Here is a 144179-nt window from a genome sequence, read left to right on the forward strand (position 1 = left end):
TGAATTTCTTTAACTTCTCTTTGTCTGGAAAACTATCTCTACTTCTATTCTGAGCAACAGCTTTGTTGAAGTATTCTTGGTTGCAGTTGCTTTTTTGGGTTTTGTTTTGTTTTGTTTTCCAGCACTTTGAATATATTACACCACTCTCTTCTGGCCTGCAAAGTTCCTGCTGAAAAATCAGCTAGTAGCCAGATGGGGTTTCCCCTCTAGGTAACTGTTTTCTTTTCTCTTGATGCTTTAAAAATTCTCTATCATTACTTTTGTCATTTTAATTACTATGTCTTGGTGTGGATCTCCATATATTGATTTTTTGGGGGGCTCTCTGTGAATCCTGAATGTGGATTTTGGTTTTCTTCCCCAGATTCAGAAAGTTTTCTGCTATTATTTTTTCAAATAAATTTTCTCTCCCTTTTCTGTCTTCTCTTTCTGGGATCCCTATAACACAAATGTCATTATGCTTCATGGTGTCACTGAGTCCCCTAAGTCTATTTTCCTATTTATTATTTTTTCTCTCTCCTGTTCAGCTTGATTGCTTTCCATTACTGTCCTCCTGGCCAACTGATCTGCTCTTCAGCTTTTTCTAGTCTACTCTTTACTCCTCTAGTGTATTTTCCCCCCTCTAGTGTACTTTTAATTTCAGTAATTGAGTTCTTAATCTCTGCCTGGTCCTTTCTTATGTTTTTCTTTTCTTTTCTTTTTTTCTTTTTTTTTTTCTTTTTGAGGGTCATACAAAGGTCCTTCACTCTTTTCTTCAGTCCAGTGAGTATCTTCATGACCACTATTTTAAATTCTCTATAAGGCATTTTACTCATCTCCACTTCATTTAGCTCTTTTACTACGATTTTGTCCTATTCTTTCATTTGGGGCATATCCCTCTGTCTCTTCATTTTGTCTAACTCTCTGTATCTTTTTTAGGAAAGTCAGTTACATTTCCTACTCTTGAATGTAGTGCACTTATGAAGAAGAGATCCTATAATGCCCTATAATCCTATAATCCTATAATACCCTGCGGTGCAATGTCCCCTGTTCAGCAGAAACTGGTGTCTTCTATGTGTGTTATGTGCGCCTGCTATTGTGGCTAAGCCACTTTTTCCTTTGGCCCAGTCATCTGGAATGTCTCTCTTTGCCTGTTGTGGGAGGGTTTGGTCTCTGTTATGTTAATGCACCAGTCTGGGGCCATGCTGGGATTAAACTGAGTCAGACCAGGCTTTTGCCAGAGCTTCAGTAGCCCTGAATTGCAGGATACTCTCCCTGTGTTGTCCTCTAAGAATCTTTCATTGGGGGATGTTGCCTGCAGTCAGACCTGATGTTTGCCCCTAGCCCACTGCTGAGGCACAGTTAGACTGGTATGTGTGCTTATCCTCCCCTCTCCCCAAGGCAGAAGTCCCTTTGGAGTGCCCACTATTTTTTTTTTTTAAGATTTTATTTATTTATGTGACAGAGATCACAAGTAGGCAGAGAGAAAGGCAGAGACAGAGAGGAAGGGAAGCAGGCTCCCTGCTAAGCAGAGAGCCCGATGCGGGGTTAGATCCCAGGACCCTGGGATCATGACCTGAGCTGAAGGCAGAGGCTTTAACCCACTGAGCCACCCCCATGCACCCCAAGGAGTGGCCACTATTGGGGCTGCTACACACTGCCAGGCTTGTGGCACTGCTTTAGTTTGGCTCTAGCCAAGGGCATATTGGAGGGGTCAGGCTGCAGGAGAATGCAGCAGTGGAGGTTATTTCATTTTACAAATAGCTTTTCACTGTTATATATTGTGATTAATACACTGTTTCATGAAGCTGTGTAACAGCTGTGAAATGGTTAACAAACAACTTAGAAAACTATTATCCTAAAAAAAGAATAAGGCAGGAGAGAGAATTGAGTAAGTGTAATTCTGAAAAGAAAGTAAGCTCTGATTTTTAAGAAGGCATTCTTGGAGGATGAGCTCCTTTTTTTAAAAAAATAATAATTATGATCTGTATCCATTCAAACCAGTTTCCTGTCAATTTAACAACTGAATTAGATTTATTGTGTGGTAAAATCAACCAATGGATTGTACAGAAATCCTTATTTGAACAAGATTTTAAAATATATGTATATTTGTTAGAAACAAGAGTTGTTTTTCTCTTGTGTATTAGCATCCCCTTTTCACCTGCTGGCATACTGAAAGAATTTGCCATTTTCTCAAAGGGATAGAATCCAAATAAACAGAATGTAAATACTGTTGAGCTCTCACCCTCTAAGATATTATTTCTTAAAAGATGATAATCAGATTGTTGCTCTGAAGTAAGGAAGCAAATGTCTTCACATATGAAAAAATCTGATTTGTGAAAACATTACACATGATTTTTATTTCATTTCAAGCAAGACTAAACCCAGAACAGAAATGAAAAGTAAGACTATGATTTTGGCCTAAAAGGCAAAGAAAGCATCTATTTTACAGATAGTGGTATAACTGAAAAAGATTTGTATAAAAGTATGATGTCTTAATAAGAATTAGGCACCAAATCTTTCTAGTCCTTCTTATTAACAAAAGAGATAATGAATGATTAAGCCTGACTCTGCATGTTTTTATTTTTGAAAAACTGTTATATGTTCTAGTAAGTAATTACATTTTAACGAATGGCATCTCAAGATTCTTCCATTTATATTCTTAGGGAAGAGCTTTTCTACAACTGAGCCATTAAAAAATGAAGGATATAATCATGCAGAGGAGTGGTTACCACAATGGTGATGCTTCAGGGACCATGGAAACCTAGAAGATAGGACTACAGGGGAGGGTATGATCTCATATTCTCAAAGACTCTCCTGTCTTCAACTTAGTTGTTTCCCTTTCTCCTGGTCCTCTCCCATGTCTATGTTTTCTTGCTAAACCAGAGAATTCTAAAAAATGAGGAGATGAGTAAGCCACACCTAGGATATCATTTAAGAGCCTCTTACATGTAATATTCTATGGCCAACAGAATAATTCTTTGGCCGATATTTTAATAGGCCAAAAAGAGAAAATCTGAAACAAAATGGAAAAATAAATAAAAACAAAAACACCTTCAAAGCCTGGAATCACTTGCATGATGAAAAAGCTCCCAAGGACTGGGTGAACCTATTTATTCCCATCAGTCAATTTATGAGATGTAGTTATGATCAATAAATATTTTTTAATAAATGATGTGATGGAAACAAGATGGATAAGCTATAATATTTGTGGAGGTATGGAATATAAATCCAAGCATAGCAAACAAATATTTCAAGACAGAAAGCCAACTTTATGCTCCTTGGAGGCAACATGCAAATACAATGCCAATGTAATGCACCAAAACTAGGGCTTCCTATTTAGTTCTCTTTGTTTTACATCTTAGGAAAATTCCCTGAGAACTATTAGACAAATTACTGAGGGAACAGAATCTACCATAAGTTGGAAAAGAATGTGATTTAGTTCATCAAGCTCCTTTTGTGATCTTTAAAATTGTTCAGAGGTTAGCTGAAATGGCTCCCAGAAATAGGAAGGAAAGTTGTATTTAAGTGATCAAAGGAACATTATAGGAAGGGATGGCTTCAGGGATTTGGCTGATGAGAAATTTCTTAAATGGAAAAGAAAATAAAAATTTAGATAGGCTGAACAAGCTAGGCATGAGAGTGGTGTTTTTCTAAAAACAATATGAGTTTACCAAAATATTTTCACAATAAATATGTTCTTTTTATCTTCTATGAACTATTAATGCCATTTATTTATTTATTTAAAGACTTTATTAATTTGACAGAGAGAGATCACAAGTAGGCAGAGAGGCAGGCAGAGAGAGATAGAGGGAAGCAGCCGCCCTGCTGAGCAGAGAGCCCCATACAGGACTCGATCCCAGGACCCTGAGATCATGACCTGAGCCGAAGGCAGAGGCTTAACCCACTGAGCCACCTAGGCACCCCTAATGCTTCATTTTAAAAAATATCTCCTAGAGTAAGATATTTTCACATTAAGCTTCCAATTAGTATTTCTGCTGCAAAAAAAAGTATTCCTCCTGTGCAAATAATCACAGATCATATATATCTTGCCCTTCTTGCTATTCTTTTAGGATATACTTGATATGGATGATTGTCGCCTAATGCAAAGATATTGCCTATGTACAGAAACTCTATTTGTTGTAAAGCAAAAATGAACCTTCCCAACTTATTTACCATTTCCTTCTGAGAAACTAAAAATAAAACCAACCCCCAGACAACAAAAAGGGTAAAGGGACTGCAGAATAAATATGCCTCCTATAGATGGTTCATTCCCTTTCCATTCAACGCCCCCCTCCCCAGATGTGTCTGGGTTCACTGTGAATGAAAGATGCTCCATTTTTCTCCGTAATATGGGAGAAGCAGAAGTGATGATCTGAAATTTCCTATGAGTGATAATGCTACAAAACCTGTCTTGCCCAAGAACCATCCTTCGCCCCAGTCACATGACCCATAAAAAAACACCTGACAGTTTGAATTTATAAAAGCACTCAGTGAATTGACAGTTCACTTCTCTTCCCCACAAGCAAGCTTTTTTATGTTCTGTGTTCCAGTACAAAACTGTCCCTTTTCATTAGTGTTGGCATATGGCACATGTTAACAGTTAATACACCCTTGCCTATCTCCTGCCTTTAAGGAGCTTAGTTTTCTCCCACAACAGGGAGAAAAAGGATAAGCTGTTCTTAAGTCTCAAAAGCCAATGTTTCACAACAAAGGTCTCTCTTCCCAGTATCATGACACACGGTTCAGAAAGATGCTGTCATTGGGAAACTACTCTCATTCAGGCCTAGATAAGGAGGGATCCTAAGTATGACCAACTAGGTTTCTCATGGTTAGGCTGACAGGCAACTGAGGTGGGATAATTAAACTTTATTAAAATGGACATAAAGGTGAACGATGTTCTTGAATTTGAAATTCAAGGTGAGTATCTTGAAAGGAAGCCTAGAAGAGAGCTGTTCCCTCCACTCCTAGAATGGGGAGCACAAGCTTTTATTAGGGCTTATTTGAGGGGTAGTACTACTATTTAGTTTCTCAACTGGGACACTTTTGGAGTGAAAGAGGTGCTATTAATAGTTACATTGGGATAACAGAAGTAATCAGGACTGCCCCAGGAAAAACAGGATGTATGCTCACCCTACTTATTTACAAGTACATTTGATCTTATGGCGATCCATTCATCCATCTGTAGATTGTTTTCTACTGCTTACAAAAGTCTTACATTTGTTTTCATTCTTTTGTTCTTTAAGAAACTAAGTCTATTTTTGAGGTTCTTTCCACAGTCCAAAGGGGTTAACTTCATGCTATACAAATCTAAAGTTTGTTTTTGAGATTTTTAGGGTTGGATAAAAGAACTCTGTCTTCTACAGGATGATATACACAGTGCAGTACAGGAGTTGCAGGATATGTGGGCTTCTAAAACACTTTGCTTTGCTCTCTGTTGAGAATTTAAAGAGAAAAAACAAAAAACAAAACAACACCTTCCTTTCTGAGCCAGGTAATAACTTTGGCCCATTAGGAATGCATACTTGAGTGGTACAGATACAGAGAAGGAGCGTGGCTACGACTGCTTCACATTGAGTCAAACAGCAAAGCTTATCCAAACCTGGCTTACCAGGTTGACTATGTTGATGCGCAGACTGCATACTGATAAGGAAAATCTCTGAGGGAAATACTGCTCTGGGAAAAGTGCTTGAGGACTGAGCATGTGGGGAGCTATATATGAACTTGAATGAAGAAATATTCCTAGAAATTTATTTTCAGACCTGGAAAAGACGTTAGATGTTGTCTGTCCAACACTTATTATTTTATAGATGGGGAGATTTAAATTCAGCAAAGTAAGAAGAGCCAAAACAAGGTTTCCTATTTCCTTTTCTGGGGCCTACAAACCAAGTCGGTTGTGTTGCATGGCACCAAGAGCATGATTCAAACACACTACGACAACATGATTTAGAATGTACAGTAATGTACAGGGAGTGGTCTTAATTAAATTTTGAGTTGGGCTTAATATCAGAATTTTGATTACCCCCTATTTGTCAATAATACTGACTTGGTCATTATTTGCAATTCCAGTTCTATTAACTATCAGGAAGAACTTGGGGGAAATCATTTCATAGTGTGGTTTCTTTCCTGGCAAGTTGTGGGGCTAAACTAGATAAAGTTCCTTCAAAGGCTCTTTCCTCTTGAATTCCCAGTTAATCAACTCTTCTCATTTTACCTCCCTGACGTGTCATTTGAATAGCAATTACAGTATAAATCCCAAAGCTGTAAGAAATTAGAAGAGGCCAGAAAAAATGTTCTGCTTACCCTTACTTTTTCTTATCTTCCCTACTTTCCCTCCTAATCGTTTTCTCTTCTTTTTCCTTATTCTCCATCATTTTCTTTGTTTCTCTCTATTCCTTCTGTTTTGTGCATAAATTTCTTTACCTTCCCATACAAAAAGTAAAAACAATATTAATATAAAAAAAACCCAAAAAGATAAAAAATGAAAGAGAAAAGAAATATTCCTTTGAATATAGTAAATCCAAGTTGCCTTTCCAGAGATAGTAAAATATACACAGGAAGAATCTTAGAGGCATCATCCAGCCAGATGCTCATCTCAAGAAAATGACATAAGTCATTACTTATGGGTCCTTGTAAATCTCACGTACACGAGAACAAAAACTTATCCATGTTTATCAGGAATACACTGTCTCCCAGAAAACTGAGAGTCAAAAGTAGCAAATGAAAGCAAAGTCTGAGATATCCTTGAGGTCCTGAATGTTCTGCAGAGATCAAATTCAGATTTCACCTCTAAGAATCCGTTTGCTGCAAAAGGTAGAGAATAATGCAGATAGCCGTGGATCCTAAACTTTATACATTTTAGTGGCTGTTGAATTATCATGCAAAAAGGAAAATAAACTACTTCTTAATGCTTAAATACAGATTCACATAGAAAAGCAAGAAATGTTCCACACTGTAGATCTATTATCACAGCATGTGTCACAATAAAATGGAGGGGGAAAGCAGGTGGAAATTTTAACGGTAGTGATTTGGAAAAAAATAACAACTGTTTGTATTTTCTTGTTCCTCTTTTTTTCATTTTCCCATAAATTCATATAACCCTTATTGATATTTTGCAACTATATTTTCCACTAGGAAACTATACAATCCTATGGTAGAACTTTCACTAAAGGGGGGTAAATAACTCTTGCACAAATGTTGAACAGCAACTCTCTTAACACAGAGAACTTCTTTAATATTTTATCCCCCAGAGTTAGCTCGTCAGCCTTCAAGGCTTCTAAGACTATACAAAGAAACTCCTGTTTGTCTCAATGTAGGTCAAAGATTTGGGTTTTGGAGAAAGGCAGGTTGTGTTACTTGTAGTTGCTGAGAGGAACAATGTCTCTTGCTTTTCTATGTTGGGTTTGAATGCATAGATTTCTCATTATATGTTAAAAATATAACTTCCCCTTTTTACTATGCTTTGGAGAGCTAAAATATACGGTAATTAAAAATCCCTTTTAGTCTTTCACTGGAAAAAATGAGTAGCATAAATATGGCTAGACAAAAAAATGCTGTTTTCTCAAAATACCCCAATCTATCTATTTTCATCAACTCAATTGGCCCTTTGAAAGAATGAAGGCATCATCTTGTCCATCAAGATTTAAAACCTGAAAAACTGCTAGAAACCACCATCAAGTGGAAACAGCATTAAATTCAGCTTCGGACATAAATTTTGATTAATCCTATACAATGTACAAATCTCAAATGACTGTGGTTGTAGGCAACAAACATAAAAACAGATAAATTGGACTACATCAGAATAAAAAACTATACATCAAAGGACACATTCAAGAGAAGGAAAAAGGCAACCTATAGAACAGGAATAAATACTTGTAAACCATATATCTGATGGGGGATTAATATTTGGAATATATAAAGAGCTTCTATAACCCAACAAACAATAAATGAACCTAAGAAAATGGGCAAAAGACTTGATTAGGCATTTCTCACAGATATTACACAAATGGTCAACAAGCATATGAAAAGATGTTCAATATCACTAATCACCAGGGAAATGCAAATTAAAACCACAACAAAATAATCACCTCACCGATCAGGATGGTTACTACCAGGAAAAGAAAACAAGACAGAAACTGTAGGTGAGGATATGAAAAAATTGGAACTTTTGCATGCTGTTGATGGGGATGTAAAATGGTACAGCTGATACGTAAAGCAGTATGACAGTTCCTCAAAAAGGTAGAAATAAAATTAACAGATGATCCAGCAATCCCACTTCAGTATATATGCCCCAAAGAATTGAAAGTAGGGACTCAAACAGATATTTGCACACTCACGTTCATAAAAGTATTATTCACAATAGTCAAAAAGTGGAAGCAATCCAAACGTCCATCAACAGATTGATGGATAAACAAAATGTGTTATGTATACATAACAGAATATCACTTAACCTTAAAAAGGAAAGAGATTCTGACACATGTTACAATATGGATGCACCTTGAGGACATCATGCTACATGAAATAAGCCAGTCACAAAGAGATAAGTACTGTGGGATTCCACATTTATGGCAATATTTATAGTCAAATTCATAGAAACAGAATAGAATGGTGCTTCTCGGGGACTTGGAGGAGGGGGAAGTGGGGAGTTGTTTAATGAGTACAGAGTTTCAGTTTTCTAAGACGAATAAGTTCTAGAGGTTGGTTGAACAACAATGTAAAATATGCTTAACACTACTGAACTACATACTTAAAAATTGTTAAGATGGTAACTTTTTTTTTTTCCCCAAATTATTTATTTGACAGACAGAGATTACAAGTAGGCAGAGAGGCAGGCAGGTGGGGAGGAGGGTGGCAGGAAGCAGGCTCCCTGCCTAGAAGAGAGCTAGATGTGGGGCTCAATCCCAAGATCCTTGGACCATGACCCAAGCCGAAGGCAGAGGCTTTAACCCACTGAGCCACCCAGGTGCCCCAAGATGGTAACTTTTATGTTATGTGTATTTTAGGACATTTTTTAAAAATTAGGCGCTGTAGTTCTTTAGTCTCATACTAAGGACTTCCCCCCCTTTTTTTTCTATGATATTTAAATAGATTACTCATAAAAACTTTTTTTTTTTTTTTTTTTAGAAGTGTCTCCTCAGGCAAGGGAAACAAAAAGTAAAAATAAACTTTTGGATTATACCAAAATACAAAGCTTTTATAGACTGGAGGAGACCATCAACAAAACAGCACAGCAACCTACTGAATGGGAGAAGATATTTACAAATGATATATGTGAGGCACACCTCGGTGGCTCAATCAATTACGCATCTGACTCTTGATTTCAGTTCAGGAACTTAGGGTCATGAGATTGAGCCCCATGGCCCAGCTCCACACTCAGTGGGGAGTCTGCTTGAGATTCTTTCCTTTCCTTTGTGTCCTATGAACACAAGTTTGTAAAATACTGGTGAGAAGAAATTATTTTTATTCAGTATATCTGCCAACAGACATTTTTAAATGATAGGAAATCCTTCAGGCAACTAGAACCCTTTTGGAAAATACTATTCACATTCTTTCTGTTGAAATCTTACCACAAATGCTAAAGGACTAAAACATATGTGAGGAATTTTCTAATGGCAAGTGAGTGGCCTGTTTTCTGCTTCTACAGTTCGGAGTCGCCCTTGAATTGGAACAACTCCTGGGCCATGAATATGGCTTCATTGCTGAGGCCATGGTCCAAAAAAACTCAAGTGTTAGTGTATGCTCCACTCTTCAGGAAACCAAGTGGAGCTCTACCTAGCTGCCTTCCATAAGGCCATTACTGTGAATCCTGATCCCCTGATCCTCTTTGCTTGAGACACCTCCAAATACTTCAAGGTTGGTTTAAATGCACCAATTCCTATTTTTCTTCTCCATAGGCATTATAAGTATGTACTTAAACATATATCTTTCTATGGACAATATAATATGAGATAATTGTAAATTAATCTGTCTTGATCTGTTTAACCAGCAAGATGGAATCTGACTTTTCCACTAATTTTGGAAATCTAGGAAATGAACCCCAACTGCATACAGTAAAACAGATCACCCAATCAGCCTTTAAAAAGGTTTTTGTTTATTTGTTTAAATCTAGGGTTAGGAGCCTCAGACAGATGGGCCAGAGATGCTTTTGGAAGCAACAGCATGATGGCTACCCAAGGAGAACCTCAAGTCCAGCTCAAAACTTGTACTGGTTGGCAAAGGTGGTACTAAAAAAACTACGTTTCTGAAATGTCATCTGACTGGTGAATCTGAGTGTAAGTATGTAGGCACCTTGGGTGTTGAGGTCCATCCCCTTGTGTTCCATACCAACAGAAGACTTATGGAGTTCAATGTATGGAGAAATTTGGTGGGCTGAGAGTTGGCTATTACATCCAAGCCCAGGGTGCCATTATAATGTCTGATGTAACATCAAGGGTTACTTGTGAGAAGGTGCCCAGCTGGCATAGAGATCTGGTACAAGTATGGGAAAACATTCCCATACTGCTGTGTGGCAACAAAGTGGACACGAAGGACAGGAAAGTTAAGGTGAAGTCTATTATCTTCCACTGAAAGAAGAACTATTAGTACTGTAACATTCTGCCGAAAGTAACTACAACTTTGAAAAGTCCCTCCTGTGGCTTGTTAGAAAATTAATTGGAGACCCTAACTTGGAGGTGGTCTCCATGCCTGCTCATGCCCCACCAGAGGTTGTCACGGAGCCAATTTCAGCAGCCCAGCATGAGCATGATCTAGAACTTGCTCAGACAACGGCTCTCCTGGATGCACCTGCAGCCCAGCATCAGAAGTCTGGTTTTTGGTGCCTGGGTGGCTCAGTGGGTTAAAGCCTCTGCCTTGGGCTCAGGGTCTGCCCTGATCCCAGGGTCCCAGGATCGAGCCCCGCGTCAGGCTCTCTGCTAAGCGGGGAGCCTGCTTCCTCCTCTCTCTCTGCCTGCCTCTCTGTTTACTTGTGATTGCTATCTGTCAAATAAATAAATAAAATCTTAAAAAAAAAAAAAGGCGGAAGTCTGGTTTTCTAGGCCAGAGTCCGTGATATCAGTGGTGCAGGGTGTTTGCCGCTTTATTAGAGAGCCGAGCACTACATGTGCTTCACCTTGGGGTTGCACATGGAGATGAATGGAGATGAAGGAGATGAATGGGATTCAGAGTGAATGTGGCAGTTTAAAAAGTACCTTCATTTTTTTTGGACCTGCATATTTAGCTGTTTTGGAATGCAGTTGTTTCCTTCCTGAGTTTCAGATAGAAGACTGCTAGAGCCACATCACAATATCCAGTGGTGAAATGTCATTTGTCACTTCCATTCCCATTCCCTTGTGTTTAGAATCAGAATAAAGTTGTATCTCAAATATCTAAAAATATCTAAAAATAAATAAATAAAAATAACATGAATCTAGGGTTCATGTTAGGGTTAGGAAAAGATGTAACTTCTTCCGCATGTCTGCGTTGACTCTGGTGGAGAGGGTCATTCAGAGTTTAACCCAGACTGGCTAGCGCTGATAAGTGCACAGATAGACCTACTATGGGCTGATAAGTGCACAGATAGACCTACTATGAGTACAGACTCAAGGACAGCAGTAGCAGAGTCTTTGATTCTTAAGAGACTTTTAAATATGGTTATCATTCTCTTTTTCATTTGTATTTAAATGTTTAAGACATTTAAATTTAGAGTCCCAATGGAAGTTCCAACTTAGTGCCATGTTTATGTATTTGTTAACATTCTTATTCAAAATGTTATTTGCATCTCAACCAAAGAAAAATACAATGGGGTTTTATATTATTTGGTTAGAATTTCCTGAGTCTCTAAGGGCATTGGAATTAGGGCTGGCAGTTTAAACAATACATCCTGTATAAAAGTTATAGTACAACGAAGGCATCTACAGAGACCGAGTCCACACACCACAAAGGCTACATATCTCCACCAGGAAGGTCAGCACGTCTGTACCCAAAGATCTTCAATGACCTTCCTGAAATATCTGGCTCTTTTCCTTTGAAGAAAATGCTTCACGAGGTAGAGATGTGCCAGTGTCTCATGCAATGTGTGAGTTGCTGTGGTAAGTGATCCCCCTTTTCCCTTATGGAACAAGTAATTCATTGTAACCCCTAACAGAAAACTCCAGCTGTCCCTTTACACGCCAGTCTTTTGGCAAAGGTTCAGATTTTTTTCCCCCTTGAATAGTCATAATTCATAGAGAGAGCCAGACACACAGATTTCTTTTTTCAACTGACTTTGTGTTTCTTTGGCTATCTTATCCCTAATTGCTCCCTGCAAACTCACCCCTCCATGCTGGTAAACTAGAGGGAACCAGTTTCATGAACCAGTAAATACAAGATTTAAACATTCACTCTGTGAGACATATACAACATTTATTGCCAATTTTGATTCAAGTAGAGAGGAAAATTGCGTAAGTCGGTTATTAGGAGCTGCAGGTGTGCCTGGAGAGGGAGAAGGCTTCTTATTCAGGAACTATAGATAATCCCTCTTATAAAACTTCCCTAGTTGTAAAATATTTTTTTCTCATCCCTTTGGGAAATGCTGTAAGCAGGAAATCACATATGTGCATTAAAAGTGAGGTGATAAGCCAATTTTACCAGACTGTACTTTCAGGAAATGACTGTGAATTTTGAAATTCTGTTGACTCTTCAAAAATTTCTGACTTACTTGAACTCAGTCTTAACCAATTCACACTACATGTGATTAATTTATTTTGTGCCCATGTCTTTTACATGCCTTGGATAAGCTTCCACAAAAATAATGTCATTTGAATTGGCAGGAAGTCTTTATTTCCTGTCCTGAAGTATACTGTAAATGAGAACATCTGAGCAAAGGCCTCATCCTTTGTTTTTTTTTTTTTTCATCTTTTTTCTACTGAGCTGTGCATTATAACTTCTGAAGCAGGGGCACCCGTGTACAAGGAGAATTAAGTGGGGCCCCGTTCGTGAACATTTTTTTTTAATATTTTATTTATTTGACAGAGAGAAATCACAACTAGGCAGAGAGGCAGGCAGAGAGAGAGGAGGAAGCAGGCTCCCCGCTGAGCAGAGAGCCCAATGCGGGGCTCCATCCCAGGACCCTGGGATCACGACCCGAGCTGAAGGGTCCTCCTCTCTCTCTCTCTCTGCCTACTTGTGATCTCTGTCTGTCAAATAAATAAATAAAATCTTTAAAAAAAAAAAAAAGAGCCCATGTGAATGGAGCAGATGGAAAAATCTATGCCTGCTGCAGAAAGAACTGGTAGACAAGGCTGGGGTGGGGGATTAGTGAAAGACGAGGCAAGAAGAAAATTGGCTTAAAGGATGGACATAGCTTGGACTGTCAGAGGTAGAAACATAAGCCAAGAGCAAGTAGTTCTGGTGTTCTAGAGGTTGTGAAGAGTGAAATAAAGGGCCATGTGGGTCTTGGAAGCTAGGCAGAAGAGTTTGTTACATGGGCAAGAGAAAACCTACTGAGGAGTCCAAAGCAAGTGGCTGACACAGATATGGACCTTATCTGATCAGGGCTAGACTGGTACTTTCTAGCCTCTATATCCTATGTCTTTGCAGAAGTCTGTTTAGGACCCCATGCTGTGTCTTCCAGATTCCCTCTCAGGACTGAAGAACATATGCAACTGCTGGGACTGCTGTCAGCAAACAGCTCAGTTGTAAGCTCTCTTTGGGAATTGCTGCAGCTGAAGAGAGTGGCCCCTGTCAAGGGCACTCCACAGCTAAAAAGTGGCTAAGGAGGTAAGAGTGGGTATCTCAAACCCATCTCCTTGCTCCCATTTGGGAAGTCTCTAAAGGGTTATCCTGGCATTAATGTCCCCCCATGGGGTCTGTCCAGGCCTTGTAACTTCTCTGCAGCCCTGTTTCTCTCTTTGTTCCATCTGGCTTCCTTCCCTCCCCTTCTATAGTCATTGATCCCATGAAGACTGCTTGACAACTCCCCTCACCCCACATATTCATTTCCGTCCTTGAATCTGCTTTTCAGACAATCGAACCTGCAATGAGGAGGTTGAGGTCATCTTCTCCTAGTCCCACAAGACGCTGACAAAGCTTCTGGGTAGGTTTCTCGGGAAGTATTCAGCCACTGCACTGTCCAGTCGTGTGGTAAATTGACAATTATGCTCATGCCCAGAAGAACTGAAAGGTATTTATTCAACGCTTTTAGTGTTTGAGGCACTATACTGGACAACATGGAATAATTTGGCACATACATGCCACCATGGAAATCTATTTCTGAGGCACAGAAATAACACCACAAATAGCTTATAGTGGCTGAAATGAGCTGTAATACACAGTGAGACTAGAGAAGTCAAGGCCAATGTGGGTGTTAAAGAAAAAGTTATCATGACACCTGTTAAAATTATAAGACAGACTTTATTCAGGGCTATTGCCATAGCTGTAGGGATTACTGCAGTGGGCTTTTGCAGTAGGGGAGAGAGAGATCAGGCTTAATTCCAAATACAACAAGGAAAGGTGGGGATTTATAGCCAAGGAGTAGAGGGGAGTTGATACATGGAAATTAATCAGAGGGTGAGATGATTTTTTTTTTCCCCCTAACCTGACCTAACAGGATTCTTGCTGAAGGCAGACCAAGGTGATCAGATAATACCAAGGGAGGCTGGGGTGGGTGAGGAATTTGGTCAGGTATGGAGTGTGATCAAATAGTATGGTAGGGGATTTTGGCTAAACTGATTTAGCAAGATTCTTACTAAAACGGGACTCTAATGGGTGAAGATAGAAGCCCAAGGCCAAGCAATCTTTGTTAGGGGTGGGTTGATCAGGGAAGGGTTCATGGAAGACCTTGTGGGAGGAGACGGTTCAGAAGAGACCAAGAGGAGGGAAATATAGGGAAATCTGGTAAAGAATATATAATGAGCAGAACTGAGAAACTTGTATGCGAGACACATATCTGAAATCAATAAATCTGTTAGACTGGAGTGATAATCTCAGAAAAAAAGAATTAAGAGCTAAGGCTGGAAAAAGTGGAACTGTATCGTCTAGGCACCTGGGAGGTTTTGAGCATTTATTTAATACCCTAAAAAAGTGATGTCTTGCCCCAAAGTCTCCCCAGAGGGTAGAACATCCTCAGCTAGTGACTAACTGACAATGGGTTGGGTTTTTTTTTTATTTGATTGTTTTGGTTTTGTTTTTTAACATACTCAGGAACTGGAAAAGTAGTGGGGAAATAGCAGGCACACGACAATGCTGAGGGCTTGGAACCAAGGAAGGTGAGCATATACAGAGACTCACCCACTATTAAGATGACAATTCTTTCGAAGGATTCCTTTCAGCTTTAGTCTCTCTAGGTTCTGAGGAGAAGAAAACTACAGCACAGAAAGTTTTGCAATATGTATAACTATGAACGCTCAGCTATTGCATAGTAAAGCTACCATGTGAACCCAGGCTGCCTGACTCCACACTCCACATACTTAACCATTACACAGTATTACTTTCAACTGGAGTCCTTACAATAATTGTAGTGAAAGGAGAGGAGGAAATTCAAAAGTAGTTTTTTCCTTCCCAGGAAATCAACAAGTAAGTTATTCCTTTCCTCAATTCTGAATATGTTTGTTCTAAATTTTAGTTTCTATATACTCATAGATGATTTTCTTGTTCATAATGCTAGTTTGGCCTTATGCCTTATAGTTTCTGTCTTAGGATCCTGACTCTGTTTCACAGCCCATTTCTCTATGTGGTTTATTCACTCAACTTTCACTGTAGATTTCCTAGATTAAATCCTCAAAAAGATTGATCTAGCTCACCTTTTAGGATTAGACAATGTCAACAGTTACTGTCAGAAATTGATGTTCTTGGGCCATATGTCCACTCCTGATCCAATAAGCTATGGTTACTAGGGAAGTTTTTCAGGAGATGTAAAACAGGGCTAAGCAGGCATTAAAGTCTGAGGGTGTGGGAAATTTCCTTGTGAGATAGGTAAGGTAGGCATTGTAGTCAGCCTGAATGACAAGGGATATTATTCAGTACTAGGTGGAGATTTCTTTTCTACCTTAAAATCCTTCAGAAAAATTGGGAAGGGGAGGAGAACAATCCCAGTGTTAAGGCTTCTACTACTCACCTGCTCCCCTACTAACAACCCTTCAAAAGGAGGTGCAGATATTCTCCAGAATACCTAGCTCTTCCTAGCTTAGTGTTTTGACAATCAAATACTTGTCTAGATCCAAAAGCAGAAAGATTAAGTAGAAGAAAATTTCTAACCCTTTCTTTAGGAAATTTTTGATCTTGTCAGAGATAAATAATGATTTGAGCAGGATTAGGCAAATTCTGAGCTTGAGGTGGAAATCCATTCAAAGAACCCAGTACAGATAAACTTTCCTCACAAATAGCTGCTGCCAACCCTTTATAATCTCATGATCCTATGTAATTAACATTCTTGCATAAACATCTTATTTTTGCCACAACTGAGCCATTTTCAAATTCTTTTTACTTAGCTTAAAAATCTAAACCTTGATGTAAAGCATGAATCCTAAACCATGACTAAAACCATTTGAAGCAGCATGATCAAATATAACGTATGGAAAGAACTATTGATGTTAACAGAAATCACTTTCAAAATACAATCCTTGAAGTGGTGAAACTGTTTAAATACTAACTGGACAGAAGTGTAGATGATAATCATGCATCCACAGGAAGAGGTTAATTGAAAAGTATGTTTTATCAAAACAGCCATATCTCCTGCAGTTTGTGTGTAGTTACACCAGGGTTCTCAACTGGTGACAATTTTGTCTTCAGGAGACATTTGGCGATGTGTGGAGACATCTTTCGCTACCAGAGTGGAGGTGGGGGTTAGAGGGCATGCTGTCATCTAGAAAGTAGAGGTTAAGGATGCTGCTAAACATGTTGTAGGACAAGTCCTACAACAGTCATCCAGCTCCACATATCAACAGCGCCAAAACATAAACTGCTGATAAACTACAAAAGGAATCTGAAAGTGTACCATAAACTGACAGTCACCAAGAAACACAAGCCCTTCGCGTGGTATCAGGCTGAAGGGGTTGAGCGTTTTTACCACAGGTTACCCATTCTCTTCATCACACTTCTGCACAAACACGGAGCCCTCGTTCCTGAAAGATCTTCCTCTAATGAGCCAGAAAATCATCTTGAAAAACACTGACTATTGTTTCATTTGGTCTTCACTTTAGATAATACATCTCATGGAACCATCATTACCAGAGATCCATCAGAGTCCATTCTCCCTTTCTCGCATAGGGATAGAGTTGGTTATTGCTGGGTACCTGGCCACATAGCCAGGTTCCATATTTCCTCAACTCCTATGTGATTCCAATGACAAGTATGGATCTTAAAGTACTGAGTCTGTGTTCTCTTTTCCCTTACTTCCATGCCAGGATATAGAAGAGCCTGAATATGGTCTGATAGAACATTAAGAATTGCTCTGATTCCCTAAACGACTGAATGGAACAGAGTGGCCTTCTTACCTTAGTACCTCTTATGTGCAAGAGAAATAAACTTGTATGTTCTTTGAACCACTATATATTGGAGCCTCTTTGTTATAGCAACTTAGCCTTCACCACACCTGGGACATGTGGCATATTTTTCTAGTGACTTTAATCATTGGTGTTGTTGGTGGGAGTGGTTTTCAGTACAAAAAGAGAAAACATGGGCTTAAGAGAACTGGGAAATGGGGTACCTGGTGGGCTCAGTCAGTTAAGAGTCTGCCTTTGGCTGAAGTTATAATCCCAGGGTCCTGAGACTGAGTCCCACACTGGACTCCTTGCTCAGCAGGAAGTCTGTTTCTCCCTCTGCCCCACACCTCCTGCTCACCCTCTCTCAAATAAATACATATATCTATTTATTTATTTATTTATTTATTTAAAGATTTTATTTATTTATTTTACAGAGAGAGATCACAAGTAGGCAGAGAGGCAGGCAGAGAGAGGAGGAAGCAGGCTCCCTGCTGAGCAGAGAGCCCAATGCGGGACTTGATCCCAGGACCCTGAGATCATGACCTGAGCCGAAGGCAGCGGCTTAACCCACTGAGCCACCCAGGCGCCCCAATAAATACATATTTTTAAGTAGATAAAAAGAGGACTGGGAACTGAGCAGTTTATCCACTAAGGTATCTTGAACAACTGATCTTCATTTATTCATTCAATATACATTTATTCAGTGTATACTATATTCTGGAAATAAGAAGTAAGAATAAATATTCCCCAGTGATCAATTTTTTGGAAAGGCAAACATAATGTTTACAGTACGTTCTCTACTAAAAAGACAACAGAAGTGATCTTCAAACTTCTCCCTTCCCCCTCTCTGCCAATTTACTCAAGATCTGAAAATGTAAATTGAAATATGCTAGGCTTAGAAAAACAACTTTATGAGGAAATAGCTAGGTGAAAGATACAAACTGAAAGGCCCTGGGCCATGTAGGTAAAAATAAAAGTAAGGTGGAGTAGAATGTGTCAATCTGGAGAGTGCAAGACCCTTCTAAAGTGTCTGACAGCTCTTCAGCCCTAGTATATTGATTCTACATGGAAATGCAGACTGAGTTTAAGAAAGAGCACAGATATGGATTTTTATGTGAAACTTCCCAATTTTGAAATGTTGGCAAGGTATGTAAAATATTTATTGAATTTTTTGGGCCGGTAATCAATAAGTAAATTAACACACTTATTCAGTTCTAAGATATCTGGCCATTTTAGTGAACCTGATGCAGAGGTCTATAGTAATGGACGGGCCATATCTAGAGGTGAGTATAGACGGAAAGAAAAAGATTAGAATTTTGGTTGGTTGGTTTGTTGGTAGGAAGAAATATGCAAGGAAACAATCATATTTGGCATGATTTCCTAATAACTTTCCAAATTCATTTGCAAGATTTTATTTTAGAGTGATTACCCAAACAGTCTGTACTGCCAAGGCAATAGAAATGTTTTTATGAAAAACTTGCTTAGAGAGTAAGATTATCAAACAGTATAATTATAACATTGTAGAAATGCTGTATGTATTAGAGTAGTAACACCTTTTGAAATTTCTCTAAAAAACAAAGAAAGCTTTTGAAAATAGTAACAGTTATTGACAGTCTCACCCAAAACTTAAGATACCAAGGAATAAACCTAACCAAAGAGGCAAAGGATTGGTACTCAGAAAACTACAGAACACTCATGAAAGAAATTGAGGAAGGCATAAAGAAATGGAGAAACATTTCATGCTCATGGATTGGAAGAACAAACACTGTGAAAATATCTATTTTACCTAGAGCAATCTACACATTCAATGCAATTCCTATCAAAATACCATCAACTTTTTTCACAGAGCTGGAACAAATAATCCTAAAATTTGTATAGAACCAGAAAATACCCCAAATAGCTAAAGGGATGTTGAAAAAGAAAACCAAAACTGGTGGCATTACAATGCTTGATTTCAAGCTCTATTTCAAAGCTGTGATCATCAAGACAGTATGGTACTGGCACAAAAACAGACACATAGATCAATGGAACAGAATAGAGAACCCAGAAATGGACCCTCAACTCCATGGTAAACTAATCTTTGACAAAGCAGGAAAGAATATCCAATGAAAAAAGTCAACAAATGGTGGGAAAACTGGACAGCCACATGCAGACGGATGAAACTGGACCATTTTCTTACAACATACTCAAAAATAGACTCAAAATGGTTGAATGACCTAAATGTGAGATAGGAATCCATCAAAATCCTAGAGGAGAATACAGGTAGCAACCTCTTTGACCTCAGCGACAGGAGCTTCTTGCTAGACACATCTCCAAAGGCAAAAATGAGTTATTGGGACTTCATCCAGATAAAAAACTTTTTTACAGCAAAACAGTCAACAAAATCAAAAGACAACCTATAGAATGGAAGAAGATCTTTGTAAATTTCTTATCCAATAAAGGACTAGTATCTAAAATCTATAAAGAACTTATCAAAATCCACACCCAAAGAACAAAGAATCCAGTCAAGAAATGGGCAGAAGGTATGAACAGATATTTTTCCAAAGAAGACATACAAATGGCTAACAGACACATGAAAAAATAATCTACATCACACAGCATCAGGGAAATGCAAATCAAAACCACAGGGAGATACCACCTCACACTTGTCAGAATGGCTTAAATTAACAAGTCAGGAAAAGACAGATAATGGTGAGGATGTGGAGAAAGGGGAACCTTCTTACTCTGTTGGTGGGAATGCAAGCTGCTACTGCCATTCTGGAAAATAGTATGGAAGGTTCCTCAAAAAGTTAAAAATAGAGCTACACTATGACCCAGCAATTGCATTACTGAGTACTTACCCGAAAGATACAAATGCAGTGATCTGAAGGGGCACCTGCACTCCAATGTTTATAGTATCTATGCCCACAACAGCCAAACTATGGAAAGGGCCCAGATGTCCATCAATAGATGAATGGATAAAGAAGACATGGATACACAATGGAATATTACTCAGCCTGCCTACAATATCAGTAGATCAAACACTCTGTAAGTCTGAATAGTGGTGCTGGCCAAGGCCCTATGAATTGGAGAGACAAACTCTGACTCAAACATGTGCCATTTCCAGCCAAGATGAACCACTGCCAGTTCCAGGGTAGATGGAGCTCAAAGTAAACAACTTATCATCTTGATGCTTTATGCTTTTCAGTACTAATGTCAACTTAGACACTGTGACAACAGACTTTAAAATATCTGAGTATTCTTCTTTCCCTAGAATACAGTTATAGAGTAAATGACCTACTTGGGGAAGTGTCAGGAGAAATTATTACTCTATGTATTTATTATGACGTTGTATAGTCCTTCCTTTTGGGGACCTACTTTCTCCTATGGTCCGTGAACTATGAGCCTAAATATGGGCTCAGTTCCTAAAACTAGGAAAGGGACCTTGACTTTCTATTAGACAGCTGCCTTTAGGCTATGTAATCCTATCTATCCTTCATTTTCTTTTATTGTAGTGATTAATATCCTTGTCTTCCCATTCATCTTGCTGAGAGCGATACTAAGTTCTACTATCTATCTTGATAGCCCCCTCCACCCTTGCCTTTTACTGCAGTACTTGCACTTACTTTTTTTTAAGAGTCTCCACCTGACCTCTATTATTTTAGAATCCTCTTAACCACTTTCCCATCAATATGCCCAGTTATCTAACAGTATCTCCTACTATATGTCCTGGGGAGAGTCACCACTGAGCTTCTCAACAATGCTGATGCCCTTTTCATCTAACAAGCTCTTATTACTTTGATAATGGACTGTTCTTTTGGCTCCACAGTTTCTGGGTCACTGTTTCATTTAAATATTTAGAATTCTCTGAAAAAGAATCAAACACTTAGTGACATACTTAATAGCCTATAATTGTGAGTTAGGAATTTCTAATGGAGTAGGAATAAATAAGGAAAGAAATCAGTTGGATGTGCAAGGACTATCCATTATGGGCAAAAGCTTGGATATAATACCAAATCTCTCCTTATTATAAAACCATTATCAAATCATCATCATTATCATGATTAGATACAATAGTGGTTTTTTTTTTAAAGTATTATTGATGTAACTTAATTTGTCTTATAAGGGGCTTATAAGATATACATCAAAATCATCTCTAGATGCTAGGATTATGAGTGATTTCTTCTACTATACTTACTATAAAGTTGTGCAAAATTTCTATTATAAATATTCATTAATTATATTCTAATTTTAAATTGAATTCTTTGTTAATTAAAATAACAAATATGGGGTGCCTGGGTGGCTCAGTGGGTTAAAGCCTCTGCCTTCGGCTCAGGTCATGATCTCAGGGTCCTGGGATCGAGCCCCACATTGGGCTCTCTGCTCAGCAGGGAGCCTGCTTCCTCCTCTCTCTCTCTCTGCCTGGATCTCTGCCTACTTGTGATCTCTGTCTGCCAAATAAATAAATAAAATCTTTAAAAAAATAACAAATAAAAAGCAATAACAAATAAGTAACAAATAAAAATTAAAATAACAAAAAATAATAATGGCTAACACATATACGGCTTTAAAATGAACAGGCACTCTGGGAGCTTCAGACTTTTTACATGTAATTATTTGTAACCACATTATAATGTAGGTATTACTGCTTTTATCTTAACAGATGAGAAAATCAAGATCTAGAGAAGGAACCACTATGGCTTCCCCACAGAGAAGCCACAATGTGACTGTGTGATTCCAGGGTCTATTCTGAAGTCACCAAGCACTTCTTGGCACTGGCCTCTTGGCAATGTGAGGCCAGGACCACTGATTTCTCCAGCTGTTTTGGAATTGGATACTGCTTTCTTTTAAACCCAAACTATTATCTTTTGCTGTTTGGATGCTGTTTAAAAGCAAGCTTAGTGATCTTCAACTTTTGAGGGTGTTCACAGTCCGTTTTCAATGCAGTGGAAACTGAAGGATTAGCCAAGCAGGAGAACAGAGTGAGGACACCATATTCTTTCCATCTTTTTTTTTTTTTTTTTTTTTTTGCAGTCCAACCCCACAGGGATATGTTCATTGTTTTGCTTGATGGGTGGGGCTTAATACATTGAGACCTCATACTCAAATGTCAACAAGAATACAACTTTAGTTAAATCCAAAAACAAATCACTTTTGGATTATGTGTCAATTAAGAAAAACATTTCAGGGCTCACTTTGGCACTTGGTGAATTAGAAGATCAGGGTCATTGAATAATATGCTCATCTAGAAAAGTATATCTATAACACACAGTTACCATATTAAGTCATACTCAGTGGTGAGATCAGCTCAGGTTATTTATCAGTGTGGCTTCTCATTTTTAAGTTACATCAACTGTCTTGCAATATGCTCAATCTCATCCCTGGCACTGTCTCTTCACCTGTCTGTCCTGGAGCAGCTGGAGAAAGTCATACCAGAGAGACTGGCACTCTAAATCTACCACCCCATCCTCCACATGCCCAGCAGCCCCTCTATTTCATGTGTCTCACCATCTCTTAGTTCATCACAGTGACCACTTCAAACCATTTGAAACAACCTCTGTACACCCACAACCTTTAAGCACCTCTAAATTCTCTCAGAATAAAATCCCAAATTGTTACCAAAGCTTCCTCCCTCTGGTATCTGGCTGATCTCTTCTTACACCCTCCGCTCCTTTCTTGACTCTTTCTGGCATTCTTACTATTCCTCCCCCAGAACACTAAGCTTGCTTCCAATTTAGACCCTTTGCACATGCTAATCCGCTGCCTGAAAAACATTTCCTGTGATCTCTCCATGACTTGCTTCCCCACTTCACTCAAACTCTGGAAGACCTTCTTTGACTACCCTACTTAGAATAATAAATCCCACTCCCACAACCAGTCTCTATTCTCTTTATCCCGTTTCAGTTTTCTTCATAGCATTCACCCCCACTAATATAGTTTACTTATTTATTAGATTTTCCTTTGGGTCTGTTTCCTTGAGTAGAGTACCAATTCTATGAAAAAGAGTTGATTCTGTTCACTTCTATGTCACCTGGCACTTAAAAAGGAATTTGGCATATAAATGAAATAATAGAATAATAGAAAAATAATAAAATAAACATTTGTTGAGTGAGTGAACGAATGAGTAACAAGCTGAATTCCATGACTGCTCTTCATTCTCAGTCTCAGTCCTTTCCAGCATATTCTGCACGGAGCCAGAGTGAATGTTATAAAACAGTACTGCTCAGAGTATGATCTCTGCACCAGAAGTATCCGCATCACCTACAAGCTTATGAGAAATGCTAATTCTCAAGCCTCACTCCAGGCCTACTGTTCATAGTCTCTATAGTAGGGACTAACAAAATGTATTTCCAAAAGCTCTCTGGATGATATTTACGCCTTCCCAAGTTTGACAAGTGTGTCTTAAGAAGAATATATGATCAAGTGATTGACTTGCTTTTACTCTTCTCTCTTCCCTGGGACAAAATTTAAACTCTTCCATGTGACTCTTGAACCCTGCGAGGCTCAGCCCATGTATCCATCTGGCCAGCAATCACCCTGTCACTAACCCTCTTTCCACCCAAGTTCCAGTTTGCTGAACTTTTTGAGTTTGCGTTCTCTTGCTTCATCTTTCACATGTGTTCCCTCTGCCTGGGAACTTTCTCTTCCTTATCACTACATTCACCTGCTTACTCCTGTTTATCCTCATCATGTAGGTTGCTAATGCCCCTGCAGTATATTCACCAGCATTTGCACCTTCGCAGTCACACCTATTTTTTGTATGTGTGTTAATGTGTTGAACTGTCTCTCTGAACCACTAGGTTGAAGGCTCCATAAGCTCAAGGTATAGTTCACTTAGCATTTTAGCTACTATACCTGGCCTTTAGTGGGCACTCATTAGTATTTCTTGTATAAATTAATACATACAGAACTGGTGGGAATACATTTTTTCCCCTGATAAAAGCAATGCTGTAGTGATGTCTAGAGATAGGGTGAATAGTATTTCAGTTCCATAGCTTAGAGAGATCATTTATTAACTGTACTTTTTCCATTCATCCAGATACATAACCATTGTGGAAATTCATTTCAATCTCAAATACCCGATGTGCATGTTGTCTTTAATAATATTCCCAACTGGTAAATTAAGTGCTGCCATTAATCAGAGGAAACGATGCAAAAATGAAAAAAAAAATAAAAAAATAAAAAAGGAAAGCAGTTCCTAACAAAAGACCTGTGGAAGATTTAGGAAACCACAAGCAAGAAGTTTTGAAGGAAAGTGTTAGAAGGTCACTTAGAAGACTAAAAAAATACAGACTGTTCAGCACCAAAAGGCTTATTGTAGAGACTTACAGGACATGCGACTTGGGAGAGTTATTCTCTAACTCTGATCTATGAAAAGAGAGGAAGTTATTATGCCTTGAACTGCCCAAACTGCTAGTTTATTGTATAACCCAAGGCCCTACATTAAGTTAGAAGAGAAATAATTGCAAATGAATGTTCATATGTGGTATGGCTTATCCTTTGCTTTTATGTTTCTGCTCCAATAAAAAGAGCCGTGGTACTTTCTTTCTTTTATATCTCATTTTCTCTGGGCACACAGTTCAGCAGAGGCTGCTCTGTACTACATGTTGGAATGATTAGTTGACCAGTTGACTCTTCGATGCAAGTACTTTCCATACCTCATGCATTCATCTTCAGATGCTTAGGATCACCAGGGACTCTATGGTTATGTGAGCTGCCAGGAAGAAACAAGATAAATGTGGATCACAGAGGGACTTTCTCACCTCCCCCACCTTCTCTTGATTTTATATTTTTGGTTCACCATTCTTCATTTGGGCAACATCAACTCAACTGGGATTATAAGGAGGCATCTTAGTGTTTTAAAAAGAGCCTAGATTTTGCAACCCACCCACCAAAATTCAAGTTCCATCTCTGCTGACTATTAGCTCTGTGACCTCAGGCTAGAATTTCTTTTGTTTCTCCTTTTCCTTCTCATCAGCAAAATGGGGCTAAGAATAGCATTTGTCATGAAATGGGAAGATACTGTGTGCAAAATGCATAACTCATAGGAGACTGTTTAAAAAAGATTAATTCTGCCTCCTCCGTCCCTCTTCACACTTTATTAAGGAAATAATTATTGATTGTTGATTTGACTAATGTACCATTATATTTAAGACCTGAATTATCAGGTCTAAGTGTTTCTATGTTTATTAACCACGTTGGGTAATTAACAATTCTTTTTTACTTACATGCAACTTAAAAATCAGGCCCACGTGTAGTAGAGATCTTTCTAAAAAGTTGTGCTAAATGTGGGCAGCACTTAGGAGCACAAACTGTATCCCTTAAAAGAATCAGATTTTGGAAAAGCATTTATAGAAGAGATTATAAACATCTGAGAGATGGAGAAACAAAGGCACAGTATTGTGATTACACTGATTCTTTGAGAATCTCTGTCCTGTATGAGATTTATGTGCATCTTACTCTTTCCCAGTTACTCAGTATATCATCTTAGGGAAGCACATACTCCTCGTTGCCACTTATTCTTCCCTGTAGTGGCCATTCTTGCTTCCAGCCCACTGTAATAGATATGTTACAAGATGTGTAGAGGCTGCTTTTAGGCAACACGCCTGAACAATGGAAACCTAGGTAAGGTAAAAGGGCCCACAGTGACCACCAGGCTGAATGCAAACAGGCTCCTTAGGTGACCCGCCTCAAAATACCTATTAACCCTAGCTGACCAATGGGCTACTTACAACCGGGCACAGGGACCAAGAAAGGAAAATTCCATACCTTCCTATACCTCCTCACCTCCCCCTACCAACTGCTAGTCCCTCCTAACCGCCCACCGCAGCACCGTCTCCTGAAAGACACTCTCTCCTTTGCTGTCCTGCCCAGTGCTCCCCTGCAGTGTATTCAATAAACTTCTATTTCCTTTGTTCTGCCTGGGTGAATTCTTATACCATCTGCGCTGCCAGCCTCCACCCAATCAGGTCACTCCACAGAATCTAGCCAGGGATCCTAAAATTCCATTTATTATTCACAGGTGATTAAGTTGTAGTGATTACCACTAGGAAACTGCAAGAAGTATATGCCGAGCTGACGGTAGGTCAGTAGCATCATTGCACATGCTTTCTCAACCAAAAATTGGGGCTCAGTGTCCAGAAATGGAAGGAAGCATTTTTAATGTTTATGGTTTTACATAATTTGGTAAATACCCAGCCTTTAGAAAAAAATGCATTTAGGGTTCCAAAGAGCAATTGAGAGATGGCCTCAAGTAACACAGAACTGTGTGTGGCACACCTTAGCATGTAGGCATGTGCAGATATGTGGGTCTAAGGTGTCCAGAAGGCAGGCAATAGGCTCGCACAGCCAGGACTTAGCAATGTCTAATATGTGTTTTTTACGGAGTGAGTCAGATGAGTTTTTAAAGGGTTGAATTGGATTCACCCAAGAAAATATTTTCACCAAACCAGAGTTTGACTCAGCAAATACTCTCACATAGAATGGAGTTTCCTGTGGCTCCCAGGGAGGCTGATGTGTTACTTTAGAAATTCCTTTTCCCATGTGTGGTCTCTGGAATTGTCAATGGGCTGCATCTGTGTGATAAATAATGTGTCAGACAAAAGGCCAGACCTTGCCCGATTTTCTGAGGTGTTAAGGATAAGTCCTCTATGCTGGGGTATTTACAAGAAGACAGGATGTGAAAGGCCAGCCTTGCTCTGGGCCTGGAGGACACCCCTCAATACCCAAACAGGCTAAACCACATTTCGGGGGGGAGAGCATATTCACGGTAATATGTGTTGTATCTAGAAATGCATTCGGAAAGTGAAGTTTTACAAATACGTAGAAAATATAAACCTACTTTTAAAAATATAAGGCTCTACCCAACTCTTAAGATTTCTTAAGTTATTGAACATTCTCCCACCTGGAAATGAGTTGAAGAATATTATCCTTTTGGGTCCCTGGATATGAAGATTCTAAAAAATAAGTAGAGTTTTAAAAACCATAACTCACTGGAAATTTTTCCATAGGGATCTGGAAGCTTTGGATGTTAAAACAAAATAAGAACAACAAAAAAACCCAAAACAACTAAAATAAATTCCCTGGTTTGAATCTAAGTTAACTTCCTCTCTTCTGAAACTTTCAATCTCTCTGGTGACCCTTAGCATTATTTTCTTGTCTAGTCCAGTTCTTTGGGCCTGCTCTTTTTCTCCTATAGATTATAAGTTCCTAGAAACTAAGAACCTTATTTTATTCATTTAAAAAGCAATTTCTTACTAAGACCAGCTTGATGTGATCATGCAGGAGAAAAGTAAAAAACAGTAAATATTAAATGTGCATACTGCAATGAGGTAAAACCATTTTGGGATATGAAGCAGAGTCTTGAGTCTACAGAAACCCTATTTTAATTATATTCCATCAAGGTCCTGGAGTTTGGTCACTGAGTGGCCTGGATAACAAAGGATTACTATGTTCTGTGCATTGCTAGTTATGGGAAAGATCATAAATTATCTTGATGACTCATTTCCTCTAATCACTCTACCACTTCCAATATGGGGAAACTTTCTGCCACTTTTCTTTAAACTTGTGAGATATAAATGGGAGAAAAGAACCTGAAATTAAGGTTGTTCAGTAATTGCTATTTAATATGTATGCAAAGCTTAAACTCTTTTATAACCATTTTAATAACCAATTGATCCCAAAGACTATGTGTAAGGTGACTTAGTATTCTTTGTGTCATTTTGTAGAGGACTGGCTTGTGATGCCAGGAGGTTATTTTATCTAAGTCATACAGGATGTTCCCCATGTGTGTGCTGAGTATGCCAGAGTGTGTAACAAAGGTCCCCTGTTCTTGAGACACAGACTGAAAAGGGAAGAAAGGAAGAGTATCTTTAATCTCTGAATGATCATATTCTCTGAAATGCAATTAAAACCCTAAAAGGTTATGTCATTTCTAAATTCCTCTATGCTTATACCAAATCCACCCACTATTTTTTTTTAATTCATGTACACATTCATCAGTGAAGACAAATGGCTTGATTTTGTTCTTTAGCTTTTTACCTATTTGGATGTATATTTAGGTAGTTTCTCTTTATTTAGCACAGTCCTAAACAAAATAAATGTTGAGTAAATATTCCTGAGTTATCATCTGTAAATTTCTCCTTGAAATTTGCCAATGGATTACTGCTCTGTGGCTGCCAATTGTCTCATTTCCTTGTCTTTGTTCTCATTCCAGGATCCTTTGGCATCTGTTTCCTTTCATTGTTCTCTCATTTTTCATTTTTTCCCACGTAGGCTAGCCTAATTAATTGCAGCATTGTAAGTATCAAGGACATGAATTCTGGACCATGCTTTGAAATATATTTCACATGATATTACATATTTATGGATAAAATTTTTCATTCTATGCATTCTTCCTTTATTCTTCCCTTTGAAGAGGGGAAAGAGATCATTATAAAGAACCTAAACTATGGCTCGCTCTTCTCACTAATAAATGTTTCCAAGAATTTTACATCTCTCGTGGCTGAAACGTTAGATGTTACAGATATGTTTTTCATTAAAAAGTCTACTTTTTTTGTTGGTGTGCATTTCCTGTTTTCCTTTTTTTTTTTTTTTCAATTCCCACACCTCACTTCAGGACTCTCCTCCAATGATGGATTTCCAGAGGGACCTGTTAACAGGGCAATAACCACAAACTCCCCTTCAGCTACCGCCTGTCAGCGCTCCCACCCAAGTGGTATGAGGTCTCCATGTGCTTCCCTTTCTCTGTTCCTTACTTTCCTCTCTATGACCCAGAGCCCCTTTCATACATGGGGACATCCTCAGTTCTCATAAGGACCTCCAGGGACCCGGAAATTTGTCTCCTGCCAGTAAGATTTAGCAAAAATTAAGGGCAACAGAATTTCTATATATTAGTCTCCTTGAATTTGGAAGTCAAGGAAGTATTTTCTACTATTGCTAGACTGAAGATCCTCCTTGGAAAAACCAGATGTTGTTTGAAGGATGTGAAGTGTTGGATAACAAATTACCTTTTGGGGGTTAAGTCCAAGGACTTGGGACTGCCTTTAGATCACTGTCTTTTGTCAGAGGCAGATGTAAAATTCAGCCCATAAGGGTTGATTTGCGAGCTTTTGTAGTAAGCTTGGTATTGATACTTAAGAGTATTAGTGCAGCTTCAAATTCCAAGTCCTTTCACTCCTGACTCTTGCCCATCCTTCCTTTTTTATGTGACTTGAACTCAATTTAAGTATCTCTTTTCCTTCTGTCTCTTTCTCTCACTCTCTCTCTCAATAGACTTTAAATAATTAAGAATATGGTGTGACATGAAAACCCATTATCTTCTATGGGTTTTTCTTCATCTTTTTGTGCTAGGTGTTCAGTAGAGTAAAGAGTAATTAGAGCCTATTTAGATGGCAAATTATGATCTTTATCAGTCAGGATATGATTTATATTTTAAATATCCCTAAAGGCAATAAAGACAGCTCATTCCCAAACTATACCAGTTTCAGCTCTTTTGAGTCATGACCTTGACCAGACAGAAGATGAACTCTGAGGAGAATCCTGTAGTAATCCAAGGTTGTTCCATCAGATAAATCTGCTAACCATGTTTAAAGCTCTGCACAGGCTCTCAAATGACAAAACATAAGAAGTGATGAAGTTTTAAAAAAATTTTTTGACTATCTACCCCAATTTAAAATAACCTCTCAGAATTACACTCTGTACCTACCATGGCATTTTAAATACTTGAAGAACACATTTGCTCATTGTTATATTGATGGTTTTATTTTTTTTTCTCATAAGTTGATTTTTCTGAGGGAATTTCTTGAAATCCTCTTAAAAACTTATAATAGGCTTTCAAACCTATCATGGGTTATCAAGAGAAATAGGTTACTAATATTCTAGGATTGAAGAGTGCTGTAACAGATGGCACAGTTAGAAAATCCTTTCAAAATGGGAACGGCGCACCAATGCAGAGTAATGAGCATCTTATAATTAAACATACTCCAGCCAAAGACAAATGAGCATCAGGCATAGATGCTGCACTGTATATTCACATACTGGCTAAAAGGCTGTATTAGAAGATGTCTACTCATTTTGATTAATACTATCTGATGAAGTTTCCAAACTTCTTGCCATTGGCACTTTCTGGATAATCTATGTCACTCTTAAAATGCAGTGTCCAGAGATTAATCTAATATTGCAGACATGCTCTGGCTTGGGCAGAATACAAAATGTCTGATGTACAAATGACCTTTTTTTTTTTTAAAAAGATTTTATTTATTTACTTGACAGACAGAGATCACAAGTAGGCAGCGAGGCAGACAGAGAGAGAGAGGGGGAAGCAGGCTCCCTGCTGAGCATAGAGCCCCATGCAGGGCTCAATCCCAGAACCCTGAGATCATGACCTGAGCGGAAGGCAGAGGCTTTAACCCACTGAGCCACTCAGGCGCCCCCATGATAGAGTTTTTAATAGATAAACCATATTGCCAATTCTTAGTGAACTTACGATAAAGTAAAACCCTCCGATTTTTTTCCCATATGAATTCAAAGAACTTTAGCCTCTTTTATCCTGTTTTGTATAACTTTTAAATCCTGACTGTAAGTTTTCGTATTTATTGCTGATGAATTCTGTATGTCAAGATGGGTTTTCATCTTGAAATACCTTATTGTGTTTAGCATTTCTCCCAGTTTTGTGTCATTGCAAAATATTAAAAAAAGGCATTTTCTACATCTTCCAAACTGAGGATAAAAGTTGAATAGAACCGAATCTAGCAACGCCCTGATAGAGTCTTCCCACAGGAAATTTGTATCATTCCTCTCCATAAAGAAAACTCCCTGAACAGAACCTACAATGTTTTAAAGAAAATGCTTTTCCTTTAATCCCTGAAAATAGCTCTTCCCTTGTCTTTGAAAAGAAGCATGAAAAATAGTAATATGCAATTGACAGGATATCCTAGCGGGTGGTTTTTAAGTTCTCTTAGGTGGAAAAATGTAAGAACTCAAATAGGGACCTCCTACCTGCTCTAGGTTAATCAATAACCTTTGGTTTTGCAAAAACATCTGTGACTGTTAAGAATGAATTGAAATACATTAGAAATGGCATTACCGGGTGACGGTAAAGCTGCAAACCAGAGGTTACCGGCTCCTGCTTCCCTGGGCAATAGGCGCGCCTTCTGCTCCCTTTGAAAGCCTTTCACATCTGGCTGGTGCTGAATGAAGCTACTGTCAAGCCACGGCTGCTGTGGTACCTGGTTTCTTACGAATTAATTACATGTTCAGAACAGAGGACTTAGGGGTGTCTGGGGACTCATGGCAGAGTTCACACAGCCTCTTTTAAACAAAGGAGGCTCTGTCTTAACTTATCCTCATGCTCTTAACAAGGAAGTGAATTTGATCACGGGCCACATTAAGGATCCCTTATTTAACAGAGCCAGTGGTGATTGGATCAACATTTTTCTAAATAGCATCTTGTGTGTTAGCCATAAAGTAGGCTAGCTTTGTTCTATTTGGCTTTCAAATATGGTTCTTATCACTGACTAGCCTGAGAGAAAAGAAAATGGCACAACTGTGTTTCCAGGGAAGTGTGCATGGGAGTTTGTGTGTATGTTGTTAATCACAAGAAGTGTGAGAAAAGCCGAAGTACTCACAGGACAGGAACACAGGAAGCAAACTAACTGGTGTCAGAAGGTAAGGACTGTACTTACTTGATGTCTTTACCTCTGGCCAGGAATTCACATTGGAATAGTCAGGGGAGGTTTGGGCATTCTGAAAGGACAACTCTACTGACAGTGACAATGTCTATGATCACAGAGGTCGCAACCCAGAACCTGAGTTTCAGAAACCTAGGTTTTTCAAAATGATCCCCGCTCTGTTACAAAACTATCGTTCTCGAGTAAGAATGAAGGGCTCTTGGGTCAAGTCCCTTAATCAACTTAAAGTATAATCAACTTAAAGTAGCAAAAACACAAAAGAAAGTCAACCCTACTGGATTGTAAAGCCTGACCTGGGACTTGGAATTGAGACCGTTTTGCTTTTCCATTACCATCACCATGGACTGTGTCCGTCTAGTAAATCTATACCCACACTTGCACTATGCAGGCTATTAACAAGCACAGAGGAGAAGGGGACAAAAACATGGTGAAGCAAGTACGAAATAAAGTAGGAATAAATAACACATCATCTATAAACAGCTGGCTAAGTGAGGCCATTAAGTTCTAAAGGCACTCAAGACTCACTGGTAGCTCTTCAATTCCCAAGACTGGATGAGAGAACTTCCCCTGCTTCCCACTCATCAGACTCTTGTCAGGGAAGAAAAAATATCCAGAGGCAGACAATTAGCAGGAAGGAAGCAATGGGGAGTGTGAAATGCTGGAGGGAAACCTTGCATATTGAAGCTTCTTTCTTTGGTAAATGTAATTGTGCTGGCTAAGTTCTTTCTGGAAGTAAACTGTATGCACTTTGAATCAGGACAATGGGAGAGAGAAAATTTACTCAGATTCTGCTTCTCTTTCTATACTCTTCTTTCTAGCTGAAGCTTATGAACACGCATAAAACTCCAACTTCTCAAAGATCTTTCGTAAATTCTCAGAGCCATGTGTTAGTGAGAAAATTAACACGCAGTCATAAAAAAAGGGAGGGGCTTGGAGGTGGGTTTGTTTCCTGATCTGCCTTGTCCGGGATGCTGGGCTAATTGTACAGCTGAGTTGTCTGTGTCCACATATGAGGAGACCAGCCAAGGAATGGAGGTGATGAACTAAAAGCCTTTTCCCATTACCACAGTCTAGAATTCTGAACTGACTTAGAAGTGGAATGAGTCTAAGCAACTGCGAAAAACAAAGAAAATCAATCTAAAACCAATGGGAGGAGCAGCTCTTATGTGTAATTACTACTTTTTAATTTTGCATTGTTTCCTAAGTAACTAAACAAGTTCACTTCAGCGGCTAAGCACGCTGTTTAGTGTCTAGTTCTCTTGGGGTCATATTATTTCAATCACCTAATCTACTGAGATTCCCCTTTGCCAAAAGACCAGAGGGATCCTTGAAAGCAATTTTGGATCACACCCAACAATCTAGAGGATGTGGCATTTTCATTTCAATTGGAAAGCAAACCACATTACAAGGTATGAGAAGAGTGGTACATAAGGGATTCGAGGAGCACTACAATTTATAAAATGGAGCACATTCTTTCTCCTTATAAGCCCAGAACTGGCATCTATAGATCTAAGGGGGATTTCAAATAAAACAAAAGAAAAATATTTGTGGGGTTTTTTTGGAGTTGGTCAAATTATAAACTATCTATTCAGAAAAACAGACAAAAGACAAGTGTTAGTAAAGCAGAAAGTTGGTAAAGTTGTTGATTATTGTGGAGCTGCTCTCTAGTCCCAAATGAGCTGGAAATGTACATTGGATTTTAGCCTGAATTACTCTCCTTTTCTGGCTCCATGGGGAAGAAAACTATTTGGCATCTGTTCCAATTCAGTGTTGGAAACAACACTTTCAAACACCATTTGTATGTGTTCATGCACTTGCTACTGTGAAAAACAACTTTAGAAGACACAGTCCTTCATTTTAGGAATCCTACTATGGTTTATTATAATAATAATGGTGGGTTTTAAGGGGGTTGATACCTAGCATCATTCTCCTTCCTGCCTGAATTTCAAACCAGATTTGGGAGACAGAGTCAAGAGTCACACAGATGGCGGTCAAATTACCCCTTTTGTTACTGATAAGCTAGGCAATGGGACTGTTATAAGCCCTTTGGGTTTATAATAGTATATTCCAGCATTAAACAGACATGCCCAACCATTCCTGACAAAGCTGGGCATCTGCAGGGCTGCCCTGAAGTAGCAGGCTCCAGAAACCCAGTGGAGCACAGACACAGGGGTCTGATGAGATGACCCAGAAGCTTGGAGGCCCCCGTGACCAGCTACTCCCCTGGGCAAGAGTAAGAGAGGGGTAGAAAGAGGCCAGCAGTGTTCATCCTAAATTCCTCCACATGAAATTATGATACCTGAAGGAAAGGAGACCCCAAAAGAGGAATAACAATCCTAATTTTATAGTGATTTCATATTCCTATTGATTATCACACTTTGCAGAAGGAAAAGGGGTTTAGCAGCTAAAAAAAAAAAAAACCAAACTGATTTCTGAGAGAAAAACAGACCTGGCACATTATGTATATAAAACAGATTTATCTCTTTTCAAGACCTAAATGTATCCCGTTTTCATCTCACTAATTGTTTTTCTAATAAATAACCCTTTTTGCATTTCTTGTATGAGGTCCTGACCATATTCCCTTTGGTGCTGTAGTTACCTTTAAATTAATAAAAATTATTTTAGATCTTATTTTCAGAAGTTGATATTCTAATTTTCAGTGATAATATGTTTGATGATATCTGCAATCTTTAAACCTAGATTTTAAAAGAAATAGACTGATCAAATCTAACTCATAAAGAAGGGAGTTGGTCATAGTCATGATGTTCTTTCTTTTTAGATTCAGAGGCTCCATTTCCTTTTCTCGTCTTTCCCATCTGAAGCATAAAGAATAAAGGACCTAGAATATGGAAGGTTTTTGTTTTTTTTTTTTTCTTTTTTCTATTAGTAGGATTCAACTGCTTTGGTGTCAATACAAAAAAACGAATAAGAACTGGTGATGGACTGGGATTCATGGCTGCCAATGAGTGACCTCTGCCCTCACGGGAAAAGGCTATAGCAGGAGGGGGACAATGCAGCTGTCGTGGGGGAAAGAAAAAGCAGAGCCAAGACAGATAGAGGGAGGGCCCCAATGACCATCTTCATTTTTAGATCCAGCAAGGAATTAAGCCAGCTGTCTTCTTGACTTTAGAGTTTGTGAGCCAAGAAATGGCCTTTAGGTGAATTTATAATTGACCTTAAGTGAATATGTGTTATTTCCTGTCACTTGTAACCCAGAAAGTCCTGGACAATGCAAGGCTTATTCTTCCCCTGTGCCCTCACCCTCCCTGCATATCTAAGAATAGTCTGTAAAGTTTATCAAGACTTTGATAAAGGTTCCAAGTTAAAAGAAGAGAATTATAACTCAAAGACACAGAAGCGGCTCTCTATCTTTAGGATGGATCTCGTACAGTCTCTGGCTTCTCCCAAGGAAAAACCCTGCATGGCATTTCCAGAGCAGGCCATAGGCTCTTCCTTGGCCAGCTGTAAGCTTTCACCTCCGCATAGTTGTTGGTGTGGGTGTTTGGTTGAGGTCTTCTTTCCCTCATCTAGGAACTCTTGTGATCACTTCCTTTCCAGGTGTGAGAAGACTCAGAGAAGCTTCTCATCTTAGGCTTCCCTCCAGACTAAAGTTGGCCTGCCTACCATTTCCTTATTTGCTGTCCCTGGATCCACTTCTTAGCATAAATGACAGTTGTGAGTGTCTGCTTGTCTCAGAGGAGACCCATCACTATAACCCTTGTGGGATCTCAACAACCACACTGAAACAGAAGAATCCAACATCAGTAGCTGCTACCCATCTGGTAGCAGAAGGTGTCCCTTCCTCACACTTATTTCCCAGTTATAAAAAGAAAAGGAAGTCTCTTTTTGTTACAATACAATCTTGGTTGAATGTTGACAAACTTTCATCCAGGAACACTTCCTCCTTCATGAGGTAAAGAAGAATGATGGGCAAAATTGGTAGTAGATTAAAGGGACAGAAATAGATGTTGAAGAATCAGAAAATTAGATGTACAGCATCATCCTGAGTTTACTTTTTTTTTTTTCTGAGTTTACTTTGAAGTCAATGGTTTCTGGAGGATTCTTAGTTCTCAATTTAGATACATCTTCATCTATCTCTATTTCTATAATTATAGATACAAATTAGACGATGAGATATCTTTTCCAGGAATGTCTCCTCCACCATGAAGTAAAGATGATACTATGTATTCTTATACCTTAAGGGCTTTCAGTCCTAATTTTCTGTAACTACTTAGGTCAAAAATAGCTACCTCCATAGGAGAAAGCAACAGTGTGCTGGCCCAGAAAGGACAATGGTGTTATAAAGACTGCTTAACCAAAATGATACAATCTCTACTCAGAAAATAATTCTCTAAAGAAAACAAAGGCTTTAGAAACGGAGCTTTGTGTAGAGAACATGTCACTTGTTTCTTATCTGCTTATGAGTTCCAATTATCTGAAAAACTTTTCACTAACTCGGCTTCCTGAGTCCTACCCCAGACCTGTTAAAAAGACTTTTTTGGAAAGGGGTTTGGGGACATGAATATTAATAAAGCTTCCTAGATGATTTAGATATTACGTTTGGGGACCTTTTTCTTCTACCAGCTGTCTTGGTAAAAAGGAAACTTCTCCCACACATGCTCTCATAGTGGGAGCTCTGAGAGTCGAAAGTCTCTTTTTGCTTTAACATCTTGTTCCCCCACTGTGTTTTCCCTACACGGTTGGTCTGTAAGATATTTGCCAAATCCTTCCCAATTTATATTTATACTCTACTAGAATAAGCTCTTATTTTTGTTTCAAAAATTTTAATAATACCTATATATTATACAAAAAGGAACAACAATAACAACAGAGCATGGGGCAGAACAGCACTAGGTAAGGTTGACTAAAAATCAATTCATCTGAGCTAACTAGTAGGACTAAGAAAAGTTATCGGTCCTAGAACCCAGGGTGAGAAAGAGTTTATGCATGGTTTTAAGCGATCTCAGCTGAGATGTATAATGTGGACATTGGGTGAGAGGACAGAAAGCCAAAAAGGCCATTCAGTTCAATCCAAAAGAAAACCCCTCAGAACTTCATAAAGATGACCATTCTTGGTATGGATTCAACAATAATTCTACTAATGTTCAAAAAAAAAAACCTAAGAATTTCTAAGATTTTAACATCTTGCATCTTAAAACCACGTGTAGGTGTCCTATGTCAGTGATCATAGAACAAGGATGTCTTTGGCTACATGTAATATTAATCATAAAACACAAAAGTATTCTCTGAATCAAGATTAACACAAGTAAAACAATATTACCGTCAATAAGACATTGTTTGACATCAAGACTGATCCTCTTCTATCCAAAATGTGAGTAGATTAGAGGCACATAGTTTGTCCATTAGGGTACAAATATACTACAACACATCACAAATGCATTCAGTTACTTTAAGTACATTCTGGACAAAACCCTCCAAATTGCCTTCAGGCCCATTCTACTATTTTAAAAATAAAAGATGACCTTACTTAAACTTCCAGATGACATAGAACTTATATTATTTAAAATACCAATTTAAAATTGGTACAGAATAATAGAAATCAGGATATCTGGTTAAAGTAGAAACTCAGATAAATTACAAGCAGAAAACAGGAATATTAGCAATACCTATAATCAATAATGCACATGTCAATTATTAACAGATTTGTCAAATGTGACAAATTTGTGTCACAACAACAATATCATCTTTCTTGGAATATTTGTTTTCTAGATCATTTGAAAATTTCTTGAGTGCTAGCTACATAACCAAATGAGAATGGTGCTGGAATACTGAGGGTAGGCTGAATGCCTTATATAGCCTTTGGCATCAAAACTGTGATGGCTTTGTAAAGTGTCAACTTGGCTAAGTTAAACTGTATTCCCCAGAAATGCCTCTCCTGTACATTTCCCATTAGGGTTCCCCACGTGAGAGTTTTTCTATGGGATTTGAAGGCTACAACCGCTCCTCTTTCCCTGAATCCTCCTTTAACTTCTTTGATTCTTCAGCCAAGTGTCTAGGCTTAGTTCCATGACAAACGAACCTGGCTTTTGATGGCCCAAACCATCAAGGTCAGAGACAATGAGAAATGACATGGGTTCCAAGTGTGTCATCATACATTCCAGCTTGTGCTTGTGACTTCCATTTTGTTCTTTCTCTTCCCCATTTTCCATCTATCTCTCCTTTCTTACTGCCTCCCCTGCAGACTTCAAGATCTAACATCAGATGAAAGGACAATGGTGTTATAAAGACTGCTTAACCTGCCCTCATAATTGTGTACGGTCAGATAACTATAGAAATCAATCTTCACCTATCTCTATTGCTATAATTATAGACGCTATATCTATCTATCTGTCTATGTCATCTATCTATCAATATACCCTAGTGGTTCTACCTCTCTGACTGAATGATGGGTAACACAATAAGGGCTACATGACATCCATAACTCCCCAGGTCAAGGCAGACATGTTTACACACACACACACACACACACACACACACACACACTTCTTTTGAGAAGGCCTATTTAGTAGAGATAAAGACCTTGGGAATTTACATGCTTCATGTACTCCTTTACCTTATTGAGTGAGAAATAGGGAAGCTCTACTTCATTGTGCTAATTATAATATATGCACCTCATATCAAAAATCACATTTGGAGAAGTGTTTATTAAACACAGTAATTCTTTGACCCAACAATCCAACCTCTGTGCATATATCCTACAAGAAAAATAAAGCAAAACAAAACAGTACTTTCCTTCCATATACGTATACATACATCTATCTATATGTTCAATATAGTAAAGGAACTGGTTGGCTCAACTGTGGGACTATACTATAGCTTATTATATACTATAATTTATAATGTACTACTAAAAAGAAAGGTTGCAAAGCGATGCACATGTTAAAGTCCCATACTTGTAAAAAATAAGAGGGCAAAAGTCCCATGTGAGAATGTGTTTGCATATATTTATAAAAAGCATAGGAAAAGGTGGATAAGACATCACCACACTGGACTAATAACACTGTTTACTGGAATGGAGTGGGTTTGGCAAGAAAGGGAGATATTAACATTTTCTTTATGCAATACCTCTATATTGTTTGAATTATTACAAGAAGCATGCATTATTTTTTTACTTTTTTCCATCCTCCCCAAAGTCTACAAACTAACTTCAGAAAACAACAATAATTTCTTGCAGTTTTATTCTTTCAAGAGAAAACAGAAAGAAAATAGTGTATGTGATGGTTCCTATGCTCCCTGACCCTAGGTAGTTTGCTGGGGTGTTAAACCTGTGAGGAAGGTTATTTTAGTTCCTAAGGTGGACCTCTAACAATGACCTCTGATTAAGTCTGAATAGGTCACCCACTATTTTCTCTAGTCCTTGACCTTGAATTTCTCTAACTCCTTCTTCAAGGTCTATTTCTCAGCATCAGTTCAACTAAGGTCCAGGAATGGGTTATAGTTCCTGGAATTTGGTCCCGATGCAAAAATTCTTATTCTGGCTCACTCCTTTTTCCTTTTGTATGTGTATGTTATTCAGACAAGCTCAAAAGTATCTCATTTATTATTTCAAGAGAATCATCCTTATCTTATTTTAACTGATAACCTATTAGTAATTAACCAACAAACATCCTTTGAAAACCTAGTTAAGTACCTATATGAGAACACTAATATTATATATATGTTATGTATACATTATATATATGTATCTTTGTAATCTGCTTTGCCTTAAAATTGGTAAGGGTTTATTACTTTGGGAAATAATCTATTCTGGAATCATACAGTCTCAAAGATATATCCGAAACTACTTCTTAGCATAATAGAATAATCTTTAGTGGAATTCTAATGAGTTAGCATATGAGTCTCTCTCTTTATGACAGTGAAAGATTTTACATAATGTACTTCTGGAAAATAAAATATTAATTATTTAGTATTTCTCCTCCTTCCTTAGTAGTCATAGAGAATAGATAGAATCTTCAGGGGGTTTTCATCCTTTTCATTCCAGAAAGGAATTTTTAGATGGTTTATTTCTCTGAACCAAAGAAAGAAGTAGCAGTAGCCACAATGAGGTGGTACAGAGGAAGATATCATGCTTTCTGGGAATGTGGCTTCCAAGTTATGCAGGAAGGCATCATTTTCATTAAACCATCTTGTGACTGGCTGAAGGTTGGCCAATGCCTATTTGCTACCAATTGTAGAATCCTGTAATATGCATCATAAATAATCTTTATTGTTATTCCAGAAAGAATGAAAACACCAGCTTTTCAGAATATACATTAATTGGAAACAATATGATCATTATATAAATAATTTCAGAAATTGCATTTAGCCACCACTAACAGAAACCCACAAAATAGGGATAACAATGAAACTGAAGGTAGAAAGTTATTATCAGTAGGGCAGCTTCATGATGTGAATAGGAACTCAGAGTCCTTTTCTTTTTACTCAGCCATATTTCCTGATCTCTTTTCCTCATGCTTACAAGATGGCTCCATTTCCACCACTCTGTTGAGTGCCTTAGTCCCCACTCTAACTCTATCAATCAGACTATGGTGTGGGCAGAAAACAAGAAGAACAAGGCCCTGACCAAGTGTGCTAGCAGAGTCACCCTGGTATGAAAGTTCAAACCTTATTGGCCAGGGATGTGTCATATAGGTATCCTTAGCAACAGGGAGCTGGAAAATGTAATTTTGCCACTTCTCTCCGTCCAGAAAAAGCAAGGTCCTAGTAGCAAAAAATAAGAGAATGGATATTAGGTTGGTAATTCCTAGTCCCTGCCAACAATAAGCAATCCTGAATGAAAGCTTTTTTTCCCCTTCCTTTCTTAAAAGTCAAACTATGCTGCTCTAGAATCTACCCCAAGAACAAAACCGACTAAGTAAACAAAATATACTTACATTTATTTCGAAACTGTTTTTTGAAACTTTACATTTCGTTGGTTAACAAATTGTGGTATGTTCAATTATTTTTACTTTTTTAAAAAATATGACAATGGTTATATGTATTACATGCAAAGAAAAAGTAGTTGCATACACTTTAATTAGCCCTATTTATCTTTTCTTAGTAATAAGTATCTTAATAAATATCTTAATAAATATCTTTCCTTAGTAATAAGGATACTCTGTATTTTATATTCAATTCGAAGTTTCTTTTTCCACCACTGTAAAGAAAAAGTTACTGGAGAGTTACTGACTACGCCTGTGCAGTCAGTGAGGCAGATCCTCCTAATGCCCTGCCCAGACTCCAGGCCACTGACCCAATCTTAAATACTTGAGGAAATAGAAAGGTATTTCACAGAATGTGGTTACCAACCAAAGACTCATTCTCATTCTCTAGTAAAACTAACCTCACTTCCCACTTATGGTATATTTATCACATCTCCAAAAGCAATTTTAGCTTATTTTTTTTAATGTCTAAAAATCGTTTTCTTTTTTTACCTAATTCACAGCTCTATGACATCATCTCTTCAAGATCCTTCCTCATTCCATTTGAGACACAGATGCTTTACCTTTTTCCCCGCAAAAACTGTTCTAAAAAACACTTCCAAAATTTTAAAAGAAATATCTCTAGCATTGGATGAAAAGAGAAATGTTCAGCCGTTTGAGTCATGCCTTTCAAAACACTGAGAGTTTAGAAGACGCTATTTCAAAACATCTACGGTTCTTGGGCTGACATTAGATTCTCTAGATCCACTTCCTTATAAATCTTCAATTCCAACATCAAATTTTCACAGGAGAAAAAAAAAGTTAAGGAGGTGGGTTATGAGAAAAAGCTTTTGGGAACCAGACACCCACGTTTGTTTTCTATCATCCAGTATGAGTCAAGAAACTTAGAATCAACAGTGATTGAGCAATTTATTTTTAATGGCAATGAAAGGAAATTATAAATGTTAAATGCAGTCTTCTCTTCTCATGAAGATGTATTATCTGCCTCTGAGCTCATCTGAGAGAGCAGTAGTTCAATTTTGCAATGTTTACATGATGTACCTAATTTTGAAAGAAAACAATCTGTCTTGGTCAAATTTTCTTGTGGTGACTTAGGTTTGGAAAGAATGGATTTTGCATCTAGGATACAAAAAGATGCCTGTTGTGGCAACAAGAAAAAACCCATAAAATGTGTTCAACGAATTATCCCCCATCACCGTTTCTAGAAGGTCATAGCTCTCTAGAGAATGGGGGTTGCTTGACTGTGCTTTTGAATCACCTGGACAACTTTAAGAGACATGGACACTTGGTTCAATACTCTTAGAGATTCTTAAGTAACTGAGCTGATGTGCTACTGGGCCGGAGAGCCTCTCTTCCAGAATATGCTGTTCGAACTCCCTTACCACGTTCCAGCCACCCAACTGGGAAGTTTTAAGATGTTTCATGATTCAAGCCACTGCATTTTTCTCATTCACCTTCAGGTGAAAGACCAGATGCATTCCTGAGAACAGTGTGGAAGGTGAACTCTGAACTCCCAGAAATTTACAAGGCTATGTTTATGCAACTCTAAATTTTAATAGCCACCCTCAATTCTAAATTCATTACTTCTCTCTCTCTCTCTCTCTGAGACACACACACATGCATGCATTTGATAAAGAAGGGAAATGGAACTCCTACATTAGAAACAAAGAAGAAAGGTTAGTTAAGGCACAGAGAGGTAGAAATAACTTGAAACACAGTGTCTCTCATCTTTCCATTCAACTAACTCTGGAGGTGGATGTATTTATGTCCTCCTGAACGGTTGCTTCAGTTACCAGGGGCAGCTGGGGCAGGAGGGAGCCATGGTTTTAACAGTCCCTGTAGCACCTGCGAGACACCTCTCAGTAGTAAGAACCTTGGAATGCTCAGGATGGCTTCGCGGACCGCTTGCTCTTGATGGGCTTACCCAGCTTCCCTGGATGCCCTGGAGGGAAAGCTATCTCTGGAATAAGGTCTCATCCCTAAGATTAGCCCCGTGGTCAATGGGGACACTCTCTGAGTTACACAAGACAGATACCACAGCATTTTACTTCACTCCAATTAAAACTGAGAAAAAGTGAAAGAAAGATGACAGAAAACTTAATGTACCATAAGATGCTTTTTGATATTGGGATTATGGGAGCTTGGAAGTTCTTCCAACACTACTCTTCCCTCAAAGCTTCAATGGTCAACACCCTTGTTATAAAAAGAATATGTAAGGCAAACTGACTTTGGAGGATAAGATGCGCATTATACATCTTTCTTCTACCATTAGTTTTCTGAAACCAGAATACTCTAATGTAAAAGATCTCACAAAACAAAAACAAAAACAAAAACAGGAGTTGGCCCTTTTCTAATTTCATGACCTATATTCCTAACTGTAAATGCTTCTGAAATCAGAATAACTATGAATGACAGTCAAGCTGTAAGGTAGCATGCTGTTTTGCAAGACTTGAAGAGAAACCCTTATCTCTCTTTGCATTAACAAGCATAAAATGAGAATTGATATGCTCGTTTCTTTTTTTCTAATATACTCATTTAATACCCACCACACTGTCATTGAGCATCTGTGTGTCACGCACAGTACTAACTCCAGTGACTGCAGTGATGAGTAAGATTTGATTCTTATGAGAAACAGTGTAGTAGGGGCAATACTGAAGGTGTGCAGAAAATCCTTTAGCACAGACTTGAAGGGACATAAGGCGAGAACAGGTGTGTGTGTGTGTGTGTATACCCAAATGATTAAGAACTTGAGGGACGCCTGGGTGGCTCAGTTGGTTAAGCAGCTGCCTTCGGCTCAGGTCATAATCCCAGCATCCTGGGATCGAGTCCCACATCGGGCTCCTTGCTCAGCGGGGAGCCTGCTTCTCCCTCTGCCTCTGCCTGCCATTCTGTCTGCCTGTGCTCGCTCTCTCCCTCTCTCTCTCTGATAAATAAATAAAATCTTTAAAAAAAAAAAAAAAAAAAAAAGAACTTGAGAGAGAATGCCTACAGTGAGATCTATTTATTTGTCTTCTTCCATAAGAAATCTTAGCACATACTTGGGGCGCCTGGGTGGCTCAGTGGGTTAAAGCCTTTGCCTTTGGGTCAGGTCATGATCTCAGGGTCCTGGGATCAAGCCCCGAGTTGGGCTCTCTGCTCAGTGGGGAGTCTGCTTCCTCCTCTCTCTCTCTGCCTGCCTCTCTGCCTACTTGTGATCTGTCAAATAAATAAAATTAAAAAAAAAAAGACAACAAGAATATCTTAAAAATTGGAAGTCTAACCACCAGCATTATGCTTACTTCGTCAAGCTGCTCAAACAGCTGTTGGGATGAACTGACAAGCTCCTGTTATAAACGTCTTTTAGGTTTGATGTTAGAAGTCTCAACATAGACATAGTTGGTGAATATTCTGTCTACTGGTAAACGTATCTTGATGGTGACACACATATAAAACACTGTATGACCTTACAGACTCTCAAAGCACTCTGCCCCACCTTTCTTTAATGTCTGTTTCTTTCTTTCTTTCTTTAAAAAAAAAAAAAGATTTTATTTATTTATTTGACAGAGAAAGAGAGATCACAAGCAGGCAGAAAGGCAGACAGAGGGGAGTGGGAAGCAAGCTCCCTGCTGAGCAAAGAGCCGGATGCAAGGATCGATATCAGGACCCTGAGATCATGATCTGAGTTGAAGACAGAGGCTTAACCCACTGAGCCACCCAGGTGCCCCTAATGTCTGTTTCTTAATCGCTGATTTTAACCATGTTCCCCAGATGCCTGAACACAGAAGTACAAAAACTTCAAGATAACTCAGTATCCACATAGATGTAGTTTTCAAACACTTTCAAGCCACAGAACCCTTTTCTTAAGGCAAAATCTTATGAGGGAGAGAAATACACAAAGCAGATTAAAATAGGACTCTGCTGGTTAAAGGCAAGAGGTAGCTTAAAGCCTCCTGTGTGGATTCCTTCCCAGTTCTCTGTTCTCCAGCTGCTGCTTCCTCTCCTTCTCAAGCTGCTACCTGAGGCTTTCCACAGAAGCCCTTAGGTTCCTCAAGGCACAGCGGGCAGACCACTCTCCTAAGGAGAGCAGATATTTCATGGAACACAGCAATCACGTCTTTTTAGTTGAGCCTGACTGGAGAGGAGTTTCAGGCACTAATCCAAATCCCCTAAAGCTACTGTGTTTTGTTCTGTCACAAACCAGACACAAACTTTGGCATGTCCCTGCAACTTTGTGAATCGGCCCTCCTTTCTACCATAATGTCCTGAAAGGTTGTTTTAACACTTAACACAAAATAAGACAAAACAAAAAAACCTTGCAAAATTAATTTGTAACTCTAAGCACCATTCAAAGACAAAGACTTCTGAAAATGTGTAGACTTTTCCCTTGAGTTAACTGGGGTAAAATGAAAACAACTTTAGATCCAGAAAGGTCTGCATTTCTATCTCAGTTCCACAATTTACCATATATGTGACTTTGACTGAGTCATTTGATCCTCCTGGACCCTCAGTTTCCTAACTTTCAAAAATGGAGGCAGTAGAGGCAAACAGGGCTATTGTAAAAGATATATGACAGTACAAAGTCCCCACCTAGCCCAGTGTTTGGTAGATGCTAGCCATCAGATAAATGTTCATTGGACCCAAATGCATTTATTTAAAAAAAAAAAAGCCACATCATTTCTCTTTAATATGGATTCTACATCGTAGCACTGCACTGTAGCAAATATATTAGCAATTGACTCACCTGAAAAATGGTGCTATATAAATGCAAATTGACTTCGCACAATCACACTTACTCATCAGTATATGCTTCCATCTTTCTTTCTTAAAAACCGTATCTATGTCTTCACTCTGGATAGCTACTACCTTTAGAAATTAATGAGTAAAATTATTCATTTCTCAGCTTTTTCTCTTTTTTGATAGAAAAAGCTCATTTCATCAAAGGTGACTTGATGAAAATTTACAGTCAGATTAAAATGTAGATGTTATATCTTTAAAATTAGAACATTTACTGTTTTTCTTCTTAAATCATTCTTTTGATAAAATATACTTACATATTTCCTATTATAGATGATATTTCGATATTTTTCTGTGTCTTATTGACAAGAGACTACCGTGGGAGTCTTCGAAAAAGAAACATAGAAACCAGAAAAAGACCACCCTGCTATCTAGCTTTTCTTTTATTTGTTTGATGACTATTTTTGAAGTCTTGAAATATGTGAAATACATGTCTTGCCAAATCTTTATATGTTTTGTCACTTCCAATAAGAAATTAGATCTCACATCTGTTTCTGTTTTGAGAATACATCACTTTTTTTTTTTTTTTTAACAGACATGAAAATCAGAAAATGGAGGGATCAGAAATCTGTGCTGAGAATTTAAGTCTCTGGTTGGAGACTGGGGCAGTGTGGGAGTGCCCTGAATTCAAGGTAGGTCCTCCATCCGGTGGAGGTGAAAGCAAACCCAACCACTGTCCACTACCCCAAGCAGGGCATCACAGTTGTAAGAACAGCAGAGGCTATCTCATCTAAAATACTCACTGGCTCTTCCAAACCGGAAGGAAATTACTTAATAAGTTGCTATCTCATGCCACTAAAATAGGGTGATATTAATTCTCTTCGATTAAAATTAGTGTCCATTTATTAAAAGTTTCTTTTATTAGTTCTGCTTGGGGGAAGAGAGATTTCTTACTCCACCCTACTTCGTGAGGCTGAACTGATTGGATAAAACATGCCTTTGGTGCAATTGTTAGTTTCTGGGCAACAACTGCAGCGATTGTAACACACCTCCAGAGGGGAAACAGCACATCCGATGCCATACAGTGCACCAGCAACAATAAAAACCGCTGTATGAAACTACAAAGGTAGAGTCTGTTGACAATGCTAATGACAGGCAGGAAAGTAAATGTACTTCCGTGGCAGGGACTTCATTATACATACAATTATTGTCTTTGTATGATGTTTAGTGGAACAGTCATCGCTAAAAAGAACACTTGTCCTACCTGCATTCATTCTTGGAGGAGGTAGTGAATGAAGTAGGCAGGCATCAGAGTTAGGTAACAAATCTAATTCTGTGGCCTTCAAAAACAAAACTTCCTGAAGCCTGCCTTCTCTCTAAGGAAATGGGAGATAACGGAGTGAAATGTGCTTTTGGTTATCACTTCGCAAGTGATGATAATGACAACCTTTCTCCTGCCCAACGGCATGCACCTCACTGAGACTGTTTCATATGCACCTCACTGAGACTGTTTCATTGAACCCTGCAGAATATTTATACTACTACATTTGGCATTTTTTTTTTTTTTTTTATGGTCTGGGAACTTAGAACACTGTATTTCCAATATCTCTCTTTTAGAAAAAAAGCAAAACAAAATGATTTCAACATGGATTGTTTAAGTTGTTTCTCTTTTTCAAAGATAGTAAGAGACTACTTCCCACTGGTTGTTTTAATTGTTGGCTTATTTGTGCCTCACAGTGTCCTAAGTAAGCAGTCGAGACCAGAGAGAATTGCTTTATCAATTCCAAATGCCCAGAATAGAGACTCTCACGCTTGGATCTGGTCATGTAGCCATTTGATCCAATTGTGCAATAGAAGCTGGAATGGGGGAGATTCGGCCCTGCGGGCTTCACTACTCAGAAAAAGGGACCACAGTTGCCGGGTGGGTAGATATCCTGAAACACTGTCTACTGCTTGTTAAATTGCCTGAAGGTCCTATAGAGAAATGTAGGGCAGACCTATTCTTGATTTATCATCTCTCTTTCTCTAGAATGAATTTTAAATGGTGTAGAAAATGATCATAAAAGCAGAAAAGGGCAATTAGAATTGTTTCTAAATTGGATTTTTATGAAATAATTATGACATGCAAAGAGAAAAGAGATTACATTTTTAAGCTCCAAGGTAATTAGCTAGTTAATGCAGTTACATGCCAAATTTACATATGAGTTCCCTAGCAACCAAGATAACATAGAAATCTGACAGATTATAGAGTTCTCCTGTCCAGAAAAAGTGATAAAAGGAAAGAATTTTTTTCCAGCCACTGACCTTTAGAAAGAATTCATAAATTAGGTGTTTACTTCAGAATGTTTAAAAAACATTCTTCAAATAGATATTTTTATTTCATCCTTTTGTGGAAGCTGAAGGAATAACACTAAACTTTAATTCAATAAACTTATGGGGGTGAAAGATTAATGTGGTTCGGTCTACAAATACCTCTGGGAACTATTGATTTCTATATCACAACTTATTGTGGGGTCTTCACCAGGCCTGAGTTCATCTAGAAGGATAGGCTGAAAGCTATGTAGCAATTTTCTGAACATTTAGAAATATAATGTTACATCTTCCAATTATTTTTAAATAACACTTATTATAGAAGTATGCAACCATTGTAGTAATTGAAAAAAAATCAACTTCACGTTTGTCACTACCCAGTGATCGCCACAATTAAATTCTTGGGCATATCTTTCCAGATATTTCTGCAAGTGTTGTTATTCTTTTTCAGTCTGTCCCCCCCCGCCCCAAATCACCAATCTCAGTCTTCTTCTTTCAACATTTTTATATCATCTAATACTAAGACCAAATTCAAATTTACCCAATTGTCCCTAAAATACCTTTATACCTGGTTGGTCCAAATCTGGATCCAGGCAGACTCAGTCTATCTGGTTATTAGGTCTCTTTTAGTCAAGCACAAACTTTTTATTATGGCTACAATAATGCTGAAGGGCCAGGGCCAGTAGCCCTGTGGAGTGTTTCACCTTCCAGATTTGTTTAGTTATTCAGATAATCCAGCAGGGGTTTGGAGGGATGGAAAAATTAAGGGGCCCAGATGCTATCTGCCATGGATGAGAAAGACTCTAGTAGGTGGAGGTGGAGAAGGTTCTAAATGTAGGATGGGTTAGTCTGGGCACTGGCTATCAGGGGAGGATCCCCTCCTATGAGTTGTGATTAGGATGGCAGTCAGCAGAAAGGGGTGGGGAGCTAGCAGTGGGCCAGGACTTCACCCAATGAAGCAGACACTAGGTGGAGACATGTTTACTGGAGCGTGTCTCTTAGAAAACACGAATTAGTGGCTGTGCCAACCAAGGTTTGGCTTTCAGCACTATCCTTTCAATGGCACAATTAGCCCATCTGAGTGACAGTCTCATTGCAGTGTTCCTGAGAAAGGAAGGAGCTTCCCTCTGCCTGTGTTGATATTTGCATTTTATGGGGGCCTTTTCACAAGGGAACAATTCATTCAAGAGTGGTAACATACTCATCTCTGTCTGCAGTATCTGGCACAGTCCTTGGTACAATGAAAAACAGACTTTGGGGACATCCCTGACACATAACAAGTGTGACTATTCAGAACGGTCTTAGGCACAAACAAGAGAAACCCTTTTGTAAATGGTTCTACTCTGGGCTCCTTCAGTCATGCCACCCTTATGGGGTGAGGTACCCCTGAGGCTAAGGGGCATGCCCATCAAGGGTTCCAACGCCATTTCTAGACTGAGCTATATATACATAGACCCTGCAATTCACTGTGCAAATGGCTCCAAATGTGTTTTGAAGGACTTGAGTGACCTCCTGCAGGCCTGAATTCCTGGAAGCTCCCCTAAGCCAATAGTATATGCATCTCTAGGCCTGGGGGCTTGGTCACGGGATGACTATTAGCAGGGGTTAGAGATGGGAGTTTGGACCAGAGACGTGTCCATACGTGAACTCAGGAGATGCCTTCAGATTTGGATGGAGCTGAGGTTGAAAGAGAAGTAGGATAGGCTGCAGGGAGCAGTGGGGGGAGGCCAGAGCTTAGACCAGCTCCTCCTACATTGCCAATCCCAGCTGGAAACTCTGAGGAGTCTAAGAGTGCTAAGTTCTAACCCCACCTTCCAGTTCATTATGGAGAAGTGTTTGTCAAGGTAGGAGACAAGGACTTCTTTCTTAATGGTATTTTTTTCTTAATATAGATGTTTAAGTATTTATTTATTATTTATTAATTTTTAAAAAGATTTTATTTTATTTGACAGACAGCGAGATCACAAGTAGGCAGAGAGGCAAGCCGAGAGAGAGGGAGAAGCAGGCTCCCTGCTGAGCAGAGAGACGGAAGCAGGGCTCAATCCCAGGACCCCAAGATCATGACCTGAGTCAAAGGCAGAAGCTTAACCCACTGAGCCACACAGGCACCCAATGTTTAAGTATTTAGACAAATGGTATAGGACTTCCATGTACACCCTTGCCCCAGGTTCGCAATCACTAGGGTTGTGGGCAGGGGTGGAGCCTGTAGGCTCTCACTTGCTGAAGGCAATGCTCCTCAGAGATAATTGCTTATGTTTTTCCTACTTTTTTTCTTAAGTCCTTAGAGTCAACTAATCTACATCTAGTGTCCCCTGTCCCTCAGTTAGTGGAGCATGAGTCTCAGAAGTCAACCAAACTCATGGGAATCCTTCATAGGCCCTATGTTCCTCTCTGAGACTGTCATTATGGGGCCATTAGTGAGTCACACTTTAGTCTGAGAAATAGTTCATGGATTATCCAGGCTCCCCATTGCCTCTTCTCTTGCTCCACTTTAAACAATTCTACTACCATTTCCTACTTCCACCAGTACAGTATCAGGAGAAATATAAAGAAAACATCTATTTATTTTATTGAGTTCATGTCCCTTGTATTGGAAGTATGTATTGGAAGTATAAAAAGAAGTTATTTAAAAAAAAAATTATTTATTTTATTTGAGAGAGAGAAAGAGAGAGGAGTGGAGGGAGGGGCAGAGGGAGAGGGAGAATGCTCAAGCAGACTCCCCGCTGAGCAAGGAGCCCATTTGGAGCTCGATTAACAGGATCCTAAGATCATAACAAGCCAAAATCAAGAACTGGCTGCTTAACCGACTAAGCCACCCGGGTGCCCTGTTATTTTGTTTTTGTAACAGCCACTAATATGGATATATTCCAATGTTTTTGCTCTCCATTAAAAACTATAGCCAAAAGTTGACTAAAGACTGATTTGAGGAGAAACAACAAAGAGCTAATAAACATTAAATGTTTAGGAAATCATACACTAGAGAAATACTTTTGCAAAGGAAAAGGGGGGAAATGAACATTTCTGTCTTGTAAGCTATAGAAATGTCCTTACTTTCATAAGCAACAGTTTTCTCTTTCCAACCCGAATTACACCTCTCAACCATATCAGAGACACTTCCTTGTAATAATTTTGTAAGGAAAAAAGATCATGTGCCAGCAAAATTCAATCCTTGGTTTGAAATGTATTTATACATTATAAGTGAGGTCAGAACAGAGTGGTTCAGAGAATGGAGGGAAAGTTTCCTTTGATGTGTTCTGAGACTAAGAGAAGCCCCAGTGCCTAGATGGAAGGGCCATTTGCTTTGTATTTTCCATCTTTCTTTCTCTTAGGACAAACTATTGCAGAGATCCTCAGACAGATATTTCATAGGAAGGCTCATAAGTAAAAACATCCGAACCTTGGGAACCTGATCTCCGTTACCAATTCTACATTTCCAAAAGGGCATTTAAATACATCATTGTTTGTTCCCAGTGACTAGTTAATTGCATTTTGATTTGGTAATTGCAAACAGATCCCCCAGTCTCTCAGCTTTTCTATAAGCATAACAATCTTTAATGTGATGGAACCAGAGTTATACTTATAAATTCCAGAAGAGGTTCATATTAGATTCTCAGATGATTTTTCTGCTCTTCTATTGTTAATGTTAGATCTGTATTTTTTTTTTCTTCAACTTACAACAATAGTTATTATTGATTCAATGTTGAGTTGGTCTATTGGGAAATTGTTCAAAGATGGTGGCACAAAAGAACACAAAAATGCTCACATTATTGCATTTTATACTACAGATTATTTACATTTTCATGCATTCCAGACCTAGAGAAAGAAAGAGTACCTACAAGAAAAGGGGAACTTTTCCTGAAATTGGGAAGACAGGGAAATTATAAGCTATCTTTGAGAATGCTACATTTTTGTTATCATATTTGTATCATCTCTAAAGTAAGACACGATTATTGTTGAATTAGTGGGATTCTGAGCATTTCTGAGATGAAAGCAATGATAAAAGTGAAGGGACTCTCCAAAGCAGTAAACACAACGAACCAGTAATAACACGCAACAACAAGGGCAAATCTCACAGACATTATACTAAACAAAGAAGTTAGACATAATAGCCTACATACCATGTGATTTGTTATATGACGTTCAGCAACAGGCAAAGGTAATCTACATTAGCGAAGTCAGAACACTGTTAACTCGGGGGTAAGGGCTGGACATGCCTGGTAAGGGCTGGACATGCCTGGGGGAGAGCATGAAGATTCTAGGGGATGGAAACGTACTAGAGTTTGACTGAGGTAGTAGTTACCCAGGCTTGTACATAATAAAAAGTCATCCATCTGTATAGTCCTAAAATTTGTGCATTTTATACACTCTACAACTATATGTTTAACGTCAATTTAAGAAAAAATGAAGAGAACAAAAGAGCTAGCTTCTGTTACTCTCCTCTCTCTAGTTCCTGCTCTGTTTTCTTTTATTTAGCTTCCCTCAGCTCTTTTTCTCTCTTCTCTTTTTCTTCATATCTTAAATAGAAGGTGTTAGGAGAGTGAAGAATTTGTGAGACTGTGAGAAAATAAACTGGATTCAAATGTTATTGTATTTGGCTTGAAGCCAAACCAAATTCAAAATTTCCTTAAGGATAAAAAGTTTAAATACATAATAAAATTAGCTAACATTTGTTTATTACTTCATAGTTTACAAAGCTTTCCCACATTATCTCATTTGATCATGAAACAACACTATAAAATGCACATTCAGGCCTTCATTTTATAGATGAAAGAAACCAAGCTCAGAAAGTTGAAATGACAAAGTTCATAGTGAGTAAGTGATAGAGTCCTTATTTAAACTAATTCAGGAGATCCATGAACTTGAATAGAAAAACTAATTTATATCTTTATTTTATAACTTCCAACTAAGAATTTCTTTCCATTTTCAATGTATGCAATAAACCTCAGTAGCATTAATGATACTTGTGACTGCTACTGTCTTAGTCAGTTTGGGCTGCCATAACAAAATACTATAGACCAGGTGGCTTAAACAATGAACATGTATTTCTCCCAGTTCTGGGGGCTAGGAAGTCCAAGATCAAGGTGCTAGCAGACTTGGTATCATAAGGACCATTTTCTGACTTACAGCTGTGTCCTTACATGGCAGAGAAAGAGAACAGAAAAAGTTCTGATCTTTCTTCCTTTTCTTATAAGACCACTAATCCCAACATGGGCACCCCTCCCTCATGCCCTCATCCAAACCTAATCACCTACCACCTCCAAATGCCAATACATTAGGGATTAGGGCTTCAGCAACTGAATGGGGGAGGAGCTTACAAATAAAGCGTAGGAGTCACCAACAGAAATAACAGGTATTTCTTATCTTCGAGTTGAAAAAGATATCTTGAGCTATCATTTACATACACGACTACTTTATAACCAGTGCTAGATTACATATGTTTGAGTATCTTTTAACTATAGATGGTCACAGCAACTATCTAGGCACTTCGTGGGTCAGGCAACATGATGAATTTGAGGGTTCTTACTCAGGTGACCCACATACCTTGGTTATTTTCCAGTACTTCATACCTCTAATTGTTGGTGATCAGTCCTTGGAAGGAGGTGAATTAAAGACCACCCATACCTAATGTTCTCATTCAAGCCTACATATCTTTAAAATATAACATTTAACTTTAACTTTCATATATTTTCAATATACTGTCTAATTATGCAATGCATTAATAAAGGAATACATACAATACAGTATTATATTAAAAATATTCTGATAACTACATTTCATTATAACTAGTTTCCTTTGTAGTACTATGCATTTTATTTTATGAGTGAAAAACACTCTTCTGAGAAGGTATCCCTAGGTTTCACTAGCCTGCTGAAAGGGACATAGTACAAAAAGGTTAAGAACCTCTGCTTCGGGGGCACCTGCATTGCTTAGTCAGATGAGCGGCTGCATCTGGCTCAGGTCATGATCCCAGAAGTCCCGGATCTGGCCTTGTCAGGCTCTGCACTCAGCGGGGAACCTGCTTCTCCCTCTCCCTCTCCGTCTGCCCCTCCCCCAGCTTGTGCTCTTGTGCTCTCTCATGCGCTCTCAACCTCTCTCACTCTCTCACTCGCTTACTCTCTCGCAAATAAATAAAATATTAAAAAAAAAAAGAAGTACTTCTGTTTCAGACCTGTGCTTTTTCCATTATGTGATCAATTTATAACATTTAAGAATAACAGGAACAAATTTAGGGAAAGTGCTTTAAGAAGTAAAAATTCATCATGTGTATCACTCATTTTCTCCAGCTATTGCTTAAAAACTAGGTGAAATGTTTTAACTTTTTTCTTCTAGATCTCTTCAATGTAAGGATCAACCCAAACCAAACATATTTATATTACAAATTCCCTTGACAGTAGGTGAAGATGTAACCATTAGCTCGTCTACATTTCGTTTTTTATATCTAAGTGTCTGATGCCAGTCAAGGTAACTAAACAAAAGCATGTGTTCTGCCTTCATTCGGTCTAGTCCCTTTGCAAGCTAGGTAGTGTTGTTAGTCCTGTGTTGCTGCTTTCTAGAAATGGCAAAGTAGTAGTTTATTTATCAGCCTTGAACTATGAATACTGTGTACAAAGAGTCTTGGCAGCTATACGGCGGGTGCCATCCCGGAGCAGCGTTCTAACAGTATACTGCAGAAGCCTGTGTTCTGATAAGAACATGTGTCATCCCATACCAACTCTGAAGTCGTATTGCAACAAATATTAGTAATACCGTAATGATGCTGTCTTTTAATGTAAGAACTGCAAAGCTCTATTTCTTAAAATGAATCAAATGTTATTGCTCCAATTATGTATATGATGGAAATGAAAACAAAACTGGTTAATCCATTTGAAAAAAAACATCTAAAAGTACCTAAAAATAAAGGTGATAGAAACAGCAGAAGATGCCCAACTGCTTATATCCACATTTCTTTCTTTTCATTGTATTGAATTAAAAAACAATCACATGTACTGGGCACTTGCAAATGATAAAAATACATTTACACTGAAATACTGCCTTAAAGATAAAAATAAATCCACAAGTGTATTGCCAAATCCAGTACTTAAATTATTTTTCTTCATGGTAGTGAAGTGTGGTGGTTGAAAGGGTAGAGTTTAAAACCTTCCTAAATCCTAGGAAGAATTTCTAGCAATGAGAAACTGAACAAGTTTTTTAATCTCTCTGGGTCTGTTTTCTCATCATAATTTTTTAAAATTTAAATCCCAGTGTAGTTAACATAGTGTTATATTAGTTTCAGGTATTCAATACAGTGACTCAACAGTTCCAAATATTACTCAGTGATCATAGAGATAAGTGTGCTCTTAATGCCCTCTCACTGTAAATTAAAGATAACAGTACTTCTGTGTTAGAACACTGGGCACAGGAAACACTCAACAATGGTAACCATTATAAACCACTCAAACCTTTTAAAAATAGATGCAGATAAAAATTACATTTAATTTTGTTTCCATACATAAACTGAAAATTCCTTCAGGGTTTATTCTATTACTTTTTTTTATAATACATCCTTTAAAAGATCCAGCTGGTTAACATTAGGTTTCTAATGCATTGAATGAAATACCTAAAATAAGTGAATTCTACAAGGAAGACATGTTTAGAAGTCTTCGAAAACTTGATCATTTCCCACTGTTTAATACATATCCTAAAATGACAAATAACCAAAAATATATGATCCACTCTGTCTATACATAAGAAATCATTTGGTCACCTTGGATATTATAAATAGAATCACCTTTCCCACTGAATTGGTTTTCTAAGGCCACAAAAATGTCCTGTCATGACTAATCACAAATCCTCAGCAGCACATAAAAATAAACATCGATTGCTCACGCATCTGGGGTCTGGGGCTCAGCATCTCTGTGATCTAGGCAAGGTTCACTAGCTAATGGCTGACCTGGGATGTCTGTGGCTAGGGTGACTGACATGATTCAGTACTACCCCACGTGGATCTTATCATTCAGTTTAGTTCAGATGTGTTAGTCTCATGGCGGTGGCATAGGATAGAAGCAAACACAAATGCACAAACGTCTTTCCAAGTCTCTGCTTGGCTCTATATTCTAAATCCTACCAGCCAAGGTGACCCCGCACTGCTCATCTCTGAATAAAGACGCAAGAAAATATACTACACCTCCAGACAACAAGACCTGCAAAGTCCCACAAAAAGGACACAGACCTAGGGAAAGGTGAAGAACTGAGACCATTACTGTTCTCAGTGAACCATACCCATGTTCATGTATGTCACTGCTGCAGAGTCCACCAGGCTAATATAACTGACACCTTGGAAGACAAACTTCCAGACATCATAGTAGATTAACGTATGCATGCTTGCCCTTTGAATGCCACCAGGTACCATTTTCTCCCTTTCCTGCATTTATCAATTCCCCTCAAATACTGTCTTACCCAAATTACTGCTTCCATGTCTTTTCTTCTAGAACAAATACAAACATTGCTACATAACTGTATACACACACACACACACACACACACACACTATAATACAGAGAAAAAGTATAAAGTATAAAAAGTATATACATATATTTATACTTTTTCTCTATATTATAGTGTGTATATATATATACTATATATACAGTAAGTACATAAGTTTTATATATATATAAAAGTATATATACACTTTTCTCTATATTACTCTATATACTTTCTCTGTATTACTTTTTCTATGTTATATATGCACTATAAATATATATATATATATATATATATACATATATATATATATATACACACTTTTTCTCTATATTATAGTGGGCCTCCGTTGACTGCAACTGGAACATTTAAATTTTGCACATGTCAAATTTAAATGCACCTAAAATTCAGATTTATGATGAGTATCTCAGGGCAAATATACATTCTGTTGGTTTTTACTATTATGGAAGAGTCATGATTGATGGTTTATAGTATTCTCTCCTAGTCACTATTGTCGCTTATATTTATATTCTTCTATAAATAACGCAAATCTAACTAGAACTTGGTCCACAACTGACTTCTCTAACATCACCACGTCTCTTGTGTATGATGACCTGGCTAGCAACACTTTCACTTGTAAATCATATGTGAATGATACACAGCCTTGTCCTCGTGGCAGCATTTTTTACTATTTCCCTAGACACGGGTTTTCAAAAGGGAGTCAAGACTTCCCCCCTCATTCTGTAAACCTTACATCATGTTCTTTTATATTTGGCATTTATGACATTCCCAGTGACTTTTCAATGAAGAGTCCCGCAGGAAAGGGGCGCCTGGGTGGCTCAGTTGGTTAAGCTACTGCCTCCAGTCCAGGTCATGATCTCAGCAGGGAGTCTGCTTCTCCCTCTGACCCTCCCCTCTCTCATGCTCTCTCACTCGTTGTCTCTCAAATAAACAAATAAAATCTTTATCAAAGAGAGAGAGAGAGAAAGATTCCCACAGGAAAATCCTGGGGGAGGCACTTGATAACTTCTTTGAACTTCTTTCTGATACTGAAATATGAAGATAGTTTTCAGATAGGTTCTTTCTCCTGCAAATAATTTTTTTCCTCTTCTTTTCTTGGGACATTAGAAATTATGTCTATCTTCTATTCTTAGTCCTTGGTACATCATTAGCCTCACTGTCAGATCTCACTAAATATATGTTTGTCTGCCTCCAAGAAACGTCCTGCAGAGAAAGAATGCTGATAGTAAAAGACAGGTTTTCTGGAAATATCAAATGTGTATGCTCACATTACAGACCTGTAGTAAAAACTGGAGTGTCATACACTTAGTTTAAAAGGATATAAGCTAATGACAGGAAACAAACTATGACATTTGACCGCCTTTGTTTGTTTTTGTTTTTGTTTTTGCCTTCTCCATCTCCTTCTACTTTGCTTGCACTATTGTCTATAATGACTACTTAGTATTTTATGCATCCATGCCAGGAGAAAGTATGTCTAAGGTGTGTATCCACTCTCCTTCTTGTGAAAGCTTTGGTTGGTTGGTTTGTTTCTGTTTCCCCATCTGGGGAACAATTCCTCCATTCCTCCACTGCACTATCCACTCTAATTCATTTCTGATGATTCTTGGAAGAACTCTCTCGGGCCTTTCGTTTTTCCTTTCTTTTCTTTTTTCAGGCTGTCATGGAAAGCAAACATATTGGCTTATATAAGGTTATGTCTCACCCTCTCTGTTTCAGAGAAATATTTTTTTGAAGTTTTTATTTATTTATTTAGGGGGAAGGAGCAGAGGGAGGGGGAGGAGCAGGCTCCCCCAACACAAACACCCCGAGCAGGGAGCCGGAAGTGGGGTCTCCATCCTAGGACCATGAGATCATGACCTGACCCAAAGGCAGATGGGGAACCAACTGAGCCACCCAGGTGTCCCTGATTCAGAGAAGCTTAAGTGAAAGTTTCACTCTGGGCTGGAAAACAAAAATTGTTTTATGTATATCTAATTCACATGTGTGGCATTTGTTTCATATTCCTCATATTTAGCTTTGTTGTAAAATGGTCTGCCTGTTATAGGAAATGTTACAGACAGATACAGTGACCTCTTTTGCCTTAGCATAAAAGACTATTCAGAAATTCAAAACAATAGGAAAAGAAGGCAACAGTAAGAGGGGAGCTGATAGCTGAGGGGTCTTATAAGTAATTTGCTTTTGTAACCTAAAGGACTGAGTGATTTAGCCCAGAACACTGATTCCTCTAATAAATAATAAGGGAGTATACGAAACTTGAAAATAAGATATGACACTCATGCTCAATCGTGTAGTAACACAGGCACTACTGAAATTCTGATGGGCATATAAAATTAGTCTAAAATTTTTGTTCAAATTACTAGTCCTTTATTTGATATATATTATTTGTCCATATAGGCTGCCCTGATGATTTTTATTTGCTGGCCAAGCCTCATTCTTTTCTGAAATAATAAATAAGCTTTAACTTTTTCTTAAAAGAAAGGTAATGTATGTTCAATCTGGGATATGCAAAATAAAATACTAAGATAAAATTTGGAGTATTCAGAGTAAAATAATAAAATAAAATTAGCATAATTCTAACAACCAAAGATGATCACAATTAGCATTTTAGTTATTGTTTTAGGCTCTTTACACCTCTAATTATATGACCGCTGAGGACATAAAACTCAACATAACCAAAGGAGTACCTATGAAATGTACGGCATTATGTTAAATCAACAGCAGCAACAATAACAAAAAAACACTTAGTTTGTGTCCCATTGGCTCCTGCAGTCTAATGGCCAAGTAATAAGCAAATAGATTAAAAAGAAATCTATCTGTAAGTGTCATCTTTCCTCCCAAACCTACTTCTCTACATTTTGGGAGACACTCAAGAAACTTTCCTTTTTTTTAATACTCCTCATCCAACCGTTCCTCTAGTTCAACAGATATTTTCTCCCTAAGGGCCTCCACATCTGACATCTCTCTCTATCCCCATCCCCTCTATTTTCCTTCAAACTTCATCAGCTCTTGCCTAAATTATTATAATACTCCTCTAAACATGGTCCACAGTGTGCTTCCTAAAACACAGATTTGGGTTTTTTTTAAAGATTTTTTAAATTTTAATTTTATTTTTTTAAAGATTTTATTTATTTATTTGACAGCGAGAGAGAGAGAGATCACAAGTGGCAGAGAGGCAGGCAGAGGGGGAGGGGGATGCAGGCTCCCTTGGAGCACAGAGCCTAATGCAGGGCTTGATCCTAGGACCCTGAGATCATGACCTGAGCTGAAGGCAGAGGCTTAACCCACTGAGCCACCCAGGCGCCCCCAGATGTGGTCTTATTACTTCCTTCCTCTACATCAGGTTTAAATTAGAAAATACTGCAACTCTAGCACTTCTTTAGTCTTTGATTTTTACGTTACAGGTAAAACAAGAGTAAGATCTCTGCTCTGGTTCTTTCTACTCAGTATAAAAAGGACAGAACAAATACATGGGAATGGGAATGTAGAGGGTTGTTTTTTTTGTTGTTTGTTTTAAGACATTCTTGGTCCACACTTCCTGGGCACATTATCTAAGAAAAATGTGAAGTAGGAGGGAAGATGGTCATAAATTAAATAAGTAGTAAGTATATAATATAATAAATAAATTAAAAACATATAATGTAGAATAAATAAGAAGGAAAGGTAACAAGGAATCAAATAAAAAAAGTAAGCCTAAAGACCCAGGATCTAATGTAGATAGAACAATGGAAAGGTTTTAGACTAAGAAAATAATCTACGCTATGAAGAAACAAATGGGTTAACCATAATGTTTACAAAGTGATGGCTTAAAATCATGTATAGTAAACATCCTTGAATAGAATATTCTTTTCCTCACCTAAAATGTGTTAAGTCTTTTAAATATGTGGCATGGCCTGTAAGGCTAGCTACATATTTCCACTTAAAAAGTAACACAGTTGGGGTGCCTGGGTGGCTCAGTGGGTTAAAGCCTCTGCCTTCGGCTCAGATCATGATCCTGGGGTCCTGGAATGGAGCCACACATCGGGCTCTCTGCTCAGCAGGGAGCCTGCTTCCCCTTCTCTCTCTGTCTGCCTCTCTGCCTACTTGTGATCTCTGTCAAATGAATAAATAAAATCTTTAAAAAAAAAGTAACACAGTTTTTCAAGACTGAAAGAAAAGGGATAGGGAACTGGCTTATCCAATTCAAAGGAGAGGGTGACTAACTGGTGTCAAACAAGGGTTCAAATCTTGCCTCTTCCACTTATAGCCAGTAAAACAACATAAGCTGCTTAATTACTGAGTACCAACGGCTTCATACAGAAAACTGGAACAGATATATAGATATATAGATACAGATATATAGATATTCCTATAATATCTATCTTATAGGAATGCTAGAAGATCTGAAAATGACACATGGCATATGTTTGGCACAACTGCCTGGCAGTTTTCTCAATAAGTGGTATGTATTGTTAGGATTACTAGAGTCATGGAAAACTCTAGAATCGAGGCAAAGTACTCGCATACCAATGCCAAAGCAATCATGTGGTTTGACCTAAATTATATTAAAAACTAAAGAAATATATGTTATAAGATAATTCTAAGTAGAAATTACAATCTTATGAAATAGTTTAATTATTAAACCCTTCACATAGTATATGTTCTTTTGAAAGGAAACATAATCTTCAGCATTTATCCCATTAAATGCTACCAGTTTTCTGTTGTATTGTTTGTAAAAGTAAGTTGCTGAGAGAAGCCCTGGGAGAAAAGCACAGAATATCTATTTCATTGGAGAATAAGCTAAACACTGAATCTGAAAGACCTCTGCTAAAGTGTTGAAAGCATGGACTTCAGTGATTCATGTTTGGCATAGGAACTTAGGTCACTCAGAGGTGTTTTGCAACCTGTGTTTTGGCAGAACCTTAACTTCCAGCTTCACTCCACCCCCCAGAGAAAAATATATTCTAACCAAACAATTAACAAAAAACAAAAAACAAAAAACAAAAAAAAGAGGAGAAAACATCTTTCCCAGTAAACACTGAATGAACAGATGAGTATTTGTGAGGAACTCACTAACTCGGGGATCATCCAGAAAGTGTGTCGGCACACCAGGTCTTAGTTTCCAAAACATGCTGTACTGGCTTTTCCACCTTTAATAAATATCATGGAGCACCACTACGCATTCCAGGTGAAAGACAACATGTATACAGAACCATCAATTTTGTTTCAAACTGGCTGGAAGAGCAGAAGTTTGACTTGACAGGTTCTCTTGGGATGTTAATTCCCCAAGAGTATGTCAGTATTTCCTTGCTTAGGAAGCGAATGCTGTCAGGAAACTAAACCCAGTACTTTTTACAGCCAGCATACAGTTCTAGCCCATGGGGGCCCGGGCTGGCCAAGACTAGCAATGTTTTCAGCATGCATGTACCTTCCAGTGGCTTTACTCAATTCAGAATTGAAATTTGGAGGCACTTGGGAAAGAGAAAAATAAAACTTGGTTACTTGAGACCTAATTTTTCTAAATTTTAATGTTTATAAAGTTTTTTTTTTTTTTTTTTTTTTGGAGCACATGAATACATAATAATCTACAAAAACTTAATCCCAGAAAATATTCCTTGCCTTTTTTCCTCTTACTTCTTTTACTAGGTATGTGCAGATAAAAATTAGCAAATGCACTGTAATTTTTGTTAATGGTATTTAACATTTGCTGCTAAGATTCAATAATTGATTATTCCCAATGATCTATCATATGCGAAACCATTGATAAAGGTGATCATCAGAATAAAATTTTATACATAGTACTGTATTTCACAATGAAGTAACCCTCTAACAATGACATACATCCATTAATCAGCCTTTTTTGGTACATTTGTTCACTTACAAATCCATCAAACGCTCCATGATTTTAAGGCATGTTTCCCCAAATTGCCTAATTATCCAATGAAACATTTTGAGAGGTTTTTTTTTTTTTTTTTTTTTTTAAAGATTTTATTTATTTATTTGAGAGCATGAGAGAGGAGAAGGTCAAAGGGAGAAGCAGACTCCCCATGGATCTGGGAGCCCGATGCGGGACTCGATGCCCGAACTCTGGGATTATGACCCAAGCTAAAGGCAGTTGCTTAACCAACTGAGCCATGCAGGTGCTTTTGAGAGATCTTTTTAATATACCTTAACAAAATCCAGATACACAGGTTTATAGCATTTCTGGATCTAAATAGAAAGGGAATTCCACCTGTGAAAGGAAGCTAAGCCAATTTGACTTATTTTTGGTACCCAATCTGAGTTCTTGTGATCTCTGGTTTCTCTTCCGTTTGTTCTAGAACTCATTTCTAAAGCCTTTAAAGATTTATTTATTTGAAAGAGAGAGAAGGAGAGACAGAGATCATGAGAAGGGAGAGGGGCACAGGGACAGGGAAACAGAATCTCAAGCAGATTCCTGCTGGCTTCTTTCATTTTATATAATGTTTTTGAGGTTCATCCATTTTGTAGTATATATCAGTATTCTATTAATTTTTATTGCTGGATAATATTCATTATAGGTAAAGACCATATTTTATTTATCCACTTATTAGATGATGGACATCTGCACTGTTTTTACTCTTAGCTGTTATGAATAATGCTTTTATGAACATCTGTGTACAAGTGTTGCATGAGGATGTGTTTTCATTTCTTTTGGGTAAATACTTAAAAGTGAAATTACTGGGTCACACGTTAATTCTATGTTTAACAATTTGGGGAGCTGCCAAACTGTTTCCAAAGTGGCTGAACCATTTTACATTCCCAGCACAGTGAATGAGTTTCAGTTTCTCAACATCTTCACCAACACTTGTTACTGTCTATTTTTTTTGTATTATAACCACTCTAGTGGCTGTGAGGTGTTCACATGGTTTTGATTGGCATTTCCTTAATGACTCATGATTTTGAGCATCTTTTCATGTGCTAATTAGCCACCTTATCTGGATTCATGACTATTCAAATCCTGTGTACTTTTTAAAAAATTTGATTGTCGTGGGGTGCCTGGGTGGCTCAGTTGGTTAAGCAGCGGACTCTTGATTTCGATTCAGGTCATGATCTCGGGGTTGTGACATCCAGTATGAGTAGGGTGCTGTGTTGAGTGCCCAGTTTGCTTGGGATTCTCTTTCTCTGTCCCTCTGCCCCTCCTGCTCATGCTCTCTCTCTCTCTCTCTTTCAAATAAATAAAATATTTTTAAAAAATAGATCCAGAGCCCAAAATTTGATTGTCATTTGGATGTCTGTCTGGCTAAGTTGGTAGAGCAGGTGACTCTTGATCTCAGAGTTGTGAGTTCGAGCCCCACACTGGGCACAGACCTCACTAAAAAATAAAATAAAATAAAAAATTTGATTGCCTTTTTACAGTTAAGTTTTAAGTGTCCTTTATATATTCTGACTACAAATCTCTAAGGGAGCTATGATTTATAAATATTTCCCCCCAATCTCCCAGTTGTCTTTTCACTCACTTGGTGGTATCCTTTGGAGCACAAAAACTTTTAATTTTGATGCAGTCTAATTTATCTATCTTTTATCATTTATGCTTTTGGTTTGCTAACCCAAGTAACCACTGAATCACTCAGGATCATGAAGATTTACTCCTGTGTTTTCTTCTAATACTTTAATATTTTAAATTTACATTTGTGATCCACTTTGACTTACTTCTGTGTATGGTGTGAGGAGTTTAAATTCTTTTTTTTTTTTGGCATATAGATATCTTGGTGTCCCAGCATCATTTGTTGAATTGTCTTGGCCCCTTTGTCTAAAACCATTTGAACATAAATGTAAGAGTTCACTTATTTTTTTTTTTTAAGATTTTATTTGAGAGAAAGAGAGAGAGAGAGAACATGAGTGGGAAGGAGGGGCAAAGGGAGAAGCAGTTTCTACATGGAACAGGAAGCCCCACATGGGGCTCAATCTCAGGACCCCAGAGATCACGACCTGAGCCAAAGGCAGACGTTTAACTGACTGAGCCACCCAGGTGGCCCAAGAGTTTACTTTAATGTCATTTTTACCTAATTCTGTTTAGAAATTACATCAATTTAATCATATCTTTTGGGCAGAATTGCAATATTTTTTTCTTTTTATTGAAAATAACACGTAGTTACTCTATAATTATACACCACTTTCAAATACCTCAGTCTTCTTTATATCCAGAGCCCAAGAATTCTTTTGAATCATTTTGGTCTTACCATAATATTCTTCTTTTCAAAATCCACACTCATGATCATGACCTCTTATTACACTTAAACTGGGCTGTTAATAAAATTTCAAAATATGTCCTGAAGTTTTTGATAAGTAGAAGATATGTCATATATAGGTCACACTGAACTCACTGAGCTTTGAAAATTCTAGGGTCTATTTCAAAAAATGTGATCATTTCTACTGCTCACAATTGCATTCTTTTATAATTTTTTATTTTTTTATAAACATATATTTTTATCCCCAGGGGTACAGGTCTGTGAATTGCCAGGTTTACACACTTCACAGCACTCACCAAAGCACATACCCTCCCCAATGTCCATAACCCCACCCCCCTTCACCCCAACCCCTCTCCCCCCAGCAACCCTCAGTTTGTTTTGTGAGATTAAGAGTCACTTTACATTCTTTTATAATACGTATTCTTTTCATTCCAGTGCTAGACTGTATTTGTTTTTAAGATATTTTGTATGAGAAAGAAAAAAAAAAAGGAACCAGGGGCACCTGGGTGACTCAGGAACCAGGGGCACCTGGGTGGCTCAGTGGGTTAAGCCTCTGCCTTTGGCTCAGGTCATGATCTCAGGGTCCTGGGATTGAGTCCCGTATTGGGTTCTCTGCTCAGCAGGGAGCTTGCTTCCCCCTCTCTCAATCTGCCTGCCTCTTACTTGTGATCTCTCTTTCTCTGTCAAATAAATAAATAAAATCTTAAAAAATATTTATAAAAAAAAAAAAGGAACCAGATTTGATTTCAAATCCAAAGCACATGTGTCAAATGCAAAGAACTTAGTGGAGGGTGCTGGGGTTGCTAATCATCATAACCCATTTCTAGGCATAATTTATATTGGGTCCGGTGGGTATCTAGAGAATGTACTTTGCCTTTGGATATTAGACACCTTCCATTTTTCAAGATGTTAACGTGCTAAAAAGAAAAGTGTGACTTAGAATCAAGAAAATACGATAATGTCTCTTAGAATCTTATCCCTCGAAGCAGTTTGTGGAAAACACTTTTCTCTCATTGTAAAACAGCATATTTACTTAAACATATCCCCAGTCTCTCACCAGCCTTCTGTGTTCCAGAATTCTGAGATTGCTGCCACTCTTCTTTAAGGTTTTCTTTGCACCTTGCGATTGAATTCATTCTAGCCGGTAGGCAGACTTCTTTAGAGCTGTGAGGGTGCCTCTTACAATCATTTTGAATATTCTGGCCTTATTTCCCCTTATCCATATTCATCTCCCCATTTTCCATCTCAAGATGATTCTCCTTGACGGAAAAGCAAAACAGAAGCTGGAATTCAGCTTTTTGTATCTCCAGAATTGAACCATTGTCCTTGGGCAGAAGGCATGTTTTTCCTTTGCTTTTATGGCTTCAAAAAAATAATCGAAAGCAAGGTCTTTTTTCCTTTCTTTTATTCCATCCACATTTTTACAATGGACATAATTCTAATAAGACCATGTCATCCACTTGCACCTACGCTTAAAGAAGAAACTATATGTGAAATGCTTTGTACAGTGTCTGGCACTTGGTCAGCCACAGCAGTAGTCATCATTGTCCTTATTGTCATCATGATTGTTCTTACTAACCGCTCTGATTTTTCCTCTTGGAACTGGCTCCTTTAAAATTTGAAATATTTGTGCAAACTGAATGCCTTTTTAAAATAGTACAAACCTCTAATAACTGAAAAACCTCTTGACTTTAACCTTCATCACTAATTCATCACCATAAATTGCTTGTCTCTGTTCCCAGAGAAATCCAGGTTTCTAATAAAGTCTTTGAAAGAGAAATACTATATTTGCAGCAAACAGGAGGAACAAATTAAAAATTGGCTCCCATTCTCAAAGCTTTAAGTGAGTGCGCCCTGTTGCTTTCAAAAGATTTTATGTAAGATATTTAGACTGGAAAGTTGATCTCACAGGTGTGTACACTGGGTCTACTCATGCTTTGACAAAAAGAGTGGGGAAAGGAGTAAGTGGGGGGGGGGATTCCTGAAAAACTGGCAGGTTTAATGCCTAGTCAGAACTGTGGAACCATAGTAAACAAATATAAACTCGAGGCTAAAAAGAAATGGTTAAAAAATTCTAACCAAAAAATGATCCAACTCTTTCTTTTTCTCCTGAGCTTGCTTTCTTTGTCTTCACCATTTTATGAGCCTGCTTTACAAGTCAAAAATACAAGTTTTATCGCTATTGGTTTGTAATTTTTGCCACGTTCATAAATTTCTGAATTGTATGCTTTAATGATGAGGATAATATTAACAGCAGTAATAATTATATACACTCAGCTTAAGGCAACCTTCTGTATAAAGCCCCTTCCGACTCTCCTACATAATGCCAACCATTTCTTCCTTTGTGCCCTCATTGTAACTGTATACTTGTCCATCTGGCCGCCCAACACTTCACTGTTTATTTACAGTTCCCACCCCCTACTACCAGAGAGTAGCTTTTTGTAGAGGCAACTGTACTGGGGGATATATGGTAAATCTCCACAAATATTTGTATAATGACTCCATGAATAAAGAAATGATTTACCCAACAGTTGGCTACTTCGGCATCTTTTACTTATCTAGTTGACACAAAGTTTTTCATATTAGAAACTGGTGCTTTATACTGTAAAGCATGAGTATTTTGCTCCTCAGATCAGGATTGGTGTAGCAATGACACCTCCTCTTCCCCTTGACTTTCCTATTCCATCATTGTAATAATATGCAGTTAAGTACTAAGATAGCCCACGGAATAATTCCCTCTTCCCAGGGCCCTCTCTTTGTTACCTACATTTAGAGGAAGCCTCTGAAAACTTAAACTCTTGACTGTGCATCTTATGTGTCTTGGAATACCGTCTAACCCACTCAAGGGGGAGATTTTATATTTGCATTCACTCAGACTCCCAGAAATCCCATCTGGAGTTAGGTCTTTTAATAACATTTTGGAGCTATGATGAAATGAGGGCTATCCAAGACCCAAATTACAGTGTGGTTTGATTTAGTTCTTTGTTGTAAGGGTACCCTCCCCACACAAGTACTCTGCCTCTCTAGATCATATTTGTTTCAGTCATATCTTCAGGCAGAGGTTCTCAGTTTCTTTCAACCTCCTTCCAGGAACTGGGAAGTCTCTGGTCCCCTTTTTGGCAGAGCCCGTCTAGCCATCTTTATCCTCAGGTACCAAAATGATGGCTGCCAGGGCTTCAGCCCAGCTCCCATTTTTTTTTTAAATTTTTTATTATTATTTTTTAATTTTTTATTTTTTATAAACATATATTTTTATCCCCAGGGGTACAGGTCTGTGAATCACCAGGTTTACACACTTCACAGCACTCACCAAAGCACATACCCTCTCCAATGTCCATAATCCCACCCCCTTCTCCCAAACCCCCTCCCCCCAGCAACCCTCAGTTTGTTTTGTGAGATTAAGAGTCACTTATGGTTTGTCTCCCTCCCAATCCCATCTTGTTTCATTGATTCTTCTCCTACCCACTTAAGCCCCCATGTTGCATCACCACTTCCTCATATCAGGGAGATCATATGATAGTTGTCTTTCTCTGCTTGACTTATTTCACAGAAACCAGCTCCCATTTTTGCATGTGTTTTCCACTTCTGGTCAAAGGAGGTTATTTGTTTTGTTTTCATGTCTTATTTTTCTTGTTGTTTACTTGTTTTAAATTTATTGTTCAATAATTTCACTTTTTTCTTCTTTTTAAATACATGAATTTTTAAGGCTATAAATTTTCCTTTTGTACTGTATAAATTTTATACAGTATACAGTACATTTTTGTACTGTATAAATTTTACCTATAATCTATTAATTTTGATACATAACTTTCAATAAATTTTTATTTTAATAATTTAATTTTAATGTTAAAACTTAATTTAAAATTTGTAATAATTTCTTCCTTGGCCTATTAATTTATATCAATTCATATTAATTCCTTTGGGCATATGAGGTATTTAAAAACAAGTTTTGAAATTTGTGAACATATGGAACCTTTTTTGTTATCTTACTGTTAATGCTACCTTAAATTTTGTTGTCAGAGAATTAATGTAATATAATAATGAGTTTGTAGAGTAAGACTTGTCTTACAGCCTCTTTTATGGTAAGCTTTTGTAAACATATTCCTAGTGTGCATGACAATATATTGTGAAATACACTTGGAAGGGTAGGTTTCTGAATATGTCTGTTAGGTCAAATTTCGTTAATCACACCATTCCAATCTTCTATATTCTTGCTAACTCTTTTATGCTTACTGTAGCAGTTATAATTTTATCATAAAACCTCCTACTATTTGGACTTGTCAGTTTTTCATTCCAATTATATTAATACATGCTTTTTTATATTAAGAAGTCACATATCTCTATGTATACAAAATTGTATTATTCTCTTGGTGAAATAAAACTTTTGTCATTATAAATTAATTTTTTTATAATTCATATGGTTTAGTGTCTTAAAGTTTATTTTGTCTGGCATTAATTTTACACTAGATTTCTTTCTATTAGTTTTTAACCTGGCATATTCTTTTCTATATCCTAATTATAGCCTTTCTGTGTTTTTATCTTTTAGGTGTATCTCTTACAAACAGCACAGACATTATTTTTGAAGCCAATGTGATAATATCAATCTTTTAAGCAGAATGTTTGGTCTGTTTATATATTTTGATTGCTGATCTATTTGTTATCATTTCTACTGTCTTATCTTGTAATTATAATCTGTTCTATTTTTCCTGTGATTCCTCCCTGCCAATTTTTCTACACTTTTTGGATCGTTTCTGCTTTTATTTCCATTTTCCCTCTTTCACTATTTTTTAAGCCATATATAACCTTTAGTACCCCCCAACATTGTTACAATGATTTTTGTAAGTTAATCATCTCCCTCATCTTTCCATACAATACAAAAATGTAGAACACTAATTTGGTGAGTCTAATATCATCTTATATTTTATTGTTATTTATGTTTCTATACTTATACTCTTCTTTTGAAAAAAAAACATCATTACTGTTTTATATGCTCCGTATTTCTTAGGACATATTCCACGTATTTCAAAATGGTTTCTGGGGGCACCTGGGTGGCTCAGTCAGTTGAGCAAGACTCTCAATTTCGGCTCCAGTCATGATCTCAGGGTTGTGTGATCAAGCCCCACTTTGGGCTCTGCACTCAGTGGGGCTTCTGCTTGAGATTCCCTCTCCCTGTATGCCCCTCCCCCCAACTCACACTCACAAACACACTCTCTCTCTCAAATGAAGAAATAAAATTTTCTAAAAACAAATGTCTTTGAGGACCCCTGCTAGCTGTTGGTAGAGCATGAGACTCTTGATCTCAAGATTGTAAGCTTGGACCCCACTGTAGGTCTAGAGATTACTTCAAATCTTTTTAAAAAAAAATCTTTAAAATGTCTTCCTTCATCCTTCCTTCCTAAATCCAAGTCATTATGGGGTTTTAATTTCTTTTTTTTTCTTGCAGTACATCTTTCAGTTTTGTTTTGTCTGAAAATAGCCTATTTTGCTCTTTAGGCAAAATACTGACAATAACAAAAAATTGACAATAATTTACAGTCAGCATTTTGAAGATATTATTTCACTATTGCTGTTGAGAGGTGAGCCATCAATATCACTATCTTTCCTTCAGAGATCATTTTTTCTTTTTTCTCTAACAGCCTTCAAAATCTTTAGTTTGGTTTAAGTGTTCTGCACTTTCACAACAATGAATATAGGTGTGGATTTTTTAAAATTCATCTTTCTTGAGATTTGTTGAGATTCCTGAATTTTTGGATTGATGATTCTTTTGAGCTCTAAAAACTTAGCCATTTATCTCTAATATTGGCTCCCATTATTTTCTCTTTTCTCTTTTTGAAACTCAAATTAGATATCGTTAGACATTCTCATTCTGTCATACTTCCTATGTTTCTTTAACTCATTTTCATATTTTCCCTCAATGTCTCCCTCTTTGATGCAAATGCTGGTTTATTTTCTCAGATTTATCTTCCAGTTTATTAATTCTTTCTTCAACTGTATTTAGTCCATTATTTAACCTTTCCACTAAACTTTTACTTTCATTTCTATAAATTCTTTTCCTAGCCTGCTTTTATACTCTTTTAGTTTTACTCCTATTTCTTTTCTTTTTCTTTCTTTTTTTTAAGATTTATTTATTTATTTAAGAGAAAGAGAGAGAGAGAGAGAGCGCTTAAGGGAGGAGCAGAGGGAAAGACTCTTCAAGTAGACTCCGCATTGAGCATGGAGCCCGACTTGGGCCTCTGTCTCATGACCCATGAGATCACAACCAGAGCCAAAACCAAGAGTTGGATGCTTAACCAACTGAGGTGTTTCTGCTAACTTTAAGAATTTGTTTTGTTACCATAAGTGACTCTTAATCTCACAAAACAAACTGAGGGTTGCCGGGGGGAGGGGGGTTGGGAGAAGTGGGGTGGGGTTATAGACACTGGGGACGGTATGTGCTTTGGTGAGTGCTGTGAAGTGTATCTTTCTCTGACTGATTTATTTTGCTTAGCATTATACTCTCTAGCTCTATCCATGTCACTGCAAATGGCAAGATTTCATTCCTTTTTATGGGTCAGCAATATTGTATATATATACTACATCTTCTTTTTTTTTTTTTTTTAAAGTTTTTATTTATTTATTTGACAGACAGAGATCACAAGTAGGCAGAGAAGCAGGCAGAGAGAGAGGCGGAAGTAGGCTCCTTGCTGAGCAGAGAGCCCAATGCGAGGCTCGATCCCAGGACCCTGGGATCATGACCTGAGCCGAAGGCAGAGGCTTTAACCCACTGAGCCACCCAGGCGCCCCTATACTACATCTTCTATATCCACTCATCAATTGATGGATTCTTGGCTGCACCAGTGTGCATTCCCACCAACAGTGCATGAGTGTTCCCCTTTCTCCACATCCTTTCAGCACCTCGTTTCTCGTGTTGTTGATGTCAGCCATCCTAACATATGTGAGGTGGAATCTAATTGTAGTTTTGACTTGCATTTCCCTGATGATGAGAGATACTGACCATCTTTTCATTTATCTGTTGGCCATCTGTATATCTTTAGAGTAAGTTCTATTAATCTCTTCTGATCGCTTTTAAATTGGATTATTCATTTTATAGGTGTTGAGTTTTTATATGTTCTTTATATATTTTGGATACTAAGCCTTTATGAGATATACCATTTGCAAATATCTTCTCCCACCATGTTTGCTGCCTTTTAGTTTTGTTGATTGTTTCCTTTACTGTACAAAAGCTTTATTTTTGTTTACCAGTTCTAGCAGTTTTTTGGTGGATTTTTTGGGATTTCTATATATAATATCATGTCATATGCAAATAGTAAAAGTTTTGTTTCTTCCTTACTGATACAGATGTTTTTTATTTCTTTTTGTTGTCTCACTGCTGTGGCTTTACATACTTTTTGAATGAATAGTTAGATAACTATATAATTCAAGTTTATCTCTAATACCTACTCATTGCATCTGCTTTTTCTTTTTATCAGGGTGCATATTTTTCCCTTCAAATTTGGTATTCAAACATCTAACCTTCTTTAAAGTAAAATTCCTGTTATGCTGGATTGTTTCTTCTTTGCCCTATCATTTACTCAGGCTAGGAGGCTAGAGCAGAGACAATTAACTTCCTGGACATTCTGAGCTATTTGTGCTAGCTGTCTACAAGGGGCGGCCTTATTTCTTCTAGGTTTGCCAACAACCCAAAGCTCTTGTCTCTTTATTTAAAAGATCATCAGTTGGGCCTCTCAGGACTAGAATACTGATTTTTAAAGAAATTTTTATTCTGTTAGATGTCTAAAAAAGCTTGCTTGGGCACTCAGCTCCTTGTTTTCACTGGTGTAAATTTCTTGGTATTTGGTGGGCTTGCTTTATAATTTGTGGTTTGAGGTTGTGGCTATTTCCTTGTTTACTAAACATGGAGTGCTGCCCCTTCAACTTTTCATTAATTTATTATTCAACTTAACCCATGTTAAGTTGAATATTGTCATCAATATTCTCACTTCTAGGAAACACTGCACCTTTTCAACATCCAGTTCAGACTTTTTTCCACAACCACAACTCATCCTGCTATCTCTAAAGATTATTAACTTTAAGCTGGGAAACAAGAAAATCATCTGATACTTTTCTCCCCATAATTTGGGCATCACCACATGATATTTCAGTGATTGAGCTCTGGGACCAGTTATATGAAAACAAATCCATGATTATAGTAATATCAAGTGGGCGGCCTAATTGCCTAAATATCTAACTTGGATTCCTTTATATTATTGATTTATAAGCAACAGGGTTTTCAAGTTGTAACAGATTTAAAAATATCTAATTTCATAAATTTCCTTTGTGACCAGTGAATATATTGTAACACGGCATATCTGGCTAGATAAGCTGTCTGTATCAACAGAAACTAGCTAATTAAGCCATTGGTATCAAACTTACAATCTTTGTTTTCTTAGGACACTGTTTCTACCTAAGGGAACCAGTCAACAATGGGCTCCTATCCCATAATAATGTACTTTAACATTATGTTCTCCTCTACCTCAACAAGTATGTTTCCTATAATAAAATACATACAATAAATTTTAAGTTCTTTAAAAGCAATGTAAGTGTGATTGGTTTCTACCATATATATTTTTTTCTCTTGTATACTTATTAGACCAGAGTATAAGATAATCAATAAAAGAGAAAAAAAAAAGCAGAAATATTTTGCTCCTAATCTCTTTCCTAAAATTATGACAAATTCATGGTTTTTTTTACTTTGTTTTTAGCCTATTTTAGATGACTTAATACTCTCTTTAAATCAAAATCTAGGAGCTTTTATTTAAGTTTAATCAAATCTACATTGGGGAGACAAGAGGAACCAATCTGGCCAAATTTTAATATGCTTTCCAAGTGTGGAAGGTAGCTTGGTGTAGGGTTACAATGATCCAACATTTCTGAAATCTTTGGTGGCATTATCTATTGTTGGGAGTGGAATTTTCTTCCCTTTCCCATAATTATCTGAACATTATGTCACTTTCGTATCCTGAATGTTTAATCAGTTCTGCTATAGTACTTGTTTGGAAAAATGAAAATTTGTTTCAAAACGATTTGAGTATAACATGGATTTTATGTTTCTTTATGTGTAATTTTGACTGCAGGAAACAGGTAAACATAGACAACTGCACCTAAGCTTAACAACCAGATGAGTAGGAATCTACAAAACATACACATGCACAGGTATCAGTTTTTAAAGACTACCAACTTCTTCAGTTTACCGCATGTGTAATGAGACAGGTACACTGATAACATCTGGTGTTACAACTTTTAATCCCATGTCAACTAAGCTTCCTTCCTCCACTTCACACAGTAACCAACAAGCTGCAGTCCTTGCAAAGACCACTTCCACAAACCAACTTCAGGTCTGCGTCAATGCCACATTTAGCTTGGTATTTATACACTTCTTAACCATACAACATGTGTAAAACTGTGCTACCAGTTTTATTAAGTTCTTCTTCGTTTTTAATAAGTCATTGAGAAAATGTTTGAGTGCTGTGATCCTCACCCCATTTCTCACTTAATATAGGTATTTTGTAAATTAAACTTACTTGTTTTGAGATAATTGTAGGTTCACATGTAGTTCTAAGAAATAATACTGACATAGACAATGTATCCTTTACCCTGGTAACATCTTGCAAACTATAGTACAATATCACAAGCAAGATATTGTTATTGACATAGTCAAGATATAGAATTATTCTACCACCACAGGGAGGAATCCTCTCTGTTGCCATTTATTAAGCTCCTCCTATATTCCTCTTGGTCCCCCTTCTCCATCTTTAACCCCTGGCAACTACTGCTCTTCATTTTTATAGTTTTGACACTTCAAGGATGTTTATAAATGGAATCTACACTGTATAACCTTCTAGGTTTGGCATTTTTCACACAGTATAATTTCCTAGAGAGCCATTAGAGTTATTACATGTATCATTGTTGTATTGTTATTGTTGTTGTTGTTGTTGTTTAACTGCTGAGAAGAATTCTGTGGTATGGCTATGCCACAGTTCAACTACTCAGGATTGAAGAGCATCTGGGCTATTCCCCGTCTGGGGCTATTACAAATAAAATTGCCAACGCATCCATGTAAAAGTTTTTGTGTGAATGTAAGTCTTGATTTCTCTGGAATAAATTCCCAGAAGTGCAAATTCTGGACTGTTTGGAAGTTGTATGCTCAATGTAAGAAACTGTCAAACAGTTTTCCAAAGTAGCTGTACTACTTCACATTCCCAACAGCACTGGACTTATTTGCCATCTTTTTACACATTTCAGTAAAACATGTCTTCATGCTTTTTGCTTATTCTTGAATTGGATTGGCTTGTTTTTTCACTGTTAAGATTTTAGGATTCTTTGTATTCTAGATACTAGTCCTTTGTCAGCTATGCAGATAGCAAATTTCCCTCACTACCCTGTCCATAGCTTGTTTTTCCATGTTCTAAACAGGATCAAAAGTTTTTTACTTTGAAAGGGACTAATTCATCAATTTTGCCTTTATGGCTCTCATGCTTTGGTGTCAAGGCCCCATGGCTTCTGTTGAACAATTTTGCATCGTGCATGGTTTTTAGGCATGCACATGTCACATTATAGCAGAACTGACTGTACTTGGGAGAAACAATAAAAAACTATTAAGGTAGCAAACTTATCGTCTTAAAATAAGCTGTTGTTGGCTCAGTGAAATTCTGAAATCCCAACTAGATTCTGGGCCTCCATCTAAAACAATCTGGAAAATCTGACTTTAAGTCTGGTTGTGTACTGCACTAAGTTCACCAGAGATGTGGCAATTATCTTGACAACATTTATTAACTCAGGGGAATAGATCCCCACAAGTTTCAGTGTGGAGACTCATTCCGTTCACAGCAGCACACAGTGATTAGCCATTCGTCTCAATAATTAGTAGGAAAATATCTGTCAATGAGTTTAGTACTCCTGTTCAAAGATCTTTTTATCTCACTGAGTTTCAATTAAGCAGGACTTCTATTACAACAAAAAGCTGAATGTTTTCCAGCCAGCCCCTCAGGAAAGATACCATTTTGGTTCTGAAAGCCATTATGAAAATTTGACCTTTTTACCTTTTCCTGACCAGGGCTTTTCCAGATGCAAATTTAATGGTTTATACGCTGAATGCTATCAGCCTCATAAAGCATGAAACCTCCTCTCATCAAAGCAGCCATCATAATTTAACTGGCGAGGCTGCCACCGTGCAGTGGGCTCCAGCCGTGTGCCTGTCAGAGAAACCATCAAATCAGGCCTGCTCTTTCTTCAGCTTGCAGGGGTACTGAGACTTGACCTCGAGTTAGGTCTCTTCCATGTAGAGGGAGGGGAGGGAGGAAAATAAATTATTACATAAAACAAAGACTATATTATTTGGTACATATGTTATGGTTTACCCCATTTCATCCTCTGAACAAGGGATTGTCTGCCTTCAACTTTTCCAGGGCTCTTAAAATCCCTCTTTATAGTCTGTGCAGTCAACTTAATGAGGACCATTTGAGGAGCATAAGCGAAATGATGTCATTTGGTCTCTCTCTCTCTCCTCTTTTTTCCTCTCTAACTACAGGATTTGATCCACCCTGAGCGGGACATAATATGCACACAGTCTCCGAATTATTCAGATGAAAGCTCTGATTTGCTTCAGAGACCCACACTAATTCCTGCCTCTTCTACCATTCAAGACTATCCTTCTGGATATACCTGGAACATACTGAGCATTGATGTGCCATGCATTATACTAGACATTTTCATTTCATATGCACTCATTCTACCCTCACAACAATCTGCATTGCTAACTTACACAGCTCTGGAAGATTAGTTTTAGACTTGCCTCATTATATTACACCCAGAGGAGGGTTGGGGCCAGGGTGTGCTGGCTTGTAAGAACTGATTGTTAAATTTTCAGGAATTTTGTGAGCACTTATTCAATACAGCCATTATTAGAAGTTATGTTAAATAAACTTACAAATAAATACACTATATTTAAAGCAAAGATAAATACTCAAAATTCATCACTTCCTAATTATTTTACTATGTTTCACTAGTATCTTGGCCCTTGAGGTCATTTATAGTTCTTATGTCTTTGTGGTGAAAATGTAATAGTGGGCTGCTGAACATCAATTCCCAATTCTACTCACAGTGATGTTATGCTGGTAGCTTAAAATCAGCATAGGTAGGGGGTATTTGCATTAATGAAACCCACAAAAGCTACAAATCAGAGGTTTTGTCTTCCAGAGAGCTGGTTGCCGATAATTTGCCAGCACACCAGTGACTACACTTTTCCAAGGCTCATATGTTGTGCTATGAATGATACTTTATTGACTGCAAGCTTTGTGGATAACTGCAAACCAAAATAAATTAACCCCATGATAAAAAGCCTCTCTGTGTCTTGAACTCTGGTAGAAATCAGAAACATACTGAATCCATTCTTTTGTTGTTGTAGAAGAAAAATGTCCTCAACTAAGGGACTGGATTCATGTGTGTCACACAAATCCACACCTGTCTGAGCACGGTGGGTAGAGCCTCAAAGACAATGTTTGTATGAGAAAATGAAGAACTCCATATGAACTAATATATCCTAAGGAGAGAAAATATGATTCATGCAGTATGGACCAAGGGCAATTTTGTGAGCACTACTGGAATGTATGCTGGCTTCTAGCTCTTTCCTCCACCTGAGGTTTGTACCCAAGTTCCATGTGATGATGCTTCTGAAAGAAGGCAACATCAGGAGCAAATACGCCATTTCACTAAAATCACTATGTGATGCTGGCAGCATGAAGCAGACCAGCTTCGCGATCATGCAGACAGTGTAGCATGAGATAGGGTTGAGAATTCTTCTTCACTTCAGCAAGACACTAAACCAGGATTTAGGAAACCCAACACAACACGCAAAGCAGGAAAGGTCACATGGTCTGTCTAGTCTGTTCAGTCTACATTTGGAGTTGATTAGAAGTCCCAAAGGACCAGTGCATTATGGAGAATCAGATGGGGTCCATGCAGTTCAACATCGCTGTAATAGACAGATGTGAGAAGACAAAAAGTTGAGAACTAAAGGGTACTTACAAGGTACCAGAATAGCATACCCAAGTATGTAGGGAGAAAATGGAAGACCCCACCTAATGGCCAGGAGTATTGTTTATATGACCACATATGGTAACAAGCTCAAGGGACTTCTTGAAATCATTGGGAGAAATTTAAGAGGAATAAAGCCTCACTTTTTTTTTTTTTTTTTTTTTAAATAGGAACTGAGTCAGGAAATACTAACCCTGTCACTTCCATTCAGATTTAGTTTTCCTCAGCTTGGACTGGCTGCAATGGGACCGAAATGGTTTCTCATCAGTAAGTCCAATGGCTTATCCATGTTTTAAGATGGGAAAGCATAAAACCAGAATTAACATAAATTCTAAGTGACTATTCTGTTTTATTCAATGAAGACTAGACAGAAGAAATAACAGTATGTATTTAGATAGTTTTTTCCAGGGAGAAGAATCTGATTCATTCTCTTTTGTCATTTTCATCATAAAGCATCTCTCTGAATGAGTTCATAAAACAAAGTGCAACGAAGTAAAGGTCTTCTGGTTTGAGGAAGTGTCATCAAAACATTTGGCCCTGCGCCCTGCCACTCACTCACGGAGTGACCTTTTTCAAGTCATGAAACATCTGTGTCCCTCTGCTCACCATCAACAACTGGAGGATTCTAAGATCCTAGGATTCGAAGTGGGCCAATCCAAAGGAAACCATGCCCACAAAGAAATGTGTTTCCAATTATTCAAGTGGCCAAATAGTCAATCACCAGATAATCTTCTTTGGAAGAAATCTTCATAGCAATCTTTGAAACACATCTGGCCTAGTGGACAGTGTTAATGACTCTTTTATGGTTTAATGTACCAGGCCTCCTTTTCCATTCGTTTCACTGGCACACTGCAGGGAAGAGTACTGCCACAAAAACCTCCCCAGTGACTCTCTGAGGTATTTCCACACAGACATTTCACACCTTGCAGACTGTGTATTTCATACATGTATGTGAGACAGACATCCATTTCACAGCTCAGGTCTGAACTCTTTAAGTGCACTTTCCCCGCTTCATGATTTAGAATAACTCAGGTGTAGACTGAGCATTATTTGCATCTTTTCAAGATCCCGTGTCCACTAAGTGTGTTGAAAAATAAACAAATAGTGTCTAGGTGTGCTTAATTATTTATTATTTTCAATATAAAAGAGAGAATTTATCATAGAAGTAACTTTCGGATTAGTTAATATTCGGCTGCTGAACTAGGATAAGAAAAGCTCCCAGGAAGCTCCTGTTGGTAATTTCCTAAATAAATCCACACCTTACTACAAAGTAAAACAAGTAAGGGGCTTGGTGCTCCTCCAACAGAGAAAAGCAACGTTTGTAACAAAAGCAAAAAACTGAAGGTAAATTGCTGGATGGTTTTCCTCCCCACACCAGGACATTGGGTGTGGCTCACAGGTTGAGCAACCACTTGTCATATCAAAAAGAATGCCAATATTGTATATAGAAATATTTTACTGCTGAGAGAAAGAGATTGTAGTAGTGTGCAGGAAAAAAAGAGCATATTTATCTTAAGAAAAGCAACAATTTGTGGTCCTCACTTTGATTTGAGATTGGCTACACACCTAACTCAGCTCTACCAAAAGACATGCTGCTTTGGGCATAGTTGCTGAATACTGTGCTGGCCTGTTCTTTCTATTTAGGGCCGGGTGACATTTACATTCAATCATTTGTGCTAAGAAAAAATCAAGCTGTATGGCCCCTGAAGGAGATTAGAGAGGTAAGAGGAACACTGTTCCCTGGGTCTCAGAGTTCTGTCAGTCACCAAAATTCATGTTGAATGGCAGACAGAATAACCACTGGTCTAGGAGTCCAGGAACCCAAGTTCTAGACATGTGTCTGCTACTATTGGGTTGTGGCTCCTTTGGCAAACCACCTAACCACTCAGAGTTAGATTAAATAATTATCATGATCCCTTCAAGTGCTACATTTTAGAATTCTTGCAAGAAACTGTAACTATTTTTTTTTTTTAAAGATTTTATTTATTTATTTGACAGAGAGAGATCACAAGTAGACAGAGAGGCAGACAGAGAGAGAGAGAGAGGGAAGCAGGCTCCCCGCTGAGCAGAGAGCCCGATGCGGGCCTCGATCCCAGGACCCTGAGATCATGACCTGAGCCGAAGGCAGCGGCTTAACCCACTGAGCCACCCAGGCGCCCAGAAACTGTAACTATTTTTTATAGATCAATCATTTTTAAGTCTCTCAGTGAATGAACATTAATACTTAGACATTTCAGAATGTATATGGTCTGAGGGCAACTGAAATCAGGGACTCACCCAGACTCCATATTAGGTTTTTCTGAAAGTTTTTTCAAAGATTATATTTATTTATTTGACAGACAGAGAGATCACAAGTAGACAGAGAGGCAGACAGAGAGGGAGAAGCAGGCTCTTGCTGAGCAAAGATATGGGCCTTGATCCTAGGACTCTGATATCATGACCCGAGCTGAAGACAGAGGCTTAAACCACTAAGCCACCCAGGCACCCCTGATTTTATGAATTGTTAAAATAAGTAACTGATGGGCAATGAATCCAGGGCGCACTGTGTTAGAGAGAAGGAGGAAAAAAAAATACAGCTCCACAATCCTCTCGGAATAATCCTGATTCCTTAATCTCCTTGTTCCAGTCTTGATTTGAAAAGATAATCAGCATGCAGACCACAGAATATCAGTATGTTATGGGGAGGGGAGAAAACAGAGGTGAAGAATGGGTATTTATGTTGGGTCAAACTGCAGTGCTCTCCAAATGATTTAGACCTATTCTGTCTAATAATGTGGGCACTAGCCATGTGACTATTGAGCATTTGAAATGAGGCCAGTATAAACTGAAATGAGCTTTAAGTGTGAAATGTACACTGATGTTTGAGCACTTACTATTAAAAAAAGATCAATGTAAAATATCTAGATGGTTTTTATAGTAATTACACGTTGAAATGATTATATTTTGGATAAAATATATTAATTCTACTTTTTTTTCCTTTTTAAAATGTGTCTATTAGAACATTTAAGGTTGCATATGTGGTTCACATTGTATTTCTGCTGGACATTGTTTGTTCAGACATATGCTGACCTTTTATGAACCCTGAAATATTTATGTTCCTCACTGCATAGCCAAGAACCCAAGACTGAGATTATAGGATAGAAATGGAAGTAGAGGAAACAGGGAGGCAGAATGGATGGTAAAAAAAATTAGCACTGTGCCAAGAGCTATAGGTTTGTCATTTTTCTGTTGTTCCCCAAACATCTCCTCTCTCTTACTAGGTTTACTTTCTATTTTATTTTATTTATTTTATTTTATTTGACAGAGAGAGAAAGACAGCGAGAGAGGGAACACAAGCAGGGGGAGTGGGAGAGGGAGAAGCAGGCTTCCTGCTGAGCAGGAAGCCCAACGTGGGGCTTGATGGACCCTGGGATCATGACCTGAGCTGAAGGCAGACACTTAACAACTGAGCCACCCAGGCGCCCCTACCTATTTCTTTTTTTTTTAACTAAAGATATTTTGATTTATAGACATGAGTATGTCTTTATCTCCCTCCTCTTCCCTTCAGAGCAGGGAAACTAGCAAATCATGGAAGACCCACAGAGACCACCAGCATAAAGTGAGCTTCCAAAACAGACATGCCCTGATTACCATGACAGACACTGGCAGTTACCTAACAATTTCCATACCTCCTTTTCAACAGTACCCAGTTTTGGTCAGGTATTTAACCTACTGGATTATTCACTTTTTATTATTCATTTGTCTAAGATACCTATTTACAGAAAAGTCTGAATGATTAATAAGCCTATTACAAGATGCTTAATACCAGAAATAGTAAGAGATACTTGAATTATATATATATATATATATATATATATATATTTTTTTTTTTTAAGATTTTATTTATTCATTCGACAGATAGAGATCACAAGCAGGCTCCCTGCTGAGCAGAGAGCCCGATGCGGTGCTAGATCCCAGAACCCTGGGATCATGGCCTGAGCCAAAGGCAGAGGCTTTAACCCACTGAGTCACCCAGACATCCTGAGATATTTGAATTAAACAAAAAGTGAGGTGCTTTTCAAATTCATCATATTGAAATCATTTAAAACTATGGTAGCAGTAAATGTGAGCAAGGATGTAGAGCCATAGATAATGTCATAAACTGCTGGTAGAAGCATACACTGGTACAACATAGTAGGATAATTCGACAATATATAGTGTAGTAAACACTGAATATACTTTAACCTAGTAATTGCTCTTCTAACTACTCATCCAGGACACATGGAGAAGGATGTTCACACAGCAATATTTGCAATAGTCTAATAAATATAAAATGTGGTATATACATAATGCAACTTGATACAGCAATTAAAATAATGAACTGGGGGGGGTGATGTATTAATATTTACAAATCACTTCAATATACTAGTGATTGAAGAGAACAGTTGGAAACTGACACATGCAATACCAGTTATGTAAAATTGGAAGATACACAAAACAATGTATTATTTACCAATCCATGTCTAGTATGTATCTGATAATATATGATAAAACAAATTCAGAATAATTCTTACCTTGAGAGAGAGAGGGATCAGGGAAAAATACAGAGAGCCTTCAATTTATATGTTGTTTCACTTCCTTTAAGGTGGGGAGCAAATGTGATAAAATGGGCTAAGTAAAGACAAGCTATTTTTAACCTCTGTTTGGCTAAATAAAAAGTAATCACTGGGGTACCTGGGTGGCTCAGTGGGTTAAAGCCCCTGCCTTCAGCTCAGGTCATAATCCCAGAGTCCTGGGATCAAGCCTCGCATCAGGCTCTCTGCTCAGCAGGGAACCTGCTTCCTCCTCTCTCTCTCTCTGCCTGCCTCTCTGCCTACTTGTGATATCTCTCTCTTTCTCTCTCTCTCTCTCTCTGTTAAATAAATAAATAAAATCTTTTTAAAAAAGAAAAAAGTAATCACTAATTTCTCTGTCATGTATTCATTTATTCATGTGACAAGTAAATCATGTTTGAGTCCCTACTGGGTGCTAAGGGCTGGGGATGTTAAAAAAGGAGAAGAGCACTGGTGAGGGATTGAGAGCAGCAGTGGGGCATAGAGCACAGGCAGTCAGTCCTGTGTGGTGCCGTGGGTAGGGAGGAGCTTAGGGAAGCCCTCCTAAAGAATCAGTCCCCAGAGCGGAGCTTCAGTAATAAGAAAGAGTTAGGGAAGAAAGGGAATAGAAGCAGTGAGCCTTGGCACTTGGGGAAAAGAAATCCCAGCATGTGTTTCATCAGGGAGGGTGCACAATCAGACTGTCCTGTCTGTGACAGGACAGAACAGACTGGAAAAGGAGGGCAAGCCAAAGCAACCAAGCAAGCTTAGAAGTCATCAATTTTGGATGACAATCTGAACTGGAGCGCTGGCACTGTAGGGAGATCAAAGGGCATATGGGCGCAGAGAATAGTTTAGATGAATCAGTATTTGGAGATAAATGGATGTTAACAGATGATGACAAAATGAGAGGAGTCAGGACGACTCCCAGGTTTCTCAAAATCAATCTCTGTCTTTGCAGAGATAGCACTTAAGGAAGTCAAATGTAATCATGTATGGAACTAATCTGGCCTCAGAATCAAGTGAAGCAGGCTCCCCACCACACACTCCTGCCCTTACACGAAGGCAATGCATTATGAAGGGCCATGAGTATCCCTGAAATCTGTTACTTCTACCTCAGTCACTTTCTAAAACATGACGGTAAATGCCTGGTAAGCCTTCCTTACTACACACCAGTGATGGGCTTTATGGAATTTTCTGAATATATCTGATGTCGCGGAAGGGGAAAGAAATCCAAGACATGGAGTGAGTGAAGACCATTAAATATAAACGGCAGAGAAGTTTAGCTCCAAGTGTCCTTAGCAAGCTCTACTGGAAAGTCTTCCCATTCTCTTTGGGAAAATGAAAGAACGACAAGTAGTTTTTGAAGGGAGATCATAAAATCCTCATAGTAAGATATTACATAAATCAGATATTTGCATTTCCAACATGCATGTTTGTTAGCTTGATTGGTTCCTTACAAAAAAAGGAAGGGGGAGATATTAAACTTGGGAAAATATTTAAATGCAATATCCAAATCAAATGTGAACACTTGGCCACTGCTTTCCTTTGGAGATTTTTCAGTTTATTTATCTAAGGTTTGAATGTAAGGTTTCATCGGCCGCTGAGTTGTGACTTGTTAAAGGTTTTTACCTTTAGAATCTGTGCTCCATGAAACCCTCCAACCACTCTCTACCAGAGACATAATATTATACAGAGCAGCCTTGTGTTGATTTTTTTCCAACCATCATACATTTTGGGCCAAGAACCACACACTAGGAAAAGCAAACCTCCCCAGTGCATCACCAGAGTATTATTTTTTAATGTTCCACATTATATGAAAGAGAAAAATGTCTTCATTGTAACTGAATACATATAGGAAAAAAATACGAAGCCTTCTGAACGGACAAACATCAAGTGAATTCTAGCAGGACCAGGAGGAGTCTTAAAGAAGAGACTGAAGCCAGTACCTCCCACTCACCCCACCCCCCACCCCCATCCCCTCAGCTCTCCTTAACCTTTGATTTCTCTTTCCTATTCCTTCCCAGTAAGAGCAATGATGAGGGCCTGTTCTTGCTTGAGAACTGAAATCGGAACTGTTTTGTCTATAGTGGAGGGAACTGTGGAGATGTGGACCCATTTGTTAGAGAGAGAATGCTCTTTACATTGTGAAGGTTTTATAAGCTAAAATGGTAGAGGAGACCCCAGTCAAAATCAACTGATGAATCTCTAAGAGTTGAAAGAGCAAAAAGTGTTCAATGGGCAGGTGTTTATGGTTGCCCCACTACGAGCTATCAGTTTGCACATCTGGGATAAACCTTGGACCAAACCATTCACAGTACATGTCTACAGCATTCAAACCACCCAAGGCACTTTTCACTGCCCAACAAATTTTGCCACCCAATAAAATTAGGCACTGTGAAGTTACGTATTTGCTTTGCCACCTCTCAGTTTATCTACTCCCGATTTGTGATAACCCGCTAAAATAACAGGGATAACAATGAAACATTTGGAGAACTGAGGTTCCCCCTCCCGTCTCTGGGTAGAGCATTTCTCACCAGCCTCTGCGTTCCAGTCTCTTTGTCTTTCTTAAAGCCATTAAAATTAAGCTGGATCTCATCACGGCACCTGTGCCAACACTAGCATTGGGTTTGCTTCTCCCCACTTCTGTCTGGGAGCAGGGACCAAAGCGGAGGGCAGTTTGTCCACCAGAGACCTGGTGGAGCTCTGGACTGGCACACTGCTGCTCTGGGCTTCCTGCAGATGGCATCGTCCAAATGCCTACACAGAGGCCCCCGGACACCGGGTCAGATATCTCTGTGCAGAGAAAGCGATCGGTGGAGAACTAAGAGTAAGACTGGCCTAGAGCCTCATATCTCTCAGCAAACAAACACGCAAGAAGTAAGAAATTACAAATATCTCTGCATCCTCTTTATCTGTGCTACCTCATCTGCAGAGACAATGTTGTAGTTCCATACTTAACACAGGTGTGAGAAAAGGCAGATGCAAGATGAATATTGTATTTATAAGGAAAACAAGTCTTTGCTTCATCCCACAACTAGAAGACCCTGAGCGATCATCTCAGGCCTAGATGATACAGTGAATGGCTCAGGGACCACTGCGCATGGTCATGGCATAATGTGTCACCGACTTGTCAAGTGTCCCCAACTTTTTCTGGGCATCTATACAAGCCTCAGCATTCCATGTCAGCACGCTGCAGGGTCAGAACCGTATTTTCACACTGTATCATTGGAACGGGCCAGAAGTAGGTGTTCTGCACCTGACTCTTCCTTGTTGGCACCTCCCTGCCAAATGTTACTCATTTTCCCATCTTTCAGGTGTCTGCTGTCTAACCAAGAAGACAAGCTCATCAACCCCTTCGTTCAGAGCTGACAGGAGCTTAAAATGTTAGTCTTGTTCAGACACTGGTGCTGGAAAAGCTGTATTCATCACCCTTCTCAAAGAAAGAGACCCCTGGTGGAGGCTGGGGGTGGGAGTGGGGGGAGGGGCAGAACATCAGCCTAAGACTGGTTTTGATAGATACACCCAGAGTCTCCTAAACTAGCAGAATCAAGAGAGGTCAGAGTTCATTTGAAGCAAGAGTGAGAATGGGGGACTAGACCATCAAGCTCCAGGTCACTCTCTCACGGAGCTACCTATCTTCCTTAGAGTTTCTGTTATCCAGCCATTCCACTCATCTTGTGGCTGTCATCTGCACAGCTCCCAGGTTCACATCCCTAATCATGGAATAGACTGTCCCCAGGCCATTCTCTTCTCCACTCCAAGTCCTGCTGTCATCCTGCACAGCTTCCACAATTGTATGTTGGGTGAGGAGCACTTCCATCAACCCACTCGCAGAACTTCTCATTTCCTCAAACCAACAATCTTCACCTCTACTCCACCCCAGCTTCCCACTCTCACAGACACCTTCCAGGCTCCTTCATGACTCAGGATTCCTCCACCCAGGAATGCATGAGCACACCTGAGGCCTCAGCTATCTCACCCTCCTCATTCCTGTGTAACTGCTCTTCCATCTGGGGCCTTCAAAGCCTCCTCTTCTCCCTTCTCCTTGACCACCACCCTCTTCATAGCTTTGTCTTCTTCTCTGCTCTCAGAGATTTCCTAACATTACTTCAGACAGAATCCTCACAGTCCTTCTGCGCCTGCCCTCTGCTTTGGCTCAATCTCATTACTGACTTTTTTGTTTCTATACATAGAATGCTAAGTACTATTGTAAAAACACACACACACACACACACACACACACACACACACACTCTCACAAACACACATGAGTACAGACTGAGTCCATGAGAAATGTATAATCTGAATTAACTTGAGTCCAGCAGCCTACAGTGCAACCCCTGCCCATGATCTCTTTGCCATCTGTGTTCTTTGGTCCATCTCTTCTCAGCTTTCTCAAAACCAAGACTTCACCCTCTGCTGTCATTTTGTCCTCTTCGTCTTCACTGTTTTCTTCTTGGGAGCCTATAAGCAGACTCTCCACCACATTATAGATTTTTTAAAACGCTCTCCCTGCTTCATGTCAGCTTCTAGTTATTTCCCTCCTCTCTGTCCTAGCTTTTATAGGCAGGTCCTCAAAAGAATAGTCTAATAGACCAACGTACTCACTGGTTAGTCACTCTTCAAGTCGCTGCCATCTGGCTTGTCCACATGACACCACTGAAAGAGCTCTGAAAAAAAGAATTAAAACTTTCAAATGTCACCTTGCAGAATTTGATAATATCAACTTTTCCTTCTTAGGCTTTCCTGTCCACTGATGTCTCTGGCCTCCTTCTTCCAGTGACCTTTTTGTTCCTCTTTTGTTATACAATTCTTAAATGATGCTGTTTCTAAGGGAATAGCAAGGATCCAAATCCATGACTTCTTAGCTCTGTGACCTTGAAAGGTTTCCTAAACCACCCCAAGCTTTGATTTACTCAGCTGTAAAATGAGAATAATAACAGCACCTACCTCCAGGGGTTATTGTGAAGGTTAAGTGAATTCACACACGGAATGTGCTTACAATAGTTTCTGACAAATAGCAAATAGTAAATATTAGCTGTGGTGGTGGTGGTGGTGGTGATCATGATGATGTGCTTGGCATTCTTGCCCCTCCCGTCCATAGCTCATATAGGAAGGTCTCACTTCCTTTGCTACTACAAATACTTGTATCTGATGATCCCTCTCAAGCTCATTATGTTAAATACTAAACTTGTTTCATTTCTTCCTAAAAATTTACTCCTTCTCTACTGAAGGGAATCTCAATGAATCACACCATTATCATTTATTCATTCTTTCAAGAAACACTTATCGGGTATCTGCTTCATACCAGGTGTTCTCTTCACTGGGGACAGAGATGAAGGGCAAGTCCCTGCTCTCGGAAGTAATAAATGAGTGAACACATAAGTGTTCTCTCAGAGAGTAAAGAGGTTTATGAAGAAAATAAAGAAAGTAACTTGGCAAAGGTGAAAGACATCTTTTTCTTAGAAAGGATAGCCAAGGGTAGAAGAAATGACATTTGACTGGAGAGGTGCCGAAGCCAGGATGCCAATGGGTAAGTTCTGACATTTTCGTTTTCTTAACTCTCAGGTCAGCTCTCCACTTTCTTTTCTTCTTGCTGCTGTTTCTGGCCCCCATTTTTCTCACATCAGGTATTTTCGGAATCCTGAGAATCCCGAGAATCCCGAGATTCTAGAATGTCAAGGTGTGCACAATGAAATCATGATTCTTAACTTAGGTTAGCACATTCAAAGTGCATTCCATGGAAAATTCCCCTGGGATCTGTAGTCAGATAACTTTGAGAAACATTGGGTAAAGTTATATAGATTTCCTTACAGCAGGACTCATCAGAGCATTTAATACGCTAAGACACATTATGAATTTCTGAGGTGGGATAATAGTGGCATAATAGAAATCACTATTTCTAATAGAAATCACTAATTTTTTTAAAGATTCTAATAGAAATAGAAATCACTACTTCCCAAATGGACCACAGAACCCTTTGTAAAGGAGCATCTCATAGCACTAGTGGGTCATAAGACAAACTCTGGGAAATGCTCAATTAAATGTATATTAAGCATCTACTTCACTAATGTAGATCAGCCTCCAAGAAAAATCCATATCATTCTCCTATTAAACTCTTACTATTTTATCAATATTTTTGCTGAAAATGTACAAACTAGTTAATCTGATTTCTTCCTGAAGACTAAACCCATACCCCAGATTGCTGACAACAGCAGTTCCCCACATCTATCTCTTAGCAAATGTGGCCTTTAAAGGTACTAATTCTTTTCTAATTCAGCTCTCTCTGGAAATATCTCATTAGAGACTTAAGAGTGCTGTCTATTCTTAAAAGACACACTTCTCAGACACAATTTGTGAAAAATTTGTCACATCCTCAGATTTTAAACAGTGAGATACTAATTATAACTAACATCCATTGGATATTTTATTACTTTATCAAATGATCACAGCAACCCTATGAAATACAGTATTATTGCTACCATTTTATAGCTCAGCAAACTGAGAGAGGCTAAGTAATGAACTAGTAGGAAATGACTGAGCTGGGTTTTTTTTTTTACTTTTTTTTTTTTTTTTAGTTTTTATTTATTTGACAGACAGAGATCACAAGTAGGCAGAGAGAGAGAGAGAGAGAGAGAGAGAGGAGGAAGCAGGCTCCCTGCTGAGCAGAGAGCCCGATGCGGGACTCGATCCCAGGGTCCTGGGATCATGACCTGAGCCGAAGGCAGAGGCTTTAACCCACTGAGCCACCCAGGCGCCCTGAGCTGGGGTTTGAAGCTGGTTCTGGAGACTGCGCCCTTCCTTGCCCACCACACTGACTGTCTTCTGAAGGGAAAGCTAATGAGCTCTTTAGGAATACATCTAAATGCAGACAGCTGTTGGCACGGTCTCTGTTTCCCGAGTCTCTGCCATGTAGGTGTTGACTGGGGCCAATGAACAGTCTCTGATATACTGGTACTGAGCGTTTTCTCATCCCCCAGGAAGAAGCTGAGCAAAGCTTATAAAGTTCAACTGCATGTTCTCATCCAACACTCTCAACTGCCTCGTCCCATGTTTAGAGCTTGGCCGGACGCAGAGCACACTGAGCCAAGCTTTCTTCTCTTTAATTGCTAAACGCATGTTTATTTGAAAGCAGACTTAATCCATGTATTTCTGATTATCCATCAGAACTCATTAAAATGAGGTCCTGAAAAAAGCCCGTTTGATGTTCAAAAAATAATCTGAAGGCATTGCTCTTGTGCAAAGGAAGCTGGACTTTGCTGAAAGTGAACTGCCCTAAATTCTGAAAGACCAGTATGGTCTGATGTTTTATGAGATATTTAAACCTCTTCACTGTACACTTGGCCCAAACTTCATCCCCCCTCTCTTTTTTCTTACCCACAATCCATGCTTTTAGTTATTTAGCGTGTGATGGGATTTCTGTCATCGGGGATGAGAACACTGCTAAAAATATTCTGTGTAACTAGTAGCAATAAAAACATGTTATTTCCTTCATGTGCCAATCCAAGGTTTCCACTTTCACGGCAGATAATTGTTCTTTGAAGTCCCTTTTACCTCCCTTGCTTAATATTATTTTTTCATCCTGGTTAAAACTATCAACTAGTTAATCAACAAATATGAATATAATAAAGTATTAGACTTGTAGGATATTTTTTAAAGTAAAGAAAAATCCATTAACTTCAATTGAAGTTTCCACTCACATACACATACACAGTACATATGTATATTTATTCCTGGACCTCAGTATTTTTTTCGTATTAAAAAAACTAACAATATGATCTCGCTCTTTGAGATCCAACTTTAAAATTCTCTGATTCAGTCAAACATTTTGTAAGGCACATATTGCATGGAGCACTGGGTGTGGTGCATAAACAATGAATTTTAGAACACTGAAAAAAAATTAAATTAGATTTAAAAAATATTTTATAAGATATTACTATAAAGTGAAGAGATATAAGCCACATCTGAAAATGGCTCTCACATAAAACATTGCAAAAATATTCTATAGATCAAATGTACAGAATGGATTTGGCACAATTACATGATAGGTTTGGGAACAAGAAGTTTTGTATAAATCTCTTGCAAGGCTTACAGCATCTACATACATCGTATAAATTTCTATTTATTCTTTCTTCACTAAGAAATTTACATCAAATGCTCTTGAGTACAGTAATGCATTTGTTCCTTTAGCCAGTAGGACCTGTTTGGTGGTTTAATTTAATTTAAGGAACATGAGAGTAGAGAGAAGATAGTGCATGCAGGTGTATTCATTTTCTTCCTTCACAGAATAAATGTTTCTTTTAGTTCAGTCATCTGTTGCATGGTGTGGGAAGGAACATGAATCTCTCTCACATCTGGATATCTTTATCCTGATGAAAACTGCAACTGACTTCCTAACCCAAACTCCCACTTTCACAGAGACCCACTGTGCCTATGCGCTTCCTGGCGGTGCCTATTGCTTTGCGGTCCCTGGGGAAGGAAGAGGCCCGACCTCAGAGGGAGAGGAAAGGAACCCACCCAGGAGATGTCCTCATTCAGTGACATCCTAAGTACCCTGGTCCCCAGGTCATGATGACACAGGTCTGGTGTGGCAAGGATGATAAGAAATAGGCAGGACTTTTCTTGTCCAGGCCTCCTTACTCATCAGGGAGATGTGGCTCCCAAACCTTATGGAACACTTATGGGAGCATCAAGTGAAGTCAGGGAGTGAGCAGGGCTCACAAGTGCCCAGATGGAAGCACCTGGGGAATGGGGATGGAAAGGACAAACAGTGCCAATCCAAATGTCTGCAGTCAAAGTCAAAAGCCCCTCCAGGTTGAGCTGTGGTCCCTACTGACATATAGCAGGGTTCTGACTGGGACAAAGAAGGCACTTGCAATCCTCTTTTTTTGTCAAACAATAGGCAAAAACTACCCAACCAGTTCATTAGTTTTTGTTTTTGTTTTTAACATAGCTTTTTTGTCTTCAGTTATGAAAGTAGGATGCTTGTTATGGAAAAGTCTATACATACAGAAAGATGTAAAAATGAATTAAAAATAACTCCTAATCCCACCAAAATGCAGAGACAAGTCTTGTAATGTCTTGGAGTATTTTTCTCCATCATTTCTTCTCTGTGCATTTATTTCACCAAATTGGGATTATGCTCAATATAGAGTTGGGGAACCTGCTTTTTCACTTACCGTAATACGAGCATCATCCCCAGACCATTAAATGGTCTTCAAAACACAATTTGGGATGGCGGCATAGTCGTTTTCTCTAAGGGACCAATGTTGAAATGTTTTTGGCTAGATAAGATCATAGGCCTTTTCTAATAAGTACAAATAGTTCTTAGATTTTATTTTATGTATTATAGTTCCCATTTTCCATTCGAATTTTTCATGGGGTGGGGTGTTAGTCCAAGGATTGATTCTGCTGGTTCCTGAAGAACTAAGAAAAGCAGATGTGTAGGCTTTTGGAGATGACACATCTGGGCTCCCCAAATGCGGAATCCACACAGAAGTCATTGTCTCTGAAGGTAAGAAGTAGTAAATGCCGTACCTTGCCCTTTCTTCCTCCCTAACAGGTTCTCTGAATTTCACTTTCTTTCCAGGTTGTTAGGGAATAATGGCTTGTAATGACAAATAGAAGGAATAAATAAAAGAATAATCAGAGAATTTACAAGAACCAAATGTACACTGCTATGCAGAGATGATGACAGACTTCAATTATACTGATTAATAAATATAAACCACAGGAAGATTAAACAGAATTTCTGTACCAGAAACATGAAAGACACAAGAGGAAGAATGTAAGATAAGACATCATAGGGGATGGGCGCCTGGGTGGCTCAGTGGGTTAAGCCTCTGCCTTCGGCTCAGGTGGTGATCTCAGGGTCCTGGGATCAAGTCCCACATCTGGCTCTCTGCTCGGTGGGAAGCCTGCTTCCCCGCCACCCACCCCCCACCCCGTGCCTCTCTGCCTACTTGTGATCTCTCTCTGTCAAATAAATAAATAAAATCTTAAAAAAAAAAAAGAAATAAAGACATCGTAGGGGAGATGAAGAAAGAGAAAAAAAAAAGTGAGGATCATACTGGCCAAATGAAACTCATGTATGTACTCATGAATGGGAAACTATATATTTAAAAGAAAATCCAATGTGCTTTGGTGAGTGCTGTGAAGTGTGTAAACCTGGCGATTCACAGACCTGTACCCCTGGGGATAAAAATATATGTTTATAAAAAATAAAAAATTTAAAAAAAAAGAAAATCCAGAGCATAATTAACACAACATTGATACAGAAAGTTACCTATTGGAAGTAGGAGCTTGTAATAAAGGAGAGTCCCTCAAAGGCCTTTTAAGTGTTAGCAGTGTTGGATTTCCTGACCTGAGAGGCTTCCTTGGAATGGTAATTAATCTGTAAAGGAGCTTATGTTTATGCACCTTTCTGTATGATGTTTATGAGACAAAAATCGAACTAATTTCTAGAGATGCTTGGAAGAGGATGGAATTTGTTTGTGTTTGGGCTGGAGGAGGATAAGTGTTCAGCAGGGGAGTATACAGAACAGAAATAGCCTTTTGTTTAATAAAAGGGAAAAAATGGACAAAGAATTCACATGTAGGAATCAAGGCTGGGACAGACAGAAAGATGCTCTGAGTTTACAATCAGTTACTTAGATAACAAGTAGTAGAGATATTCCACAACAGTGGGAAATATATTCCACAAAATATAAAATTCTTAAGGTTGAGTAAATTAAACTCCTGGTAAAGGTCTTTAAGAATAATAGAAAATGTACATATAGTGTGATGGCTATAATTAATAAGATTGTCCTATATACCTGGAATTTGCTAAGAGAATATCAATCTGAAGTGTTCTCACCACACACTCACACAGCCACAGACAAGGGAACTATGTGATGTGAAGGATGAGTTAATTAACCTGATTATGGTAAATATTTCACAATACATACATATATCAGATAACCATGTTGTACACTTTAAATGTAAAAACATTTGTTAATTCTATCTCAAAAAGGCTAGGGAAAGAAAGAGGCATACAAGAAGTGAGAAAGGGGCAGGACCATGAGGCAAGAACTAATATGTGTGCATGTGCGTATAAATACATTTAAAGTCAGCAGCTATTACTATTGCTCAATCAACTCATTTATCATAATCATTAATCATTACCAGAAGCCTGGGAAGGAGAAAATCTGGGTTGAAGTTCTACCAAACTGCCATGTAATAATTTGATAGTAATTTGATTTAAAAAATGAAAGGGCAGTATGATATAGTCATTACGCTTTTGCCATTGCAGACATATTTCTGAGATCAAATTCTACTTTGCACTCATGGGTTTGTGTGACGCTGGGCAGGATTCTTAACCTGCCTGTACATCGATCTTCTCACTATGAAGTGGGGATTATAGTCCCTACCTTACAGGATTGTTATGCGGATTAAATTAAATAATCCATGTTACTTGCTCAACACAGTGCCCATAAATGTTGGCTGTTATTATTACACTTGTTACTCATAAGTTTCATGAGTCTTAGCTCTGAAGGAAAAACAACAGACTCAACAATGACTAGGGCTCCTGCCTGTTAAAAAATGACAGGATTCTGTCCCTTAGCTGTGGCTTTGATGTGTTAACCTTCCTTGGAATGTCAGAGAGCCAAGAGTGATCAGTAAAGTTGTGCTCACGTGCAAGGAGTTCAGGAAATATGAGGTGAAAATGACTCTCATTATTTTGAGTCCGTGATGACATATCCACCAAGAGATAGTGAGCAAGCTGACATCCTTCTCCTGCTGACACCTCCGACAACTCCAACAAACTGACTCAACTCATCTTTCAAAAAATCCTGAGATAATGGAATGCTTGATGTTCCCTTCCCACAAAGGGTCTGCCATGTAATTCTTTACAAATGTATCACTCAAGAAAAAGAAAGCATATATATTTTAATCTGTCTTAGTTTAAGGAAAAGTATAGTTTTGAGTATTGACTTTGGTTACATTTGGTGAGGACGCACCATAATCCCATTGTACTGAGATGTCCCAGCCCCTTCCAGCCACTGACTTCCCACAGTACCCTGTAGTCATTGCCATTATACTCTTTAAGGGTGGGTCAAAAACTAAATTGGAGATGTTTTTCTGTTCCCTACTCTCTGAAAATACTGTTGAATATTTTTGCGACAATTATGAGTATCTCGTGTCTTAAATCATCCAAAGCTAGACTTTAGTTGAAAAGCTTGCCATCTACCTTTTAGGGTAGAATAGAAGGAAAGTGTTTATATCTTTTACCTAGTCATCCTAACCTCCACCAACCATAAAGAACAGTTTATGTTCTTTTGTTACCCTCATAACAAGTGAGATAGAAAAGCCACAGTGATAAAGATATTCTATAAAATATAATAAAGGATATTTTCATCAGTATGTAAGTGTCTCCTTATTTTTCTAGAATATATGATAAAATTTTCTTCAATAAGACAAGAGAATTTCTTAAATGGTAAAAAATAATTTTTTAAATGAAGGTTATTTCTACTAAATTACTATTCTTCCAGGTAACTTTAAATCTTGATCATTATCCAAAGTCAAAAATACTGTAATTTCATAAATATTCATGCTCATAAAATACAATATATTCTATTAAGACAATTACTTCAATGAAAACTTTGTAGAAGCTAATCCAGAGAGGCACAACTGATATTTTGTAGGTGTTGGATAGAGATTTTGAAGGTTTTTGGTCATATCCCAGTAAAATTTCAAAAGATTCCTAGTGAAACCTAACAGGGTGAAAGAGAATCACCCTGACAAAGGACAAGTGTCAGGGAAGGACAATGAAAGCCCTGAAATAAAATCTGCATGAGAAAAGGCTAACCATACTTGAGTAGGAAGGTCAAAGTGGAATGGAAATCCTACATTTGTGGATGACTGGCTTCTAGAACATGTTCCAATACCTAGGAGGGAGCCAGCTTGTACCCTGACAATGTGGCTGTGTACCCAAGAAAGAGCTAGGCCAGTATCATCTCCTCAAACCACTGGTACTGAGGAAAGAATTCACACATCCTCGATGGCCACCACTGGAACAGAAAGGTTGTTTTTGGAATCAGTACTTAGGACTTCACAGGAGGCTGTGGTGCTGTACAGTGTTAAAAGTGGTCTTAAGTACATTTAATGTTGACAGATGGTTGCTACACTCATGGTGAGCATAGCATAATGCATAGATTTGTCAAATCTCTATGTTGTACACTGAAACTAATGTACCATTGTATACCATCTGTATTTCATTTTTTTTTTAAAAAGCAGTCTTAGTGGACAATTCCATGACTATCTGGGTTTCTGACTTGAGATCTTCTGCTTTAGTAGCTCCTTTTGAAGCAACTATCTTTAGAGAAAACTACCTCATAGATTCAATGACTTAACTGAAGTTGGAACCAGCACCAAGGCAAGGATGTCTTTAGAAGACTTGAGTTAGTACCCTGATGGATTTTTAGAGATTCCAGGGCAGAGTTTGACAAAGAGACAAACTTCTGCAAAGTCTGTTCACATCCCTGACTGTGAAAAGGGACCACCACATTAGCTAACAGTAAAAGAATACTATAAGGGGAGCCTGGGTGTCTTAGTCAGTTAAGTGTCCACCTTCCGCTCAGGTCTTATCTCAGGGTCCTGGGATTGAGCCCCATGTTGGGCTTCCTGCTCAGCAGGGAGTCTGCTTCTCCCTCTTCCTCTGCCCTTCCCCCTGCTCATTCTCTCTCTCTCTCAAATAAATAAAAACTTAAAAAAAAACTAAAAAACCCAAAAGAACACAAATAAAAAAATATCTGGGAATTTATAATGTTTCTGGCATCACAATGGGAGTCATATTGACTGAGACAGTTTTGCTGAAACTAGTTTTTTTTTAATTTCCTGCTCTCAAGTCAACATAAACAGTATTCAGATTCTTAGTCCAAATATAAATACCTGTTCTTATTTGAAGTGAAAATTTAATCATAAGCTTTTTTTTTTTTAAGATTTTATTTACTTATGTGACAAACAGAGATCACAAGTAGGCAGAGAGGTAGGCAGAGAGAGAGGGGGCAGCAGGCTCCCTGCTGAGGAAAGAGCCCAATGTGGGGCTCTATCCCAGGACCCTGAGATCGTGACCTGAGCTGAAGGCAGAAGCTCTATCCCAGGACCCTAAGATCATGACCTGAGCTGAAGGCAGAAGCTCAGTGGCACCGCTGAGCCACCCAGGTACCCCTTAATCATGAACTTCTGATTAAAACACTGATCAACCAACAAGATTACATAAATATTTTAAATTTATTTTATGCTGCAGGATAAATATGCTTGAAGTGCAAAAAAAATTTTTTTTACTAAAAATCAGTTTCTTAAATCTACATTAAATATGGTTTTTCTATAACAGTGCACGGAAAAATAATACTGTGAAAGGAAACTGTAACCAAACTTTAGTCAGTCACTGTTACAGTTATTATATTCTGCTGGCACTAAAATCTCTCTATGCCACTGTTCCCCATTTTGTATCTGATTTGTTATGAAAATAAATATGGTTAGACATTAGATTAGATATTATATTTCATTTTATTCCAACATTTCACTTGCATTTTTGAGTGGGCTTTCTAATTTCAAAATTCTTTTTTTTTTTTTTAAAGATTTTATTTATTTATTTGACAGAGATCACAAGTAGGCAGAGAAGCAGGCAGAGAGAGAGGAGGACGCAGGCTCCTGCGGAGCAGAGAGCCCGATGTGGGGCTCGATCCCAGGACCCTGGGGTCATGACCTGAGCTGAAGGCAGAGGCTTTAACCCGCTGAGCCACCCAGGCGCCCCGCTAATTTCAAAATTCTAATTATGTGTTCTCCAAAGTGAAGATTATCTCCCTCTTTAACTCATGAATTAATTTCTCTTAAGGTTAACCTTTATTTTTAGTTTAAATAAAATACATCTCCTTCGCATATTTTTAGAAAGCTAGAGACTGTCCTATTACTGTCCAACATATATACGCTTACATCAAATCCCAGGTAGTGGTGATTCATGAGTTGGTGAAGTTCTACAGAATGACAGCTAGACAGGATTGAGTTTATGCGGTGCATTTAAAGATGCAAAACAGGGAAGAAGGGCTTATTCAGTTCCAGTCCATCAAGTTCATAATAAGCAATTAAATATCTGTAATTAAATCTCCATTTACTCAGCAGACCAGAACAGCACATTCAAATCCAGTCTTCAGGGTAAGTAATAAGCTTTTAAAACTACATTCATTAATTCTGATCATAAAGAATGTAACAAAAACAATAAAAACTAAATGTGTGTTTAAGAGATCTGGTGGCATTTAGGGTCTAGACAGGCTTAACTGGACTTCAAAATTAATACGCACCTGCAGAAATAAAATAAACAACACTAAAAATTAATATGCATTTATTTCAGTACTGGGTAAGGGTAGCAATTAATACAGGCAAGAACGGAGTTTAAGAATGAAACACCTGTGGGTATTAAAAATAGTAACATGCCCCTTTAAAATGATTTCTGTTGCTATGAACAATATTTAAGACATGTGGAAGAGGGAGATTTATAATATCATAAAAGTGTGATTGCTGGACTCTAACAACATTCTTGGGTCTCAATAATACCCTTCTTCTACATAAGACAAATAGGATTATGCAGTCTTCCATCAAAAATGATAAATATGAAATAAAAGTTGTTTCTAATTTGAGTAGAAGTACTGCAGATAAATGACTCTAGGAGTTACTGAATTAGGGCCTATCATGCACTTTCTGTTTTCAGAGATGTGAATTAGCAACATACGGTCTAGGAAAAAATGAAAACATGACTCCTGCTTTTATGAAGCTTCCATCTGGAGACCCCAGCCATACTCATAAGAAAGAGAGAAATCACAAAGATGGGCACATACATCCATTCACAAGACGCTTTCCTCACATTATTTCACCAGCCCCATGATAATTTGGTGATACAAGAGAAGAGGAGGGTCATTATTGTTACGTGCGGGCTTTTGAGTCTTAAAAAACTGCAGTTCTGTCATAAAATAAGAACATAACTAAAGAATTAAACATTTCATAGGTTCAAGTACAGATATAAGCAGCTGCCAGCAATATCTTAATTACACCTCACAACAATCCTAGAAGACAGAAGGAGAATTATATGCCCAATTTAGAAAGTGGGAAAATAAAGGTTATTAAGCAACTTTCCTGAGGACACACAGTCAATAAGCGACAGAGCCAGGATAAAGTATTTGAACCTCCACCTGACTGACTGAGAACCCATGGTCTCAACCATGACACTAGCCCACCCTCTTCCATTCACCTAGCTCTTTGAATGTGACTGGATACTCGACCTCTTGAGCTTCAGGTTCCCCATGGAGAGCATACAGCTAGTAACATCATGCTCTGGGAATACTGTGTGGATTAAATGGCATGACTTCTGATAATTTCTTGCCCCCAGTAAGTGTTCCATTAAAGGTGGGACTCTATCTCACCCTTCCGTTAGGGTATTTGCCCAAGATGACACAATTATAGTCAATGGCCGATCTAGGAACCAAGCCCGTGTCCTCTGTCTCCCTGCTCTCAGACTACCTTAAATCTCCTTCCAAAAAGGGCAGCACTGTGTTCTATCCACAGTAAGCATTTTATACTACTGTTATCACAGTTCCATTGCTTCTACGTCCAAAGTCCATGTTACATAATAGATAAACGCAAGCAGCTCCCATTCCTCAACATTCCCTCAGCTCTCTTCTGAAAGACTCCTTTCTCCCTAAGCTTCAGAACAATCAATGACCATTCCACTTTTTTCATTGTTTTGCGGGGAAGGGGTGAGATGTGCTAACTAAAATAAAACAAAGTGTTCTACAAATAAAGAAAGCCATGGAGCTTAGTCGTATGCATGCAGATTTAAAAACTGTATACAAATAAATCATTAAAACCATAAGACAACCAGCAGACAAAGTGTTATCACTGAAGGAGCAATAAACTTCAATTGACTCGACTTATTCATTGTGAGTCCCTCTTCTTTGGGTATTATTTACTGTTTTAGCATTTTTTATTATTTGAAACAAATTGCTTATGAAAGTATAATTTAACTGTTAAGCTTGTACAAGAGCACAAACGATAGTCAGACAAGCACCATCAGGTAGTAATTTACTGACCAGTCTCAAGGGCTAACAGACATTAAGATGCAGTGAGTGATGTTTTGAAATGCATGAGTTGTCTCTTGATGTCTGAAGACCAGATAATTCAGACTCTTAATAATTACTTGTAAGACTAATCACTTATAATCACAATAATCACTTGCAATAATGTTAATAACAATAATATCGCAGGGTGACAATTCCAGCTCCAACGGTAAAAGAAAGTCATGCTCCTTTGCTGAGGAACAATAGAAATCAGAGGTGAGAACTCACAGTGGATCTTTGAATTATTTATGAGCTCATACATGTCACTCGCATCTGTATGTTAAAAAAAAAAAAAAACACCCACTAAGTATAATAGCACATTAGTAATGCAAATTACAAAAAGACAGACTTTATTCTGGTTTCATGATGATTTTTGTAATTCAGCATTCTTACCAACAGTGAAGTATCTGCTTTCTATTCTTTACTATTACTAGGATTCATATTGTTTGGCCAGGTCAAAACTTTGGGCATCTTTATTTCACTCATCTCTGATTTATCCATTCTTTTCAGCTCCTACTGCACACCAGCAACACTGATTAAATCGCTGTCATAATTTCCCTGAGATGCAATTAGAGTGAAGATGCATCATTTGTACACTTAAAATATGTAGATTTAATAATGCATGCACAAATGAAAGAACGATTTTTTAAAAACCTACTGCAGAAATAGAAAAAGAATGAAGCGACTGTGTCTAAAATGTTAACAGTGGGGAATTCTTTGTACTATTCTTGCAACTTTTCATTAAGTCTGGAATTATGCCAAAATTAAAAATTAAAAGAAAAAAATACATTGCAAGTCAATTTGTCATTCCACTAAATTAGCTTAAGACACAGAATGAGAAAAAGTAGTACATGAGACTCTGAGCTAGCCTCAGTCGACACGACCCTCAAAATATGAGCATCATGCAGAGTGTAGTTCTAGTGTTTTAATATACATATTTCTTGTGTAAAACAATATTTAAAAATTTTGCATTCAGGTTTTTATTATCTGCTATGTACTGTACATTTATGCATATAAACCATTTTAAACAGGGTTGTATAACCCCGTACGCTATATTTTAAGGGTGACTTAAGATTTTCAAGAGTGATTTGGCTGTGTGGGATTTTAGCCTTATGTGCTGACTTTAGGTCTTGTCCCCAAGTCAGCTGCAACTCTACCGAATTCTCACAAGTACAGAAAGAAGTAACATCAATTAAAAAGTTAAGATCTAGCCTTGATGGCTGCTCTAGAGTCATAAAATCAAGAGAATGAGAATTTGGTTCAGCAATCCTTTCCCCTTTCTGTGCTCTTTGCCCCCTTTTAGTATCTCTGCTATTGCTGGGAAGTTAAACCCTCAGTGTGCCCTGTTGGCACTGGTCACAGAATGAAAGCATCTGAAAAACAAAATGTGCTATGTGTGTCCCAGGAGTGTTTTATTTGGGGAAGGAAATGCTGCCTGGGAAAAGTAACAAACAAAAGTAACAACAACAACAACAAAAGTAACAAACAGAATCTAAGTCCCTTAGTAGGGAAGAAGTCTTCAGGCAGGAACGTTTCCCCTAGCTCTGTGATTATTAATTATGCTGACATGCTTAATCCATTTATTTCTTGACCACTTCAATCTCTACCACCACTGAGTTCAAGTTACATTTACTCTAATGTGCCAGGCTTATTCTAGGGACTTGACACACATTGTAACACAGGACAGATTTAGCCTAGGAGATTTTCTTTGTATCAGAGTATGCATCTTTTGTTGTTGTAGCTGTTATTTTGACTTTGAAATAAATGCGATTATGTAGTCAAAAAACCTGGGACCAAGAGTTGGAAGAGCTGATACAAACTGTATGCTTGTCAAGTTACAAAATCTCTTGATGCCTCATTTTCACAATCTGTAAAAGGCATGAAGATCATTCAGAGTCTTAATTACTGATAATCACGGTAACCACCTGTGATACGTAACCACGTGTTAATGACAGTATGCCCGACTCAGCTCACAGATTTGTGGTAAAGAACAAAAGAAAGAATGTTTCTGGAAGCACTTTATGTCTCTAAAGCATAAAACAGACACGACAGAAGAGACTAGCTGTGATGGTTAATTTTATGTATTAACCTGACTGGGTAAAAAGGGCCCAGATAATTCACTAGATATTACTGTGTGTGTGTCTGTTGAGAATTTTTCTGGGTGAGATTGACATTTTAATTAAAAGCTTGAATAAAGCACATCACCCTTCCCAACATGCGTATGCCTCACATCCATTCCACTGAAGGCTGAATAAGACAAAAAGACTGAATAAGGGAGAATGTGCTTCCCCTCTCGCTCCTACTGTCTTTAAGATGGGACTTTGGTGTTCTCCTGCCTTCAGACTCAGGCTAGGACTAGAACCATTATCACTGGCTCTCCTGTTTCTCCAGCCTTCAGACTCAAACTAGAACTCAATTCTTCTGAGTCTCCAGCTTGCTGACTGAAGATCTTAGGACTTCTCAGCCTCTAGAATTAGCTGAGTCAATTCTCGTTATAATAAATCATGTATATGTGTGTGTGTGATATAATACATGATATAATCTCCTACTGATTCTGTTTCTCTGGACAACCCCAATACACTAGCTATGAAAAATATTCATTCCTTATATCTATTACTCGGGTAAATTTATGGAACAACCAGTGAATACTGGGTCAACCAGTTTCATCATATATCTATGCCCAATGACCAGTCTGAAAATTCTGCACCCATCTCTACCACATCTTAAAATTACTAAGAGAGGTGAAGATTCTGAGGTGATGTAGGACCATTCCAGCCAGAATTGTGCTGAGTTTATTTCTGGGGCAATCTACTTCCACACAGTTTGTCTTTTAAGTCTTTAGACTGTTTCACACTCACATAAAGGAAAAGAAATGAGATTTCATAGTTTAAGAAATAAGAAATTACCAAGCACCATACTGGGCACAAATTGGTGTTATGAATCTAATGTATCTTACTGTGACAATGTCTCATATGATTTCCGTTCCTTTGGAGAAGGGTCTGGTATGTCCCTGCTTATTGCTACCTTCTCGTAGTGATGCATGCTTTCCATGAGCAAAACTTGGAATAATCCTCCACCATCCACTGTTTTCACAAACCTTTTGTTGTTTTTATTGTCCTTAAATCTTATCTAAAAGAAACATTTAACACATTAAATGCCCTAAGTCCAAAGTTAAGTAAGGGAATTCCGTCTGAGGCACAATCTCTGTGAATGATAATGAAACACTGCCACAATTTTAATCCCTGGTAGGACCCCATTTGTACAATGCATCACGTCAAACACAAAGGATTGAACTCTCACTGGAAGGCGGGGGAGAGAAGGTCTAGGTTAGTCTGCCCTCTAGTGTAGCTTACTGGTTCTAAAAGAAACCAGAGAAACGTGTCCTGGAAGCCAACTGCTCAATTCCGTCAGGATGGCAACTTGCCATCGTCGCCAGCGCTGGATTTTCACAGCTCTACTCTCTGGGAGCCACAGACTTTTCTAGCATTAGGTCACATTTCTAACCCAGTTTTCAAGAGAAATACATACGGAGCCCCACCCTTCTGGACCTATGCCTGCTTGAAGTCAATGTTAACATGGATAGCCTTGACCATGGTGTGTGCCATTTGCTTCAGGAGAACAGGGATGCAAATAAATAAAAAGACATATTTCTGAGTTCAGAAATGAGTGCTTTAGGAGAAGCATAGGAAGAGGAGAGATTTTGGTCTAAAAACTGTTAACTACTATGAGTCTCTTAGGGACAACCTGGGCTATCTATGGAACAAAACACCTTGTCCTTGGCTGGCCCTTTTGCAAGTTAGTTTGTAGAGGTATGGATCCTCTGCTGGACCCCAAGGACTATGTTTGCAGTAAAGAAACACCTTTGTGTTCCCTGTTTCGTAACTTCCCTCAAATTCTGCTTTAGAGTTAGAAAGTAAACTGCTTTAGGGTACAGGTTTTTAAAACTGCAGTTTATACTCAACTGCATAAACACTCCTTTGTTTTTCAAAAGAAAGTCTAATTCTTGTAATTTGTGGACTTGCAGGTCCTGTAACTTGTAGGTCCTGTTACACATCAATTCCAAAATTATTTCAAACAAATAAACACAATATTGAATTACTTCTTAAAAAAATTCAAGGCCCCATGCACATATTTACTTGGAAAATTCAAATTCCCTGATTAATCAAAATCTGACCTATATATCTCGTTGCTCTTTCCACACACCTTTAGTTCATGTCCCAAAGATAATTAGCTAAGTAGTGAGAGATTATTTCTAGACACCCTCAATCACTACCAATTTCAGGAAATACACGTCCTGACCTTCATACATAAAAAAATAAATAAAGCAAATATCTTTTTACATATAAATTCTACACACACACACACACACACACACACACACACATTCTAAATCTGTGAAACACAAAAATATCCTCCTGTTTCTATTTCTGTCATCATAGCTAGCAGTTCAGGTAGGCTAATGAAGAACCAGATGGCATTCCATCCCCTGAGAACAGGATCACAGACTACCTGATTCACTGTTGGCAGAAGGCTTTCGTTAAGCCATCAGTTTGGGCTCCTTGGTGATAGCAGTGTAAAGACAACTTTGATCTTCGATCTATTTTCAAACTGTTCATCCCTGAGAGCAGGATAACCACAGGCATTTAGGCTCTAAAAACATGTTTTAAGCTGAATGGAGAGGAATTAAAAAGGAGAGGTGATATGAAGTGGTGGACAGAGCACTAGGAAACAAGATACCTGATTCTGTGATCTTGAGGCACTTTCCTATTCTGGAGTCTTCTACTCATCTGTAATAGGTATGGGCTAGAGTTCGATGAAATCGGAGGTATCTAATCTTTCATCACCAGACTGCCTGTTCTAATTACACTGATGCCTTCAGATCCACATCTGTGTTTCAATGTGTTTTAGACTAAAAATATTACAAATCTAAGCTTACCAATCCAGAGACAGTGTTACCCAAATCCATGTTCGCACTGATGCTGGTTCTCAGTCTAATCCACACCCAGGGCATGTTTGTCATTTACTGTACTGATTCTCTTGCTAATTTTCTTTGCCTAAGTCTCTGAAAGATATTAGGAACTTAATCACTGTAATAAAGAGAAGATGAAAGATTGAAGGCTCTCTGATTAGCATTTTGCATATTTTTTTCTGAGCATTTCTAGAGTACATAAAGCTCACTTGCTCCCTATTGGCATTCCCCTTTACCCCTTTAGTTTGCTGACATGTGATTTTCAAGTCATTTTTGGAAATCTGAAACCTGTTAGAGATCACAGATGCCAAGATATGCATGACTGCTAAAGTTTTGGCAGAATCTGCTTTTTTAAGACAACAAAGGCAATAAATGGAAATCTGCTTTCCTCTGACTCTATTCTTTTCCAAAAGAAAAAAATGTCTTTGTGGATGCATGTCATTTAATAAGGTTTCAAGACTGTTGTGGTTGAGACTGTTTCTGTTCTTAGCTTTGACTCAAAATAGCATTTGGGCTTTTCATCTTGAGAACTGCAATCTTATTCCTGTTATCAGCTTCCACTAAGAGCATAGCTTCATATTCCTTTCAATGTCTGTGATTCTCTTTAACAAAAGTAATAATCTAAGTGTCAATGGTGGGCAGCAGTAAAACTATGTTTATGCCAATACAAATAAATATGTGACTGATCTGAACCCTAACCTTGGCCACATTTCTTAGTCTTCATGCCATTTAAGTCAGCTTCTCAAGGGCAGGGTGGGGGTGGGGGACTGACGAGAAAGGTAGAGCCTTGTAAATAAGCATAGGAAATGAAAAGGAGATGTGGCATCCAACTTAAGGCTTGGGGGAAAGGAGACTGAGAAGTCCAAGATCGGGTATAATTTTGGTGGAGAGAAATGGGAGAGGTGGAAATGGGGCAGAAATAGAAAAAGCAAATGTGAGATGAGAAAGGGACAGCCATGCTGAAGAACGGCCAGAGGTTCAGTTTCATTATAGACATAACGTGTGGTCACACAACCAGCTGAGAGATGGCATTGGAAAGGTAATCTGGGGTTAGAGTGGAGAGGATGCAAGAGTGGGCCTGGTCTGCTCTTCATCAGTGAATGGTGGAGACAGCACCCTGAAGGGAGAAACGGGCCACACCAGACCTGTCCCAGCCATGAGACATCTTCCAAAATGGTACTTCTAGAAACTCTAGGCCAGCCAACTCCAGAAATCAGAAATGGACTTAGAAAATAACTGAGGAAGTCACCCCAAAGCACAAAGGCCCTGAGATGTGGGACCCAGACCCCTGGTCTAAGAGAGGTAACTTCGAGAGATGTTCCAAGGACTAAGCAGTGGGTCTGAAGAGCACACAGGAGTGGAGAGAGGGGCGCTGACGATGGCATCAAAGTTCTGAGCCTGGGGACTGAACTGAACTGGAACGTCCTCTGTCAGAAGCTGCACATCCCTTCATAACAATATTTTAGGCCACTTCCACCTCTGAGAATTTTCGACAAAATAAGATAGCGTTAATGTGACTGGGGCAAATTACTTAACTTTTCCATGCCTCAAGTTAAGTTTATACCTGCAAAATGGGAATAATAAGACTTTACATAGTTAACAAAGACATTGAGTTAACATTTGTCAATCACTTACAACAGTGCCTGGCACAAAGTCAGTGCTATTTGAGTGGCTGTTACATATATAATTTCTCACTTTTTCAGAACACTCCTTCACATATAAACAACATAAATGAAGGGGAGCTGAAGAACCTCACAGGTTATCAAAATATTAAGAGTCTCAATGTACAACCCAACTCCCTTATTCTTCTAATAGCATCTTCTTCCCTCCCTTGGGAAGGGGGGATAGGGGCACGGGGGAGGGAGATGAAATTTTATTCTGCCTTAAATATTAGTCTTTGTGTATCACCTTGAATTAAGGTTTTGGCTGATAGCCAAGTTCAAATGCATACTGTCTCTTACTTTCAAAGTAAGAGACTTCCGCTGTTACGGCTCAAACCTAGAGACTCCGTGTGTCATCGGTGTCTGTAGGAACACACCACAGCAGCGATCGCCCTTGCATATAAAGAGGACACCCACATTCATGTCCGACCACCCTTGTTAGATGGTGAGCTCCTTGCAGCCTGGGGCTGTCATTCTTATCTTTGTATTCCTCACCCGGTGTCCAGCACTGTGTTTACACAAAGTACATAGTCATTAGTTCTGCACAGAACAAAACTGATTCAGGAAAAACACACAAATGACATGTGTGTACAAACACTTTCAAGTCGATGAACAACTACTTTTCTTGAAAAAACCAGAAACAGTCTGTGTGAGAAGTATCTGGCCAAGACCTTGCCTGTGACAACATTTGAATCACCTGTTTTGTCTGAAGACTAAACTTTTAACCTCAGCCCCACATCACAGCCCACTATAACGATGTAAATGAAGCCATGTGGTCCAGCAGGCCTAACAAACAGCAGTCCCACTTCTTCTGTTGCTTTAAACTCTTGAAGTTTCACATGACTGCAGACTGTTAGAATTATGTGAAATATGTTTCCAGAGTCTTGCCTCTGCCCTCTTTGGAAGTAAGTCATAACCAGCTGCAGCCCCTGCCACATCGTAGTATAGATGAAACACATTTAACTTTGTTTTCTATAAACACAGAAAAATCAGAGTTCTGGATTCTGAAATAGCATCTATAATATCAAAGGGAGTTAAAAAACAGAAAAGACCTCAGAAATCGGCTAGTACAGTTCCTTTCCGTTCCTGCTGAAGATCTACTAAACAGCAGGGTACGGTAGCTAAGCTATTATCTGTGGAGCTCAGGCAATTACATTGCAAGGACCAGGCAGATGGCTCAATTCAGATATTATATATGGGGTTTTTCATCTGGGGATGAAAATGTTAATATTAAGTTTTGTGGGTTTCTGTTGTTCAAAGCCCCCTTTTTATTGGTTTTCTGCCATCTCATTTTCTCCTGGTTTTCCTCCAACTTTTGGCCCCTTTTTCTAAGTTTGTGTTCTTCCCTTCCCGGAATCCTATGAAAAAATGTGTAAAGATTTTATTTATTTATTTGTCAGAGACAGAGCACAAGCAGGGGGAGCAGGCCGAGGCAGAGTGAGAAGCAGTCTCCCCACTGAGCAAGAAGCCTGATGTGGGACTTGGTCCCAGGACCCCAGGATTATGTCCTGAGCCGAAGGCAGACGCTTAACTGACCCGAGCCACTCAGGCATCCCATGTCCTCTGAATATTGACAGTCCCAGGGATGTGTCTCCATCCTATTCTCTTTGTGTCTACCTTTCTCCCTCGGTGAGCTGGCCACACCCCTGGCTTCAACAACCACTGTACTTTGATGTCTCCCAAGGGTCTGTTTCCAACCCAACACTACCCTCTGAGCCTCAGTCTCTTCTGTATGGGGGAACACTTCCACTTGAATTCCTTCCCAAAATGCCACATTCAGGACACAAAGAAAAGATCTTTAACAGAGCATTGAAAATTCTCATAAATCGACCTTGGCCATTCTCTATGCTCCTAACTCACCTGCCTTTTGTGCACCTCTACCTGACCATTCATAAGAAACCAACGTGCATTTCCTTGAACACAAGTTGTCCTTATATGCCCTTATTCCTTCATATCTGGTGCATCCTCCCCCTAGAAGTCTCTGTACCTGGTTAATTCCCATTCCACTTTCCAAATGCAGCTCAAAGGTCATCCTCTCCCAGACTCCCAGATCCACATAGAGCCTCTCTTGTCTCACGTTGTCCTGAACCAATTCTGCTACATGACTTATCCCAGGTCTATATTTATTACATAGTGCACTTCCTGACATCAGAAACAACATATTAAGGAGTGCCTGGGTGGCTCAGTCTGTTAAGAGCTGTCATCTGCCTACAGCTCGGGTCATGATCCTGGGGTCCTGGGCTGGAGCCCCACGTTAGGCTCCTTTCTCAGTGGGAAGGCTGCTTCTCCCTCTCCCTTTGCCCCTCCCCTTGTTCATGCTCTCTCTCTCCCCCTCTCTCTCAAACAAATAAATAAAATCTTTAAAAAAAAAAAAGAAACAAACAAACAAACAATATATTAAGCCTTGCTTCTGTGGAGCTGACTGAGCTTAGAACCATTTCCGGCACATGCAGATTTTCAACTGATGGTTGTCAAATTAAGAGAATGAAAGGTGAATCTACAAAGAAACCGAGACCCTTTCAAACCAGGTTATTATTTGTTTTACATTTTCTTTTTATATAATTTAAATTCTATAGGAAAGTTGTAAGACTATCCCAAAGAACTCCCATGTATCCCTTCTTCAGATACACTAATTGTTTATATGACTTTATGGTCCTGTGTATATTTATGCTCCTTCTAAATCATTTGGTAGTAAGTTGAAAATATCATGCCCCTTTACTTCTAAATACGTCAGTGTGTATTTTCTAAAAGCAAAGCTATTGTGTTATATAACCACAATGAAGTTATTAAAACTGGGAAATTTAACATTAATATATTACTATTATGTAAGTAATAGTCCATATTCTTTTTTAATTTATTTTTTGAGGAACAGAGAGAGTGTGGGAAGGGTTGGGAGACATGGACAGAGACTGGGGGAATGAGAGAATCCTAAGCAGGCTCTACACTCAGAGCAGAGTTTACCCCAGGGCTCCATCTCGGGACCTTAAGATCATGACATGAGCCAAATTCAAGAGTCAGATGCTCAACCCACAGCACAAGGCAGGCAATCTAGTCACAGCCTGTATTCAAATTGTGCCTATGTCATTTGTTTTAGTACTTAATAGCTACTATGTTGCCAATAGTGTCTTTTACAGCTATTTTTTTTTTCCTGACCCAAAATCCAATCCAAGATCAAAACTTGTATTTTACCATCATTTCTCCTTTGTCTCCTTTAACCCAGACGTCCAGTTCCTCAGCCTTTCTTTTTCTTTTTGACCTTGGGATTTTAAAAAAATGCATCTCAGTTTTTTTGTTTGTTTATTTTTAGATTGTCCGTTAATTCGGGTTTGTCTGATTGTTCCTGATTGTTAGATTTGGGTTATGCATTTTGCCAGAAGACCAGCTGCATCCTTTTCAGAAGATGGTTATCAGTAGACACATGATATCTGTTTGTCCCAGTATTGGTGATGCCAGCTTTGATTACTTGGTTAAGATGGCGTCTGCCAGTTTTCTCCACCATAAAGTTACTATTTTTCCCTTTATAATTAAGAATGATTAGAACAGGTGAGACACTTTGAGAGTATGTGAACATCCTGTCTGTTGTAAGATTTTAACCTACTAATTGTACTGTTTATTGAGGATTTTCTAATGCCATCATTCCTTTTATATTTGGATGCCAGTTAACAATAGGAAGAGCTTTCTTTGCTTCCATTAGTTTATTTTTTCATTAACTTTTTTATAACTGTGGATTTTCACTTTATCCAATGTATTATAACTCATTTTATCATTATTTTGATTCTCAAATTGTCCCTGATCTGCTCTGGAGTAAGCTACTCAAACTGGTCCCTTAGACCTTTTGACATTTTCCCAAAATTCACCACACTTCTTAACCTTGTGGCACAAAAAGAGATTCTAGTTTCATTCTATAATTTCCCTTGCATAGCATTGGGATCACCCTGTTTTCTAGGTTCTTCTTCTTTTTAAAAACAGCTTTATTGAGGAAAATTTGACTTACAATAAAGTCGACATTTTTAACTGTGTTCAGTGTGTGTATGCAGTTTTGTAACCAATGACATAATCAAGTAATTTTCATCATCTCAAAAATTTCCCTTTACCCCTTTGCTGTTAATTCCCTCCTTTCCTCCTCAGCCCACCTCAGATAGAAAACGGATCTGTTTTCTATCACTATACTTTTGCCATTTGTAGAATTTGGGGGAATGGTATCATGCAGTACCCACTCTTCGTGTCAGGCTTATTTCACCCAGCAAAATGCTTTTGAGATTTATCCACGTTGGACATTTACATCAGCACTACAGACTTTTTATTGCTGAAATATATCCCATCATATGAAAATATCTCAAATGATTAAAGATTATTATGAATAAAAATGCTATGGACATTCAAGTCTAAATATGTCCTTTTTTTTTTTAAGATTTTATTTATTTATTTGACAGACAGAGATCACAAGTAGACAGAGAGGCAGGCAGAGTGATGGGGGGAAGCAGGCTCACCGTTGAGCAGAGAGCCTGATGTGGGGCTTGATCCCAGGACCCTGGGATCATGATGTGAGCCAAAGGCAGAGGCTTTAACCCATTGAGCCACCCAGGCATCCCTAAATACAAGTCTTTATGTAGACATAGGTTTTTATTCCTCTTGGGAAAATATATATATAAGTGTTTACTTAACTTCCTAAGAAACTACTAACTTTATCCATTTTGTTCTCCCATCATTTTACATTCTCATCAGTGATGTATGAGAGTTCCAGTTGCTCCCTGCCCTATGCAACAAACAGTGGGTACTGTCAATCTTTTTTAACTTTAGCTACTGTAGTGCCTGAGAAATGATATCTTATTGTGATTTTAATTTGCATTTTCCTAATGATTAATGATGCTGAACATGTTTTGATATTCCATTATTTTCCATTTGATATCTTCTTTGGGGAATTGTCTGCCCAAATCTTTTGTCCATTCTTTAATTGGATTGTTTTTATTCTTGTTATTGAGATGAAAATATTCTTTATATATTCTGAGTCCAATCCTTTATCAAACATATGTCTTGAAAATATTGTCTCCCAGCCTGTGGCTTACTTGCACATTTACTAAATCATAACTCCCAAAGAAAAAATTTTTTTTCTGATGAAGTTCAATTTATTCATTTTATTTTGCAGCCCATGATTTTGTGACCTAAGACATTTTTGTCTTACTCCGGTCACAAGTCTCTCCTGCTTTTTTTTCTAGAAGTGTTCTACTTTCAGGTCCTCTGTTTAGGGGAATGATAAATTTCAAGTTAGTATTTGTACATGGTGTTAGTATTTGGTTTTGTTTGTTTGTTTGTTTGTTTTTCCCATTTGCACATCTACACCATTTGTTAAAAAGATAATCCTTTCTCTCTTAAACCTCCTTAGCAACTGTGATAAAAATCAATTAATGATATATGTATGTGTCTGTATCTGGACTCTATTTTGTTCCATTAATCTATATATCTATCATGAAACTAATGCTGCACTGTCTTAATTACTGTAGTTTTCTAGTAATTCTGGAAATAAGTAATATAAGTTCTCCACTTTTGCTCTTTTTAAAAATTTCTGGGGGTATACTACATAATTTGCATTTCCATATACATTTTCGAAAGAACTTATAAGCTTCACATGCAAAGAAAGATGGTGAAGTTTTATTGGAATGCCTTGAGTTTATACATCAATTTGAGGAAACTGATACTAAGATTTATTTAGAAGTTCTGATTCATGAATATAGCAAGCCTCTTTATTTTTTTTTAAATGTTTCTTCCTCACTGGGTTTTATTTTTCAGTGTTACAAGCTTATACATAATTTGTTAAATTTACCACTAAGTGTTTTAAAGTTTGATGTCATTTATATGGTATTTTAAAATTTCATTTCCAATTGTTTGTGACTTATATATGAAAAATAAATTGAATTTTTAAATATTTATTCACTTATTTATTTATGTAGGCTCCACACCCAAGAAGTTGCATGATTACCAAGTGAGCCAGCCACGTGCCCCAAAACTAAATTGAATTTTATATATTGGTTTTGTATCCTCTACCTTGCTAAACTCAAGTATTATTATTTCAAGTAGCTTTTTTTAAAAAGATAGAAGCAGCAATGTCCACATAGCCAAAAAAATGGAAGAGTCTAGATGTCCATTAACAGATGAATGGATAAAGAAGATGTGGTACATATATACAATGGACTATTATGCAGCCATCAAAAAACCCGAGAATCTTGCCATTTGCAATGATGTGGATGAAATTAGAGGCTATTATGCTAAGTAAAATAAGTCAATCAGAGAGGGATAATTATCATATGATCTCACTGATTTGAGGAATTTGAGAAACAAGACAGAAGATTATAGGGGAAGGGAAGGAAAAATGAAACAAGATGAAACCAGAGAGGGAGACAGATCATAAAAGACTCTTAATATCAGGAAACAAACTGAGGGTTGCTGGAGGGGAGGGCAGTGGGAGGGACAGGGTGGCTGGGTGATGGACACTGGGGAGGGTATGTGCTATGGTGAGTGCTGTGAATTGTGTAAGACTGATGAATCACAGACCTGTACCCCTGAAACAATTAATACATTATGTGTCAGTAAAAACTAAAAAAATTTAAAAAAATTAAAAAAAATAAAAAAGAGATTTTTCACTGTCTGTGAATAAAGACTTGTATTTCTTTTTCGACTGCACATATATACAGATTATCTGTTTTTCAATTAATTTCACAAGAACCTGAGGTAAAGTGGTGATGGTAGATATTCCGGCTTTGTTCCTGATCTTAGTGGAAAAGTATTCAGTCTTTCACAGTTGAATATTATGTAATTGAAGTACTTTTGTAGATGCTTTTTGTTAGGTTAAGCAAACTCCTATCTAATCTTAATTTGCTAAGAATGTTTATCTTGAATGAATGTTGAAATCTCTCAGATCTTTTTTCTGTCCCTATTGAGATTATACACATACACACACATTTATATATAATAAACTAAATTAATTAATTTACTAATGTAAATCCCAACCTTACATTCCTGGTTTAAAAATATCTTAGGGGACGGGACGCCTGGGTGGCTCAGTTGGTTAAGCAGCTGCCTTCGGCTCAGGTCATGATCCCAGCGTCCTGGGATCGAGTCCCACATCGGGCTCCTTGCTCCGCAGGGAGCCTGCTTCTCCCTCTGACTCTGCCTTCCACTCTGTCTGCCTATGCTCGCTCTCGCTCGCTCTCTCTCTGACAAATAAATAAATAAAATCTTTAAAAAAAAAAAAAAAAATATCTTAGGGGAAAGAATAGCCAATGGAAAAAAGTCTCTTCAAGAAATTGTGTTGGGAAGACTGGACGGCAACATGCAGAAGAATGAAACTGGACCAGTTTCTTACACACAAAAATAAATTCAAAATGAGTGAAAGATGTAAATGTGAGGCAGGAAGCCATCAAAATCCTAGAGAACAAAGGCAGAAACCTCTCTGACCTCAACTGCAGTGACATCTTATTAGACATGTTGCCAGAGGCAAAAGAAACAAAAGCAAAAATGAATTACTGGGATTTCATCAAGATAAAAATCTTCTGCACAGTGAAGGAAACAATCAATAAAACTAAAAGACAACCTACAGAATGGAAGAAGACATTTGCCTATGACATATCTAATAATGGGTTAGTATCCAAAATCCATAAAGAAATCACCAACCTCAACACCCCAAAACCAAATAATCCAGTTAAGAAATGTGCATAAGACACGAATAGACACTTTTCCAAAGATATCCAGGTGACTTACAGACACATGAAAAGATGCACAACATCACTCATCAGGGAAATACAAACCAAAACGATGATGAGATACCATCTCACACCTGTCAGAATGGCTAAAACTAACAACACAAGGAACAACAGGTGTTGGCGAGGATGTGGAAAAAGGAGACCCCTCTTGCACTGTGGTGGAAATGCAAACTAGGGCAGCCAATCTGGAAAACAGTACAGAGTTTCCTTGAAAAGTTAAAAACTGAACTACCCTATGACCCAGCAATTGCACTACTTGGTATTTACCCAAAGGATACAAAAATAGAGATTCAACAGGATACATGCCCCCTGATGTTTATGGCAGCCATATTAACAAAGGCCAAACTATGGAGAGAGCTGAAAATGTCCATCAACTCATAAATGGATAAAAAAGATATTACTCAGCCATCAAAATGAGTGAAATCTTATCATGTGCAACAATGTGGGTGGAACAAACTGAGAGAGCTGATGGAGGTGGGTGATGGGTAGATGGGTGAAGGGTATTAATTAGGATGGCACTTGTTACGATGAGCACTGGCTATTGTAAGTGATGAATCACCAAATTCTACTCCAGAAACCAATACTGAAATATTTAAATAAAATTTAAATTTTAAAAAATCTCTTTGTTATGATCTATTATCCATTTTAAATATTTCAACATTCCATTTGCTAAAATGCTATTAAGGGGTTGTTGTTGTTGTTGCCATATTGTTTTTTAACATTCAAGTGGATATTGATTAATAGTTTTATTTTCTTGCATTTTTCTTGTCTGGTTATAGATTTATTGCAATAATTCCAGCCCCTCAAAAATGAGTTAAAAAATATTCTTTCCTCCTATTTTCTGGAAGATTTTGTGTAAAAACAGCAAAAATAGTATCATCTCTTTATTAATTATCTAGTAAAATTTACAGTGAAGTCATTTGAGCCCGGGGATCTTTTGATGGGAAGGTTTTTAACTATGAATTCAATTTATTTATATATTAGAAGACTATTTAGGTTATCTATTGTTTTTAAGTAAGCTCTGGTAGCTAGTATATTTCAAGGAATTGGTTCATTTCCTCTGAGTTATGATATTTATGGGTGTAATTTTCAATTATTTCTTTTAATTAAATTCAATGGGACCTGTGATCAGGTCCTCTTGTTCATTCCTCATATTGGTACCTGTGTCTTCCATTTTATTTGTTTTTTCTTCATCAATCTGGATATCAGCTTATCAATTTTACTGATTTTATTAACTTCTCAAAGAATCAGCGTTTTGGTTTCTACTTTATTTATTCCATTTTTAAAAATTATTTCTATTCTCCTGCTTAATTTACATTTAATTTGCTCTTCTTTTCATAGTTTCTGGAAGTGAAACCTTAAGTCATTTAAATTTTTTCTTTTCTACTAAGATTATTTAATCCTATAAATTTCTTTCTTTCTTTCTTTCTTTTTTTTTTTTTTGAGGGGGTGGGCAGAGGGAGAGGGATAGAGAGAGAGAATCTTAAGCAGGCTCCATGCCCCAGTGTGGAGTCCAAGGCGGGGCTCGATATCACAACCCTGAAATCAGAACCTGAGCTGGTCAAGACTCAGATACAACAAACTGAGCCACCCAGGTGCCCCACCTATAAATTTCTTCCTAAGTGCACAAATTTGGTATTTTGGATTTTTATTATTGTTCTGTTACAAGTTCTCTCTGATACTGACCCAAAGTTTATTTAGAAATGTCTTGTTTAATTTCCAAATATTTGGGGATTATTTTTCATACATCTTCCCACTAGCAATTTATATTTAATTTCACTGTACTCAGAATACATACTCTGCACAACTTATTTCTCTGAAATCCGTTGATATGGTTTATAAATCAGCATATGGCCTGTTTTGATGGATGTTCCATATGTACTAGAAAAGAATGTGTGTTTTTCTTTTGTTGGGTAAATTATCCATAAATGTCAGGGCAAATTCACTGATAGTTTTGCTCATGCCTTCTTTTGCCCTACTCAAATATTCTTCTGTTTTATCAAATTATTATGAAAGAAATGTTGAAATTTCTAACTATAATTGGGATTTTCCTATTTCTGTTTTCAGTGTTACCAGGTTTTAGTCCTTGAAACTTAACATTCTTTCACTGGTGCATATACTTTTAGGATTGTTATTCCTTCTTGATACACTGAACTATTTTTTATGAAATGTCTCTATTTATCCTTGGTAGTATTTCTTGTTCTAAATTCTATTTTGTCTAATATTCATATAGCCTAGCCGTTAGCTTTTTTAAATTTTTGCATAGTCCTTTCCCATCCATTTACTTTTAAAATGTGTCTTTATTTATAAAGTAGAATTCTTTTAAACAGCATATCATTGGATCTTGCTCCCCCCCCCCCCACAAAATGACAGTCTACCATCTACTAGGGGGATGTGGGCTATTTTCATTTAACACAGCTATCAATATGGTTAAGTTTTAATCTACCTTCTTTGTTTTTGATATGTATTTAATCTCATAAGCTCTTTGTTTTTTTCTGTCTTTTCTGTCTTTCTCTATATTGAGTATTTTACAATATTATTTCATATCTTTTGTTGACTACCTTAGCTATAGTTTTTTGTTGTGCTATGTTGGCAGTTTCTTTAAGCCTTATAGTATACTTCTCTAATATATCACAGTCTACATGGCAATAATATATCACTTTCTGTATACAGTGAGACAGTCGTAACAGTATACTTCCAACCAATATTTCAATTCTATATATTACAAACCTTGAAAAACACTATTATTTTTGCTTTATATAGTCAATTGCTTTTTAACAAGATCAAAAATGAGAAGTAAACTATCTTAAAACATACATACACAGTTACTATTTCTGTTGCCCTTTACTTCTTAGTGATGATCCAAGGTTTCATCTGGCATCATTTTCCTTTCCCCTGAAAAAAATTCCTTTAACATATTTTATTAGAGTAGGTCTACTTGATATGAATTTTCTCAGATTTGATTGGGCTGAAGAGTCTTTATTTGGCCTTCATTTTTGAAGGATGTTTTTAGTGGGTTTACAGTTCTAGGTTCAAATACTTTACAAATTTGGTCTCATTGTTTTCTTGACTCTGTTTTGTGACAAGAAGCTCTGTAACTCAATATAACTCAGCACTGGGTTTACCAGACTTGGTCATCATGTGTAGAATGGTGATGAAGAATAGTTCAGAGATGGATTATGAATCCATAGCTGAAGTAACGCTGTTAGTAAATACAGGAGTGATCAAAAATTGGTTCATGAGGTCAGGAGTAGCGGAGTGGTTGAGACATACAATGATTTCTTTCATCTGCAACGTCAAGTCTTAAAATTTTTCTTTCTAAGTACAGGTCCTCTCATCTAGTAAACTGAGTATAATCACCAGTGTATTTGATAAGAATTAATTACACATGCGATAAGAAAAGGAGCCTACTGGTGCTTCTAATAGGTACTGGAGACTTAGCCAAGAAAGAAGGAAGCCTAAAAATGTGGATGTAAAAAAGTAAATTGAATAACATAAACTTATGAAGATTATGTACATATAATAATCTCCATGCATCCCTTGAGTCAAATTAATACTTTTGAAAATTCAATTGTTCGTAATCATCAGCTCTTCTCATGACTGTTTATTATATCACTGTTTATATTCTAATATCTTAACTTAATACCAATATTAAAAAATATGGGAAAAGAAATTTCCTACCTTCAAACAAAAGTATGGTGAGTATCTACTAGGTATTTACTCAAAGAAAATGAAAACACTAATTTGAAAAGATACATGCACCCCCGTATTTATTGCAGCATTATTCACAACAGCCAAGACACAGAAGCAACCTACCCAATAGATGAATGGGTAAAGATGGGATATGTATATACATACATACATATATATATATAATGGCATATTACTCAGCCATAAAAAATAATGAGATCCGCCATTTGTAATAACATGGATGGACTGAGATGGTATTATGCTAAATGAAATAATTCAGTCAGAGAACAAATACCACATGATTTCACTTATATGTGAAAACTGAAAAACAAAATAAATGAATAAGAAAATTAAAACAGACTTATCAATAAAATATAAAAACAGAGAATAAACTGGTAGTTGCCAGAGTGGGACCAGGGTGGGAAGAGACAGGCAAACTAGGTGAAGGGAATTTAGAGGTATAAGATTCCAGTTATAAAAAAAAAAACCACAGAGATGAAAAGTAAAGCACAGGGAATATAGTAAGTAATATTTTAATACCATTGTAGGGTGACAGATTATAAATATACTTAGCCTGATGTGCACTAGGTAATGTATAGAATTGTTGAATCATTATGTTGTGTCCCTGAAACTAATATAACACTGTGGGTCTACTACAGTTAAATGATAACAAAAATTTTAAATTCAGTAAGGGGGGGATTTTAAAATAAAGGTTTGCCACAATGCCCTAAGACACATACAGAAAGAATGAAGAAAGAAAGAAAGAAAGAAAAAAGGAAAAAGAAAAAAGAAAAGAAAGGAAGGAAGGAAGAAAGAAAGAAAAAAAATGCAGTGAATATACAATGATCCTTCTTTGGTGATTTAAGGTATTATCATATCTTAAGGTTTATAATGCCAGTTGCCATTCTCACTAAAGTAGTTCAAATCTAGATGGTTAAGGCAATGGTTCTCAAACTTCAATGTTCATAAAATTACTGGGAGAATTTGTTTAAAATGCAGATTCCTGCCCCTCCCTAAACATTCAGATTTAGTAATACAGAGTGAAGCGCAAGAGAAAGGGTTAACAGAAATCCTTCCAAAAATTTTTATGCAGCTGATCAGAAGAATGCAGTTGGAGAAACACTTGTTAGGTTTGAACTGACCAAAGGATACAAGGGATGCAAAGAAGTACTTCTCTAAAAAGAAGTCTAAAGCAGGATTTGGGAAAATATTTAAGTAAAGCTTAGTTTATCATCTTTTATCCTGAGAAGCATTTTTTATGTCTACTTTTAAATGACTGGATATATTTGTGATTAGATAAAACTATCAGACTCTCCACATACATTATCTTTACCTTATTTTATGGCAAAATAGGCTGAGAGATAGGAAGTAACTTGTCCAAGGTTAGGCAGCAAATAAATGTGAGAGCTGGAATTCAGCCCCAGAGTTTCGTAATCCAAAGCCCATACCTTTCTGCCTTCCTCTCCTCATGTTCCCTCAGTGCCTTTTCCACAGTCAGGGAGCAGAGATTTTTGAGTTATAGCCATAGGAGTAACTCCATGTCTAGAAAGTCCCATATCCTTATCTTGGAAAACAAAACAAACAGAACCAAGAAAAACATGGCTGCTACTCTTTGAAGCTTCTAGGAAAGAAAGAAAATCTTATGAACTGTCTAGAACATGCTGATTAATATTTTTCTCCCAGTATTTATCACTCTGTGTTGTCATTTACTGTGTGACATATATTTCTTTCCCACTAGAATCTGAGTTTCTCTGGTTCAAGTTCTATGTCTTATTTATCTCTGTAACGAGTTGCCACTACCAGAATCACATTGACAAGCTGCCCTTGGTGGTGGATGCCAATAGTTTATAAGAAACTTGTCTACAAATTTCCCCATTTATACTTACTAAGAGATGTGGTTGAGTACATTACTACTCAGTATCCCTATATGATACTCCACCAATTTTTTTTCCAAATTAAAGTATCAGAACATTTTTTTGTCTTGCCTAAGAAACTAGTGTGCTTTCTCCTTATGAACAATAGGATTCATGTAGCTTTAAAATTGATTTTTAGTATTCCTTAAGTTTCCAGGAAGTCAAAAGCCAAATTTGTGACTCAGCTTTATAATTATGTATAGCCTGAATGTATCTACTCTAAACTGCCATTGACCTTGGCTTATTCTAATATTCTAATTTATATTTTCCCATTTCTATTTCTTTTTTGCTATTTAAATTTATGTAATCTTGTAGGTTATCACAAATATTTTGTGAAACAAATTAATTACAAATAAAATCCTAGTGCCTAGTTGTATTACTTAAGATCACACCAGCTTCACTAATAGATAATCCCTCAAATCTTAACACAACAGAGCTGTATTTCTCACTCACATCAATTTCCTTGGCTAGTTGCCTTCCATATCATTATTCAGGATCAGGCTCTTTTCACTTTGTGGACTCTCCCTCCTCCAGAATCTTGTAAATATTCTGATTCAACCAGTATATGGGGATGAGACTGGAGGAAAAGTACCTTCACATCCAATCATGTTTTATGGTCAAGAACTAGAGACTAGTTTCTACCTATATCAGGTTTGGCAGAGAATCAAGATCCTAGGTTGGCAGCAGCTTCCTAGGATTCAGCTCTTTCCAAGGAGAAGGACACAAATTTTTGTTGATCGCTTCACCAGCCCCATTTCCTACTTAAAAGATGTTACAATATACCACTGGGTGATTTAAAGGGATGCTTACATAGCTAGAACCTCCTTATTTGGCCAAAATAAATAAATGGCCTCCTTCTTTGTATGTACTTGTCTATGATCTTGCATTAGTATTATTTGATCAACACACATATAGTGCTTATATGGCAGTGCCTATGAGCTGAATATCTCACAAAAACACAAAAGTCAAGTGTCTTGTATGACCTCAAATTGCCAATTGAATCTTCTTAGTCATGGTCTTGTAAGCCAACAGAAGGTATTCGTTAATGACCAGCTTCCAGTTGCTTAATGGAGACCTATGCCAGTAGGCTGAGCAGATGGCTGAGGGGGTTTGGGCTACATGGACCATGAACACAGTTGTCAGCTTGTGGGTAGGAGCTGTACAAAAGCCATCCTGATTCCTTCTCACTCTGAAAAAAAAAAGAAAAAAAAAACAACCCACAATGGGACAGAGGGCCTAAGGCTGTATCAGCAAAATTAGGCCAAAACAAACCCCATCAAATCACACCATGAGAACGACTAAGAGTCCTTGAGTTTTAATTTCCAGCAGAGTTAATTTTCCAAAATGTCAGACTTTTATATTTCAGGTCAGATTCTAAATATACAAAGATACGGCTTTGTCTAACTGTGTCATCAGGATCCTCAACATTTCCTAATACTGCCCCAAACACAATCCTCTTCTCACATTAGGGTCTACTTCTTGTTAAAAAATTACATTGGTTTAAAGGAAAAGACTATCAAAAATAGCCCATCTTAATTTGGGTCCTTCAAAATTCCCTTAGAAAACCCAATTTTATCTGGTTTTATATCCACAATTGTTGCTTTCAAATCTCTGCTCTCATCCCAGAAGACATACAGAGATATTTCTCTGAGAGTTTTCTCCAGCCACAGCTGACAGAATATATTATCGTGATTTCACTTGCATTGTATATGGCTTCATACTTCATAGATCACAAAGCGCTTGCACATATATTATTTCACTACATTCTTAGAATAATCCTATAACATAAAGAACTTGTTATTCCCCTCTTATATTATTATTTCCCTCTTATAGGTAAGGAACTAGAACCTTAAGGAGATGGGTTAGTTTGCCCAAATACAAAATAAGTGGTAGAATGACCATGTATCCCAGTTTTCCAAGGACAGTCTTGGTTTATGCCTTTTCTCCTGGCAAAAAGTATTAATAGCGATCTTTTACTCTCAAAGTGTCCCAGCTTGAACAATAAATTATCGTCAGTGGTGAATCCAGGACTGGAACATAGTTTCTCACATTCAAACTTCAGTATCAAGGGGGTGGAGGGCACAACACATCCTCTCTCCTGGGTTACTAAAAATTTATGGAGCAAAATGTTTAATCACATCAGAATGGAGAACTGGGATAAAATAAGCAAATTGGGATAAAGAAAGGAAGGCTGTCCTTTCTTTAACCTCCAGGTAAGCGCCGACATTTATCCTCAGTTTGGAAACCATGTCAATTCAATTTACAACTAAATTGAAAAAAAGTCCAGAGACTTTCTCCAGGCTCATGAATCCATTGCTGTTATTCAACCCAGGCCTTTTCCCACAGAACTATGCAAGTACCAGTCTCACACCACTTCTATCATCTATTGAAAAGATCCATTAGTGACACAATTTCCTTACTGTTCCCTATAACATTGTGTAAGGCCAGAACATGGCATACTTTTCTTGCCTCAAATAGAGAAGACAATTTAATGCCAATTAATAACCAAATCATTTGCTGCTGTATGTCGAAACAAAACAAAACAAAACAAACAAACAAACAAAAAACCGTAGCTAACCATCTGAGAGTAAATATCAGAACCAGAGTGTAGTGATCTGGAAGGGGAACCCAGGCAGGGATGAGGCAAATAGAAGGAATGTGCACTACCTTACTATACACATTTTCCTTTCATTTCCTTATGCTTGTCACTGGTTACCTGTCCTAGAATTCAATTCCTCTCTCCATCTAAGCACCTTCGGGAGGAAGTGGTGCATGGTGGAGTGGGTGGGGAGGGAGGGGAGGTGGGGAGCGGGGGGAACCATCTTAAACAGTTGGCAAGGAAAAGCCACTTCACATAGCCAGAATAGATTTTTGTCTGAAGAAAATGGCAGTGCTAGGGCTTTTTTATGAAAAGTACCTTTGTTCCAATAGTTTTTCAAGAATAAAAATGTATCTTCACACTTTTGTCAGTATATTTATGAACTGTAAATCCTCATTTTATGGAAACGCTGCAGGATCTCGAACTCCTAAATCAACCTGGTAAATCTCCAACCTCAGGAGTTCAATTCAAGGAGAACCCCTTCAAAGATACTGACATTTTATAGGGAACTTCAGGAAAAACAAACAATGAGAGTTTTCAATGTACATTTTTTGTAACCCTAAAGGCTTGTCATGGGAGACAGCGAACATGTAAAGAGAATAAAGCCGGCTGCTGAGATTGCATTTTCTGAGCCTCAGGTCAATATGACTTAAACAATAACAGTAAGATGGTCTCTTGGGAAATTTGGTCTGGGGCCCCTAACAAACCACCATTGTTTCCTTAAAGGAACATTTTACTTTTATATCAGGGTATCATGATGTTGGATATACAAGTAAACTTTTGAAAGGGAGAAAAATGACTCTTTAGAAAACCCATTTGCAATTGCAAAGCACTTTATAAACACTGCAGGCTTGAGGCTTCACCTTCCCTTTTACAATATTTCCCATTATTTGCTAGACACGGTCTTGTTATAGTGTTGTATCTCGGTGAACTGCATGCCAACTTCTACTAATGACGCCACTTCAATACACCCAGCTTTACCAGTGTTTAGCCAGCTGGTAGTCCACGTCAGCCAATCCAAATATTTCATTGTTAGATGAAATAGTTTCACAGGCAACCACAGTTCTTAGGCATGTGAATTTTATTAAGGCTTATTCCATAGACTAGGACAAAACAGAACACAGAGCGGTTCCCTCCAAGTTGCTGAGTGAGACTCATTGCAAACAATTTCCACCATTCACTGAACAACGTCCAACAAATTATAGTCTTCGTGGAATCGTAAGTTGTGGAAGTATGTGAAAGTGCTTAGGGTCCTGAGAGCCAATAGAAAGAAACCATGTCTCCTTTTGCTAATGAGAAAGCCTTAGTTCATGCAGTGCTTAACAGAGGTGGAAGCAAATGTCCCTTAATCCCCTAAATAGAAAGGATACATAGAGACTATATAATGAAATATGTCATCTTTTTCTCTCCAATGTATAGTGATGCCTGTGCCAAGCAGTAATGCTCTATTTCTGAAAGTCTATACCAAGGATTTTTAATGGCATTATCAGCAGGGTGTCCTACACTCTTGCCTCCATGTGCCATTTTCTGCAACCTTGAATGAAAGACTTCCCTTTCATATACCACCGTGGAAACACATCTTTCTCCAAGCTTGTGCCTCTCCAGGCTGTCATAACTGCTTCAGGGAATGTCTTTATCAGCCTCTAGAGAATCAGTACTGGGAAAAGAATTCCAGGGCTGTCCTCAGGTTTACTTACTGAGAGGCTTTTAATGTGCTCAATGGGTCACTAACACATAAAAGAGGTCAAACGCTTTTTACCAATTCTTTTGGAAAGGGAGTGAAGATTGCTGCAGGGAAGCTGGGCTCAGACGCCGCCAATTCAAATTCAGAAAGTGCACAGACTACACTGAAATGAAACATGAGTGTCAGCTAGGAGGGGCATGGTTACAGCAAAGATGGCTCAAACAATAAAAATGGTTTTGAAGAATCAGTGAGGCGTTGGCTATAGAGAGAAACCCAGGCCAAGAGTCAACGGCGGGAGATTCTGTTTCCCTTTACCATTACTGTGAGGTGTCTGGGCACACCCAGAAGGACTGACCATTCCCCCACGCCCATCCAGAATGATGTCTGAGATGTGAACACTTATAACAATGCAGAAATAGACCTTATATTCTACTGTCCTCTGATTTTTATTATGCGTTCATGCATCTTAAACTCCACCCAAATTATCATCCCTCTAAGGTCACAAACTACATAAAATATGTCCATGGGATCCCATATGAAACTGTTCAGAGTACTGAGCACAGAAGCAGTACTCAATAAATACTTATTGGAAATCTGAATATAATGATGCTAAAGGAAAGAAAAGGACAAGAAATTCACATATCAATATACTGTGAGTGCCATAAGGGAGCTTTTTTGCTCACTTTTCTATCCCCAACACATGGAGCAGGTAGGCTTAGGGTATTTTTTGTTGAATATGCAAGATCTGTTGAATGAATTTGTGAATACTAATAAACATTTGACAATACTGATGTATTTTAGTTCTGTTTTAACAGACCAAGACATGCACTTCCCCAACGAGTAAATATTCTTTCATAGCTGACCTTGTAATAGTTGCATTTATTGCATGAATGGATCATGATCTAGTTAATCAACATGCTAGACATTTAAGTGCTTTCCTTTTTATTTTATTTTATTTTTTCTCATCTCCCTCATCCTCCTTTCTCTCCTTTCTCTGATAACTAGATTCAAATAATTCACATAGGAAAGCCTAGAGTCTTTGGCCTAGAAAGAAAGCCAAATAGCCCCTGAGGATGGCAGTGGGGTTTTGTTATTGTTTTTTAAGAAACAAATTGTAAAGTTTTAATCATCTTTTTTTGTCTTACATTATTTCATTAAGCCTTTTTATTTATTTATTTATTTTATAAACATATATTTTATCCCCAGGGGTACAGGTCTGTGAATCGCCAGGAAGCCTTTTTATTTTAACACAATTATAGATTCACTAGCACAGAGAGAGCCTGTGTACCATGTCTCTAGCACCCCTTCCAATGATAATGTCATACAAAACTACAGTAAAGAATCACAACCAGGATCCTGACACTGATACAGTCAAACACAGGACATTTTCTTAAATCCCTCCTGTTGTACTTTTTATAGCTGCATACTCTTCCCTCATGCTCCATGCCCTCCTCAACCCCTGACAACTGCTAATGTGTTCTTCATTCATGAATGTTACATAAACGGTATTATACTACAGGTAAACTTTTGGGATAGGCTTTTTCATTCAGCCTAATTCTCTTGATATTCCCCGCTGTTCACTCTTAATGGCATTATAGTTCACTCTTAATGTTACACATTCTAGGGTTTTAGCAAACGTATCATGATACAGAATAGTTTCAGGGCCCTAAAGGTCCTCTGTATTCTGCCTATTCATCTCTTCCTTTCCCTAAGCCCTGGCAACCACTCGTCTTTTTACTGTCATTATAATTTTGCCTTTTCCACAATGTCATATACTTGGAATCATACAGTATGTAGACTTTTCACTTTGGCTTCTTTCACTTAGAAACATGCATTTTAAGTTTCCTCCATGTCTCTTCATGGCTTGGAAGCTTTTTTTTTTTTTTTTTGGATAGCTTATTTCTTTTTAGCATGGATTTATATTTCATTTTCTGGATGTACCACAGCTTATTTATCCATTCCCCTATAGAAGGACATCTTGATTGCTTCTAAATTTTGGCAATTACGAATAAAGCTTCTATAAATATCCATGTGCAAGTTTCTTTGTAGACGTAACTTTTCAACTCATTTTGGTAAATGCCAAGGAGTAAGATGGTTGGATCATATGGCAAGAAACCACCAGACTGTCTTTCCAAGTGGCTGTACCATTTTTCATTCCCATCAGTAACAAATGAGCGTTTCTGCTGCTCCACATCCTCACTCTCATTTGTCAGTGTTGGGGACTCTGGCCACCCTAAGGGGTGTGTGGTGGTATTTCACTGTTTGAACTTGCATTTCCCTGATGACACATGACCTGGAGTGTCTTTTCATATGCTTATTTACTATTTGTATATCTTTAGTGAGGCTTCCGTTAGTAGCTACTTTTTGTCCCTTTTTGGTTTCCTTCTTGCTAAGTTTTAAGAGTTCTTTGTATACTTTGGATAAAAATTCTTTTTTAGATCTGTCTTTTGCAAATATTTCTTTCCCAGTCTGTGGCTTATTTGATCATTTCCCTAATACTGTTTTTCCAGAGCAGAAGCTTTTCATTTATCAAAGCCTAACTTATCAATTATGTCTTTCATGGCTCATGTTTTTGGGGACCTGAAGAGTCACTGCACAACCAAAGTCACCTAGGTTTATAGGCTCCGATAAAATCTCAGCAGGTTAGGCTCTGAAAACAGTCTCTACTGAGGACAAACTTTGTTAAGAACAGAATGTTCTGGCTATGCAAAATGGTGACCTTCCCCCTTCTTCTGCCAGAAGCACGAGAGGATTTTTATCTGATACACACTGTGAGAAACTGGAAGGAAAACTCATACAAGCGTTGGGGCACCCCTCCAATGGGCTGCAGCAGAGTTTTTAACTCTCAGACTTGTCCGCAGTGAGCCTCCAGTCATCGGCCAATCAGTTCAATACCTGCTTGTCTGTCTCTCCAATACTGGAGGGCAGCAGTTTTTCCTAGGATCTCTTGTTTCTGACAGGTCTAACAGAAGCTGTTGATTTTTTTAGTGTGTTCAGGTTTTAATTTGCATTTAATTTGCATTTCCCTAATGGCTAACAATGTTGAACGTCTTTTCACATGCTACAAAGAGTTTAAACCATGTTAACTTTTAGTGACAGTTACCTTTTCTAAGTAAAAAGAATACCTGCCATCTCAAAAAGCTTTCACCTAAAAAAAGAGGCTACTCAGAGATCTAGAGTCATGTACACGTGGAAAAGATGGCCAGTGCTACTTCCTTGTTACTGAGTGCTTCTTGAGGGCAGGAATGTTACCTTCTCCCGAGAGCACAATGATGTTCACCGAACTGCACTGACCTGTGGAATGGATGACTCAGAGGTTAGCCACAGAACTTCCAGATAGGAAAGTATTTCCATATCTAGATCGGAAAGTATGTTATTTCATGGAAGTAATAGAGAGACATCAAAAGGCAAGCCCCTGAAAGATCCCTAAGATTTCCAAGTAAGCACAGAACCGTATGCCCCATCATGACACAGTTGACTGTTTCGTGGATCAGGACATTGCCAACAACGGCACAAGAGCTCCAACTGCTACAGATTTTAAAAGCTACAAATTATTGTATAAGGCAAATGTTTGTCCTATCACAGCCTCAGTGAGCATTACACATAGCTCTCTGTGTACATAAAGCCGGTATGGCAAATCCTGCATCTAATTACATCCAGGCAGCTCAGTTTTCCTGATGCTAAGAACCTAGTTCCCATTTCACCTGGACTTCCCAAAGCTGCATCTTCCAGTGAATTTTTAAGTATGTGATGTTGTTCTCCAACCCTTAGAGATTATTTAAATCTTTTTGTTGTTATTTTGGAATTAGTTTTGGCTTCTTTGTGGATATATACACACTGGATTGAATTTAACAACGTCAGAGAGATCCAGTCCCTCTACGGAGCTCAGGAATTACAGCCTGCTTCACCAGACACACAAAAGCCAGGCTAACCCAAAACACAGAGTCAGATCAGAAGCAGCAGAAGGGACAACAGACGCAAGTAGTTACAATAGTACCCCCCCACCACCCTAAGGAGATTTCTGGGGGCTCTGGCAGAGCAACCTATTGTATCCATATTAATCACTCATTTCCCACTGCACACATGATATCCACTAGAGTGGATGCATTTGGTCCCATCAATTTATGCTTCATTTGTGACTAAACAACATGTTTGACCCTGTCCCCTTTCCACCAAAGTTCTATTTTTGTTTTGTTTTTGAAAGTTTTGAGGATAACATCGCTTATAAACATGGGCAATAGATTTTAAATAAGAAAACAAATATATAAGAATCATGGAAAATATGGAAATTATTTTGAGTAAGTGCTCTGGCAGAATTCTAATATCTATCAAAGGTGGAAATAGAAGAATTACCATCAACTAAGACTGAATGTGGGGTGGTAGAAGCACTATCCAAACTAATACCAATTCTTCCCTTCTTTTTTCTTATAAATAGTTTATTTTCCTGCCTCCCTTACAGATAAGGTGGCCAATGCGATATAAGCAGAAGGTACTGAGTTGCCTTTTGTATAAAACAATTTTGCCAGGAAATGAAAATTATCACAGGATCTCCAGCATGCATCTTGGATTCATGATGTGAAAACAGAGAATCTTAGAAGTCCAAGCCAAGACATCCTAGAGATGCTGAGCCAAGCCAGCAAATGTCTTCCTGGACATTTGGAGTCACTATTGTTTGAATATTTTCTTCTTGGTAACGGAACCTAAACCTTGCTGAAAGTGTTGGTGATACAAAGGGTTCAAACACCATTGGCAGAAACTGAGGAGAAAGTTTAGCTCTTACATGAAGGCAACTGCTAATAATTCCATGCTTACCTTCAATGGGGAAGAGTATTTATCATTAATATGTAAACATATAATAGAGATGTTATATGTTGACATGTACAAATTTAGAAATAGGAATGAGGGTGAAGTCAGAACTGAAAAAAACATAGAGACTCATGAGAGGCCTTGGAAATGAATGATGGACTGACTTGGTGATTTGACCAACTGGAAGAGGCCAATCTGGTTAGAGATTACACATGGAACTTCTGTCCCGGGAGTCCAAACAAATGGCTCACGATGAAGTCAACATAAGCATAAATGAAATTAAAATGCTATATTTCTGCTAGTGTTTATGAAATTGATCATAATGGCTAACAAATGGGAGTATGGTCAATATTTTTAGAAAGGGTAGCTCAAAATTGATTCTTTAAACTTCCATGGTAACTGGTAATATTGGAAATTACATTTGAAATCGCTTTAGTTATATTAGTTATGTCTTGTGTTGGTTTTATCTAGCCTAGTGGAAGTAAAAAAACAAAATCATATGTTGAACATTTACCAAAAAAAAAAAAAACAAAACCCCAAAATACCCAAAACAAACAGCAACAACAAAAAAACCCAGAACTTTTATTCAATTACTGGATGTAGAGGGAAGAGAGAGAGAGAGAGAGAATATAGTCTGAATTATGCAAATATGCACTTCAATCTTCCAGGCCAATATTTTCCTTTTTGGGCAATTTTCTTCTTAGCCTTTAAAACTTTCAATACAAGATGAAAATAAACTAAACCACAGAATTTGTTTCAGGAAAAACAACATAAAACAAAACAAAAAGGAAAAAAAAATTCCATAGCCGCAGGAGGTAAAGGTAATTTCCTCTGGATAACATTTTCAATGGACTCTTTGTTTTTTTATATAAAATAAAAATTTGTTAAATTTAAATAGGTAACTCTGCCCTTTATTATTATAACTTGTATAGAAGTATAAAATTCAGGTTAAATCATCAGTAATTAATTCTCTGAGCTAGATACCTGTATCTAGATATCTGTAATGAAATACAGTTTCTACAGCAAGGAGAACCCTTGTATCACCAACAGTCTCTGTATCTGTACCTGGATATCTGTAATGAAATACAGTTTCTACAGCAAGGATTTCACTTTTTTTTTTTTTTATTATTAATTGGGAAACTTTTAAGAGAGGGCAAGGAAGATTGTAGTTATAAATCATTATTCTCACATGCACTGTTTTTAATCTTGCAAAATTAAAAATCTAATTTTAAAAAAATCTAATTCAACATCCTTAAAAAGATCAGTAATTCAACTGCTATGATCATCCTCAGGCAGGCACCTGAGGCTCAGATAGACTTGGTATTTTCCCCAAATCACATGCTTAGTAGAAATGTCTGAGGGAGTGCTTAAGTCCAGGCTGTCTGACTCCAAAACCCTGAACTAATCACCACAGCTCAGACTTTAAGGGAATCTATGTTATAATGGAAAGTAGGTTTAAATTTTCCACAAATGGACAGGAAACCTTAAATAAATGAAAAAGGAAATCTTATGGGTGGGTGTACACACTTCAAACTAAAGGATGACTGAAAAATCAGTTTGTATTTTAATCCCATACTGAATGAGCCAGGGCTCTCTGGTTTCATGAAGAAACGCAGCATGCTCCATCACAGATGACTGATGTCTACTGACAGAGGAGATAATATAATATTGTTTTATTTCTTAGGAAGTTCACCTATGTTCCTCCCTATGGTTTCTCCTCCTCTCCCTCTCTTCCTCAACAGAAGCCATCTTAAAATAAAGACATAAGATTATAAAATTGAGGTTTTAGCTCCTATCTCACGGTAATTCTGGCATCCAATGACTGATTTAAATAGAGACCAATTCCTAATTGTTTTTCCCTTGATAAGTATCAATTATTTTTAGCATTAACTTTGACATGCTATTTTGTCCATTCCATAGCACACAGCAAGATCTTATTGAGCAGTGTAGTGAGTACAAGGAGATCGGTACAGACTTGGAGTTGAAGTTCTAGTCCTACTTCCATGCTAAGTAGTTATTTAGCCTTATAAAAGTAACTTAATTTCTCTGCCCTTCAGTTTTCTTATCTATAAAGTGAAACCACAGGACTATGTGAATTCTACTCCCTCCAGCAGTAAGATTTTATACTCTCTCTGAGGGGTCACTTAAATTTTCAAGTATCAATGTGGGATAGAAAAAAATTTTCATCACACACTTTCCTCACCTCGGACAGTGTGTCACCATCTCTCCTAACACTACCCTCCTATTATAGGCCCTATCTGTACAGCCAACAGTGCTCTTCTCAAGCCTTTGAGAGGAACATTGCCCAACTACCTTGTGCATAAGATCAGCTCCTAGAAAGACTGGCATATGGTTTGATGACCTGGGCAGCTCTATGACTGGAACTCATCAGAACTACAGTGGAGTATACGATCCACAGCACATTTTCTTCCATAATTGACACTGATATGCAGAAGCGTAAGAAAGGGGATCTAAGGACACAAAATCAGGTGTCTTCGTGATTTAGTAGTGAGTTTAACCACCTCTCAGGGCTCAGAAAAGAGCTGCATCACTCAGTTCCCATGGGGAAAGAAAATCCAACTCACAGATAAAATAGACTTTAATAAAAGACCAATCACAAAGACGTAGGCAGGTCTTAGAAGCAAAAATTATGTTGGAATCCCCCCAAAACTAGCAACACAGGAAGCCATCTATTATCATGCAGAGACCTGAAGCTGCAGGATAGACAATAGATTTGGGAAGTCAAATGAGATAGAGAGCCAGGGAGGGAGGTCCTTTTAGGAGGACCCCTAGTGGTAGAGGAATGCACCCAATGCGGGGGGGGGGGGGGGGGGGGGGTGTCCCAAAGTAAGCCCAATGCAAGGAAAAAAGGCCCTATCTTTCTCATGCTGCTTTCTTATTATGCCTGTCATTGGCCAAGGTCATTTATCAAGGAGACCAGGGGCTTAGGGGTGATTGTTCTGCAGCCCAAAGTAGAGCAGAGAACAGCCGAAAGTGGATCTGACTTAGGGAGGAAGCTGGTATGTAAAAAAATAACCAGCAAAGGTACTCAGATTTTCCAAGAGAAGTTTTAGTATAATTCAACTATTTTTCATTCCTAATGGAGATCTGAGGATAAAGAAATGGCAATATGCTTTAGCAGATAGTCCATATTTCTCCAGTAATTTTTATAGGCAATTTCCTTTTGATTCATTTTCATTTGCTTTTTCATTTTTATTGGCACTTAGTTGTTAATGAGGAATTGCTTCATTTCCCTCTAATTCTTGCTTTGTCTTGATTGATATGTCTCCACATTAGGACCCTGTTAACCACTGTGTAGCACTGGCAGTCACTGGCCAAATTAGACACTTCTCTTTACTCTGTTAAAGCTTAGCATGTGAAACTGCAGACTGCCTTCTATCCTCACATCTTGAGTTCTAAAAGTTAACAATTCTGACTTTAGGTTGAAGTAACAGTGAATTTAACCTAAGAGAAGGACTACTTAACATTTAGGGTGGACACTATTCCTGAATTTCTATTTGCTGTATCTGAAGCATTTGTAATGCCTTGGGGAGAATCATAATTGAACAGGGACATACCCATGCCATTTGCTATCTCCCAGCGAACCACTATATAGATTGCATTGCTCTTATTAAGCATGCTATTTTGGATTATTCTAAAACATGACACTGAAGTGTTAACAGACTAAGAATAAAACTGAACCCAGGGTGTGCCAAGTCTGGGCAGTTTATAAACCCAGTGGAGCTTGCTGTTAATATGTAGCTTGGCAAACTTATTCATCGTCTGAGCTGCAAGTTAGGCTGTCTTTTACCTCATTGTAGCTCTTTAGATTCTGGGATCAGACCAGAGCTGTCAGCTTGTTTTAGTGAAACAGAATCCAGTTCTCTCTTCTATGCTTTCAGTGTCTTAGGAGAAAATTAACTATAATCTAAACTATATATATTTACATATATGTATCCAGAATTGTTAAATGAAAAGAATTTTCAGAGTACAGTAAGACTTTAAAATCACCTTTGGATCATAAAGTAAAGCTATTTGGTTTTATATGTTACCATTTTCCCCCTCTCTTACTCTTTTTTCATGTAACTTAGTTCTAGAAATGTATTTCAAATTGCAGATAACAAATCCAACAACAAAGACAATTTGAAAGTATAGAAAAATATTTATTCTTTTTAGTTTATAGTTTTGTCACTTAGCCTAATTTGTATCAGTACAGCTAAGTAACTCTTAACATAGTAGCACAGAAATACATACAAGCATATACACAAACATACAAACATATGAAAATTTATGTTCCCAATTATAGAGGGAACACACAGAATAAATATGAATACTTGTATTTACCATCCTAAAGAAGAGAGATAGAAGAGTTAAAATAGCATGGAATAAGGGCTATAAAAAACACATTTCTGGATCCCTTGATTGGCTCAGTCAGTTAAGCATCTGACTGTTGGTTTTGGCTCAGGACATAATCTCAGGGTCATGAGACTAACCCCCATGACAGGCTTCGAGCTCAGAGGGGAGTCTGCTGAAGATTCTATCTCTCCTTCTGTCCCTCCCCCTACTTGCGCTCTCAATCTCTCTCTCTCTCTCAAATAAATAAATAATAAATCTTAAAAACAACAACCAAAAAACCCCACATTGCCAAGGAGTTCCGAGGATAAAAGCTGGGAAATCAGAAGTGGCTTCAGAGAGGTAATTTCTTTTGGGATGGGCTTTAAAGAATAAATAGGAGTTCATTTAGTAAACAGGAGAGAAAAGGTATTCCAGACAGAGGGAATCGAATCTTTAAGACATAGTTCTAGTGTCTAAAATGTGGCTTTTGTAGAGAGCTTATTATGAGAGATAAGATCACGGTTTGGTGGAAGCTAATCAACAAGTGTGCTTCGTGTCTGACTGCAGAAGTTGAGATTTATCTGTTAAAAAATGTTTAGGAAACTATGATATTTTTCATTTATGTCTTTGTTCTGATTTGAGTAATTCAAAACCTAAAAAATCTCAAAAGTTTTAGAACAGTTAAAGGAAAAGGTGAAAATTCACTTATTACAACCCCCATTATTAACATACTAGTATATTCATCCAGAGTTTTTCAATATTTATTTTCATTTGAATAAGATCACCCTCTGTATATTATTTTGTAATGTACTTCCTCTATCAATGTATCTTGGAGCTCTTTCTTTGTGAGTACATGTAAGTAAAACATATTCAATTTAATGTTCATATACTCCACCTAAAACAATGGTTTAGAAAGGATGTATGGGCATGGTCACATTTGCTTTGGAAAAGTAAACTGTCCACAGTGTGGGAGACAGAGATTCCAGCAAATGCAGATTGTTCAAACACCTGACCTTATCAATGATTTTTAAACTCCTATATTCTGTGTCCTAATAACATATTCTTTCTAGAGAGCCAAACACCAGCACGGGACTCCTGTTGCTAGAATCATACCTAGAGACAATTGGGATTATCATCCTTTTGTTCCCCTAAGCATTGTTTCAAAAACTAAGGGGCACCTGAGTGAATCACAAACCATCTCCAGCTAAGAATAGATCATATATTCAGCCATAAAACCAGCCTCAATAAAATTAAGAAGATTGAAATCGTATCATGCATCTTTTCTGATCACAATGGTATGAAACCAGAAATAAATCACTAGAAAAAAACCCACAAATACATCAAGATTAAACATGATACTAAACAACCAGAGGGCCAATGAAGCAATCAAAAGAAGAAATTTGAAAAATACATGGAGACAAATGAAAATGAAAACATAACAATCTAAAATCTTTGGGACACTGTAAAAGCAGTTCTAAAAGGGAATTATATAGCAATATAGGCCTACCTCAAAATACAAGAAAAAGATCAAATAAATAATCTAAAGTTACCTCTAAAGAACTAGAAAAAGAAAAACAAAACAAAACAAAACAAAAACAAACAAACAAAAAAGCCCAAAGTGAATAGAAGAAAGGAAATAGTAAAGCTCAGAGCAAAAATAAATGACATAGAGACTAAAAAAATAAATGGAAAAAAAAAATCAATGAAACCAAGAGCTGGTTCTTGAAAAGATAAGAAAAATGACAAACTTTTAGCCAGGTTCATCAAGAAAAAAAAAAGAAAGGACCCAAATAAATAAAATCAGAAATGAGAGAGAAGAAATAAAAACAAACAACTATAGCAATCCAAAAGATTATAAGACAGTATTATGAAAAATTAAATGCTAACAAACTGGACAACCCAGAAGAAATGGATAAATTCCTAGTTCCAAAACTGAGCCAGGAAAAAGTAGAAAATATGAACAGACCAATTACAAGTAATGAATTTGAATCAGTAATCAAAAAAATGCCAAAAAATAAAAGTCCAGGACGAGAAGGATTCACAGGCAACTTACACCAAACTTTTGAAGAAGAGTTAATACCCATTTTCCTCAAACTATTCCAAAAGATAGAAAAGGAAGGAAAACTTCCAAATATACTTTAGCAGGCCAGCATTACCCTAATACCTCAACTAAACAATGACACCACACAAAAAAGAAAACCACAGGCCAATATCTGATGAACACAGATGCAAAATCCTCAACAATATAGTAGCAAATCACATACAACAATACATGAGAAAGTTCATTCACCATGATCAGGTAGGATTTATTCCAGGGATACAAGGATGGCCCAATATTTGCAAATCAATCAATGTAATATATTACATCAACAAAACAAAGGATAAAAACCATATGATCATCTCAACAGATGCAGAAAAAGTATTTGTCAAGTTTCAACATCCACTCATGATGCAAACTCTCAACAAAGTAGAGTTAGAGGAAACATACCTTAACATAATAAAGCCCATATATAAAAACCCACGGTTAACATCATATTCAATGGTAAAAACTGACAGCTTTTTCCGTTAAGGTGAGGAACAAGACAAGGATGTCCACCCTTGCCACTTTTAGTTAATGTAATACTAGAAGTCCTGATAGTCACAGCAATCAGACAAGAAAAAGAAATAAGAGGCATCCATATTGGTAAAGAAGTAGTTAAACTGTCACTATTTATAGATGACATAATATTATACATACACAATCCTAAAGAACCTACCACAAAACTACCAGAAGTAATAAATTCAGTAAAATGGCAGGATACAAAATTAATACCCAGTGATTGACAGTGTTTCTGTACACTAATAACAAAGTAGCAAAAAGAGAAATTTGAAAAAATAATACCATTTATTAGTATACAAAAAAATTAAAATACCTAGGAATAAGCTTAACCAAAGAAGTGAAAGACCTGTATTTCTAAAGTTATGAAACACCAGTGAAAGAAATTAAAGAGGACACAAACAAATGGAAAGATGTTCCATACTCATGGACTGTAAGAATTAATAGTGTTAAAATGTCCGTATTACCCAAAGGAATCTATGGAATCAATAACAATACCATCTTCACAAAACCAAAACAAGTAATACTAAAATTTGTATGAAACTCCAAAATACTCCAAACAGCCAAAGCAATTCTGAACAAGAAAGAAGGACAAAACTAGAGGCATCACAATCCCAGATTTCAAGACATACTGCAAAACTGTAGAAATCAAAACAATATGGTAGTGGCACAAAAATAAAGACACAGATCAATGGAACAAAACAGAGACCCCAGAAATAAACCCACAGTTATATTAAACTATGACAAAGGAGACAAGAATACACAATGGGGAAAAGACAGTCTTTTCAATAAATGGTGCTGGGGAAACTACACCTACACATATAAGAATGAAATTGGACCACGACCTTACACCATACATAAAAATATACTCAAAATGGGTTAAAGACCTAGCTGTGAGACTTGAAACCATAAAAATTCTAGAAGAGAACATACATAGGCAGTAATTTCTCTGATGTTGGCCATAACAACATATATCCAAAAGCAAGGGAAACAAAAAGCAAAAGTAAATTATGGGGGCTGTATAAAAATAAAAAGCATTTGTACAGCAAAGGATAATAAAACAAAAAGAAAACCTACTGAATGGGAGAAGATGATTGCAAATTACATATCCAATAAAGGGGTTAATATCCAAAATATATGAAGAACTTATGCAACTCAACATGAAAAATCCACAAATAATCCAATTAAAAAATGGACTAAGGAACTAAATGAACATTTTTTTTTTTAAAGAAGACATACAGAAGGCTAACAAACACATGAAAAGATCCTCAACATCAATCATCAGGGAAAATGCAAATCAAAACCACAAAGAGATACCATCTTAAAATCAAAATGATAAGAAATAACTAGTGTTAGCAAGGATGTGGAGAAAAAGGAACCTTCATGCACTATTGGTGGGAATGTAAGTTGATATATCCACTGTGGAAAGGAGTATGGAGGTTCCTCAAAAAATTAAAAATAGAAATACCACATGATCCAATAATTCCACTATTGGGTATTTGCCCAAAGAAAATGAAAATTCTAATTCAAAAATACAGATGTATGTACATTTATGTTTATTGCGCTATTTACAATAGCCAAGATATATGGAAGCAACCTCAATGTCCATCAATAGATGAAGAAAATGTGGTGTATTTACACAATGGGATATTATGCAGCCATAAAACGAATGCGATCGTGTCATTTGAGAGATGGATGAACCTAAAGGTTATTATGCTAAAATGCAATTAACCAGACAGAGAAAGACAAACACCATATGATTCCACTCATAAGTGGAATTAAAAAAAAAAAAAGAATAAACAAAGAAAAAGCAAAATCAGTCCTACAAATACAGAGAACAAATTGATGGTTGCCAGTGGGGAGCAGGATTGAGGGATGGGCAAAATAGGTGAAGGAGAGAGGAAGATACAGGCTTCCAGTTATGTAATGAGTAAGTCATGGGAATAAAAGGCTCAGAATAGGGGCGCCTGGGTGGCTCAGTGGCTTAAAGCCTCTGCCTTCGGCTCAGGTCATGATCTCAGGGTCCTGGGATCAAGCCCCACATCAGGCTCTCTGCTCGGCAGGGAACCTGCTTCCTCCTCCTCTCTCTCTCTGCCTGCCTCTCTGCCTACTTGTGATCTCTGTCTGTCAAATAAATAAATAAAATCTTTCAAAAAAATGACTTTAAAAAAAAAAAAGGCTCAGAATAAGGAATACAGTCAGTGACACTTAATAGCAAGGTAATAAAACAGATGGCAGGTACACTTATGTTGAGCATCGCTTTATGTACAAATTTGTCAAATTACTAAGCTGTACCCCTGAAACTAATGTAACATTGTGTGTCAACTAAAGTTAAATATATTTTTAAAAAATCTCTGGCTCAATTTATTATAAACTTTGAAGAATAAGTATTAGAAGGAAGTGTAAAGAAAAAATCCATTATACTTCCAATATAGAAGGCAATATCTAGATTAATGGTATAGTATTATTTTTAGAGAGTAAGATTAGCTCTCATTTCTATTCAGCATGGCTTACAGTAGAAACGTCTTTAACGGAACATAATAATAAAAAAGAGAAACCTTTGAAACCACTTTTAGCCACTGAAAAATTAAGGGACTGAGAAAGCAGAGATGATGTGAGGGCCTATTTGCTCCTCTATGTGCCTTTTGATGCCCCACCATACCATATCATAAACTAGAGACTAGCAGCAGCCTGGGAAGGAAGTGAATTCTACAGCTTGGAAGCAGATCTTTCTCACGTTGAGCTTTTAGATGACTATATCTGAGACCCTGATTGCAGCCTGTGAAGAAGCAGAGGAGTGAGCTACACTCTACCTGGTTCCTGATCCACAGACACGGCAATAGTGCCATTGCTTCAAGCCATTAAGTTTTGGGGTAAGTTGTTACACAACAATGTATAACTCTAATACACACTTCTACTTCCCACCTAAAATTCTTACACCAACATCTTGATTCCAGTTGCTGCTATGGAAACAAGCTTTTCACAGCTGTGAGCTGACAGCAGCTTACCTTAGCTGTGGTTTGTGTCTCATTTGGTGCCATGAACATTCTGACACTACAGGTATTAAGACTCCTGCAAGAAGCTGTTCGCCATTACACACGAGCAAACCTGTAAAGGGGAGGAAAAAAACCAATTTTCCTCTACACTTCTAGGTTCTGTGACTAAGATACCCTTGTAATAAAAGACAGATTAACGGAACAGAAAAATAATTTTTGTATTTTTGCTGCTGAAGCAAGCATGAAAAAAAATTTTAATTATGTTCATCCCACAAATATATGAGATTCCAAAGGTGGCCAAATGATTGATGTTTATATACCACCTTAAACTAAGGACAGGGATAAGTCTGGACCTTCCAGAGGCGGAAATGAAAAGAGGAAATGTTTGATAAACAAAGGTTGCCCCTCTATGCAGGTAAGTCTCTCAGATGAAAAAGTTATCTCTGTCAATAAATAGCTCTCTTCCAAGTATATGCCCCCTTTCTGATGTAGATTTCTCTTACAAAATGGTAATTCCTACTCCTATTTCAAAACATCTCATACATTTGCAGTTTCTCAAAATAATCAGCCTGCATGGCTCAGTTGGTTAAGTGTCTACCTTCATCTCTAGTCTTGATCTCAGGGTCCTGGTAGCAGGTCACTTCAGCTCCCTGCTCAGTGGGGAGGTTGCTTCTTCCTCTCCCTCTGCCTGCCACTCCTCCTGCTTCTGCTCATTCTCTCTCTCAAATAAATAAATAAAAATCTTTTTCAAAAAAATAATCAGCACCCAATATTCCTTATGCCAAAGAGGCATAAATTCTGCTACCCTTCATGGGGAAGTGCAAGAAGTTACTCCTTGTGGGGCGCCTTTTGACCAGTGAAGGACAGGAGCCAGGAGAAACATCTTACCTCTCTGCCGCACAGATGGACAATTCTAATAGTCTACACAGATTCTCAGAAGGCCCAGTGAGTTGAGGCACCAGTTGCTTGCAGCAAAGACCAACTCAATTACTCATCCTTCTTTGGCTTTCCCTCCCACCTACTAACCTCTGATCAGAGTAAGTTTATTTTGCAAAATAAACTATCTGTATTCAAACCCTTGTCTCAGGCTCTGTTTTTGGTTGGGTACTGGGAACCCAAGCTAAAGTACTTTGTCTCCCTTTAGCATGGTGTTACCAGGTCAAAGAATTGCTAAGATATTGGGACGCCTGGGTGGCTCAGTTGGTTAAGCGGCTGCCTTCGGCTCGGGTCATGATCCCAGCGTCCTGGGATCGAGTCCCATATCGGGCTCCTTGCTTGGCGGGGAGCCTGCTTCTCCCTCTGCCTCTGCCTGCCACTCTGTCTGCCTGTGCTTGCTCTCGCTTCTCTCTCTATGACAAATAAATAAATAAAATCTTTAAAAAATAAAAAAAGAATTGCTAAGATATTGATGGCTTTCTGTTTCCTATTAATTGGAGCAAATTTCTAGCATTGATAGGGAAAAACTGTGCTCTAAGTTGGCCAACAAGCAAGGGAATTCCAGTTCCTGCCTCAAAGCCCTTCCGGGTTCTTTCCTACTCTGTTTCCCATGCGTGCCAAAGGTACCAAGTATGCCGAAGGTTATAAATTCCCCTCCCTGCTTGCACTCGGGGCTCAGACCTTTAGAGAACAACCTCCTCTGAGCCCACCGGTGTTAAATAAAACTCCAATCCTCCAAAGTCCCCGAGTGCTGCTTGGTTCTTCCGCCAGGATCCAGTCCAGGTTCCATAACAGCATATTCTAGTAAACACATATTCTTTCTTTGGCTTAATATTACACATTGTCTTTTCTTACTCATACCATTTCCCACCTCACAATCACAAAACCTGTTTAGCCCCAAATTCTCTCTGACAGACATCTCCCTAACAGTATGTATACTAAGTCACAATTCAAATACACAGGATACTTGGATCAAGATGTAGCTGTTGTGTGGTGCATAAACAATGAATCTTGGAGCATGAAAAAAAAAATAAAATTAAGATGTTAAAAAAATAAAAATATGAATATCCATTAACCTCAGGAAAAAAAAAATTCTCTCTTGCTCCTCCCTCCACTCATACGCTCTCTTTCTCTCTCTAAAATAAATAAATAAATAAATATTAAAAAGAAAAAGATGTGGCTGTTCAACTTGAAATGCTTACACTGCTTCAGCCTGTCATATACACCAACAGAGAACTCCTAGGAAATACATTTGTTTAAGTTCATTTCACAGTGTGGGTTTGGCTCCCAGTTAACTGTTTTGTTATTTTTACAGAAATATGAATCAAAGAGCACCTCTGATTCCTGCTAGAATCAGATACCTGCACCAACTGCAACTAAACCCCAAGATCTCCAGTTCATCTCAGATAGCATCCCAAACAACACTGGTTCCAACAGAGCTTGTACAATGTCTGACAGCTCTGTGCAGAAAGAAGGTCAAATCCCAGATACTAACCCCATGGTCTTTGCCCCAGAATCCAGATAATATTTTTTGCAAAAGCTGTCTGTGTCTGTGTGTGTGAGAGAGAGCATTTTACAAGTGACCTTTCAAGAAATTCCGCAGATCTATTTTTTAAGAAGAAAATCTAGTGTCTCCCTAGCATTTCCTAATTTAGAAAGAAAATCCGTTTTCATTTAAAATCACTGGCAAAATTTCTAAGAATGAAAAAAGAGACTCCCAAATAAAATGCATTTATTCTTGGATTACATAGCTCTCTCTTTCCCTTCCTGATCTCGTGCTGAGATAAAACTTCTAATTCTCTCCCTCTCAGCTCTGGAAGATAACTCTTTTGGGATAACTCTTTTATCCCCAATACCAAGTTGATTGGCTCTCAACTCTACTTGGTTTTTATCCCAAGAATAATGAGGGATGAAAGCAAAAGGGAAAATTGGGGAGATTTTCCAAAGTAGCCTAAAGAGGCTATTGAAATTGCCTCTGAGCCTTTCAGGGCAACTTGGGGTCTTCTAAAGAATTTAAGTATAAATAAGCAATTTTCACATAGCAACAACCTTGCTGTGGAAACTAAATGAGTTACACAACAGCTTGTGGTCATATATAAATTTGTTCTCTTATCTTTCTTTGTCCTTTGTCTAAAACAGCCAACTCTTTCTTAAAGGAGCAGACACTAAAAATGGTTTATGAGCCATATAGTCTCCATCACAAATATTCACCTCTCCCTTTATAAAGTGAAAATAGCCAGAGATAATACATAAACTAATGAGTGTGGTTGTGCTCTAATAAAACTTTATTTATAAAAACAAGGTCAGCCTGCCAACTGTATTTTTCCAAACTACAGTCTAGAAAAAGAAATTTAAAGAACTATCGAGTGAGGTTATACCTTTGTGTTTCTATGACATCCTCCTGTCCCATTTCACCACTCCATTTTAGTTGATTAAAATATATGGAAAGGGGACAGCTGTCTAGGTGGTACATATGGAAATAGGAACATAATTCTAAAAAACTTCCAGAACAGGAAACACAACTGAAAATAATAAAGGGCTGTCTACACTGATGGATCATCCAAGTTCAGCTTCAGAGTATGTCTGCTGTACTTTGAAAGTTCAAGAAAAATGCTACTCCGTGTAATGGATAGTTGTGCCGAACACAGAAATAAACAAAAATGCAGATAGGTCATTGATTCATGCAGGTAATGGCTAAGTAAAACTATTTTCTAAAATAAGTATCTCCTTGACCAAGATAGATATGTCCCCATCTCACAGTAATCAGTGTGCAGCCATATATTCTCTAATAGAAAGCACAACTCAGTAGGTCTGACATGACATTAGTAAGTTGAGGTAACATTCAAAAATTTCTCCCTCTCTGCCTCATCGAAAATTTTGTGTAAGATCTTTACAAGGTATGAGAACCTCAGAAATCATAAGTGAAAAGTGTTACACAATAATTTTTCAGGTATGTCATACAAATTTTTCTCAGGAGAATATCCATAACTATCAACAGCTTCTCAGAGAACTCCATAATCCCAATGTAAGAAAAATCATATTGTAGATGAATGAGAAAAATGAAACCATTCATTCAACTTAAATTTTAGTTCAGCTTATAGGGTATGACCAGAAGGACAGCAAGGAGTTAAAAATAAAATAAAATAAAATAAAACAAAACAAAACCCAAGTAAAAAATGTCCTTCCATTGAAACCTCAAATGTCACAATTCCTTAATTCCTTTGTATTCATGATTAGATTTTATTCCAGCTCCATTTAAAAAAAAAAAAAGATTTTATTTATTTATTTGACACAGAGAGAGAGATCACAAGGAGGCAGAGAGGCAGGCAGGGGATGGGGGAGGGAAGCAAGCTCCCCGCTGAGCAGAGAGCCCAATGAGGGGCTTAATCGCAGGACCCTGAGATCATGATCCAAGCTGAAAGCAGCAGCTTAACCAACTGAGCCACCTCAGCTCCACTTTCAAAGTGTCTTTTGTTTTAAAATGTTCTTCATACATAAAACCTCTTGTGATAGAATGACACACAAACACAAACACATACACACACACACAAATGATGGACTTTCTACTTCTGTACCATGATTCAAGGAGCTCAAAGTACGGTTGCTACCTTTAGCAAACAGAAGTATAGAACACCCAGTTAAATTTAAATTTTGTATGAGGTATACTAAAAAATTACTCATTGTTTTCCGAAATTCCAGTTTCAAGTGATGTCTTGCATTTTATCTGGCAAGGCTGGAAGGAATAACACTCCCAACCTTACAATGAAAAAAGAGCTAAAGTAGCTTCAAATTCATGACATTTTTAAAAATCCTCAGAGAACTTTAGTTGCAGAACAAACAAGTGGCCCAGAATTTGAGGAGAAACAGGCACCTACTGGGAGAGAGGAGATGGAAGCACTCACTTACCTGGGTTAAAAGCAACAGAAGACAAGTAAGATTTAGCGAGAATAATTGTTGAATTGGTGAAGGCCAGCGCAGGATGGGGAAGATAGCATGAAAGCACTGAGAATCACAGAAATTGGTAAAGTGCACACCTTCAGCCCTTGTTTCTCTACAAACACGGCAAGATGCTCACACACACAAACAAAAGAAAAAGTTTTAAGAACTATCAATTTTAATACAGACCTGGTGAGGGGACAGCAGTCGTGTGAGGGAAGCAGGACCCCTCAACTCATCTCCCCTACTGAACAAGTCTTAAACTTTGGGGAAAGGGAAGGAGTAATAATTACACCAACCTTACAGCACAAGTGAAAACTCTCTGCAGCTGGGGGAGGAAAACAGAAAAAGAAAAGAGCTTAATCCTGTGTTAACGGGGCATGAATACACACCAGGCCCAAAATTAATGCCAAGGAAGTGAGTGAGGAATTGAGAAAGCCACACTCCCAAGACTACGTAGGACTGAGATTTAATCTTAGCAATAGAGAACGTTCCATTCCACTGTCCTTTATCACTAAGAAAAATGTTCCAACAGGTAATAATATTGCGGAGAGAGGAGGTAAGATTGCACAAAGAGAACATCTTTGAGGCAATTAGGAAGAGAAGACCAAACAGACACTGCTCTCCAAACAAACTCCCACCCTAAACACGAGGCAGCCCTAAGAAATGTGAAGCCCTTGGAACATCCAGGGTAACCATAGCAACAAAACCCCTGAAAACCAGCCCAACTGTTCACAGTATTACCTCCAATCCCTACCCTAAAGAACTAATGAAAGGAAAGGTGTGTCCATTTC

The 144179-nt window shown here is 37.9% G+C and overlaps 1 pseudogene; it reads left to right on the forward strand.

Moving 5' to 3' along the window:
• The first annotated feature begins 10137 nt into the window (after nucleotides 1-10137).
• Nucleotides 10138-88078, forward strand: LOC101681633 (annotated as a pseudogene).
• The last annotated feature ends 56101 nt before the right edge of the window (nucleotides 88079-144179 follow it).

This window comes from Mustela putorius, unplaced genomic scaffold (assembly GCF_011764305.1).
Source record: "Mustela putorius furo isolate JIRA1106 unplaced genomic scaffold, ASM1176430v1.1 tig00537350_pilon_pilon_pilon, whole genome shotgun sequence".
Taxonomy (NCBI): Eukaryota; Metazoa; Chordata; class Mammalia; order Carnivora; family Mustelidae; genus Mustela; species Mustela putorius.